Genomic DNA, 144179 nt, shown 5'->3' with positions numbered 1-144179 from the left:
CACATTTCTATTTGGTAGCTTAGCTGCAATTATGGTGGCTCGACCACTCATATCTGTTTTGGCAACTTTGCTGCAATATAGTGGCTTGACCACATATATTTGATCTGGAAGTTTAACTGTAACTCTAGTGGCAATGTCCACAATTATCTGTTGGTATGATTTAGTTGGACGAGTTCTGGAGGACTTTATTTTGGTGTGTAGCTGAGTTGGGTAGGAAATTTTCTAAAAATCTATGTTATGTTTTTCTAAAAAATACTGCATTGGCATAATCATGCATTCTAATTTCTACTCAATTATTCGTGATGAAATTCTCTATGATACTCTGATTTGTATATTATGATATATGTGTTCTCTGTTTGAGTTTGGTTATACATTGAGCTCTATAGCTCACCCTTTTGTTTTATTTTTGACTTTTCAAGTAATCAGTAAGTTTAGAATTGGACAGCATCGGGAGCTCGGATTGATTATCTCATAAAATGGTTTGCTCTGGTTAATAAATGAATTTTCTAGACTTTTGGCTTTTGGTTTAATTTCTTGGATTTAATTTTGCCTTGGGGTTTCTTTTACAACTAAGTTTTTTTTTTTTCTGCATGATTTGTGCTAATCAACTATCAATGCTGGGTTTTTAAAATTATACAAACCAAGATTTTTTCACCACAAAAATACGAATTGGGATTTTACGAAAGTTAATAACTTAAGTTTAAAAATATGGTAAATCAACTAAATAAAATGTTTTCACTTGACGAAATCACGATTTACAAATATTAGCTCTGGAATTTTCGTTGCAAAGTTTTAGTCATAATTACAAGTTTTACGAAGCAAGTGATTTAAGCATTATGATTGTATAAGGTTGGGTTTTTTAAGTTAATAATTAATATGTTCACATTAACGTTTTAGAGAATTTACAAATTTTCCTATTGAGGAATCATAACGAACTTATATCAACTTTGGTTTTCAATTTCGTAACAAAACACACTTTGGAAAAAGCAAAATTTCTACTTGCTAATGTAACCTTCCAGAATTGGTTATAACTTCTAAATCGAGTTTGGGGTGTTACAAATGTCTTCACATATACATTTCATTTCACATTGTTAATTAGTCCTTTTATAAGTGTGATAATAGAATGTCGATAATGGTAATGTATTGCAAAGAAAAGAATGAAAAATAGAACACATAGATTTTATGTAGAAACCTTTTCGGAAAAAAACCATGGGTAGTGGAAAAGAAAATTTACTATGTCAAATTCGAATGATACAAGAGGAGAGACGACTATGTCTATTTATAGGTTTGTAAAATCATATTTTAATCAAAGTCGAATAGAAGTAATGTAGTAAGGTTAAAATGCCTTATTCAAATCAACATCAAATAAAGGATGTATACTTCTATACAGATTTCACTTGTACAGCTTGTAGGGGGCCGGTTGCAGCCCCAGCCCAATATATTGTCACTTGTATTTTATTTTAACAAGAATGTGGGTCACATATCTTTAACAACAAGTTTTCAATGTTCAATTTTCCTTTGTAAGTGTTAAATATGACTCCTATTTTCAGTCAAATTTGAGAAATAATCTTTCAGTTAAACTATGTTTACTTGTTTCAATCAAACACTAATTAGTTTAGATTATTTTATTGTTATTTGACCTATGAATTTAGCCTATAAATAGGCTCTTTTACAACCTTAGAAAAATACACCCATTAGAGATTAGAACTCATAACACATTTAGAGAATTTTGTGTTTACATTTTGAGGGTTCTTTGTTTTCGGGTTTTCGGGGTTTAGTTTTTTTCTCCATCTTTTGTATTCTTCGTTCTTTTGCAATTATAGTAAAATTATCTTTGCCCGTGGTTTTTTATCCTCTTTGGAGGGGTTTTCCACGTTAAATTTGTGTATTCAATCTCTCAATTTATTCCACTATTTTTTTACTTGTTGGTTAATCAGGTATATCCTAACAAGTGGTATCAAAGCTAGTTCAATTTTCATAGATCAACTCATTTAGAGATGGCAAAAATAAGGTCTGAAATTGAAAAGTTCGATGGTGAGACAAATTTTAATCTGTGGCAAGTTTGGATGATGACAATTCTAGTTCAATCCGACTTGAAAAAGGTTGTTACTGGGAAAAAACCTGAGAATCTAAATAAAATAAAATGGGAAGAGCTTGATGAAAAAGTTTTTTCTGCAATTCAGTTGTGCCTCGTGAATACGGTATTGCAGGAGGTATTGATGGAAAAAACCTCATCCGCCTTGTGGAAAAGGTTAGAAACTCTTTATGCGACTAAGTCTTTGGCTAACCGTTTAGTGTTGAAACAACGTCTATTTACGTTTCACATGAACGAATGTGAGCTTCTTAGAGATCACATTAGTTAATTCACTACTCTTTTAAATTATTTAAAGAATGTTGAGGTTCATATTGACGATAAAGATCAGACTATGATATTATTGTACTCTTTACCCCCTTCATACAAGTCTTTTAGGGAGACCCTGATTTATGGCAGAGACAAACTCTTGTTTGAAGATGTGAAGGATCATTTGTTGAGTAGAGACAAACTCGACAATGAGTTTCATTTGGATAGCAAGACAGATAGGCAAGCTTCTGTTTTGGTAGCATCAAAGAAATGAGACAAAAAGTGTCGCTATTGTAAAAAGTTAGGTCACGTCAAAGCAGATTGTTATAAACTGCGAAATAAAAGAGCTACTGAGAGTAACGAGGAAGATGTAGCTGGTGCTAATTTGGCTAATGAAAACGGTGATGGTTGTAAGGGCCCAAATTTACCTGGGGCTCATAAACCAGAAACCAAAATAAAGATAATAAACAATCCATTTTTACAAAACCAAAATTAAATAACCCTAAATCCGTTTACACCCAAACAGTAGCCCAATTACAATGACCCAAAGTTGGCCCAAAAATTAAACATTTTCAGCCAAAGTTAGAAACCCTAGCAGCTTCCTCTCCAGAGACGCCGTTTGCCCCCCCACGTGAGATGTCAGCGCATCCTCCGCCGTTGACCGAGCCTAGCACCTGCAATCACGCAAACAAAGACAGCAAACAGAGACAGAACAACAACAACACGCAAAGCAGAACCAAACAGTAGCAGATATGGACAAAAAAATAACTCTTTGTATTCGACTATAAAGCCACTAAAACAAACGATTATAAGGGGGGATTTTACAATATTGAAAAAGAGACAAACACAAAAATCCCTCCGAATTTTGAATACAAAAGAAAAATCAATAAAAAAGGTTGCATCTTTTATCCTTTTCGACTTCTTTTCTATCTTTTCTTTTATTTTGCTTTGAAGTTTTAAAAATAAAAAGGGAAATGGGGGTGATTACCTTTTAATTGTGCTTTTGGAACCCTTCTTCTTTGCTGAAATTGAAGCAAAGAGGGGATTTTGTGACTGAATACTGATACCTTCGGGTTTGGTTTTAAGTGGGTTTAAACGGAGCCTTCTTTCATCACCAGAAACCGATTATGATGGTGGAATGGTGTGAGGCAGACGGTCAATCAAATGGAGAGGAATTAGGAGAGTTTTTTTTTTTCATTTTTTTTTTGTTTTATGTTCAAGAATGAATGAACGATTAGTTTTTAGGGTTTTTGTTTTTTAGTTTTGTAATGTTCTAAACGGCATCGTTAGCGCCATGGATTTGGATGCATATGGGGATATTTGCACATATGGGGTTTCCATTTCTGCGGAGTGCTTCAATATAGTCCTTTTCTTTTTCTCTTCTTGAATTTGCCCCGCTATTTCCATTTTATTTTCAATTTGATCCATGACTTAGTGAATTGAAACGCAACACATTGAGACCAGGGATATTATCCCATTTGGTCCTTGCACATTTAAGCGTGTTTCACTCTTGTCCCTGGCCCCTTTTTACGATTTTTACCTTAAACTTCAGTTCGCTTTCAATCGCGTCCTAAAGCTATTTAATTTATTTCTTTATTTTAGAACTGTTATTGTATGTTATTTTAATATACTGTTTGCTTTAAATTATTTTTGTATATTTTATATTTTAACTTGTTTTACATGTTGATTATTTCATATTGTTTTATATATATTATGCTTTTAAAACTGCTTTTGGTATTTTATTAAATTTCTCTTTTACACATATTATTTTTAAACTTTTTATATACTATCTTGAATTGACTTATATATATTACCTATTTTAAATTATTTCATATACTTTTGTAAACTCTCTTTATTTATTTTAAAATGTCTTATTTATTATCCATTTTAAGATTTTCCTTACTTTTTATATATATATATATATATATATTTCTTATTTTATGCCTTTATACATATATACATTATTTGTTTTAAATTTTATATATTTACTGTCATTTTTAAATCTTTCATATACATTATTTATTTTTAAGTCTATACATACTGTTATTTTAAAATTCTTTTATGTACATTATTTATCTCTAGATTTTATACCACTTATTTCAAATCTTTTACGTTATTCTTTTTAAGTTTTAATTTGTTCATTTTATGTATTATTACATTAAATTGTTTTTCGCTTTACCTATTATTATTTTAAATTTCTTGTTCACACATTATTCATTTTAGACATTCTACATGTTGTTTTAAATTGTTATATATATTATTTATTTTTATTTATTTTATTTTAAATTATGTTATATATTAATTATTTTAAATTGTTTTATATTATCTACTTTAAATTGCTTCGTACTTTTTTGTTTCAAATTTGCTTTCATGAATTATTTAGTTAAAATTGTTTTATTGCTCATTTTAAAATTGTTTCACATACTTTGCTTTAAACATTATATCTCTTTTATATTATGCACATTATTTTTAACTCTATATTGTATATTACAATTTCAATATTATGTATGTACTTCTCATATTATTAGTTATATATATTTTACATTATCTTATGTACATATATTTTTCATACTATATTATATATCTATCCTTTTAATACCATATTGTATATATTTTCAATACTATATTACATAGATTTTTACCATATTATGTATGTCATGTATATATAGATTTTAATATTTTTGTACTATCTTATATATATTTTTAATAACTATATGATGTATGTATTTTTAACACCGTATTATGTACGTATCTTTCAACATCATTATATACATACTTTTTAATACTATGTTATTTATACATTTTCATATGTATCGTGTACATGTTCTAAATACCATTATGTATATAGTTTTTTATTGTTACTATTATGTATACGTATATGTAGCATCATTAATATTTTTAATATCATGTTTTCATAATCATATTAACCATTATTATATGTGTATACATATACATTCATTGTTTCCATTTCATGTTTAATTCTAGTATTACGCTTAATATCGCATACATCTTTATCATTTTAATATTATTGTCACATTTATTATTTGCTTCAATATATTTCCAGCTCTTTCTTTTATTTATTTTTATTTCATATCAATTTGCTTTGCATTACTTCAAAAATCTTATTCTTGTTTTCTAATTAATTTCAATACATGAGGCAACGTATCGGTTTAACACTAAGTCGTTGATTTCATCGCTATGTTGGGTGAATCATATCGGCTCGTGTTGAAAACAGAACGCCCTTCTAATAAATCAAAATTTAAAAATTCTCGTCTTTCCAATCGGATCACGATTAAATGTTACATTGAACTCGTATTTTTGAAAATCAAGACAACATGTGTTTAATGAGATACCAATTTTGGGCGTTGTGGGGGTGCTAATACCTTCCCCGCATGTAACTGACTCCCGAACCCTATTTTTCTCTGATTTTAACATAGACGTAAGCCCGACCTTCTTTTGTATTAAAAAATATTTCAAAAACGAGGATTTATTAGGTGCCCGATCACACCTAAGAAAAAGGATCGGTGGCGACTCCCTTTTTAAAATCAAACCTCGGTCTTTAAACTTTTAATCAAACACCCCAATTAGCGACCAAGCTAAAATGTTTACGTCGCTACAATGATTTTTTGTTAGTATCAACAAGTGAAAACTCCAAGCTCACGTCCGAGTGGTTCCTAGATTTGGGATGTTTTTTTCACATGTGTCCCAATAGAGAATGGTTCCCCACATACAGTTTGGTTGAAGGTGGAGTTGTGCGCATGGGAAACGGTTCATTTAGTAAGGTAATTGGTATTGGTACTGTTAAAATTAAGATACACGATGGGACGATTATGACGCTTTCAAATGTCAGGTATATACCTGATTTACGAAAGAATCACATCTCATTGAGTATTTTAGACTTGAAAGGATGCAAAATCAACATCAAGTTGAGCGGCATTAAAGTATCTCGTGGAGCTCTCGTTTCGTTAAAAGGTAAAAGAATCGACAGTCTTTATATTCTGGAAGGTTCTACAATGACCGGTGAAATCGGACATCCTTCGTCCGTTATGGAGTCGAAGTCAACTCGTTTGGAGCAGAGGCAACTTGGTCATAGGAGGGAAAAAAGCATGACCATTTCATTGAAGAGAGGTTCTCTTTTGGATGCATGTTTTGAAAAAGTTAGGGCATTGTGTTTGTGAAAATCAAACTTGGGCTAGTTTTGATTTGGCAGTGTACAAGTCGAAAGCTAGAAGACTTCCAGTTTCTAAGCACAAATTTGATTCAGTTAATTCCCTGCATAGTTCAAGATAGGCTCGTGGCGGGCTTTGGCGAAGATGGCGTTGTGGAAATATGAGTCAAGGTGGAGATTTGTTAAATATGACTTCTATTTTCAGTCAAATTTGAGAAATAATCTTTCAGTTAAACTCTGTTTACTTATTTCAGTCAAACACTGATTAGTTTAGATTATTTTATTATTATTTGACCTATGAATTTAGCCTATAAATAGGCTCTTTTACAACCTTAGAAAAATACACCCATTAAAGATTAGAACTCATAACACATTTAGAGAATTTTGTGTTTATATTTTGAGGGTTTTTTGTTTTTGAGTTTTCGGGGTTTAGTTTTTATCTCCATCTTTTGTACTCTTCGTTTTTTTGCCATTATAGTAAAATTATCTTTGCCCGTGATTTTTTATCCTCTTTAGAGGGGTTTTCCACGTTAAATTTGTGTTTTCAATTTCTCAATTTATTCTGCTATTTTTTTTACTTGTTGCTTAATCAGGTCGATCCTAACAGTAAGAATATAGTCATTTCCACATTTTAGCTTGTATCGACTCTTGTCTATTTAAGCAAGACTTTACATTTTAACATAATTTGGCCATAATAGCAATATTCATCCTTTTCATATTAGTGGCATGGTTCATATATGTTCACTAATAGTGTAACATACCTATAATTTTTCCATGACACTCAAGAATTCAATTTCTCATAGTTGACTAACAAAACATCACATGGCCACTTATAACTTTTCTTCCACATTTTAGAGTTTTATATACACATAATACCATATAATTTCACATTGTTATAAACAAAATTAAGCACTTAATTACAAAATTAATTCATAACCCTAAGCTTATAACTTAGGTAAAAGATAAGTATCAATGATACTTGCCTTAATGGATGCTTTACAACATTAAATCAAGTCTCCACAAGCTTTATTTCATTGTAAATTAAGCGTGAACATCCACTAATCACCATTTTCTCATTTTCCATAAACCAAAAATATAACCAATAATTAATTTAATTTTTTAAAAATTTTTTCATATAATTTCTCTACAAATATCAATGGAGGTGTAGTAAACCATTTCTTATCATTGTTGAAGTTTTCTCACTCTAGTTTTATCTTCTCTCACAAAATATTCAAAAACCCTAAGTTGAAATTAGTAAAATTAATGATGGTAATGAGTTTAGGAGGTAGTTTCCATAGAGATTCTATCAAAATCTTACTGTGGATAGTGAAAATTATGTGAGAAATTAATGAAATAAGCAAGAAATGGAAGAAGGAAGTGAAGCTTTCATGTTTTTCTGCTGCTATCTTGAAGAAGAAAAGAATGATTTTATGTGTTTCTTTCCTGTCTTTAAAATACTAATAAATGGGCTTTAAGCCCATATTTACATGTTTCAAGTCCATTTTATGCAAATTTGAAGTCTATATCTATTAATACGAGGTTCAAATGATCCAAAATAATTTTGGATACCAAATATCACATCTCAATATTATTTTCATCATTGAAAGTCTTGAGAATTGACTAAATTACCCTTTTTTGACAAAATTATCATTTCCTCCTTTTTAGCGATTTCTTCTAAAAATTTAATATTTAAATCAATTTAAGTTCATATTCATCATAAATATTTATTATAATTTCATGAATAATGAAAATCTCACTTTTGACTCTTTTCCCAACAAAAATGGAAAAATTACAATCTAATCTTTGTACTATTCAAAAATTTCAATTTAGTCCCAAAAGTGATTTTCATTCCACCAAATCACATTCTAATCCATTTCATGTCAAATAATTCACAATAATTAATATTTTCCATATTTGAATAATTTTACATGTTAGTCCTCATACTTTTAAATTTTGCAATTTAATCCTTTTTGTTATATTTTCACTTTAACGATTCTTTTCACATGCTTCCATCTCCAATATCAAATTTATTTAATAAAAGTATAATCTGAGTCATTCCATAAAATTTTTATATTTATTTTGATATTCAAACTCAGAATTGATCACGCATCATATCAAAATTTTTGAGCCATTACAAAATCTATGAAAAAATTTTGAATAGCTGGAATAAAGATGATGGAATTTGAACATGGTACATTCAATTGTGTTAAACAAAATCTATAAATTTTAGTAGAACATAATAATGAGTTCCCTCCATTCGAATATAAATGCTACAAGTTTCATGGTGAAAAGTTGTATTTTATAAATGGGAGGAGAGATTAAATAAAGTGGTTTTATATATTTCTGTATTTTTTATGATTAATATTTTAAAATTTTAATCATCATATTTTATGGTTCATTTATATAGATTATATATATATATATATATATATATATTAAATTTAGCATAAATAAAAAATTTCTAACTTTCATTTTACATAAAAGCTTTCAATCTTTAAATATATATTAATATAAACAATATTTTAAATCAATATGATAAAATATCGGACCAATTAAAAATTTACATGCATGAAAAGTATAAATATCTTGATAAATTCAATGATTACATGGTTAAAATATTAAGTAAAAGACTTATAGAATGACGTAAAACTACTTTAATTTTACATTGGTATTTTTATAATGATATAAGTGGATCCCTATAAATATTTATATTTTTTAGTTATTTATGTTTATATATAAAAGGTTCTTGTTATTTCTTTTGAAATGTTTTTTATTGCCATCATTATTAGTGTAGGAGGATATGTGTTTAAGCACGTTGAATCGTATTTGTCTTCCTATTTAAGAGTTGAAAGATGTTATGAATAATTTTAGACATTATATAAAAAGATACAATTTTAATTAGAACAACATATATTCTTATAGTTATGTTAGAATCAATCATTATGACACATAAATAAATAAGTTGGTAATTGAAAATCTAAATTTAAATCAAAATAAATTTATTCAAAATTTGCAGGCATATTGAAATTTAACCTTAAATCACAAAATTCTACCTCAACTTCACCATTAAGTTGAAATTAAATTTTCTTATTAATATCTCCGAGGAAGTATTAAATAACCAAGGGAGGCTAACTCTTAATTCAAAAGTAATATTAAATATAGACAAGATTATATATAAGAATAATTGAGTTTATGCTTCTTTTGTCAACATGGGATTTAATATGTGGAGAAATCTATATTATATAAATATTATATTAAGTATTTGATTAAAATAATATTACAAGTTAATTATATATTAATTTAATTGAATAATGACGAAAATATATTTATTTTGTAAAATAAATTATCTTATTTTAATAGTATTTTTATCGTTTTATATTTTTACATAAAAATAAAAATATATGCATACAAAATATTATTTGAGCCCAACTTTATAATTTTATTTTATAAATATATTTCCTACATGTTTTTTTTGTTTTCTTTGCCCACGTTGTGAATATACTATAATTTAATTTAGTTGGTTGTTCAATTATAATATATATAATTTTTTAATTTTATTTTGGGTCTCGTATTATCAAAAAAAAAATATTTTGTCAAAATTTATTTAAAGTTGTTTAAAATTTTTATTTGACACGTAAATGATATGGATTCAAACTTTATCGCTCTCCTTCACTTCCTCTAATATTGTATCAGTAAAAAAATATTTTTATAAAATATATTTTGAAAATTAAAATTAATAGAAACCAATTCTTTTAGGTGGCCAACTAATTTTTTAATGGAAAATACTAACTAGTCTTTAACTTTAAAAAAAATATTTTTGTGGTAGGAATTGTTTTAGAAAAGGAAATTATTAATTTTATATTTTAAATGCAAACAATTATCAACATACTGGATTGAATTTTAGAAATTAGAATATTTTACAACTTAATAGATGTAGTGACCAAGAGTGCAAATAGGATCATATTCCACACAGTGCATCAATTAAAGTGATTATAACAATTTAAATTGAAGGGTCAAATAGAAATATATAGAGGTGTTTATATTGGATTTAGGTTGGAATTATTTGTGATAATGACATTTATTCAAATTTACCTAAATTCGTAATTATTTGTAAATGAATAATTCAAATTTATTTTAAGTTTATTTATATTATTTTAAAATTTAAATTTTATTTATACTATTTTAATTTAATATTTTATTTATTAAAATTTTAGATACAAATAATTTGACATATATTTTATAATGTTTACGTTATAATAATATTGTATATCATTATAAATTTATCTTTTATGTTATAATATAATATAAACTTAAAAACAGTTTATTTTTTAAGCTCAATTCCAATTCTCATTATAGATAGTTAATTTTTTTTTGCTCAAATCTATTTTTTAAGGTTAATAATTTTTGCCTAAATTCTACAAAATTTTAGGCTTAGATAGATAACCTGACCTTGAACATGACAAATAATATACATATGTATATTTATAGTTATAATAAAACGTTATAAAGCAAGATAAAATCAATAACTAAAATATATAAGGATTTAAATTAGAATAAATCTAAACAAGGATCCACATATCGTGACATTTAAATTATAATATAATTCAAATTTAAAACTAAAAATATAGTTTATATAATATGAGAATTGAACCAAGGATCTCAAAGTTTTAAGTCTTCAACATTTCTATTAAATTCAGACTTATCAACTAAATGAAATATTTATTTTATTCAAGTCTTAAATTATTCTAACTTTTAAACTTTTAAATAGAATGATAATACATACATAAATGTATTGAAACTTATTTATATTTTTTATTATAATAACAACGATATTAACTAAACTAAGTTGATATAAAATGTATGTAATGGGTAGGACGTAAACTTATAATTCATAATATATATAAATATACATATATACATATATATATATATAGCTTTGTATTTTTATCAGAAATGGAAATGGTGATATGGATTTGGGTCACACGTTACTTAAATCAAGCTATTTTCATCGTTGAAAATGTTAGAATTAAAGTGGTCCATTAGAATTAGATCATAGAACCAGTTCAACCACAACTGGTGGCATGTAGGTTCGGCATTTTCTCAAAATTGGGTATAGATCGACTTTATCAAAAAAAAAAAATTGGTTTTGTATTTTATTATATACTTTTCATCTCATTAAATTTGTTAATTTGTTACCTTTTAAATTTTAGTGGAAATATTTTTATAATTTATAATAAAGAAAAATTGAAAAAGATATTATAAATAATTTCTATGAAATAATTTTTAAATATATTTAAGATAATTGATGTTAAAGTTTAAAAAGTTCACCCTAAAAATGTCATCTGAGTTTTAATCAATTAATTTTTATAATATATGTTATTAAACTAAAGACATATATTAATAAATAATTACTGTATTTAATATTTATTTAACATAAAATTATATTCATCGACTTCTAATTAAGTTTTTATTCATCAATTTAATTATTTGACATCGTTGTTGTAATAATTTATTTATCGCTTTATGTTAAACTTAAATTTAGATTTTTAATTTCAAATTTGCCGATTCCACAGTTTAGTAATTATAAAAAAAGAAATAAACATAATTTTATAATATATTTTATAATTAAATTTAAATAAAATATTTTTAAAGAGTAAAATGAATTATTTAAATGGATTTCGATGAACTAATCTGTTTTAGAATCGGGATTGAGTCTAATGTAGCTCAACATCTATGTTGATTATGAAAGTAAGAGATAATGTTGTTAAATTTTTATGGGAAAGTTATAACTTTTTATGTTTTCTTTGTTTATTTATTCAATATAATTTTATTTTTTTTAACTAAAGTATTGAAATGCTTGTAGTTATACAATTTTAAAACTCTTACTTAAAAGTGGGTAAAGTCATTTACGTAATCAATTAGAAAGAATTCGTAAAAATTTAGATCATTTTGATAAAACATTAAAAATTTTGATATGCATTTTTCCCAAACTACAGCAAAACCCTAAAAGAAGCTGCATAATTTTAAAGATAAAAATATGTGATTTCGAAATTTAATTTAATTCATATCATTGTAGTTTATTTATTTACAAAATAATAACATGTGAAAATAAAAGAAATTCATAAGCAGGCCAAGAACCAATTTTCGATAATGTTCTATTTAAAACCATTTGTGTTTTATTTTATTCACTTAAAAATAAGTAAATTAATCCTTCTACATTAGATCAAAAAGTAAATTGGTCTTTTTTGTTAAAAATTTTATCTATTTTTACTGTTAAAAATTAGAATGGTTAATAGAATAATCAGACAGATATACGTGACCTACTATTGGTATCTCATTCTAACATATGGAGACCAATTTGTAACAGTAATAATGAAAATTTTTAAAAGAATTAATTTATGTAGCACGGATCCGGCATGCCACATCAAAAACGTAAAAAAAAATTTCCATTCTAAGTCCAGAAAATCGTACTTGATGTTCAAAAGATTAATTCATTAAGGGTTAAGGTGAATGGAAGTTGTGCACCGTAGGAAGTCAAAAAGAAGAGGTGAGTCCATCGGACTACTTAAGTACCATGCTCCTTCGGATCCAATCCTAGACATGCACACCGCCATTGCCACACCTTAACGTCATGTATATTTTCAGGCAACCAATTTGATTAAGTCCATTTTAGGAAAAGTGATTAATTTTGGAAAACATCTTCATTACGGAAGCTTTGTTGATTTTCGTGTTGTTTTGAATCAGTTACTGTTTTTGAAAACGCGCCTTAAAGCTATCCAATTTCAACAGTTAAATCTAAATGTTACCTATCTTAATAAAACATATATAAAACCATCAAAAATAATTAAGCGGCCTTATTACATTTAAAAGCCCAAAAACTTCAAACGTAAATAAAAGGGTGTCCAGTTCACCAGAAGAAAATCAAACTTTCAGAATGGGTGGCCACTCCAATTTCCTCACACTCCAAGCCCACTATGGTTGGGGATTTTTCGTGGATGAAAATAAAGGGTGAGTTTGGGAAACTCGGTGTGTAAGGAAAACCCATTCAAAGCCCAAGTCAGCCCAAGCCCATTGGGCCTAAGCCCATTCAGTATCAGTGGTCTGGGCGAGCCCTTTTCATTATAATAACCGGGCCTTAGCCCTTATTCAGATAATAAAGATGGCCCATAGGCCCATTTCAAAATACATGCAACATCAATAACATATGCAAGCCCATTTGGGAGACTACTCAACCCACCAACCACTACACTCCACCCGCATTCAGCCATACACTCCATGTGGGATAGCTCAACCCACCCAAATTTAACACTCCACAATTAAAAGATTGTTGCTTAGTTAACAAAGAAATTGAGGCAAAGCCTCCAAGACGTGGACAAGCCACTTTTAGTACTTCCTCCGTCAATATCCCAATCCCATGCATCAGATAATAACAACATGGTATGCAGTAAATAACAACAGTCAAACATGCATTTAAGTCAATTTCACCCTAGGGGTATTTCGGTAATTTATCTCTTAGGGGTAAAACTGTAAATTTTCCACTTTTAAAGGTATTTCAGTAATTTATCTATTTTAGGGTTTTTCATGCATATTCCTACCTTTCACGTACTACAGAATCACGTATCGAGGGTTCTTACGAATTGGGCCGTTGGCCCATCATTCCAATTTTAGCCCATTAAGCCCAAAAATATCGAGGCACGTAAATCATGCACTTTGCGGTCCAAACATTGCAGCTTACCAAAAACATTAATCGATTTACCTCACGAGCATTCAACTTTTCATAAATCTACAAAATACGGTTTTCGGCATTTCGATTTTCGACTTTCACGATCTAGACTAAGAAAGAGAGTGTTAGTTACACACTGCTTATGACGATATCTTGACAAAATCCACACACGAACGCCTACAATTGGATTACTAACACGTTAATCTAACTATTCAAATACAAACCACGATTAACCCCTTACAATATTCGCCAACCACACCTACAGATCATAGTAAGCTTATAAGAAAACAATAAGTAACTCATTAACAAATTTTTGTCAATGTTTACCACATAATCATAATTTCACTGCAAGCTGTCTTCCTGAGCAACAGTCACTAAATCATTTATAACTGGAGCTATGAAACTCCAAATCAAGTTCCGTAAATTTTCCTTGAAAATAGACTCATATATATTCTATCCATAAAATTTTCAGAATTTTTGGTTTGGCCAATCAATACCATATTTTTCTCAAAGTTTCGCATGTTTCACTGTTTGACTAATCTAACCACTCTTCATTACGAATCAAATTTCTCATTGTACAGAATTCAAAATATGTTCTCGTTTATTTTATTTGAAACTAAACTCAACAAGCTTTAATTACATAATTTATTCAGCTTCTAATTCATCTCCCACAATTTATGGTGATTTTCCAAAGTCACGTTACTGCTGCTGTCCCAAGCAGATTTATTACCAAATTCACTCTTTCACACATAACTTGCATGCATGTTATTTAAACATGTATATCACCAATCAATCATCACATATCTATGATTTTACTTAAGTATAATCTCCATTTCATCATTTTAAAGCACAACATGTTAGCCGATTTTTCCCTTTAGCATCTAAGGCACATGCATGTTCATTTGTTTGGCTCAACTTCACCTATCTTCCATTTTTCATCAAAAGAACATGAAACAACAACCATTTCCTTCATTTTAATTCATGACCAAATGCTCACAATACAACCAAAAACCAAAATATGCTTCAAGAGTTAAGGTAGAATCAAGAAGAACTCATGAACATCAGGATAGAAGCAAACTACCATGAACTTACCTTCAATTTTCTTCCCTAAGTGACCAAACATTTAAGAGCTTTCTCCTATCCTTTCTCTTCTCTAACTTTAGGCTATGATGAACAAAGATGGACAAAACTTTGTTCTTTTCACCCCTTTTTCTTTTAATAAAATTTCATATTTCATCCATTTAATTCTTTAATACAAAAGACATGAAATTCCCATCATGGAACATTTACCTAACCCATTATCATGGAACATTTACCTAACCCATTATCATGGAATATTTACCTAATCCATTGTCATGGAACATTTACCTAACCCATTATCAATTTGTATCAATTTGTACCATAAATTATGGATATCAAGTGCTCATATTGTCTACAACAACATGGTGGCTAGCCACTTCATGTAAAATGGGAGGTTTGTCATGCAAATCCTCTTATTTTGCACTCCTATTTATTTGGCCACTTCAATTTAGCCTATAGCATTTTCAAACATTTTCAAATAGGTCCTATTTCATAATTTCACTCCCTTTTTCTTATGGAACAAAAATTAACTAAAATTGTCGGGTTCTATCTTAAGTTTGGGCTTTCTAGAGGCCCACTAACATAATTAAACCTATGCCAACATTCACAGGATTCCCGAAAATTGGGGCGTTACAATTTACTTTTTTGATATCGCATATAATATCTAATTTACCCACTTTTCAGTAAAACTAACATATTTTTCTCTAATAAAAAGTGGGTAAATTAGATATTATATGCGATATCAAAAAAGTAAAGTAATTCTTTTAAAAATTTTCATCTATTACTATTACAAATTGGTCTCCATATGTTAGAATGAGATACCAATAGTAGGTCACGTATATCTGTCTAATTATTCTATCAACCATTCTAATTTTTAATAGTAAAAATAGATAAAATTTTTAACAAAAAAGACCAATTTGCTCTTTGATCTAATGTAGAAGGATTAATTTACTCATTTTTTAAGTGAAGAAAATCAAATAAAATTTGACTCCAAGTGTAACACCCCTGACTTGACCTATAAGCTTTCACTAAGTCGAAGACATTATATTCAATCACTGAAGTGATCCTGTAAGCTTCTCTTTAAACATGTGAAAAAAGCTTAACAAAATCTTTAAATATTTAGAAAAAGAGAGTAGAAAATCATTTGTTAAAAAATTGGTAGTTTTCTAAACCGAATTAGAATACAATATATCCAAATATTAACTTTCAATATCAAGCTAAGCTGAACTACTTTTAATCCTAGAATAAAAATGTGGAACAATAATAATTACAACTCAAAAATAAATTTTTTTAAGGAAAACTTTAAAATAGAAATAATGAAAACAACTTGCTAATCCGAAGATCCTTCGATGTCATCTTACGTCCTAGTTTTCTATGTTACCTGAGAAGTAAGAAAGGGGAAGTGAACTTACATTAGCTCAGTGTGAGTCTAAATTATAAATCATTATATATAATTGTAAAAATGGTAAAGCATATAATTCATAGCATAGTAATGAACTAAGCCTTCTTCATGGTACATATAGCAAATTAATGTATAATCAGTTTATATATGATACAATGCAATTTATGGATTAAGTTCTCACCCGTCCATCCTATCGACCCTCAAGCATTGCCCGACACTCCAAAACACATAACAAATACTAACTATCTTGGATTTGATTACAGGTGATGATGGTCGTTCACTTTGTCATTTGTGGCGATGACTTTTACTACAATAACTTACCATCCCGATTGCCTGATTTTTTATGGTTTTTTAAAATGTTATCCTGACTTATCTAGTTTTGATGACATTGTCGCCTACTTCATGCAGTACTAACTTTCGGTGTGGACTTAAATTGCCACTGTCTCCTACGAAACTCCTCCGTGCTTAATACCCATTTTTCATATAATTATACACACATACTTAGCATGTAATGCTTTTTATCATTAATTGATTGCAGCATTCAATATTTCATACTAGCATTTAATAACATGTGATCATTCATGCATTCATATCAATTTCACATATACATATATAATTTGTGTGTATTAAAACAGTATTACATATACAATTTTCTTCATGCGATTTAACATCTTGGTTTGGCTAACACATACATAAGTAGGGTTTGCACTTATAGGGTTATACATATAGAGTTGCACACATAGTCTTGCATAAGTAGTTCGCACCTAGGGTTCACACAGGTAAGGATTGTAACAGCCCGGTTCTAGCTAAATCAGAACAGTGGTTTTGAAACCATAAATCTGAGGTCAAAAAATTATTTTAATATCATTTTTGGTGTTTACAGCATGTGATTATATATGTGTGAAAGTTTCATGAAATAATTTTATCGTTTGGATGCTTAATTTGAGAAAAGGACTAAATCGCGAAAAATGTAAAATTTGCATTCTATTTGATAAAGGTGTCTAATTGCTATGTTTGATTAACAGTGAGGTCCTTATGATGTTATTATGCCACTAATTAGGTTAATGGACATTTATGGACGTGCATTATAAATTTCTAAGTTTATTTATTAAGGGTAAATAGGTAAATGACAAAATCATAATCAAACATGATTTTTGTCCATCTTTTATGCCTTAGCTGAATTTTCAAGGTGAAAAATACTATTTTATGCTCATATAGGGTTTGGTCCTTTGAATCTTTGATTAAGGTATGTCTTTTACTTGGTTTTTGATGATTTCTACGTTTTTGTGATCGTTGCTTTGAGTACTAGCTAGCCTGTGCCTTAATTTTTGAATTTTTTGATGATTTTATGAAGTGTCATTATTGAATCTATATGATTTGTGATGGTTGATTATGAAAAATGGAAGATAAATGATAGATTAATATGTTTTGTTAAGTGATTTTTAGAGAAAATATAAATTAGGAATTAATTTGTGAAAATATAAAAATGTGGGGTTAAAAGTGTGAATAAATGAAATATATAGGCTACAGGGATTGTCCTAAGAGGCCAGCTCAGGCTCAAGTGGTTGAACAAAGGGCTGTGCAACCCATGCAAACAGCGCGAGGTGGACCGTCGCAGTCGAGAGGTCATGGCCGAGGTCGCAGTGGCAATGACCATGGACGTGGGGCACCTGGCAAGGGTACTGTTAACACTGAGGCTCGTCAGCCAGCTTTGGTATATCTTTGCGTCGTCGTGCTGAGGGGTGACGACCGACGTCATAACTGGTACGTTTTTTATTTCTAGCATGTCGTATACTGCCTTGGTGGATGTTGGATCTACTCATTCCTATGTTGCATGTGCCATATCTGGGTCGTTGGGTGTACACTCTGAGGAGATTGTGAGTGGGGTATCTGTACTAAGTCCTTTGGGTCACTCGGTTAGGGTAGACAAACTGTATAGGGATGTACCCTTAGAAACTTAAGGTAGGGTTTTTCCTGGAGATCTGATGGAGTTACCGTTCAGAGAGTTTGATCTCATTTTGGGAATGGACTGGCTTGTTAAGCATAAAGCGACTCTGGATTGTGCTGCTAAACGAATGGTGTTAAGGACCACAAAGGATGAGGAGGTTATGGTGATAGGTGAGCGAAGGGATTATTTGTCCAATGTGGTGTCGGCATTAAGAGCCGAAAAGTGGATTCGGAAAGGTTGTGAGGCCTAATTGGTATTTGTAAGTCAGTCGGAAGAGGAGGGACTGACAGTGGATAAGGTTAGGACCGTAAAGGAGTTCCAAGATGTTTTTCCGGAGGAGCTTCGTGATTGCCTCCAAATCGAGAAGTTGAGTTTGGAATAGACTTGTTGCTGGAATGGCGCTCGTGTCCATCGCACCGTATAGGATGGCACCGAAGGAGTTAGTGGAGTTAAAGGCTCAAATTCAAGAGTTGTTGGACAGGGACTTCATTAGGCCAAGCGTGTCTCCATGGGGAGCACCAGTGCTATTCGTGAAAAAGAAGGATGGTACGATGCGGATGTGCATTGATTATCGCCATTGAACAAACCGACGATTAAGAATAAGTATCCACTACCAAGGATTGACGATCTATTCGACCAGCTTAGAGGAGCTTTCAGATTTTCCAAGATCGACCTTCGATCTGGATATCATCGATTAAGGGTCAAGGAGGCAGATATCCAAAAGACGACATTCAGGACTCGGTATGGTCATTACGAGTTTCTGGTTATGCCATTTGGACTAACGAACGCTCCTGCAGTGTTTATGGATCTGATGAATCATGTGTTCCAACCATTTTTAGATCAATTCGTAGTCGTCTTTATTGATGATATCCTGGTATATTCTGAAACTAAAACGAAACATGATGAGCATCTCCGTATAGTGCTGTAAGTATTAAGGGAGAAGGAACTCTTGTGAAGTTTAGCAAGTGTCAATTTTGGTTGAGGGAGGTAACTTTCTTAGGACATGTGGTCTCTACCGAAGGGATTAAGGTGGACCCTCGGAAAATTGAAGCGATTTTGGAATGGAAGCCGCCTAGGTCAGTGTCGGAAATACGGAGTTTCTTAGGACTGGCAGGATACTACAAAAGGTTTGTAGAAGGTTTTTCTGTGATGGCAGCACTTCTGACAAAACTCATAAGGAAAGGAGTACCGTTTGTATGGACTAAGAAGCAGCAAGAAGCTTTTGAGAAGTTGAAGAAAGTTCTGACTGAAGCACTTGTGTTAATTTAGCCGGAGTTTGGGAATGATTTTACTGTGTACAGTGACGCATCACACGTGGGTTTGGGATGCGTGTTAATGCAAGAGGGTAAGGTGGTTGCATATGCATCACGATACCTTAAGCCTCATGAGGGAAACTATTTGACTCATGATTTAGAGTTGGCAGCAGTGATATTTGCACTTAAGATTTGGAGACATTACTTGTACGGAGAAAGGTGTATTATATACACTGACCATAAGAGTCTTAAGTATTTGTTGACTCAGAAGGAGCTGAACCTTAGGCAAAGGAGATGGATTGAGTTGCTTAAGGATTATGACTGTTCGATCGAGTATCACCCAAGCAAGGCTAATGTGGTAGCCGATGCTCTAAGTCGTAGAGTCAGATGTCGATCCGAGAGCAATGTTTGCTCGTCTGAGTCAGTATGATGATGGAAGTCATTGGTGAGTTGCAAGTGAGGCCAACCTGGTGGATCGATTAAGGAAAAACAGTTGAAAGATGAGTCTTTGGTCACTCGTTTTCAACAAGTTAAGGAAGGGAAACTTGAGTTTGGGAGCCGAAGAGACGATGCAACAGCAATACCTCATCTTTGGATTAGGTAAATTTCGAGGACGAAATTTCTTTAAGGAGGGTAGAGTTATGCGCCCCAATTTAAATTGCTGTGAATGTTGACAAAATTTCATGCTTTGATTTTGTCATTTGTGAGTGAAATTATGAAATAGGACCTATGTGAAAATGTTTGAAAATGCTATAGGCTAATCGAATTATTTAATATTCCATTCACCATCGAATTTTCTTAAAATATTTTTTGAATGAATTGTTTTTACGCTTTTGATGTGGCATGCCGATCATACCATTAAATGTAGCACCCTAACCCGCCCTGGTTATGGCTTGATCCGCATGCCACATCAAAACGAAAAAAAAATTCATTCTAAGTCCAAAAATCGCATTTGATGTTCAAAAGATTAATTCATTAAAGGTTAAAGTGAATGGAAGTCGGCACCGTAGGAAACTGAAAAGAGGAGGTGAGTCCATCTGACCGCTATACCAAACTCCTTCTGATCCAATCCTAGACATGTATACCGCCATTGCCACACCTTAACGCCATGGATATTTCTAGGAAACCGATTTGATTAAGTCATTTTAGAAAAAGTGATTAATTTTGGAAAATATTTTCATTATGGAAGCTTTGCTTGTTGTCGTGTTATTTTGAAATCAATTGTTGTTTTTGAAAACGCTACCTAAAGCTATCCAATTTCAATAGCTAAAATAAGTATTACCTATCTTAGTAATACATATTAAAACCATCAAAATAATTGCTGCCTTATTACATTTAAAAGCCCAAAACTTCAAACGTAAATAAAAGGATGTCCAGCTCACCGTAAGAAAATCAAACTTTTAGAACGGGTGGCTAATCCAATTCCTCACGTACCCAAGCCCACTATGGTTGGGGATTTCATGGATGAAAATAAAAGGTGAGTTTGGGAAACCGAGTGTAAGGAAAACTCATTCAAAGCCTAAGTCACCAAGCCCATTGGGCCTAAGCCCATTCTGTAATAGTGGTAACCGAACAGCCCTTTTCAGATTATAATAAACCGGCCTTAGCCCCTTATTCAGATAATAGTATGGCCCATAGGCCCATTTCAAAATACATGCAACATCAATAAACATATGCAAGCCCATTTGGGGAGACTACTCAACCCACAAACCACTACAAGAAAGCTCTTGAGTATTAGGTCATTAGGAGGAGGAAAATTGAAGGTAAGTTCTTGGTACCTTGCTTCTATTTTGAGGTTCATGAGTTCTTCTTGATTCTACCTTAACTCTTGAAGCATATTTTGGTTTTAGTTGTGTTGTGAGCATTTAGTCATGAATTAAAATAAAGGAAATGGTTGTTGTTTCATGTTCTTTTGATGAAAAATGGAAGATAGGTGAAGTTGAGCCAAACAAATGAGCATGCATGTGCCTTAGATGTTAAAGGGAAAAATCAGCTAACGTGTTGTGCTTTAAAATGATGAAATGGAGATTATACTTAAGTAAAATCATAGATATGTGATGATTGATTGGTGATATACATGTTTAAATAACATGCATGCAAGGTATGTGTGAAAGAGTGATTTGGTAATAAATCTGCTTGGGACAATAGCAGTAACGTGACTTTGGAAAATCACCATAAATTGTGGGAGAAGAATTAGAAGCTGAATAAATTATGTAATTAAAGCTTAATGAGTCTAGTTTCAAATGAAATAAACGAGAATATATTTTGAATTCTGTACAATGAGAAATTTGATTTGAAATGAAGAGTGGTCAGATTAGTCAAACAGTGAAACATGGGAAACTTTAAGAAAAATCTGGTATTGATTGGCCATACCAAAAATTCTGAAACTTTTATGGATATAAGATATATGAGTCTATTTTCATGGAAAATTAATGGCACTTGATTTGGAGTTTCGTAGCTCCAGTTATAAATAATTTAGTGACTGTTGCTCAGGAAGACAGCTTGCAGTGAAATTATGATTATGTGGTAAACATTGACAAAATTTGTTAATGAGTTGCTTATTGATTTCTTATAAGCTTACTATGATCTGTAGGTGTGGTTGGCGAATATTGTAAGGGGTTATCGTGGTTGTATTTGAATAGTTAGATTAACGTGTTAGTAATCAATTGTGGCGATTAGTGTGTGGATCTAAATCGACATATAAATGCATAAGCAATTGTGTAACTAACACCCTCTTTCTTAGTCTAGATCGGCCAAAGTCGAAAAGCTAAAATCTTTGAAAATCGGTATTTTGTAGATTTGCGAGTGTCTTGAATGCTTTCGTGAGAATAAATCGATTAATGTTTTGGCAAGCTGCAATGTTTGGATACGCAAAGTGCATGATTTACATGCCCTCGATATTTTTGGGCTTAATGGGCCTAGCAGGCCCCAATTCAGTGAGAACCCTGGTAGTGATTACATTAGTCGTGAAAGGTAGGAATATGCATGAAAAACCTAAAATAGATAAATTCTGAAATACCTTTAAAAGTAGAAAATTCTGATTTTATCCTAAGAGATAAATTAAGAAATACCCTAAGGTTAAATTGACCCTAAATGCATGTTTGTTTGTTGAATTTAATGCATGCCATGTTGTTAATATCGATGCATGGAATTTGGGATATTGTGAATCTGAAAGTGGCTTGTCCATGTCTTTGGAGCTTTGTCTCAATTCTTTGATACCAAGCGATATCTTTTGGCTTGTGGAGTGTTGAAATTTGGGTGGGTTGAGCTATCCCGCATGGATATGTATTATGGTGAAATGCAGGTGGAGTGTAGTGGTTGGTGGGTTGAGTAGTCTTCCCAAATGGGCTTGCATATGTTTATTGATGTTGCATGTATTTTGAAATGGGCCTATGGGCCATCTTGTTATCTGAATAAAGGCTAAGGCCCAATTTATTATAATCTGAAAGGGCTCACGGTCGATTACCCTTTGTTACTACAGATGGGCTTAATGTCCCGATGGGCTTGGTAGCTCATGACTTGAGCTTTGAATGGGTTTCCTTACCACTGAGTTTCCCCAAACTCACCTTTTATTTTCATCCATGAAATCCCCAACCATAGTGGGCTTAAAGGCTGTGAGGGAATTGGAATAGCCACCGTTCTGAAAGTTTGATTTTTTACGGTGGCTGGACATCCTTTTATTTCGTTTGAAGTTTTTGGGCTCATTTTGTAATAGTGGTAATCGAACAGAGCCCTTTTCAGATTATAATAAACTGGGCCTTAGCCCCTTATTCAGATAATAGTATGGCCCATAGGCCCATTTCAAAATACATGCAACATCAATAAACATATGCAAGCCCATTTGGGGAGACTACTCAACCCACAAACCACTACACTCCAATTGCACTCAACCATACACTCCATGTGGGATAGCTTAACCCACCCAAATTTCAACACTCCACAAAGCTAAAAGATTGCTATTCGCTATCAAAGAATTGAGGCAAGTTTCCAAGACGTGGACAAGCCACTTTCAGACTTTCCGTCAATATCCCAGCCCCATGCATCGATAATAACAACATGGCATGCATTAAATAACAACAAATAAACATGCATTTAGGTCAATTTAACCTGTGGCTATTTTTTAATTTATCTCCTAAGGATAAACTGTAAATTTTCCACTTTTAAAGGTATTTAAGTAATTTATCTATTTTAGGTTTTTCATGCATATTCCTACCTTTCACGCATAATGTAATCACTACCGAGGGTTCTTATGAATTGGGCCCGTTGGCCCATTAAGCCCAAAAATATCGAGGGCACGTAAATCATGCACTTTGCGTCCAAACATTGTAGCTACCAAAAACATTAATCGATTTATTCACGAGCATTCGTGACACTCGCAAATCTACAAAATTCGGTTTTCGCATTTTAGCTTTTTGACTTTTGCCGATCTAGACTAAGAAAGAGGGTGTTAGTTACACACCTTTGCATTTATATGCCGAATGAGATCCACACACTAACCGCCTACAATTGGATTACTAACACGTTAATCTAACTATTCAAATACAAACCACGATAACCCCTTACAATATTCGCCAACCACACCTACAGATCATAGTAAGTTTATAAGAAATCAATAAGCAACTCATTAACAAATTTTTGTCAATGTTTACCACATAATCATAATTTCACTGCAAGCTGTCTTCCTGAGCAACAGTCACTAAATTATTTATAACTGGAGCTACGAAACTCCAAATCAAGTGCCGTTAATTTTCCATGAAAATAGACTCATATATCTTCTATCCATAAAATTTTCAGAATTTTTGGTATGGCCAATCAATACCAGATTTTTCTTAAAGTTTCCCATGTTTCACTGTTTGACTAATCTGACCACTCTTCATTTCAAATCAAATTTCTCATTGTACAGAATTCAAAATATGTTCTTGTTTATTTCATTTGAAACTAGACTCATTAAGCTTTAATTACATAATTTATTCAGCTTCTAATTCTTCTCCCACAATTTATGGTGATTTTCCAAAGTCACGTTACTGCTATTGTCCCAAGCAGATTTATTACCAAATCACTCTTTCACACATACCTTGCATGCATGTTATTTTAACATGTATATCACCAATCAATCATCACATATCTATGATTTTACTTAAGTATAATCTCCATTTCATCATTTTAAAGCACAACACGTTAGCTGATTTTTCCCTTTAACATCTAAGGCACATGCATGCTCATTTGTTTGGCTCAACTTCACCTATCTTCCATTTTTCATCAAAAGAACATGAAACAACAACCATTTCCTTTATTTTAATTCATGACTAAATGCTCACAACACAACTAAAAACCAAAATATGCTTCAAGAGTTAAGGTAGAATCAAGAAGAACTCATGAACCTCAAAATAGAAGCAAGGTACCAAGAACTTACCTTCAATTTTCCTCCTCCTAATGACCGAATACTCAAGAGCTTTCTCCTCTCCTTTCTCTTCTCTAACTTTCAGCTATTTTGAACAAAGATGGACAAAGCTTTGTTCTTTTCACCCCTTTTTCTTTTAATAAAACTTCATATTTCATCCATTTAATTCTTTAATACAAAAGACATGAAATTCTTATCATGAAACATTTACCTAACCCATTATCATGAAACATTTACCTAACCCATTATCATGGAACATTTACCTAACCTATTATCATGGAACATTTACCTAACCTATTATCAATTTGTATCAATTTGTACCATAAATTATGGATATCAAGTGTACATTTTGTCTACAACAATATGATGGCTGGCCACTTCATGTAAAATGGGAGGTTTGCCATGCAAATCCTCCTATTTTGCATTCCTATTTATTTGGCCACTTCAATTTAGCCTATAGCATTTTCAAACATTTTCACATAGGTCCTATTTCATAATTTCACTCACAAATGACAAAATCAAAGCATGAAATTTTGTCAACATTCACAGAATTCCCGAAAATTGGGGCGTTACAAAAGGCATAAAGGTAATTCAACCAAGCATGGGTCTTATTGAATTTTGTGAATTTTGTGTATTTATGAAATAGGGACTAAATTGAATAAATGTGGAACTTTAGGGGCTAAAGTGTAAAAATTCTCAAATATGTGTTTGTGGATTAAATTAAATGAATTAATGAATAAATGAGTTAATTTTGAATCTCTATAGATCAAGAACGAAAGAAATCAGATTTAGATTAGGGGAATTCGAAAGTTGTTGAGTAGTCGATCCGCCGTTCAATGTATATAAGAGGTAAGTTCATACGCAAATAAATGTCTTTAAATTGAATTATACATGTTTAATTGTCATTGAATTGATATGAATGTTGAATGAGCAAATACGAGCAAGAATCGACAGAGTTATGACATTTGAAAGTCTCGTACGAACCTTAGGAATATTATAAGATACGAATGTCAATACATTAGGATTACCGAGATGTGGTTACATGTAAGACCATGTTTGGGACATTGGCATCGTTACATGATTTCGTGTAAGACCCTGTCTGGACAATGGCATCGATATGTGATAACATGTAAGACCATATTTGGGATATAGCATTGTACGAGCTATTGTGATTTCGAGTATCCTTAACGATTCTGAATGGTTCAATGGGTAAAGTCAAGTCAAGAAAGAATGTGTGAATGAGTTAAGTGATTCAGGTACATATGAGATTCATAGGAGTATTGAAAAGGGAAGTAATTGATGAATTCAACTATGATATTGAATATGTGTACAATGAGAAAGGGTTATGAACTTATATGTGTTTATTCATAGTTTGCCTATTTGATGGAAATGGTGTTGAATCATGTGATAATTTTATTTGTATATGACTTACTAAGCTTTTAAAGCTTACTGTGTTTATTTTTCACTATTTTATAGATTATCGAAGCTAGCTCGGACTCGAGGATCATCAGGAATCGTCATCACACTATCAATCATCTTGTTGGTACTTTTGAAGCTTTGTATATATGGTATATAGCATGTATAGGCTAGTACTATCTGGGTATGTTTTGAGTTATGATATTAGCCATGAGATTTGGCTTGTAAATAGTGATGTGTATGGTCATTTAAGTTGGCTTGAATTATGTGTTTGATAAGTGATATATGTGATGTATATATATATATGGCCTTATGTTTTGGCATATTTTGTGATGGTTATACGTTGGCTTGTGTAGCTAGTTGACAATTGGTGTATTAAATAGTTAGTAAGATGGTAAGAAAATGCTTATAGAAGTTAAGGTTATGACTTGTTGGTTTGGTATATGAAATCAATATGATTGGAGTAGTAAATGTGTATTGAATTGGCTAGTGTTATTATAGTATGAAATGTGCATGAGTTGATGATGTTTTGGATGCCTATAAATGTATTGAAATGGTATAAAATGTCTTGTTGTAGGAAGGCATGAGGAGGGTGAGAAATGTGGTTTTAATCAAGCCTATTTTCACTCCACACGGCCAAGCACACAGGTGTGTGGCTTGACTGTGTGTGACACATGGCCTTGGTACACGGCCGTGTGTCCCCCGGGGTAGCGCTTCGAATTAAGTCAGTATATCCTATAGGTTTGGCACAGCCTAGACACACGGGCGTATCTACTGGCTGTGTGTGGTACACGGGCTGGCACACGGGCTAGCACATGGATATGTGGCTGGCCATGTGACCCAAGTCAGTAACTCCCTCCAGATTTCCCACGACTATGGCACATGGGCTTGTCTTCGGCCTTGTGGTGCAAGTCAGTATGTATGTCCTGTTTTCACACGGCTTGTGACACGAGTGTATCTGGTGGCTGTGTAAGGCACACGGCCTATTCACACGGGTGTGTGTCTCTTGAATGTTTGAAAATTTTATGTGTTTCCTAAAGTTTGCAAGTGTTATCGGTTTAGTCCTGAACCTCTTCCAAGCATGTTTTAAGGTCTCGTAGAGCCTTATAAGGGACTTGTGATTATATTGATCGATGTTTATGTAAAAAATAGTCTCGCACATACTTGGTTTGACATATACAATTTTATTCATGCGATTTAACATACTTGGTTTGTCTAACACATACATAAGTAGGGTTTGCACTTATAGGGTTATACATATAGGGTCGCACACATAGTCTTGTACAGGTAGTTCGAACCTAGGGTTCACACAAGTAGGGATCGCATCTAGGGTTCACAGTTTGGGGTTCGCATGTTACACCTATTATGGAGTTCGCATAATTATGGCTCGCATATTATCATACAGTGGTTCGAATGTAATAAAAAATAGTTGATTCGCATAATTTGACTCACATGTAATATTAACAGGCTCGCATAAATTTACTTGCATTTAATAATATTAGACTCGCATAAATTGACTTGCATGGCATATTCTAGGGTTCGTATGCAAATCATAGGGTTCGCACGTCATAAATAATTAGGGTTCGCATGGATTTAGTAAGGGTTCGCATAAGTAATCCTATATGTTTATGCATGTGGGGTCGCAATAGGGTGTTCGCATACAAAAAGGGTTTACATACACGGGGTTTACCTACTAGGAGGTTCACACATGCTAGGGGCTCACACGTACATGTTCGCACCTAAGGGGGTTCACACTTGGTTTCGCACATACAAGGGGGTTCTACTTGGGTTCACCTCATGCTACTTCTACTTCCTAATATTTTTAATTATACACAAAGATTTAGGATAAATCCCACACCTGGTTTGAGAAAACACAAAAACCTTGGTTGGAAGAGGAGGCTGACAATCCACTTGAGGAAGAGGGATGGTTTTGAAAACTGACTCTTTCTTCTTGAAAGTTGATTTGGAAAGAAAAGTATTTGAAGGTGTTTTTCTTGTAAATTTGCTAAGTAATGATTCTAGGGTTTGATTAAACTTGCCTATTTATAATAAACCATTTTCCTTATTGAATAGACCTAATCATGGGTCGGGTCGGGCCCGCCCGAAATGTGGGAGGGTTTGGGAAAAAATATAAGCTCGAAAAATGGGTTTAGACAAAAAAATAAGGCCTGTTTAAAAAATAGGCTGGGCCTCGAGTAAGGAATTTTTGGCCTGAGCCCGGCCCGACTCGAATTTACTAAATGACAAAAAAAATACTTTTTTTAATATTATTTTCTTATTGTTTTCTCCTATTTTGCTATCATTTTACTATTATGTTGCTACTATTTTGTTGTTATTGTTTGGATATTGTATAAAACTTATTTTACTGTTAATTTTGTTATTATTTTAAAGATATTTGTTAATTTTGTTATTATTTTAATGACATTTGCTTGTTAAGTTGCATCTATCTTAGTGTTATTTAAGTATGTATATTTTTTAAAATTTATTTTCAATTTGTTGGGAAATATTTATTTTGATGTTTTAGTATTTTTAATGTATTGTATATTTTTAAAATTATATAATAAATAATATAAAAATTAATATGGGTGGACTAGGTCGGACCTGTATTTTAGCATTTTTATTCGGGTCGGGCTTTGGTAAAATTTTAGGCCTCTTTTTCGGGCTAGGCCGGGCCCAGTAAACAGGCCTAAATTTTTAGTTGAGCCCGACTCGACCTATTCTCACCTGTATAATTTAAATAGGTTTTAACAATTAATGTAAAATTGAGACTACTTTAAAATAAGAAATAAATTGAAAAAAGAAAAAGGTTTTTGACTGGATTATTTTAAAAATTTGATACTTTCATGGGGTAAAAATAGAAAAATAAAATATTTTGGCTGCATGCATACTAAGGGTTTCAAACTTAGAACCTATAGATAAACCAAAGCGTTGCCACTAAACCAATAAAGTCATTATTACTAATTATTTAACAAAAATATTTTTAATGCATTTTAAGTTATCTTACTTTATGTGTTAGAAAAAAGAACAAGAGAAAATGCGATTATTAACTCACCATCCTAATTACATACCAATACTTAATTGAAAAATCTTAATTAGAAGACTCCCAAATTTTTAGAAAAATAATAATAAATTTTCAATTAAATTGATAATTAATTGAATTATAATAAAAAATATAGATAATAAATAAGTAAAATTCAGAAATCAGCATAAATAAAAATTGAATGTAAACATGAAGGCATAATTCTTGTAACCATTAAATTCCAAAAGTGATAAGATTGGAAAAACTTTATCATCTTTTATCTTTTCGGGGTAATACATGAGTAAACGCCCCTTCAAATACGTCACCTAGGAACCCTAAACAACATAAAAAAAAAATGATGATGTGCCTCTTAGAAACACTAAATCGAACATTAAAGTTCAAAATAAAAAGATGAAAAACCCCATAAAATTTTCCAAAAAGAAAAGTTATATCAACATGGAAAACCTTGAAATTTTACCAGCTGACGAAGTTATTATCCATGGATTGATACTCTATTGGGTGAACTATGCACTCGGATATTTCAGTAAGGAAGCGAATCACCCTTCATTATCACCCTCCATCTTCCTTATTCTTGATGCCATTTTAGCCTACTTCACTCCACTTTGTCATTCAACTTTCCCATGATATTCTCAAAGAGTTTTGGTATTTGTTAGGGAAAAACGGAAACCCTCAAATTCTTCTCCGAAAGTAGAGATTTTCAAGTTGGAGCAATAGTTACAAAGCCATGTTATATAATCATTTTTTTATTTTTATTTTTATTTTTATATAATTGTATGTATCTTTATCTATTTTATGATTTATTTTATATTTCTATGCGAGCATTTAAAAAAAGGGTAGAGGAAACATTTCGATAGGCTAACATTGTGTCAAGTGTATGTGTGTAGGTGTGTTAAAACGTTCATTGAATTGAATTACCATTAATTGAATTAACCGAATTATATAATTCTTTAATAGTAACATAATCGAATTTAAAAAAAATTAACCGAATCAAAATATTTCGGTTAGTTAACTGAAATTTATAATTTTTGTCTTTTGTTTAAAACAAGTATAAAACATATAAAAAATACATTGATAATGTTCATTTGTTTTGAAAGTTAACCAAAATTTTAGGTCTTGAAACACTACATAATTATTAAGTTTGGCTAATTACCTAATTTTGAATTGAATTAATTGATAACTGCAATTCCAAAAAACTATTAATCAACTTCCAATCAAACTAAGTTCAGCCACCGACTGATTAACTAAATTAGATTGGTTCGACTGATTAATTCGATTTTAACCGAAGTTTGAACACCCCTATATGTACGCATGCTATATATAGGCTATATATGTATCATTAAATGGTAGGTTTGATGAGTTATGGTGGACCCTAAACATAGGGGTGGCACCAAGGGGTTGGTAGTAGCTCTCGTCTCCTCTAAAATGTAAAATTTTACTTTTTTTTTTAAGTTTTATAAATTTTAAATTTAGTAAAAAGTAAAATTGCACTTTGATCCTCCAAATAATAAAATTTTGATTTAGTCCTTTAAAATTTATAAAGATAAAAGGTATTAAAATTATGAAATTGCATTTTAACTCTCATAGAAATATACAACTTAATCCCCCCTCCCCATTGGCTTCGCCCTTGCCTTGACACATGCCATTGGGAAGTATGGAAGTAAGGGCGAAGCCAAAATTTTTTTTAGGGGAGGCCAAAATTAAATTGTAATTTTTATGACAGTAAAAATGTAAATTTCACCATTTAAATAGCCTATATCTTTATAAATTTTAAAGGACTAAATCAAATTTTTATTATTTTTAGAGGGGGCCAAAGTGTAATTTTATCTTTACTAATTATTCAAGTATTTTTTAACCTAATTAATATTTAGATACTTAGATATTATAATTATTAAACTTTATTTTACCAAATTAACATTTAAAATGCTACTTTTTATTAATTTACCAAATTAAACTAAAACGTTATTAGATATATCATTAAAAATTATATATCCTATAAAACAAATCAATTTTAAAAAAATTTTGGGGGCCAAACAATTTTTTTTTCCTTTTTTTAAACATTAATTATAATATTAAAATAAAATTTGAAAACTCAAAGGGCCTAAAATTTTTTTTACAAAATTTAGGGGAGGCGAGGACTTACCAACCCTTGAATTTGCCCTTAAATACAAGAGACAAATGATAATGACCATACAAGGTGTAATCTCTAAGCTAAGTGTATACTTCACAGTGTACTTCTTTGGTTAAAGTAGTTAAATTGACGAGATCCTCTAAGCTAATTATGGTGATTGACTTTATGAGCTCCTTTGTGTATGACATTTTTTTCTTATAATTATATATTAAAATATGAAAAGAAAAAAGTATTATAGAGAAATAGATTAAAATTAGAAAGAGAAGACAAAACTAATAAAAATATGTTTAAATAATCAGAGTCCGTTCAATTTATTTGATTTGTAGATGATGAAAAATATAAAACTATAGTCTAAATCTCGAATATTGGCAACATTTGTGGTCTTATGGTGGAATTTTAGGTGGTACCTGTACAAGCCCAATTTTGGGCCCAAAACTCCTAAATTCACTAAGCCAATAACCCCAAAACCTACTAAACCCAGACCTAAACCCAAGCCCACTAAATACCCACTACACCCAAAATAAATAACCTACCCAAATCACCCCAAAGACCCAAACCTACTCATGCCCACACACACAACAAAAGGAAAAGCTAAGGAAACCCTAGCCGTTCAGCACATGCTCCCCATCCCATCCACCGTCTTTGCTGCACCCCCGCCCCATCAAGTCCACCGCCACAAGCACTTGCAATGCATTAAACAAGAAAAGACAGAAAGCAAAGGATGGTGGTAGTGTAAACGGCTATATAAGCCCGAACATGCAATGTAAAAAGGGTCTTTTTTTTTTCTTTTTCGATTCAAAAACAAAGAACATCAATAAAAATACAAGGGAATAGCATCGTAAAAAAAGAGGCTTCAATATACTAAATCATCAGCAAGAAACATCAAAGGCCGAATCGAATGGCTTGTGCCTTTTTATCCTTTTTTTTATCTTTTTCTTTTTTCGACTTTACTATATAATCTATATTCTATTAAAAACAATACATATATTACATATATATACATTAAATAAAAAACTAAATTTTTACCCTTTTTGGAATTAGGCCACCAGTCAAAGTGGTGGCTGCAGTGAGCCACGGTGGGGGTGGCGGATCCTTGGCGATTCAGGTCTTCCCTAGAGAGAAAAATCCCCCTTTTCCCCTTTTTTTTTCTCAAACGCAGGAAGAATGAAATTTTCAAAATTTTTTTGGCTTTTACAGGCCTTTGAAACGGTAGCGTTTTGGGGAACCCTCCCCAGACGCAAAACGACGTCGTTTTGGGGAGGGAACCAGACAAACCGACCCGAGATGGCCTGGGATCCGCGTGTTTTTTGACCAAGGGTCTATTTGCACCCTTGGTCCTTTCGCTCTTTGAGGCTATTCCAATGCGGTCCTTTTTGCTTCTTTAATTTAGCCATGATTTGTTTATTCTATTGCAATTTAACCCTCGAACCCCATAACTGACGAACCAACAAACGGCGCCGCTTAGAAAGGATGGATTATTTGCTCCTTCAGGCTCTCCTGTTTGCTCGCTTGTTCAAATCAGTCCCCTTCTCCTTTTATTTATTTTAAAATTCGCCTCTAAGATTCTGCTTTCAATCCAATTTCGTCCTACCTTTATTTAATACTTATGTATATATGGTATCTGATATTATTAATAGCTTAATATTATTGTTTTTTATTAATGTATTTTTATGTTATATATATATATATTCATTTGATGTATATACATTGCACTACATAAATATGTATTAGCATTATTATGTACATTTGTTCCTTTTAAGTATTATAAATATGTATATATGTATACTTTATGTATATTATGTATATATTTTATATTTTATAAATATTATATGTATATATATATTTTTAATATATTATGTATATTGTGTACATACTATCATGTACTCATTTTAACATAAATGTATATATCTAGGTAATATCATTAATATTTATTTTTAAACATTATTATCATTTTTAGCATGTATATACTATGTAAATATTTTAAATATTGCATTTTATTATGTATACATATACGGATATATTTTTTATATATTGCGTGTATATATATTTTTAATATTGTATTTTTATTGTTATACATATACCTTAATACTATATCATTTATATATTTTCATTTCTCATGTTATCTTACGTTTATGTTTTAAACTATATCTTGTATACTAATATCATGCACATCATTTTTCATTATGTTTTTTATATATATATTGTAAATATCATATTATTCATATTTTATAACTATTATGTGCTTATTTCACATATGTATTCTGTACATATATTTTAATGTTATATATACTTTTATTTCTATTATTACGTATATATTTTAATACCATATATATTATTATCATTCTATGCTATTATTATTTATATTATTATTTTTGTTATCGTTTTCGTTTTCGTTTCGTTATCATTGTCATTTTATTTTTATTTTGCCATGTTTTATTTATTTTTATTCGATCATTTGCCGTATGCTCGTGTTTTATGTTTTTATATTGCTACCCTTGTTTTCATCTTTTTATAATCGCTTATATCATTGTTATTGATACTGTCGCACTTATTATTGTGTATTAGCACCATGATTTGGTTTTATGTTTTACAATAAATCACATCATATTTTTCACTCAATACCTTAAAATAATTCCTTCATAAAAGTGATATTCCGTATTTGGTAATTCGAGACAATCGTGCCCTAACTTACTGGGTTTCGATTTTTCTCATTTAACCTAAATAATGAAATACTCTTTTAAATCGCTCTACGAGTTTTGAAAAATGCTTATTCTTGAAGATGCGAAGTGTTGTGCCCTAACTTACCGGGTATGACATTTTGTCACCTCGAAATAAGAATTTGTTTTAAAATAAAGGCGATATTCGGCATTTGAGAATTCGAGAAAACGTACCCTAACTTACTGGGTTTTGATTTCTCTCGTTTACTCTAAATAATCAAATACCCTTTTAATAAAGTAAAATACGCAAATTTTATATAAAAGACAAGCTCGCTTTCGAAAATTCAAGATGTCGTGTCCTAACTTACTGGATGTGACATTTCATATTTTGAGACGAGAAGGTCTTTAACACTTGAGCTTTTTTTATAAAGAAGGATCGTATTTCAAAATTCTTTCAAGTTTTTAAATTTTCGACATTAAGACACTAATTAATCAACTAGGTACCAATTTTGGGCGTATCGAGGGTGCTAATCCTTCCTCGTGCGTAACCGACTCCTGAACTCGTTTTCTGAATTTCGTAGACCAAAAGTTATCGTTTTAGTAAATCTTAACTTTTATTAAAATGATTAATTTAAGGTGATCCAATCACAACTCATCAAAAAGGGATTGGTGGCGACTCCCGTTTTTTCATTTTCAAAATCCAAGTCGATTCCCATTTTTCAAAAAATGTTACGACAGTACCATTGTGCCTTGATTATGGATTACATACAGTGCTGTTATGGAGTTAATTTTAATGGCTTGTTGAACGGCAGGTGGTTGTGCTGCCGCCTTGTGGTCCATATGGATTGCAAGGAACGAGGCGGTGTTTAATGGCCGATCAGTCACTATTGATGAGCCCATGTTCACTGTCGGGTTTCTCAACAATTTTTTGATTTAATAGCAAGAATATTTGTTTGTGCTATGAAAATTTAAGTATCCTACCCTTATCTCTAATTATCAATGTTTGAATCTAACATCATTTTTTTAAATAAGCATTAAAATAAGCAGATCCAACCCAATCATTCAAACGACCAAATTTATGCTTTTGGATATTAAATTAAAATAAATTGAAAGTGAAAAAAAAAATGTCCAATTTGTCTTACGCAAATTAATGACAAATCCGAAAGCTTACCTATTTTTTCATGCACATGTGATAGTTGTGCCCTCACTTTACCACCACCTTATATATATATATATACACCTTTTTTTTTCTCCATAGAAGTATGGTATAGTACTATAGATTTGTCTAAAAACATCAAACGAAAAAAAACTAAAATGCTATTAAAAAAAGTTAAAAAGACATTATCAAAGAAAAGAAATGTCAAAACATCGTTTTTCATATATTGATGATGAAAATTTTAATTTTAAAGATATTAAATTTACTTACAAATATTTAAATTGACAATGAATAATAGATATTTTTTCTTTTTCATTTATAATATTGTTTGTTGTACATGTGACAAGTCAGAGAAATAAATATAAAAGATTTCAATATTCTATTTAGATATATAGTACAAAAGCAAAAAAAAAAAAAAACATTTATGTAACTTATTTTTCTTAGAAAATGAAATAATCCAAATAAATTATAGAAAAGAGACGTCTGTCGAAATTATTATTTTTTTAAAAAAAGGGTCGACTTGATTTTGAAAACGAAAAAATAAGAGTTACCACCAATCCTTTTTATGAGGTGTGATTGGATCACCTCGTGATCGTTTTTATGTTTGATTTACTAAAACAACGTTTTTGTCTATGAAATTCAAAAAACGGGTTTGGGAGTCGGTTACATACGAGGAAGGGTTAGCACCCTCGTAATACCCAAAATTGATACCTAGTTGATTAATTGGTGTCTTAGTGTCGAAAGTAGAAAACTTAAATAGAGTTTTAAAATACAGTTCCTCTTTGTATTAATGTTAATTTTAGAAAAATGCTTAGATAAATTGAAATAGATGTTAAAGACCTTTTTATCTCGAAGTAACGACACATCCAGTAAGTTAGGACGTGGCATTTTAAACCCTCGAGAATAAGCTTGTTTATTTAAAACTCATGTATTTGATTCTAAAAGGATATTCAACTATTTAGGTTAAATGAGGAAAAATCAAAACTCAGTAAATTAGGGCACGACTTCTCGAATTTCCAAATACAGAACATTTGTAACACCCCTTACCCGGCCCAGACGTTATGGCCGGATCCGACATGCCACATCGAAGCATTCAAAACATTTCTGATCCAGAAAGAAAACTTCTTGAGTGTTTTAAAAGATGATTTCATTATAGGTTAAAGTGAATGGAAGTCATGCACCGGTAGGAAATCGGAAAAGAAGAGGTGAGTCCATCTGATTTGCTTAAGTACCAAACTCCTTCGGATCCAATCCTAGACATGCAAACCGCCATTGCCATACCTTAACGTCATGTATATTTCTAGGAAGCTGATTTGATTAAGTCCTTTTTAGGAAAAGTGATTAATTTTGGAAAATATCTTCATTCGGAAGCTTTACATTTTCGTGTTATTTTGAAATCAATTCTTGTTTTTGAAAACACGCCCTAAAGCTATCCAATTTCAACAGTTAAATATAAATATTACCTATCTTAATAAAACATATAAAAACCATCAAAAATAAATAAGCGGTCTTATTACATTTAAAAGCCCAAAACCTCAAACGTAATTAAAAGGATGTCCAGTTCACCAGAAGAAAATCAAACTTTCAGAACGGGTGGCCACTCCGAATTCCCTCACAGCTCCAAGCCCACTATGGTTGGGGATTACCTGCATGGATGAAAATAAAAGATGTGAGTTTGGGGAAACTCAGTGTGTAAAATAACCCAACCATAGTCTAAATCAGCTCAACCCACAGAAACAGAATAAGTTGGCCTTAGCCCAGAACAGAAATTAAGAATAAAGCCCATAGACCCATAACAGAACAGAACAGATATTACATGTTTATGCAGAAACCCAACCTAGATTCATCCATAACACCCCCGTACCAGCCTTACACTATGTGGGGAGACTACTCAACCCACCCAACCGTAACACACCACAGAAATCGCAGTGAGGTTGCCAGATATTGTGACGAAGTCACCAGATACAGATATTGTGACAGAGCCACCAGAACAGATATATGTGGCAGAGCCACCGGATCAGACAATCGTGGCATAGCCACCAGAACAGATATATGTGGCAGAGCCACCAGATTAGATAATTGTGGCATAGCCACCAGGACGCTTCCTCCATAATATAACCCATGTCCCCATGCAACAGATATATAATCATGGCATACATCATACAGAATCAGATCGTCATGCTTTTCAGTCAAAATTAACCCTAGGGGTATAACGGTAATTTTGCACCTAGGGGTATAACAGTAATTTTCCATACATAGGGGTATTATAGTAATTTAGCTGCTTTTAGGGTTTTCATGCATATCCTAACTATTTACGTACTATCAGAACACTTACCGCGCATACTTACCGAATTGGGCCCGTTGGCCCATGAACCCGATCTTTGGCCCATTAAGCTCAAATTATCAAAATGTACGAAATCGCGCGTACTACAGTTTATTACTTTAGATTACTAAATATACAAACCCAACTATCTTACGAGCATTCGACATAAATTCCCAAAATACCGACTTTTCGGCATTTCGACTTTTAAACTTTTGCCAATCTAGTCTATGAGAGGGTGTCGATTTACACACTTTTGCGACGATATCTTGTGAGATCCACACTCGAACTGCCTACAATTGGATTACTAACACGTTAATCTAACTATTCAAATACAAACTACGTATTAACCCCCTACAATATTCGGCCAACCACACCTACAGATCATAGTAAGCTTATAAGAAATCAATAAGCAACTCATTAACAAATTTTTGTCAATGTTTACCACATAATCATAATTTCACTGCAAGCTGTCTTCCTGAGCAACAGTCACTAAATAATTTATAACTGGAGCTACGAAACTCCAAATCAAGTGCCATTAATTTTCCCTGAAAATAGACTCATATATCTTCTATCCATAAAATTTTAAGAATTTTTGGTTTGGCCAATCAATACTAGATTTTTCTTAAAGTTTCCCATGTTTCACTATTTGACTAATCTGACCACTCTTCATTACGAATCAAATTTCTCATTGTACAGAATTCAAAATATGTTCTTGTTTATTTCATTTGAAACTAGACTCATTAAGCTTTAATTACATAATTTATTCAGCTTCTAACTCATCTCCCATAATTTATAGTGATTTTCCAAAGTCACGTTACTACTGCTGTCCCAAGCAGATTTATTACCAAATCACTCTTTCACACATAACTTGCATGCATGTTATTTAAACATGTATATCACCAATCAATCATCACATATCTATGATTTTACTTAAGTATAATCTCCATTTCATCATTTTAAAGCACAACATGTTAGCCAATTTTTCCCTTTAGCATCTAAGGCACATGCATGCTCATTTGTTTGGCTCAACTTCACCTATCTTCCATTTTTCATCAAAAGAACATGAAACAACAACCATTTCCTTCATTTTAATTCATGACTAAATGCTTACAACACAACTAAAAACCAAAGTATGCTTCAAGAGTTAAGGTAGAATCAAGAAGAACTCATGAACATCAAGATAAAAGCAAACTACCATGAACTTACCTTCAATTTTCTTCCCCAAGTGACCGAACATTCAAGAGCTTTCTCCTCTCCTTTCTCTTCTCTAACTTTCAGCTATGATGAACAAAGATGGACAAAACTTTGTTCTTTTCACCCCTTTTTCTTTTAATAAAATTTCATATTTCATCCATTTAATTCTTTAATACAAAAGACATGAAATGCCCATCATGGAACATTTACCTAAACCATTATCATGGAACATTTACCTAACCCATTATCATGGAACATTTACCTAACCCATTATCATGGAATATTTACCTAACCCATTATCAATTTGTACTATGAATTATGGATATCAAGTGCTCATATTGTCTACAACAACATGATGGCTGGCCACTTCATGTAAAATGGGAGGTTTGTCATGCAAATCCTCCTATTTTACACTCCTATTTATTTGGCCACTTCAATTTAGCCTATAGCATTTTCAAACATTTTCACATAGGTCCTATTTCATAATTTCACCCCCTTTTTCTTATGGAACAAAAATTAACTAAAATTACCGGATTCTATCTTAAGCTTGGGCCTTCTAGAGGACCACTAACATAATTAAACCTATGCCAACATTCACAGAATTCCCGAAAACTGGGGCGTTACAACATTGCCCTACTTTGAAAATTTCTCTTTATAAAAAATTTATCAAATGTAAGTTTAAAACGACATGGGCTTATTTGAAATATAATACAAAGACAACTGATTATATTTAAACATAGAACATGGGGTAATGATAATGCAATAATATAAAACAACTATACGAGTAGAGTATATATGATAAATAAATGAATGTTATAATAATACTAATGTATTATAATAGTCATAGTAATATCAACAAGCAAATTTCAACAATAATAAAACAAACATATAAATATGAATAAACAAAGATGAATAAATAATAGTGATGACAATAATAACAAAGTAATAAATAAATGTAAATATAAATATAAGGAAAGAGTTCATAAAATATTGGAAGTAAAGAACCAAATTAAAATATAAATGAAGCTAAGGGTAAAATTTATAATAAAATAAATAATAATAATAATAATAATAATAATAATAATAATAATAATAATAAGAAGAAGAAGAAGAAGAAGAAGAAGAAGAAGAAGAATATATATATATATATATATATAAATGAAAAAACCTAAATAATCTGATTTTAAAAGTATGTAAAAAATGGGTAATAAATAAATAGTAAAAATGGGTAATAAATAAATAGATCATAACAATAATAGATGATAAAATAATAATAATAATAATAACGAAGGTATAAATAAAATAATAATTGATGAAAGAAAATAAAATTAAGAAAAATGAAAGAATAATAAATAAATGAATACAAGGATTTAAAAAATAAATAAAATAAATAAATGAATGAGCAATATATAAATAGATAAGTAAATGAATAAACAAATGAAATAAAAAAAGAAATAATGAATAAATAAGCAAGTAGATAAATAAATGAATACATAAAAGAATTAAAATAAAAAGGCTTAATTGTAACTTAAACGAAATTAAAGGGACAAATTGAATAAAATAAACATCAAAGGGGCTAAAATATAATGCGCGAAAATAAGCGCGGGCCAAAGGAGGAAATGACCCAATCCTTTGGACACGTAGCAAGCCAAGGACTAAATTGGAACAAGCAAAAAAAATTTGATGACCAAATCTATAAAAAAAACTAAATTGAAAAGCGATTCAAAAGTAAAATGACTATTCGCGCAAATAGCCCAAAAGTTAAAAACACGGGGATCCTCTGGAGCGGGTCGAGTCGCGCGCGGGTTAGGCTCAAAACAACACCGTTTTGGCATCTGTGCATTGGCTCAAAACGATGCCGTTTTATATAAGCTATAAAGTTCTTTTTTTTTTGACAAAAATTTCATTTTTATTTTTCCATTTCAAAAAAAAAACAAAAAACAAAAAATTTCTCTCAAATTCTCTCCCCTTCCCAAACTCCGACCTAGACTCCGGCGATAGGCCACCATGGCAACTGCCGGTCACCGGCGACAGTGCCGCCGTCCACGGTGGCCGGAGATAAAAAAAAAACTCTTTTTTTTTTTAACCTAGATCTAAAGCTAAAATGCCTAGAAAATACTCCGAAATTTAAATGAGATGAAAGAACCTTTCGGTTCTGCTCTCCTTCATTGCGACCCTTCGACGAACTTCCCTAGATAAAAAAAATAAAAGATCACATTTCGATTTTTGTTTCAAAATCTCTGTTTCTTTTTTTTGTATTCAATCTCAGTCTAAAATTTTACATGGATTGATATGGCTTTTTATAGCCATTTACATATGTGATTTGCTACTGTTTGTTTTCAATTCTGCCACTGTTTCTGCTACTATTCTTCATTTTGCTTGTTTGCAGGCATTGACGGAAGGGAGCTTCGAGCGGCGTGCGCGCTGGAGCAAGAGTACGGCACACATGAGAGCAGCGGCGCCAAAGGGTTTTTGGCTTTCTAAAATTTTTTTAGTTTTGGACCTTTCTGGCTTTGTTATTTTTTGGGTTAAGGTTTGGAGTTTTGGACTAGAGACTTTGGGCTTTGTAAAATTGGACTGTTTAATTTTGGTATTTTTATTTGTATTTGGTTTGTTTGTTGTTTAGTGGGCCCGTACAAATTTGGGCATTTACAATATCAGTTTAGGTAATTTATTGTTAAAATGGCATTTATTATAAAGTAGATTGATGAAAGAAAAATATTTATAGTCGGTTCAAATTATCATTCTATCAAAAAAATATTTATGGACATTATATGATTTGATTCATATGTTTTGTCTATATCATTTCTAAGATCCTTGTAAAAAATCGTTGGTTTGCTTTAGTTCAACCCTTATAGTCAATGCCGTGAGAAATAGGTTGGTAATGAAATTTTTCAATTATTTTTAAAATTATTCACATTCAGTAAGAGAAAATGGCTGGAATTCTATTTTAATTACTAAACTTTTCTTAGTATATATAAAATTATTATTGTATATGAAAACTCACGTGTAGTAGTTAAAATGTTCTTGGTTGATGTTAAAACAAATGTTACAATAGTATGCAGAATAGAAATCATTTGTGGAATCTACTAAGATATCTTGCTTAGGAATCATCTCTTCTAGGCTATGCTTGGGGGATGTGCAGTTTTGGAAAATCAGGGCAAATGGTGAGCTTTCACGAAGCTTTGGATGAGAGCAGCCTCAGTGATGTAGGGTTTATTGGGAAATGGGGAACTCGGTTGATAATAATATTAGGGAGAGGATTAGTACGGTTGTGGCAAATCAAGAATGGTGGGACATGTTTCCTAGGTTTTAGGTTGACCACTTAATTACTCCTGTCTCCAACCATAACTTGTTGATGGTCAAGGAGGAAAACATTTCCATTTTGAGTAAGATTGGGGATATAGGCTGAATGTTTATATACTATAGGGGATATTTAGAGTCCACAAGGTATAGGTAATGTGTTGGGTAAGATCTCTAGAACCCAAGCTCATCTACAAGGTATGGATTCTACATTTTTTGAGATGAATGAAATACGGTAGATTATAAATGAAGAGGATCTTTATTGGAAGCAAAGACCTAGGTTGGATTAGTACCGAATGGGAGATAGAAATACTACTTTCTTTCATGGTATAACTCGTCAATGAAAGAAGAACATCATGATTAAAGGGTTGGAAGATAGGGTATTTGGATCACTAACCCATGTGATTCATAATATGGTGGTTAATTACTTTATAAGGTGGTTGAGATTGTCAAAGCTCTTTGTGTGGAATGGATGTGTGTATAACTAATGAGGTTAATATGTTTCTTACAGTAGAGTTCAGAGCGAAGGAGATTGAGACAAAAAGACAACAAATGCATCTTACTAAATTTTTGGGACCTAACAGTATGTCTTCCTATTTTTACGAACATTATTAAAATGTTTTTGGACATGAAATTATTGATTATTGCCTTAAATTACTTAATGATAATTTGGAAACATTATTTACAAGTTCATGTCAAAGGTAATTGTTAACAGGTTTAAAGAGGTGCTAATATCAAGGGTTGCGCATAGGAGCCCACAACTATGACACATTTGTACGATCCATCATGTTCAAGGGAGGTTATTTGGCCTAACCAAAATAGCCCGTTGCTTGGAGAGATTGAAGGCCCATCTACAAAACATGGTAATTATGGAATGTAATTTTTGAATATATGCAATCTTAGAGATGACTTGTAATCTTAGAAGGTATGATTCTGTAATCTTAGAGATTTGATTTTGTAGATAACTTTTAATCTTAGCTGTTGATGTACTTTAATCTGTACCATTGAATTTGGAGAGGATCAACTACAAATAGAGGCCTCTCCCATAATCTTCGAAGATATGCAATCTTAGAGATGACTTGTATTATTAGAAGTTATGATTCTGTAGTCTTAGAGATTTGATTTTGTAGATAGCTTTTAATCTTAGTTGTTGATGTACTTTAATCTGTACCATTGACTTTGAGGAGGATCAACTATAAATAGGGGCCTCTCCTCCTCATTGTAAATCACTTCAGTTTTGTGTAATAAATTTCTTGAGAGCTTTCACTTAAACATTCTCTCTCTTGTGCTTTTTTTTCTATGGCTTTCTTCTTATATTTCAAGTTTGTTCATCTTTGAGTTGCTTCCGCTTTATGTTGGTGCCTTGGAGGAATTTTATTTGAATCATCAATTGTTGGGAACTAAGGTGACTTAGGTGTTTTTGAAGTGAAGAATTCACCCAAGGCCACACAGATTGTGAGATTAAAGTTCTAGCCTTATTACAGTTGGTATCTGAGTTAGGGCTATGAAGGTACTGTTAAAAGATGTTGAAAAAAGTTACTGAACAAGTTGAGACTTGTGGGAGGGGCAGGAAAGCTAGCCGTTTAAGGGATATACTATCGACACTAGAAGGCTGAGTGGTCAATCTCGAGGAGTCCATGGGGGACACAAAGGAAACTCTCAAGATGATAGGGGGAGACATCGAGGAGTAGCTTAAGATACATATAGACGAGGCCCTTAGTTCTAACTTGGATGCATTGCAAACTCTCTTCAACAATATTATGGCTATGCTATTGAAAAAGAATGAGACTATTAAAGCTATTATAATAGAAACGAAGGTAGACAATGAAGCCACAGTGGTGAAGTTGCACACAAAGATTGAGGAGCTCGAAGAAGAACTTGCTTCATGTCGTGTTGCTATAGGAAAAAGAGGTGTTGGGTGGAACACCGACCCATAAGGTTGACACTCCCAAACTAGAGAAGTTTAAGGGGGCAAGGTCCGCAAAAGAGGTGGACAACTTCTAATGAGAGATCGAGCAATATTTCTATGTTATAGGCATCAAGGATGATGTTGCTAAGGTAAACACTGCTTTTTTGTATCTCAATGAAGTTGCTTTGTTATGGTGGTGACATAGGTCCACATATATGAGACATGATGAAATCAAAATTGGTACTTGGGAAGAGTTCCAAAAGGAGTTTAAAGTACAGTTTTACCTAAAATATACCGAGTATGAGGCTCAAGAAAAGTTGCATCGATTTTTGCAATAATGAACAATAAGGGAGTATGTGAAAAAGTTTAGTGAGTTAATGATGCAAACCACTAATCTAAGTGAAGATGAGGCATTCTTCTTTTTCATGGATAGATTAAAGTTGTGGGTTATGCAAGAACTGAAATGTCGGGAGGTCGAAGAACTCTCCAAATCCATGATCGTTGTTAAATCGCTTCTTGAGCTAAATGTCAAGAAGTTAGAAAATTTTGAGTCTTCCAAGCCCAAATTCAAACCAAATGGAAATGGTGTGGGAGATAAAAACAAAGGGAAAAAGAATTGTGAGACCCAAAAAACTAAGCAAGACAAGTCATAGGAGAAAAAAGGGCTTGATATGTTGCTAACTTTGTTAATGCCCACATATGGTAAGAGACTACCCAAAGTGAGTTGAGTTCGTTGTCGTTAATAGGAGTGGTGAGTAGAAACAAGCATCAAAGAGATACATAGGGGTGTTGAAGATAAGACGAGCCATGGGCTGATGTTTGTGGACATCATAGTGGTTGGTAGAGGATTGAATGTGCTTATTGGCATAAGTGTGTTAGATTTATTAATGTCCTAAGATACTTCTTGTAAACTTGGTCCCAAGATCCAAAATGAATTTGGTTGTATCAAGACGGTGAACTCAAAAAGTGTTCTTAGAAAGGGTGTGGCAAAAGGAGTAAATCTCCAACTTGACGATTAGACTGGTAAGGCGACTATTAAAGTAATATCATTTGATGACTATGACTTTGTGATTGGATTAAGTTTTCGTGATTGAATTAATGCATCTATTTTTCCTTTTGGCAATTATATGGTGATTTCAGATTCGAACCATTAATGTATGGTGAGAATGAAAAGGAAATGAGGAATGGAGAAAAAACCATTGTTGACGATCCAATTTGCTAAAGGAGTACATAGATATGAAGTCTCTTATTTAGCCAACTTGAAGGTCGATGAAATCGTTAAATCTATTGGTGAAATTCTAAAGGAAGTGGGCCAGTTACTCAATCTTTTCGAGACATGATGCCAGTCAAGTTGCCCAAAAAGTTACCGTCTAAGAGGGAGGTGGATCATAGGATCTAGTTGATGTCCAATTTTGAGTCGTTAGCTCGATAGAGTTTGCAACAATTAGCCAACCTGATAGCTCTCTTTTGGAGTGCATTCGAGAGAGATTGTCACATGATTCTATAGTCAAAAACTTGATCGAGCTTGTTAATGAGGGGAAAATGAGGAGATTTTGGCTTGAGGGAGAGTTATTCTACATTTAGGGGCATCGATTTTATGTGCCTCAATACAGGAAATTACACAAGAAAGTCATGAAGGAGTGCCATAACTCGAGATGGGTTGACCATCCAGGTATGCATCACACGTTGGCCCTTTTAGAGGATCGTTACTATTGGCCTTACATGGGGGATAACATGGAAGCCTATGCATGAACTTGTCTAGTGTGCTAACAAAACAATGTAGATTTAAAGACTTCGGTTGGATTACTACAACCATTGTCCATTTCAAAACAATCATGGGAGATTGTATCTATGGATTTTATTGTTGGTTTGCCTAAGTTTGATGGGTTTGCAAGCATTTTTGTTGTGGTGGACAAGTTTTCAAAGTATGAAACCTTTATTCAAGCGACCAATGAGTGCCTAGTTGATGAGGCAGCTTGTTTGTTCCTTAGGCATGTGGTAAAATATTGGAGTGTGCCACAGTCTATCATTAGTAATCGAGACGGATGGTTCACAGCCTAATTCTGGACAAAGTTATTCAAGCTAATGGGCTTAGACTTGAATTTTTCGACTAGCATGCATCCACAAACCGATGGGCAAGCCGAATGAGTGAATGCATTATTAAAGACATACCTTTGGCAATATGTAAGTGCCACTCAGAAAGATTGGCCGAAGTTGTTGGATGTGACCCAAGTTTCTTACAATTTGCAGTAAAGTGGAGCCACAAATCAAAGTTCATTCGAGATACTAAGAAACCAACAGTCACTCACACCCAATGTTGTTGTGACCCGTTATGGAGTACCAAATCTAGCATCTTATATATTTGCAAAGGAGTGGCATGGGCAGAATGAATTCGCAAGAGGTTGTCTACACAAGGCAAGTAAGTGCAACAAGAAGTGGGCAAATCAAAATCGAAGGGAAGTGCAATTTCAGGTTAGTGATTCAATCCTTGCTAAACTGCAATAGATTTTGTGACATAATGGCTTACACAAAGGGCTAGTGCGATGGTATAAGAGACTCTTTTGAGTTTTGAATAGAGTACGTAAGGTGGCCTACAAACTTGAGCTACTGGCAAAGCTCAAGGTCCACCCAAAAATTTATTTTAGCATGTTTAAGCCATTACATGAGGATCAAAAGGATCCAAATCGAGGCAAGTCCAAACGAGCGCCAATGAGGGTAAAGGTCTCCTATGATCGAGAAGTAGATTGTATCATGGTAGACTGTGTGATCAGATAAAAGTACTATCAGTCAGACATGAGAACTTAGTGAAATTGGAGGGACTTCCCAATAGTAATGTAAGCTGGGAACCTGTCAAGACCCTATGGCAGTTACAGGACAAGATAGACTAGTTCAATTTCGAGGACGCGACGAGGTCATCGCTAGAACAGGTGGGGGAGAATGTCATGGGTTGGGTATGGGAACCAATAACCATGGTACATTTGTACGATCCATCATGTTCAATGGAGGTCATTTGGCCCAACCAAACTGACCCGTTGCTTAGAAAGATTGAAGGCCCATCTACAAAGCATGACAATTATGGAACGTAATCTTTGAAGATATGCAATCTTAGATATAACTTGTAAACTTAGAAGATATTATTCTATACTCTTAAAGATTTGATTTCATAGATAGCTTTTAATATTAGCTGTTGATGTACTTTAATATGTGCCATTAAATTTGGGAAGGCTTAACTATAAATAGAGGCCTCTCCCTTCATTGTAAATCATTTCAGTTTTGAGTAATAAAATTTTTTAGAGCATTCACTCAAACATTTTCTTTTGTGCTTTTGCTTTTTTGTGCTTTGTTTTTATATTTCAAGTTCGTTCATCTTTGAGTTGCTTCCGCTTTGTGTTGGTGCATTGGAGGAATTCTACTTGAATCCTCAATTTTTGGGAGTTAGGTTGACTTAGGTGTTTCTGAAGCGAAAATTATCCTAAGGCCGCACGGATTGTGAGACTAAAGTTCTAGCCCAATGACAGTAGCCAATGTAAAAATGCATCTCAAGGTGCATTTGTGCCTGTAAGTCTTATATCTAACAATATGATTGTTACTTATGAAATTACTATAATATGTATTACACAATATTAATATTAACTCTAAAAAAGTAAGTATAAACTAATATATCTAAAAAAAGGTTAAAAAAATAAATTCTGTCAACTTCCAAAAAGATTCAAACTCAAGCCCGAGATAAGAAGACGGTCCAACCACCACACTAGCCCCAAGTAGCTGATTAAAATTGATGGGTGTCGAAACTACAAAAAACAATTCCTACAATAAAATAACTCAAAATAGTAGTAAAGAGTAGTAAGGTCGAGTTCACAGGGATTGGATATTATGATCAACTTCCGTGTTTTTCTTGTGAACAGAATTTTGGTCGAGCCGATAATAATGGCAATAGTCGTGCCTACGACTCCAAGCGAACCTGCTAGAAAATAAATGAAATAAATTAAGGGAGTTGGAAATGTCTGGAAATTAAATAATTGAAATAGCAGAAATAAGCAATTAAAGAAATTGAAAGTAAAATTAAATTAGAAAATGAATTTGAATTTTTACAAACAGAATTGTAAAGCCTTAGCCCTAGACTCAGTGAAGTCGGGTCTCTAAATTGATCCTCGAAAATGAATTTTTTTCCTCTAAACAATAAGCTGGTTATAGCGGCTAAGAACATCCTAAGCACCAATTCTTCGTCTCATAGTTGATTCTGGTATGCCCTGCAAACCAACCCTTACCAATTATCTAACTGCGATACACACGTTTGCGAATTCAAGACTTCGATAGGCTTGCATTATGAAGAACCCAACTTGGATTAATGACCTCAACTGTGCGGGACATTTAAATTCAATTACTATCTCCCTTGACGAAAATCCCAGTAGTATAACCTCGCCAGGATACACCAATTTGTTCGTGGGAATCCAAATACAGTACGAGCAACGCGTCTTCCCAACTGTGCACTAAAATGACTCCAACCCAACGTGCACTTAGTGTTAAAATCGAGTTAACTTTAAGGGATGAATTTGTCAATCTCGATATTCTGGAGAAATGATGAATATTATTATGAAAGATTTTTAGTGTGGATGCATTTCTTACAATTCTCGACTGGAAAGAATACCGACCTAATAAAGTTAAGTAGAGATTTAGTGAAGCATGAGATTAATCATTCTTTTGTTGTTTTATGGGAATGGTTTAAATAGAAATGGTGGTAGATGAAATGGGAAGAGACTTGGAAAGCAATTAAACAATTTTGAAAAGAAATAAGGAAATGGAAATGGAATAGCAGTATGCTTACTGATCACGTATGAAATTGAAAGGGAAAAAATAATTTTATTCAATTTTAAGTGAATTTAAGTGTGTCCTTTCTAGTCTACCATACCATGTAACGCCCTGAATAATTTATTTATGTTTCTGTAAATGTTTGACGTAAATGTGTATTTGTCTCAGTGGTTAAGTGTTTTGGGTGTGTGTATGAGGTCTTAGGTTCAAGTCCCATATTTTCAATTTTTTTTATTTTTCTAATGCTAGCCTTACCTTTGTTTAGTGGGCTTTTATGAAGTTGGTTGCCAATCCATGTCAAAATGAGCCTCCTAGTTCGAGTGGTAAGGGGTTAGTGTATTGGAGCTCTTATATTTGAATCCCTACGTGAGTAAGGGTGATAATTTTTGCTTCGGGTGTCTGATAGTGGTTTGGTGGATCTGAAATTTTGGGGTGGTTAAAAGTTAGTGGGTTAGTCAGAAGTGGGAGAGAGATTAGGGAGTTGTTAGCAGATTTTTCTCTTTCCCAAATTTTTTTCCTTTTTGACGTTTTTTTTCTCTCTATTTCCCACATTTAAAATTTCTGTTTCTTTTTCTAATTTCTGTCAAAATTTTCCTTTCAAATCGCAATAGGTTGACGTTTGTTTCCTCTGTTTTGTTGCGTAGGTAAGGGGTTTATTGTGTTCTGAGGTAGTTTGGTTTTATTCATTAGTTTCTGTTAGTGTGTGAGTGTAATTCGGTATATCGTTTGCTAGGTATTCTTCAGGAAGACCGAGACCATTCAATTGAGTAGTTAAGTTTAGTGGCCGTCATCTTCGAAGATGAGTTTTCAAACACTTTACTGTAGATTTTCTTTTAAAGGTGTGTGTGTGTGGTTTCGTGAATTTGAGTGAGGATTCGTTTAGAATTGAGGTTGATTGTGGACGTTTGATTGTCGTTTTTAGGTCTTGTTCACTTTGGGGGTTGCGGTTGCTTCGAAAACAACCAAGTGTGTACTCCTAACGCGTAAAATCAAGTTTCGGCGAAAGCCGAAAAAGCTCTCTATCGATGCCACACGGGCGTGTGCTTGGCTGTGTGCGAGATAAGACCGTGTGTCTGAGGAAGGTGCGTCGTGCGCAAGACATGACCGTGTGGTGGTGTGAGTGTAGTTGTGTGTAGAGGTGATCATGGGCCGGGCCGGGTCGAGTTTGGGCCGAGCCCAGATAAAATTTTAGGCCCATCTACTAGGCACGGGCCCGACCCGACCCGACCCAAAATATGGGCCTAAAAATTTGTCCAAGCTCGGCCCGAAATAAAATTGCTAAGCTTGAGCCGGCCGGCCCGACCCATATTAAAATTTTTTATTTCATTAAATAAAAAATTTAAAAATATAATAAATCAAATATATTTAAAACATAAAACAAATATTAAAACAAATAAAAATGATACTAAAACAATTATTAAAACAATACACAAATTGACAATATAATAAAAATGGTTATATTAAAATTTTAAAATGATTAAAAATAAAATAAAAATTTATTAATATATAATTAAATTGGGCAGGCAGGCCCAGCCAAAAACTCTTACTAAAGGCTCGACCCGTTTTCTAAACGGGCCTCGTTTTTTTGCCCAAGCCCATTTTTAGGGCCTATATTTTTATCCAAACCCTCCCATTTTTCGGGCGGGCCTTCGGGCCGGGCCGGGTCGCTCGGCCCATGATCAGCTCTAGTTGTGTGGTATTGATTTAACAAATTTAGCTCACAACATTTATACATACTATCATTTTTATATTTGACTTAACAAATTTAGCCCACATCATTTACACATTCTGTCAATATTTATATAAAATATATAAACATCGATGACTAAATTTATTATTTTTATGTAAGCACATAAAAATTGCTAAATTAAAATATTGAGCAATACAACCTGATTAAACCTTGATTATTGAAATTAAAACCCAAACCTTTACTAATATTCTAATTACAACATAAGTCAAACCTTTTGTTTTCAATTTGATTAATTTCCAAATATATATATTATAAGTAAGTATCATCAATTTAAAAATTATTTTATTCTCAAAATATTTTTCAATATTAACGTGGGGTTTTTCTAAAAGCAATATTCAATCAATTCATATGTATACACATGTACTTAGATGTAGTCAAGGCATAATGAATTGACTTGTACCGAATGCTCTATACATATGTATATATCTAAAGCACAATCCCATTGGGTTCACCTACCCCTTTTAGAGGAGAAAAGAAGTGGTGGTTGGTGATGATCATGACTTGCAAGCTTAACAACCCCCTTTACAACTTTATTCATTTAATTACCTCATCCTTATTTATGTTTATTTTATTAATCTTGTATGGATAATGCAATTTTTTTGGCCCCTCGAAACCTTGCTTTTCTAAGCTGAAATAAACTCTTGAACAACATTTAATTTGGATAAAAATTAGAAAGGTTTACTCTCTAAAGGCTTCAAATAAATTAAAAACATTCATTAGAGAAACCCCATATGTAAAGAATAAAAGATGGCCTAAAATATCATTGATTTTTAGAATTATGATTAAAGTTAAGAGAATTAAAAATATGACTATCATTGAGCAGTTGATAATCATCACCAATTTGTGATGAAACGATGACTAGGACAATATGAATGTATGATTAGAAAATTTGATCATAAATTAACATCTTGAGAATTAAAAAGATGAAAGAGTTTTTAAAGGAGGTGGGTGGAGGCAATAGATATTGTTGACAACATCCTACCAACTATTAGGCAATTGACTAATTGAAATGGGGTTGGTAGATTTTCCACCATTAAGTGATGGGAATTTTGTAAGGTATTTTTGTTATAGGAAATTGTTTTTCTTTAATTTTATAAAATAATTTGATTAATTTAAAGTATATTTGATTTAGAACTTATCAAGAAAACTCAAACTTATTTTTGGAATAAAAAAAAAGTAGTAATAGGCATTTTGAATTTGATAGCTAATTGTGAATATTCAAATCCTATCCTATTTTTTAAATTGTTTTGTCTATTTATTTCCTAATGTGAGATATCTTCTCATTTCCAAGCAAAAGCTAATTATAGAAAAACAAGAAACATACCAACACAACTCAAACCAACTTCTAAAAGGACATTAACAAATAAGAAATTTAACTAAAATTTTAGGTTTTTTTTCAAATTTCAAGTTGTTTCATTAGTTAAATGGATGAAGAAAACCTATTAAGTAATAAGATAGTTTAGTCTTATACTTATTTTAGAAGTTAGTAATTTTGGTTGAAAAAATTAATATAATTTAAACGTCCCCTACCAAATGTCAATCAGAAATGATTTTTTTCTAATTTTTTTAAATTTAACTTTTATTATTTATATATTTTAATTAAATTTTATATAAAATATATTTTAAAATTATTGTTGCTATCTATTGTTGTTCATTGAAAATCAAAATAGATATTGGAAGTGCTTAACCGCAATGGTCACTACAGTTTGGCACTACACAACTATGTAAACTAAAAAACAAAAGACATCAAAGTTTGTTTACACAGTTCAGTTTCCTTATATTTGTAGAGCCTAACTCAGTGGGTAATTCCACTATATTTAATCCACAATACAACAAGCGAATTACACTCTATCACTCCCCAAGTATAGAGATTCCATCTTTGTACCTAAATACTAGAACACTCACCTCCAAATTCTCTCATTGAGAACTTGGGCAATAAACACTCAATGTTTACAAATCAGTTTGCACTTACTCACAAAACAGTTTTTCAATGAATAGATTTGAGTGCTCTTGCTATGCTCTCATACATAGCCTAGACAAGCCTCAAAACATTTACCAATTACGGTTTGCTAATATAGAATTTAAGTGGATACAAAGTAACTACTTGAAAATAATTATTACAACATAAACATTAAAAGCATAATTAATCAAAGATATGATCTCTTAAAATATCAACAACACAATCTCGATCAAATCTCTACATTCTAAGGGTTGAATTGATTTACTCAAATCCAATCCAATCTTAAATAGCCAAGAATTGATTTTCATAAATGAATTATAGTATCTTCAAATTAATAACACATTAAATTAGACTAAAAATTTCCTTCATAAATTGTCAATTCAAATAAAATAAGTAATTTTGTCGCCTCAATGACAACCTATAATAGGCATTACCGAGCGTCACTCAGCTCAATCAACCCACCTTATCTTAGCAACTACTATATCCTTATATTTTAAATGATAAAAAGTAAAAGTTAAAGATTCTTTACCATTAAAATCAAAACGTGACAAGCTAATTGGAACGGAAGTAATTATCTATTCTAAAAATCTATCGTTTTCTTTTCTTTCTTTTTTCTTTTTAAGTTGGGGGTCAAAAGCTGGACTTTAAGCATCAAGGTGAACTGAATAAATTAATGTAAAATAGTAAACCCCTAAGATTACGTATATTTTTATATCGATATAAAATTAAAAATGATATTAATTAAAAGATATCTATGATTAAAATTAAAATATAATTTGTCAATTGAGTCTTAATTCGATTGGTATAGATATTATTACTAATGTAGAATGACGTTAGTTCAAGTACGCTGAAGTGCATTATCCTCCTATTTATGATTTGAGAGAGGCTATGGATAGTTCTAGGTATTGTATTAAAAAAGAACATATATGATCAGAACCTATAATGAGATTGTTTAAAAAAATAGAATATCATTTAATTAAATATCATAACATATTTCTTTTTATTTTAATCTCATTATAGTTTCTGATAATATCTGTTCTTTTTAACACAATGTCTAGGATTATCTATAGCCTTTCTTCAACCCATTAAATAGGAAGATAATGTGTTTCAACGTACTTAAACTCGTGTCCTCCTGCACTAGCAACAATACTTATGCCAATCGAATTAAAACTCAATGGACAATTTTAATAAATATTTTTAAGTAATAATAAATTGGTAATTAGAAAAAAATCAAACATAGTAGTTTATTAATTTTTTTTGAAGGAGTAGTTTCTTAAATGTTTGTTTGCATGTCAACACATATTTATATGTTAAATCATAATTTTATTGATTATAAATATTTTAATGTTCTTTAATTAAATATGTGTACGCATATGAATAAAAAGAGTTATAATTACCAACCACTAAATTTGAGGTTGAAACATTTAATTAAGTGCAAATATACTCAAATTGAAGGAGAAAAAAAATCGACTGTTCTTTATTAGAATGACAAAAGCTTTTAAGATAATTAATATGTTTAGACATCATTAATATCATACGTTTTAAAAATATAATTTCATGCATTAGTCTGATAATTAAAGTGTTTATCATTTCAAGTGTAGCCCAAATTCAAATTGCGCTAATCACGTTGCTGTTACGGCTTTACCCTCATCTTATAATTCATCGTAAAATTTTTTACTACACACAAAATCATTATTAATAATGAAAAATATCAATGTCTGTTTGATGTTTAAATAACCTAATGAAGGGAGGCCTCGGGTGGCTTTACAACTTTCGTTTCCAACATTTTATATTTATTACTTTAATGGGATTTTTGGTTAATTTAATTTCAGTAAGATTAAAAATAACAATTGAATGTATATTCTGAATTTAAATCAACCGTAAAAAGTAAGATTTGAATAAAATTGATAGTTAATAACATTTGTTTAAAATGTATATATAATATAATTTATTTTATTTTATTTTATATTAAATAATAAAATTTAAGTTGAAAAGCTTTTGTTAAGTACTGACTAATAATCATTAAATCATATTTATGTGAAAAGTAAATTATTTAAAATTATTATTAATAATAATTTTAATAATATTTATGTAAAAAGTAAATCATATTCAAAATTATATTTCCATATTAATTATTATATGAAATATTGTTAATAATTAATTTAAATTTAAATGCCATTAATAAATACTGTACACATAAACAATAATAAATTTTTGTTTATGTAAAAACTTAGTATAGATGTATCCCATGAATTTGTAATTTGTAAATTTATATTATTAATGATTTAAAAATCAATTGATTATTTAAAATTATATATACTCTTATAACGACAAGTGCCGGAACCATGTTTTTCTATTTATTTTTTAAAAATAAAGTTTTTCTTTAGACATAAATTAATAAAATATTCACCTATTATTATTTTAATATTAAATTATAAGATAATTTTTATTTTTAATTATTTAAAATTTGAATTTATTTTAAGATTAATTAACTTTCTTTTAAATTAAAATTAAAATTAAATCAACACCACCATAATATTACAATTATTTTTTTAATTTATCTTAATATAACTATATATTTATTTATGAGCGTATATACAAATTGTTTATGAACGTAAATTAATTATTACAATAATTATGAACAATTGATACAAATTGTTATTTATATACAATTTGTAAATTACGTTTATAATAATTATTATAAATAAAATTATCAATTACTTGTAAAAAATAAGTATTATAAACAGTGCGGATCTAGAAGTACGATTTACGGGGACAAACTTATATTAGCATTGTCGGCTACAAATTTTTATGTATAATTATTCAGTAATTAAAGTATACATATATATATATATATATATATATATTTATGATTTGAAATAGGAATAAAATTAAAGTTTAACTTTGAGAATTGCATTGTGCTTTTAAAATTTTTTTTTGGGGTTTAGGGGGCAAAATTTAAATTTTTAGGAGGTTTAATGTAATAAAATTCATCTTAAAGGTGGTGCTATGTAAATTTCTAAAAAATTAGGAGACAGTGACACCGTTGACATATTTACTTACATTGATGCTCTAATCACCCTTTTAAATGGACCTTTCATTCTACATAAATCATAACATTAATTTTATTATAAATTCTTATCATATCAACTACACATAGTCCCTCTCCAACCCTTAAATAGGAGGTTAATGCGTTTCAGTACACTTGAACTCACATTCTCTTACAACAATAATATCAATGCCAATCAAATTAAGACTCAATTGGTCATTTTAGTTCATTTTCTTTTTTATCTATTTTACTTACATTCACCACCTTTTTCTTCATTTTATTGCAACAAATAAAACTTCAATTACTGTGAAAAATAAAATAAAATAAAATAAATAAAATAAAGAACACACAAATTTTACGTGGAAACCCTTTTGGGGAAAAACCACGGGTAGAGGAGAAGAAAATTCACTATGTCGAAAAATTTGAATCAACTACAAGAGGAATAGACTATGTCTATTTATAGGCTTGCAAAGCCATATCCTAGTAGGATTGAAACACCTTATCCTAATCAATATAAAATAGATGGAGTTTAATAAGGTTTAAAAACCTTATTCTAAAATAAAATAAAAAAAGTCTAGTTCTATATGGATTTTACTTTTATTTTATTTTTCATCGTATTTTATTTAAATAAGAATTTGGGTCACTTAATTCTAACAATCTCCACCTTGACACAAATTCTCAATGAACAAGTTCTTCATCGCGAACTTTCAGTAAACAAGTTCTCCACCTCTTCCATAAAATCCCTTAAGGGTTTAACTTCAACAATGAACACCAACCAAGTCTAACCAATGCTCAAACTTGGTTATAGGAAGTGACTTAGTCATCATATCTGTAGGATTTTCATGAGTACTAATTTTGCTCACAACAATATCACCACGAGCAATAATATCACGAACAAAATGATACCGAATATCAATGTGTTTTGTTCTCTCATGAAACATTTGATCTTTTGTAGGAAAGATGGCACTCTGACTGTCACAAAATACTGTGCTGATTTGAAGGTCTTCATTGAGTTTACTAAATAGTCCCTTCAACCAAATAGCTTCTTTACAAGCCTCAGTAATCGCCATGTACTCAGCTTCAGTAGTAGACAAAGCGACTGTAGTTTGCAAAGTGGCTTTCCAACTAATTGCACACCCTCCGATTGTAAAGACGTAACCTGTGAGAGATCTTCTTCTATCAAGGTCTCCAACAAAATCAACATCAACATACCCTATAACTCCATCTTTAGTTCTTCCAAACTGTAACCAAACATCAGTAGTGCCTCGTAAGTATCTTAAAATCCACTGAACTGCTTTCCAATGTTCTTTACCGGGATTTGCCATATATCTGCTAACTGCACTGACTGCATATGATAAATCTGAACGTGAACAAACCATAGCATACATGAGAGATCCCACTGCACTAGAGTATGAAACATGTGACATGTACTCAATCTCATCATCTGATTGAGGAGACAAGGCCGATGAAAGTCTGAAATGGGCTGCTAAAGGAGTACTAACAGGCTTAGCACTCTGCATTTGAACCTGCAAAAAACTTTCTCAATGTACCCCTTCTGACTTAGGTACAATTTACTTGCTTTTCTATCTCTAAGAATCTTCATACGAAGTATCTTCTTTGCTGGTCTTAAATCTTTCATCTCAAATTCTTTACTTAGTTGGGCTTTAACCTTTCTTATCTCTCCTTTATCTTTTGCTGCTATAACATGTCATCAACATAAAAAAGTAGATACACAAAAGAACCATTACTGTTTTTCTTAAAGTAAACACAACTGTCTAAACTACTTCTTTTGAAATCATTAGAAGTCATAAAGGAATCAAACCTCTTGTACCACTGTCTTGGTGACTGTTTCAAACCGTAAAGGGACTTTCTCAGCAAGCAAACATAGTCCTCTTTTTCTGAGACTATAAAACCCTCTGGTTGTTGCATGTAAATATCTTCCTCAAGTTCTCCATGCAGAAATACAGTTTTTACATCTAACTGCTCAAGCTCCAAATCATGCATGGCCACAATACCAAGCAAAGCTCGAATCGAACTATGCTTAACAAATGGAGAGAACACATCTGTGAAGTCCACTCTTGGAATTTGACTGTAATCCTTTGCAACAAGCCTTACTCTATATCTGGGTTCTTCAACTCCTAGAGTCCTTTCTTTCTTTTTAAACACCCATTTACAACGAACAACCTTTTTACCTTTAGGAAGTTTCACAAGGTCCCATGTTCTGTTTTTGTGGAGTGATTCCATCTCTTCTTGCATAGCAAACATCCACTTTTCTGAGTCTTCACAGCTAACCGCCTCAGAATAATTAGATGGCTCTTGATTCGCATCTATATCTTCAGCCACATTTAAAGCATAAACAACTAGATCAACCTCGGCATACTTCTTTGGAGGTTTAATTTCTCTTCTAGTTCTGTTTTTGGCGATAGAGTATTGTGGTGAAGAAGCAACTCTATTGTCAATTTTTGTTCTGGCTTGAGGAGTTGACTCTTTATTAATCTGATGCTCCACCTGCTTTTGATTTTCTTTATTGGAAGAGTATTTAAGAGATAAGTTAGGTAGCATAGCAGTTTCATCAAAAACAACATCTCTGCTAGTCATAACTTTTCTATTTTCAGGACACCATAACTTATACCCTTTTACACCAGTTTTATAACCAAGAAAAATGCATTTAATAGATCTCAATTCCAATTTTCCATTATCAACATGAGCATACGCAAGACACCCAAAAATCTTTAAATCAGAATAATTAGCAGGATTACTAGACCATATCTCTTGTGGAGTCTTTTTCTCAATGGCAACGGATGGAGATCGGTTGATCAAAAAACATGCAGTAGAGGCCGCTTCTGCCCAAAATGCCTTCGGTAAGTTGGCATTTGACAACATACATCGAACCTTCTCCATGATCATTCTGTTCATTCGCTTCGCAACGCCGCTTTTTCTTTGTGGAGTATGACGAACTGTCAACTGTCTCATGATCCCTTCTGACTTGCACAATCTATTAAACTCATCAGAACAAAACTCTAAGCCATTGTCTGTGCGGAGGTATTTTTCTGTTTTTCCTTCTTTTTTTCAATTATAATTTTCCAAGACTTAAATGCGGAAAACACATCGCTTTTCTGCTTCAGGAAAAACGCCCAAACTTTTCTGGGAAAATAATCAATAAAGGTTAGCATATAATTAGCTCCACCTCTCGAAGGCACTTTGGATGGCCCCCACAGATCAGAATGAATATACTCCAACGTTCCCTTCGTGTTATGGATTCCTCTAGTGAATCGAACTCTCTTTTGCTTCCCAAAAACACAGTGCTCACAGAAATTCAGTTTGCAAATTCCTTGCCCATTAAGAAGTCCTCTTTTGCTTAATTCTACCATGCCATTCTCACTCATATGCCCTAGGCGCATATGCCAAAGTTTAGTAATATCATCATCTGACAAGGAAGAGGAAGCGACAGCTGCATCACCGAGAATGAGAGAACCTCAGAAACATATAACTTGACAATCTTTCTCTGCCCTTTCATCACAACAAGGGACCCTTTGGAAATCTTTAAAACCCCACTTTCAGCTGTGTATCTTTACCCTTTTGAATCAAGAGTACTCAACGAAATTAAATTTCTTTTCAATTCTGGAACATGCAGCACATCACTAAGTGTTCTGACAACTCCATCAAAAATCTTAACTTTAATTGTTCCAACACCTGCGATTTTACACGAAGCATTATTTCCCATCAAAACAACACCTTCAGATACTGTTTCATAAGTTGTAAACCAATCTCGATTGGGACTCATATGGAAGGTGCAGCCTGAATCAAGTATCCACTCCTCGCTTACTTTAGAATCATTGACAGAAGCGACTAGAAGTTCACCATCGTTGTAGTCTTCTACAACATCAGCTTCACCAGAATTTTCTGGTTGTTTTCCCTTTTGATTCGCAGCCTCCCTTTTAATCTTATTTTGTAGCTTATAGCACTCAGATTTAATGTGCCCTTTCTTCTTGCAGAAGTTACAAGTTTTACCTCTGTTTGAAGACTTCGATCTACCCTTAGATTTACCACGAGAATTCCGTTCCTGTGTCTTACCACGATCATCATCAGCATTCCGATCTTGTCTCCCACGAACAATGAGACCCTCTCCCTGAAAGTCGGGTTTAACCACGAGATGCTTCATCTTATCATACAAGATTAAAGAATCATAAACCTCATCAACTGTGAGAGACTCGCGGCTATATAAAATCATGTTTCTAAAGGTTGAATAAGACAGGGACAACGAACAAAGTAGAATCAACCCTAGATCTTCCTTATCATACTGAACCTCCATGGCCTCCAAGTTTGAGAGAGTTTCTTTAAACACTGTTAAGTGTTCGTGTATAGACGCACCTTCCTCCAAACGATAAGCATAAAGACGCTGCTTCATATGCAACTTGCTTGTTAGAGTTTTCGACATACATATTTGTTCTAGCCTCTTCCATAATGCAGCGGCAGTTTTCTCTTTCATCACATCCTGCAAAATTTCGTTGGACAAATGCAGATGTAATTGTGTTAATGTCTTTTGATCCTTACGCTTCTTCTCTTCATCTGTTAATGTCGAAGGCATCTTATCTATCCTAGCAGGCATCCTCCAGATCCATCTGCAAGAACCGCTTGCATCTTAATTTGCCACAACGCAAACTGTGTTGCGATCCAACAATAAATTTCATACTTCAAAGATGCCATTACCGTGATCGAGATGAATAACCCTAAGCTCGGATACCAATTTGTGAAAAATAAAATAAAATAAAATAAATAAAATAAAGAACACACAAATTTTACGTGGAAACCTTTTGGGAAAAACCACGGCAAGAGAAGAAGAAAATTCACTATGTCGAAAAATTTGAATCAAATACAAGAGGAATAGACTATGTCTATTTATAGGCTTGCAAAGCCATATTCTAGTAGGATTGAAACACCTTATCCTAATCAATATAAAATAGATGGAGTTTAATAAGGTTTAAAACCTTATTCTAAAATAAAATAAAAGAAGTCTAGTTCTATATAGATTTTACTTTTATTTTATTTTCTATCGTATTTTATTTAAATAAGAATTTGAGTCACTTAATTCTAACAATTACTAGCCTTTTTTTCATTTAAAATGGTATTTTAACACAAAATTACATATCTAATATTTTTACCGTAAAGCTTTAATGTACATCTCAAATTATATATATATAATAACTAAATGCTTTTTTAGGAACAAAATGTTCTTGACGAAATTAAAAAGATAAATATAGTTAATATGATTTCAAAAATTAAAATGTATAATGGTGACTATATTATTAATAATATTGAAATTTGTCACTAAATTTTATTTTAATTAATATTTATCATTATATTTTAAATATATAATTAAAATTGTCATTCAATTTTAAAGTTATTGAATTTTACATATAAACTTTGAATTTTACTAAATTTTGTCACTAATATTCTTGATTTTAAAATAAATTTTACTGAATAATATTGATTTTGGTTATTTGAAAATAAAATTGAATATTATTATTTCAAATATTAATATTAATTTATAAAATATTAAAATATATAAATTAACATAAAATTTTTATTTAATAAAAGGAAAAGTTGAAAAATAAAAAAATTAAGTTTACTTTATTTTATAGATAACTTAATTATTTATTTATAAGTATTTAATTTTAATTATAATGTTAATTTTATTGAAAATATTTTTAAATTAAAATTGAATAGTAAAGTTCGATAAATAATTAAATTTTAGTGACAAAATTCAATCAAACAAAAGTAAAGTATCAAACCTCAATATAAAATTAAAATATAATGGTAAATTATGACAAATATGAATCAAAATAAAATATAATGACAAATTTGAACTGGAAATTTTACATATTAACACTATTTTAAATATTTTATTACATTTAATTATTTACATGCATAAATGGAATTGATTATAATATTTATATTGAATTTATGTTGTATTTCTACCGGTCGTAAATCCTTTAAACATCAATCTATTCAAGTCTGCATCTTTACATTAATTTTTTAAGTTTTTATATATATTTTAGAAATTTTAAAATAAATTTTAGTTTTTTATTTATTAAAATGAATCTGGACAAATGATTGTCTAGATTCATTTTATATGCACATTTAATTTTTAAAATATTTTTACCCATATTAGTATACTGCCACGTGGTAGTTTTTGATTAGTTTTTGATCGCTTCCGTCTGCAATATCAACTGAGTTAATTGTCAAACTGGTTAATTAATAATATTCATTAATGGAAAGAACCAATTGATTTTTTTTATCACTGAAGACTTAATTGAATACAGGCTAAATTAATTTTTATTTTATTTTCACTAAGGTTTTAGCATTATAAATAATAATGCATTATAAATAATAATAATAATATAAATTGTAACAAATTACAGGCCAGAAATGCAACCTATACAACAATGATATCATCACCTTTGTTGATTATATTATTAACTCTTTATTTATTTCATGTTCCAATACTAAATCTGAATTCTTTTATCATTTTTATGAATTTATGAATTAATGTTTAATTTTTATAATCATTTTAATATCATATATTTGACTAAAAATTATATATCCAAATTAACAAATGAAACATTTTTATTATTAAAAATTTTATTTTTAATAAAATTCTAAGAAAAATGCTTCGTTTTTATAGGGTAACATAATTCGAAAAAGAATAAGTTAATTATCTTATCATTGCTAATTTTTTTTATAAACATTTACCCAAAGTCTGAAGGTTAGACAAAAGATAATGAAATAATTTTATTCATTTATATAAATATTTTAATGTAACATTTTTCAATTTTATAATTTGTTTATCTTATCGTTATATAATATATTAATAATTAATTTCTTGATTAAAATTTTGCATAACGTTAATGTATGTATTTGTTAATATATGTAATATATTTTTATTTATATAATAAAAATTTTTAGTAAACAAAATATTTCTGGACCCAAATGTTAAACAACACTTAAGGTTATTTACTTTATATTTGTTGTCTATAATACCAACATAATTAAAATTTAATAATATAATTATACTTAAAAATATGCTTATATTAATTCCACTATTTCAATTATTAATTTGCCGATTTTTCAGTGTTGTTTAATAAACTAAAAAAATAAGTGCTGAAAAATTAAGTATTGAAAATTTAAATACTGAATTTAAGTTGTAAAATTATTTGATATATTACTTAAAATTAATTACGGGATATAATTAGATTGTTTGATAAATATATATTTTAAATTATAAAAATATACATTATCGTTTTATCCTTAATTTTTAAAAATTTCATCTTATTCTAAACAAAAATAAAAATTTTAACGTAAAGTTTTTTATAGGATAACATAACATTAAAAAATTAAATTAAATTAAAGTTTTTATCTTGATAAGTAATTCTTATCTACTTATTATTTTCTACACTTTTTATAGAAAAATTCTATGAAATTATTATTTTAATTATCAAATATTTTAAATCATTGAAAATATTAATTTTCAATTTATTTAATTTTTCAATGGTCAATAATTTTTTTTAATTTCACGTAATTTTTCTTGAAAGGATTATTACAGAATTAAAAATAATAATTAAGTTTGAAAATGTTGTTAAAAATTATTTTGAAGACCACTTAAATTCAAGTGAATTATTGCAACATTATTATTATTTTATTATATTTATATTTTGTAAGAAATTAGGAAATTACTGTATCATTTTGTAAGAAATTAATAAAAAAAATTCTTTTTAATATATTATAGATTTTTTTTCATGTACTTAATGTTGAAATATATATATATATATAAATATTTATTTGTTCCCCAAAAACATGTTTATCTAATATTTGTTTTAACAAATCTTTAATTTTCAATATTTTAAAAACATTTATATATTATTATTTTTATTATATTTATAGTTGGTTGGAAATTTTGTATGTGTTTTGTCTAATATATTCGATGATTTTTAATAACAAGTAATTGAAATCACAGATTTCTTTAGTATATGTAATTTTGCATAAATTAATATTTCAATTTCAATATTTTTAATAAATTTAGATATGAAATTAGTAAAAGTAATATTTCTTTTAAAAAATAAAATGTTTCGATTAATTAGAAATATCATATAAATAAAATAATAATTTATTTTAAATAATAATAATAATTTCACTTACTCGTTTTCATAGAAGTTACCTTTAAGAAGTTCAAAGTTATATTTTAAAATATAATAAATTATTATTGAGATTTTTATAAAATAAGTTGACTACGTCTTGAAATATTTTTAATAAATATCTTTTAAAGATTTATTTTATTTTATAATCAATGTTTTGAATTTTTAAGGATATATAAACTATATCGTTTCAATGTATTATAAACCATAACTTTAACATAATGGTGAGTAAAATTATTATATACTTATAAAAATTAATATCTACAACTGAAAATAATAAAATTAATGTTATTCTTTTGGAAGTAAATTAAAGTAAAATCGCATAGATTGGTTTATAATTAAGGAGTTGGAATTAATTTATACATTTCATAGATTGGTTTTGCTTACCTAATTGTATAAAGTAAAATCGTATTTTCCAATAATGATACAATTTGAATAATAAATTTTAAATTCTAAAAAAATCTAAAAAATATCATTATTTTTTCACCAAATAAAAATTGAACTAAATTTTAAATAAAAACAATTATTCATTATGATTAAATTATTAAAAAATTAATGAATAATTATAAAATCAATTATCATCATTAATGAGTAATATACATTCTAATAAATTTTATTTATTTATTTTTGTTGAAAAATATGAAATTGGTTATTTTGGTGTTGGAAGGAGTGCCCACTCCACTTCCCACCAAATCTGTATGGAGACCGTTTTTATATTTAAGGTGTTGGTAATTTATTAAATTGATTATTTAGGTTATGTTGGTTGTATGAACGATATCTAATCTATTATGACAGATCACATTACTTGGGGAATTATATATTGGTGATTGTATTGAATAAGATTACTCATATTTAATCCTTTGAATTAAAGAAGTTAGATTGAATTGAATCACTAAAGAGTTAGCTGTCAAGAATCCTTGTTTATCTTGTTTATTATTATTATTATTATTATTATTATTATTATTATTATTATTATTATCATATTGTATTCAGCTTATATAGTAGTTATTTTGTTGGGATCATGATAGATCTTTTTATGTAAGCAAGTCTCAATAAACTCTATATAATTGAGCACTTAATCTATTCTAAGTGAGGAACCTTATTGTATGAGTGTATATTGATAGAAAACCTTTGTATTGTGGTTTTACCTATTGAATTCATAATGGATGAATTTAATGGTGAGAGTATTAAGTCTTCAAAGTATAAGGACGAGGGAAATTATCACGGGGTGTGATGAGTAAGTTCACTTTGTGCAATTGTTAAAGAGAGTGGATATTTTTCATTGAATTAGACTCCACAAATATAGGGAAACCGAACTACGTAAACAACCTTCTCGTGTTCTATTTCTTTACCGTTTTCATTTAGTGCCTACCAACTCAGGCACCAATTTAATTTGTGCAACTTATGTTCTTAGCAACGACCTTTTTACTAACAATTAGTATTAAAGCCTCCCACTTAAAGTAACTTGTAAAAATTGGTGATGTTGCTAGATTCAATGAAACTACATAGAGAACTTTGAGATATGTTGCAAGAACAACCGAGCATGAGATTTCGTATTCTAAAGTTTTAGATTTCAGATTATTTTTGGCTTTACGAATAGTGATTGGGCTGGTAGCATTTAAGACAAGAAGAGCACATTAGATTTCATTTTCAACCTTGGGTTTGGAGCAATTTCGTGGAGTTAAAAGAAAATTTACATTTTTATTGTAATGTTTTATATATACAATATAATAATAATTTTATCTCTCTGACTTTTATATTTTTATTTAATATGATCTTACATTTTTATTTAAAGAAAATCTACCCTCCTCGATAATAAATTGAATTAGTACAGAAGTTGGGACACCACAAGTCAAATGATCATGTGATTTTTTTTTCTATGATAAATAATTTATCTTTTTCAAAATAACAATAGTGAGCTAAAATTTTCTGCAATTAAATTCAATAGCAACTAATTATCAAAATAAAGATGACGCCCCAATTTCTACCTAAAGACCATCACATTTTCTAGCTATAGAGAGAGGGGGGGGGGGATGGCATCTATGTTTCCATGTATATGTAGGCCATTTATAGTCATTTGTCAACAATTGTATCATTAAATATTTATTTTAGTGTTTTATATATACAACACAATTCTCGACATTTACATTTTTATTTAATTTAATCTTACATTTTTATTTAGAGCAATCTACCCTCTTCAATAATAAATTGAATTAATCCAGAAGTTGGGACACTAATAGTCAAATTCATGTGTGTTTTTTCCTATGATAAATAAATTATCTTTTTACGGCATCTATGTTTCCATGTAGATGTAGGCCATTTATCCAAGCATTCGAGTAGAATTTTAACTCATTTGATATTAGAATTTATAGAGGTAGCAAGTTAGAAGAAACATTGATGCATGATACTCAAAAAATTTAGCATGCTTGATGTTAATTATAGGATGATTTAACTTTTAGAAAAAAAGTTATTTTAGTTTTTTATTTAATTTTTTGTCTCTTTTATTCGTTAAATTTGTATTGTTTGTTTCATCACCCAAAATGGATGGAAAAGTTTATGTTTGTTAACTTTACTGACATAACATCCACGTGACAATCTATATATATTTTATGTTATCAATTAATTAATTTTAAAAATATTTTTAATAAAATTTTTAAAATTTTAAAAATTAATTGATTGTTAACATAACATCTACGTGATAATTCTCATGTATGTCACGTCAAGAATGTTAACAGGCATTATTTTTTATATTTATTTTTAAGTGATTTAAGAGTTATTAAAAGTAAATAAAAATGAGGACTAAGTAAAAAAATTGCCTACTTTTAATACTACTTCTAGGGTAATGAAAGCAAATTGAATGATAGGGGCAGAAGGAGTTACCAACTATGTCCATATTAAAGATTCTGTTATTTATTTCACATCATAAGTTGATGTCATGCAATTGTTTACGCTTAAATTTATGTACATTGAGCGGTTTCTACATCTTTACTCATAAGGTCCACCCCATGATATTAAATATTGGAGTATTATTAATTCCATCATAAATGAATATATCCCTTTAATATATTAGTACAAAAGGAAAAAAGAATATTAAAAATATTAAAAATTATATTTTTAATTGATATTTTATATACTTTTATAATTAAATTTTAAAAATATTTTTTATTCAAATTGAATTTAGGTTAGGTTGACTCAAAATGTGAAAATCTTTGTCCAAGTTCAACCCTAGTCAAGTTGAGTCGGGCGGGTTATCCCGTCCTTGGACAAGTCTACTTGGTATCCATGTAAAAAAAATAATATTGTAATAGACCTGAATTTAATAGAGAATTTTACTTGTGTTAACAATTATTAAAATTCACATCAATATTTTAATCATAATAAAGTATTTAGGTTAACTAATGACATTATAAGATTTGAGGTGCCAAATTATGTTTAAATTAAATTATATAAATTAAATCTTAAATTTAAACAAAAATAAAGATAAAAACTAAAATTTAATCCTTTTATATAATCTCAAAAATGGAGGGATTAGAACTATATTTTAACCATTATATTCTCATGCCAAAAGGAGAAAAGAAAAGAATATATGAATTGCATTAACACCTAGTAGTGCCGATGGTAAAAGTATCAAAACCTGTAATTAAGAATGGATTGCATTTCGATATTTTTATTAAAATAAATAAATAAGTCTTTAAACATTTTAAAACGTGTAAATTAATACCTCTCTGTTAAATTTTATTTGTTAAATTTTTATTTGTTAAATGATGACATGAAATATTAATTTATATGGTTAATTATTAATTTAGTCTTTGAACTATGATTAAAATATAAATTTGATTTTTTAAAAAATTTTCTTAACAAAAATGGTTTAAGGTTTTAATGGCGGTTCAATAATGGTGATAGTCGAGGGGCTTGAATGATGGTGATGACTTTGGTGAATGGAGTTTGGTTGAGGTGTCTGTCTGGTTATAGTTCTGTTTGTGGTTGGTTTGGGAGGTAGCCGAATAGCAATAGAAGCAAGGTCAAATGCAGATGATTCGTGGTTGAAGCTGGAATTCTATAGCAAAGGAGGCTTTATGGGTGATGATAGTAGCTGAAGGTGAAGGAAAAATGACGGTGGGGATGGGAATTGCTAACCTCCCTTGCCATGGCTTTCCCTTTTGTTAGTGTAGAAAGAAGAGCAGAAAAATATTAAAATTTAGTCATCCTTTTGCCGATTATAACGTTCAAGAAATAAGGATAATGGTGGATTCATAAGTGATATTTGTTCAACAATGATTTAAATGTGTACATTTATTCATACATAAATAATTATATTAATTTAATATGAAAATAATTATATTAAATCTAATATAAAATATTATATTAATTTAATATAAAAATAATTATATTAATCTAATATGAATATAAGTGCATGTATTCATTTCTTTAAATATATACAATTAAGTTAAAATTAAAATTTTATATATACATAAGAGTCACAATTCAAATTTTATATATAATTACACCAAATTAAAATTTATATATCAAATTATTCATTAAATCAAAATTTTATACAAATTTGATATAAATTAATAAACATCAAAATAAATAAATTTGTCTTTGATTGTATTAATTTAATCAAGTCTATACTTTCCATTCACTTTTTTTTTTTGCCATCCTTTACTTTTTATAATATTTTTCCTTATTAATGTTGACTATTAATATAGGTTGAAATTATCAATGCAAATTATATGAATACCAAATAACATGTTTCATATGTTTAAAATCAAAACATTATACAGAAAAATGAGTATTGATAATGCCCCGACGTGCATGTAACAAGGTTGAGAATCAACATAAAACTAATTATAATATGATGGTATACTGTAAGTGTGATAGATCGAGTTGTAATATTTTTAGTGTTACAATGGAGCGCTCAAGTATTCCAAGGATCGAATTCAAGAGAGATTGGGGACAAAGTGATTCCTAATTGACAGGCATGCAACAAATAAGTCTAACTAACTACTCATTAAGTTCTATATTACGACAATTCATTATTAGGGTTAATCAAGCTAAGTAATTACTTAACACTAATGAGGATCAAATTGTAAAGCAAACAAAATTACACAATTAACAATTAAATAAACACAAGTGGTTGGTTGACTTATGTTATTGATTAGTCTTTGGATTAGGGATTTAAAAGGGCTTAAACTTCTAACTGGATCAAATTTATCCCTCGACCACCATTTTATCAAATTAGATGATTTAGTCTAGTTTATCTCTCGACCTCACCAAACTAACTTGGGATAAATGAATTGATGCTCAATAGGATCTCCTCTCGGTCTAACCTATCTATATGTTCCCTTAGAGGCGCTAATTCTAAGTTTTGAAGTTTATTCAATTTAGTCTTTTACCAAAAACTAACCAAGCAACATTTCCATCGACCAACCACCATAAACTTAGTTACCTAACATCATTTCCATACAAACAACAGCCCAATAAACAATCAAATCATACATTAAAATAAGCACAAAAAGAGGGTTACAGAAATATTAGAGTTTTCTTGATAATTGCTTGAAGAATATGAATATGACAACAATGGTGGTTAAAAACAACACTAAAGTTCATATTTTTATCTAAGAAAATAAAATGGAGTTAAGCTATATTAATGACTAAGGATTAAACTGAAAATACAAAGAGAATTGAAGTATTAAAATGCAAATTAAACCAAGCTATAGTGAAAAATAACTAACATTAAAACCAAAAAAAAAAGCTTAAAACTAAATCCTAGAAAAGAAGAAGATAAATAGAAAGGTAAAAGATGAAAATAAAATAAAGTGAACAACCTCCTTAGTTCTCAGCTAAAAGTGGCTTTTAACATCTGATTATAAGCCAAAATTTTGGACAAAATTTCCTTTGGACGTTGTATTTTGATTAGTGTTGGTGTTGGAGAAAAACTACCTCTGCAGTCAATTTTCTCTTAGTCCACTAGTGATATCGCAACACCAAGGCTTCGGTTCGCGATACCTGGTGTGTCGCTGAAAGCACCAAAAATAACCTATCCTATGAAATAATGAAAAGAATAGTACAAGGGAAGTATAGTCAAATCCTCAGGGACTGGATAGCTATGACTTCTTGTTCCTCGAAATTTTGTGCACAATCGTGCCCAAGAAAAGCAGTGTACCTTGGAAAAATAAAAAAAACAGAATTAAAAATATGGACGAGTTGGAATTGTATAAATTGATATCGAAATTGAAATTGTAAAAAGAAATAGAATTAAAGAAAGGGATTATTCGATTTGTGAAATTCCAGCCTCCGGTTATCTCGATCCTCCTTGGGTTCAATCCTAGACTTTTAGGTGATCCTTCTCATGACAAGATAAGCCAGTTATAGTGGAAAAGGACGCCTACAACCACCAGCTCCACTTAGAATTTTGGATTTACAATTTAGAGGAACCTAACTCTAGCCAACCGTCACTTTTGTGGGATAGTCTTACATTAGATAATCATTTCTCAATGGCAAATGCCATGCCATTTTGTCTTTTGGGCTCGACAATATCTAACGCAGTAAGTTAACGAACCGACTGTGCAACATTCCCAAAACATACAAAGCAGCCGCCTTTTGCACAAGATGAAAAGACCACTTTTTGAAGGACATGGACAGAAGCGTCAGTCCCATAATGCAGAGAAACGATGAATACTCATTGAGAAGGCTAAGTGTAGGTTCTAAGCCTCATGAACCTTTTTTTGGGGAATCCCGATAACTTTTGGCTAGATGAGTTTAATGGCTCATGCTTTTCAGGAAAAAACAAATAAGTTTAATAAAGTGGAATTTTACTTAAAAATAAAAGGAACAAAAAGCTAGAGCTTTTTGGGAGAGGGAGTTTTTACAGAAAAGATGAGTCCATATTTCTGTCACTCAATCCCCTATTTATGATACATAAAAAACCTAGTTTGTTATTATTTAAACTCTAAAAGATAAATAAAAATAAAAGCTGAAATAAAATTTAAATAATAATCCTAATAATAATCCTAATAAAATTCAAATTTAAATAAAGTCTTATGTTTATAAATCTTTTCTTTGAATTTTTACCCCCTTCACATTTTGTATTTTTGGCACTACTTCTTTCCTATTTCGCATGCTAGCCCATTTTATCTTTAAATTCATGCTTTTTGCCCCTAAATTTCTTTTTACCTTCAATTTGGTCCCTACAAGATAAAGAACCATAAAAAGCCCAAATTATTAGGATCGTACTCAAACATATATGCAATTAACCCATAAATTAAAGTATTATAATATTTCCCCTACTTAGCCCATGTTTGCCCTCAAGTATGGTTCCTAGTCCACTGTGTAATTTAGATTTTACCATGAAAGAAGTATCACTCCAAAGTTTTATAAAAATTAGGCATAATGCATATGAAAGTAAAAAGAACATTTAGCTTACTTTAAGTAAAACCGAAAAAGTACTCCAATTTAGACACACAAAAGTTAAACTGACTTGGATTATTTCATGAAAATTAAGTAATTTGCTAAACTTACCAAGACACCTTATTTGTTTCCACCCTTACTCTCCAAATGTAATTCTTTATTTTTTTTTTTACTTTTTTTCCCTTTATTTTTCTTTTTTTTTTTCGTTTTTCTTTTCTTAATAATATATTGAACCTTTTGACATGAAGAGAGATGACAACCAAGCACCCCTCTCCAATTACTCAGCATAACATACTCCTAATTTATTATTTTTATATATGTTTTTTTTCTTAAGAATATATTGAACCTTTTGACACGAAGAGAGATGACAACCAAGAACCTTACCCCGGTTACTCAACCCAACACATTCTTAAAAATTTTCGTTTAATTTCAGTTAGTGGAGTTTTACCTAACACGTCACACAACCTTTTGACACGAAGTAGGATGACAACCCAAGCACCCTACCCCAGATACTCAATTAGACACGTTTTAAGTTATGCTCATAACCACAAGGCATCAAAATTTATTATTATCATGAAACAAAATTTTAATTTTGTAGGACTAGGGAAAAAAAAACAATCAAGTGCCAAAAATAAGTTTTGGCAGCTACCTAGCAGTCATGAAAATAAATTTAGCATATAATTGTATTAAGTGTCCTCTTTGCATTAAACTTAATTGATTTTACTATAAGCAAAATAAATTTAACTTCATTAATCATAATTGTCGTAACCATTTTGAAGTTTGAAAAAACGGGAAACGACTTAGATTTTGAAAATGAAAACGAATAGAGGAGTCGCCACCAATCCTTTTTGATGAGGTGTGATCGGGCCACCTCAAATTAATCATTTTAATAAAATTTAAGATTTACTAAAACAATAATTTTTGGTCTACGAAAATCAGAAAATGAGTTCGGGAGTCGGTTACGCACGAGGAAGGATTAGCATCCTCGATATGCCCAAAAATTGGTACCTAGTTGATTAATTAGTGTCTTAGTGTCGAAAATTGAAAATTTGAAAGACCTTGAAATACAATCCCTTTTTGAATTAATGCTAAAAAATGACCGAATGCATCCAAATGGATGTTAAGGACTCCCTCATCTCGAAGTGATAAAATGTCACGCCCAGTAAGTTAGGACACGACATTTCGAACTTTTGAGAATGAGCTTGCCTTTATTTGAAATTCATATACTTTGACCTTCTTTTTTTTTTAAAAGGGTATTCGACTATTTAGAGTAAACGAGAGAAATCGAAACCCAGTAAGTTAGGGCATGTTTTCTCGAATTTCCAAATGCCGAATATTGCCTTTGTTAGCAAAAATCTTATCCCGAGGTAATAAAATGTCATACTCGGTAAGTTAGGGCACCACATCTCGTATCTCCGAAAATAAGCATTTTTTAAAACTCGTATTGTGATTTAAAAGAATATTCCGTTATTTAGGTTAAATGAGAAAAATTGGAACCCAGTAAGTTAGGGCACGATTGTCTCGAATTACCAAATACGAAATATTACTCTTATGAAAGAATTTTAATGCATTGAGTAAAAAATATGACGTGATTTATAGTAAAACATAAAAAGCGGATTATGGTATTAATACGTATAGTAACATAATAGGTGCGACGGTGTCAAAAATAATAACATGAGTGATTATAAAAAGGTGAAATAATAGCAAGGCTAGTAACACGCAAATATAAACAAATATATAAGGAAAATAAAATGAACGAATACAGAAGTAAATTAACGAATAAACAAAAATGAATAAAACATGGAATAACAAAAATCGCAGCAATAACGAAAATGATAATAACCATAATAATATAAATAATAATAATATAAAACGATAATAACATATGGTATTAAACGTGATAGTAATAATGTAAATATGAAATAGTAGGGAACATATACATGTAAAACATATAATACTAGATTAAAAGTATATACAATATTTATTGCAAACAATAATAATAAAATAAAATAAAATAACGAATAATAACGATATATAAATGTATACATATATGTATTAAAACATATACGTAATAAAAAATGTATACGTAGTATATAAAAAGTATATACATAATAAAAATACAATATTGAAAGATATATATACATAATATATAAAAAATGTACACATAATATAATATTAAACTATTTACATAATATATACATGTTAAAAATAATAATAGTGTTAAAAAGACTATTAATGATATTACATAGGTATATACATATATATTAAAATGAATACATGACAATCTTAAAAGTATGTACATAATATATATACATAATATATTAAAAGTATATATACATAATATATAAATATATATATAATATTAAAAATATACAATATAATGTTAATATATATACGTAATAAGGAGTACAATGTATATATATATTAAAAGAATACATATGTGACATACAAATACATTAACAAAATATTAAAACTATTAATACTATATAACATATGTATTTATAAGTATTAAGTCAAAATACTAATAATGAAATGCTAATAAATAAAGAAAACATAAAATAATAATAGTAATAAAATATAATAGTATGAATAATATTAAATTTAAAATAAAGTAATGAGAAAAAGTAAAAGAGGGACGAAAATCGAAACAAAAACGAATTTTGGGGCGAATTTCAAAAGAAATAAAAAGAAAACGACCGAATTGCAACATGCGCGCAACTTAGAGGCACTGAAAGTGCAATATTACCCCCTTCCTGAAACGCAGCGCGTGGCCGAGGACCAATTGAAGAGCAGGACAAATTCCAGGGCCGAATTAGAAGTAAAAATAACTTGATTGTAGTCACATGAAAAAGCGGAAGGGCTAAATGCGCAAATAGCCCTTCCGCTTAAAAAACATGCGAATCCTCTCCCCAGGCATGTCGGGTCACTGGTTCCCTCCCCAAAACGACGTCGTTTTGCGTCTGGGGAAGGTACCCCAAAACGCTGCCGTTTCGGTGGCTTATAAAGGCAAAAAAAAAATCTGAAAATTTTATTTTATTAGAGTTTAAGAAAAGAGAGAGAGAGAGAGAGTTATTCTCTGTGGAGAAGGCCCGAAACTAGCCAGGGGGTCTGGCCATCGCCCTGCCTTGGCTCAGCCATACAGGCCACCTTGCACGGTGGCCGGAAATCGTCCTTAGGTAATTTTTTTCTTTTTTTTATATTTTTTATTTTATTTAATATATATATGTGTATTGCTTTAATAGAAGGGGTATTATACGTGCAAACAAATTCGAAAAGAAAAATAAAAATGAAAAGAAAAGTGGATAAACCTTCGATTCGGTCTTCGATCTATTTTGCTACGGTTTTTGAGTTAGTGTTTTGAAGCCTTTTTTCGATTGCTATCAATCCCCTTTTTTATATATTGTTCCTTTTTTAAAAAAAAATCCCTTTGCTTTACATTCTGTTTGGCTAAATATAGCCGAATACATGCCATTTTTTTTGCTTCTGTCTTTTCTCGTTAATGCTTGCAGGTACTAGTGGGCAGTGGAGTGGGTGGCTGACCGGCACGGGGTGATGGGACAGGGGTCAGAGGCGGCAGCAGCTAGTTTAGGGTTTTGTTTTTTTTATTTTTTAGTTTTGGGTATTGGGCTGATTGGGCTAGGGTTAGGTATTGGGCTAGGGTTTCATTTGTAATTAGGTTTGGGTATTTAGCTTAATTTGGGCCCGCAAATTGTGCTTGTACAGCTGCCCCTCTTTGTTCGTTGTCATGTAACGAGAATAAAGCAAAGACTTTCAAGAAAGACCAATTTGCCCGGTTACCTAGTCTTGACTTCTTTGGTGCTCTTATTCTTCAGGTAGCTTCATTCCAGTCTACTGCGGCTCGTCACTTTACTCCGCTCCACTGCAACTTCAGAGAAATAAGATTTGCTATCTTCAGTCTTTTCCACTGCAGTTTTAGGGAAATAAGATTTGCTATCTTCAGTCTGTTCCACTGCAGCTTCAGGGAAACAAAATTTGCTATCTTCAGTCTACTCCACTGCAACTTTAGGGAGATGAGACATGTGACTTCAATCTACTCTGCTGAAACCTCAAAGAGATCTGCTGTGGCTTCTAACCTCTCTAGTGCTATTTCAAGGAGAAGAGATTTGAAATTTCCAGCCTGTGACCCTATTGCTTAGGGGTTTAAGGCCCATCACTTCTGATCTATTTCCCTACTGCTTAGGGGGTTAAGATCTGTAGATTCAGCCTGTTACCCTACTGCTTAGGGGTTTAAGGCCTTCGTCTTCGATCTGCTCCACTACTGCTTAGGGAGATAAGATCTGTAAATTTAGCCTGTTACCCCACTGCTTAGGGGTTTTAGACCCTTCATCTTCGATCTGTTTCCCTACTGATTAGGGGGTTAAGATCTGTACATCTTCAGCCTGTTACCCTACTACTTAGGGGGTTAGGGCCCATCAACTTTGATCTTTTTCCCTACTGCTTAGGGGGTTAAGATCTGTACATCTTCAGCCTGTTACCCTACTGTTTAGGGGGTTAGGGCCCATCATCTTCATCTGTTTCCCTACTGCTTAGAGGGTTAAGATCTGTAAATCCAGCCTGTTACCCTACTACTTAGGGGTTTAAGGCCCATCTTCTTTGATCTGTTTCCCTATTGCTTAGGGGGTTAAGATCTGTAAATTCACCAATCTAGGGACATGATCCTTAGAATCAGTTCCATGTATTTATGCTTGTGCCAAAGAATTAGGATGCTATGATCGAAATGAGTCGAATGTTCCTAACTAGGTATGCTATGAACGATCTATTAAATGCATGAGTGCAGCATGTTGTGAGTATGAATCCCTTTTTTAATGTCATTGCTCTTTGTTCATCAAGGTTCTTTCACTGAAACGGTACCTTGTCTTCTTGTTCAGCTTAGATTTTTTATTTGAAAATCCGAAGAGGTAGTCCCAATTTAAACTCTTTCTTTTCAATTGTTTCCTATCTTTAAGTTTGGTTAGTTCTAAATAATAAACCTGTTTCAGGTTCCTGTACTATTTAGAAACTTTCAGAGTAATATTCAGAACTTCTTTTGTGAGAGTATCATTAGTACATTAATCATCATTCCAATGCAGAATGTTTGAAAAGGATCATAACAATGACAGAACTGAAATTTATTAGAAACAAAATTTGAAGGGAATAGATTAATTACAGACAACAAACATTGCTGGAATAGAAAGTAAATAGGTGCTCCAGATATCGTAGCGTGAGCTTCTCCGTACGAACTTCTTGAGGATCCTCTTAAAGCTCAATATGTGTTTAGGGGGTCTAGAGTACTCTTGTAGATGGCCCAAGATGTAACATCTCTCTTCCTTGTTAATTTAGGTATCGTAAGACCACCGCATACCCCACCTTTGATCAAAATTTGAATCGCCCTCCATGGGTTTTCAATTCAAAATCCCTTTGGTCTCAAGGTGCCCTTTGCGAGTTTTCACCTTGGCCTCTTTTTTTTTTAGGCGAAGTATTTCTTAACCGAATCTGAATTCACGGGATTGGGTAAAGTCTTACCATCCATTTCGGCCAATATCAATGCTCCTCCAGAAAAGGCCTTCTTTACCACATAAGGTCCTTCCCAATTAGGCATCCATTTTCCTCTGAAATCCTTTTGTATGGGCAGGATCTTTTTCAATACTAGGTATCCCTCGTGGAATTCTCTAGGACGAACCTTTTTGTTGTAAGCTCGCATCATTTCCTTTTGGTACATCTGACCATGACGGATAGCCCTTAGCCTCTTTTCTTCAATCAAATTCAACTGATCGTATCGTGACTGGATCCGTTTTACTTCATCCAACTTTACTTCTGACAAAACTCTGAGGGAAGGAATTTCGACCTCGATAGGAAAAACCGCCTCTATTCCATAGACCAATGAGAAAGGCGTTGCCCCGGTGGAAGTTCTGATAGACATTCGATAAGCATAAAGGGTGAATGGTAGCTTTTCATGCCAGTCTTTATAAGTCTCAGTCATTTTCCCCACAATCCTCTTAATGTTTTTATTAGCTGCCTCAACTGCACCGTTCATCTTCGAGCGGAATGGTGACGAGTTTTGGCGTCTGATCTTGAACTGACTGCAGACATCTGCTATCGTGCTATTGTTTAAATTCAATGCGTTGTCAGATATGATCCTTTTCGGTATTCCATATCGACAAATGATTTCCTTTTTTAGGAACTTGCTAACTGCCGATTTTGTAACATTGGCATATGAAGCGGCTTCCACCCACTTGGTGAAATAATCAATGACCACAAAGATGAATCGATGCTCATTTGAAGCTTTTGGTGAAATTGGCCCAATCACATCCATGCCCCACATCAAGAAAGGGCATGGTGAAGTCATGACATGCAAAGGTGAAGGAGGTACATTAATATTGTCTCCATGGATTTAGCACTTATGACATCTTTTTGCGTAGTTAATACAGTTTCCTTCCATGGTGGACCAATAGTAACCAAACCTCATAATTTGCCTGGCCATTGTAAAGCCATTAGCGTATGTTCCACAGATACCCTCATGGACTTCTGTTAAGATTTTCTTAGCCTCCATAGCGTCTACACATCTTAACAGTACTTAATACTTTCTTCTTTTGTATAGGATCTCCTCGTCCAAGACGTATTCATTGGCCAATCTTCTCAACGTTCTTTTGTCATTCTCAGTAGCTTGGTCGGGGTACTCACGATTCTTCACATATCGTAGGATATCGTGGTACCAAGGGTGGTCATCATTTTCTTCTTCTTCTTCGAGGTTGTAACAATGAGCCAGAGCTTCATAAATGCTCATTTGGATTGGTTTCACATCTTCTTAATTATTTACCTTGATCATAGAAGCTAAAGTTGTTAGGGCGTCAGCCATCTAATTTTCTTCTCGCGGGAGGTAGCAGAAGAAAATATCATCAAACTCTTTAATTAACTCAAGGATCAGCCTTCGATAATTGATCAATTTGGGGTCTCTCGTCTCCCATTCACCTTTGAGTTGATAAATCACTAGGGCAGAATCTCCATATACCTCTAACACCTTGATTTTACGCTCTATGGCTGCGTGAATTCCAATGATGCATGCTTCATATTCTGCCATATTGTTCGTGCAGTCAAAATCCAATTTACTAGTGAAGGGATAATGATCTCCATTCGGGGATACCAGGACAGCCCCAATTCTGTTGCTCACAGCATTTAATGCTTCGTCAAAGTTTAGCTTCCAAGGATGACCTTCTTGAGGGTCTTCTTCAGTGGTTGCTATGTACATTAGATCTTTATTTGGGAAGTCAAAGTTCAGAGGCTCGTAGTCCTCTAGGGCTCTGCTGGCTAAGAAATCTGCTATTGCACTCCCTTTTACGGCCTTCTAGTTCACATAGACTATATCGAATTTAGAGAGTAGAATTTGCCATCGGGCCATTCTCCCGTTCAAAGCAGTCGACTCCATCAAGTACTTCAGAGGGTCCATTTTAGAGATTAGCCAAGTTGTGTGATACAACATGTATTGTCTCAGTCTTCGGGTTGTCCAGATTAGGGCACAACACAACTTTTCAGTTGGCGAGTATCTGGTTTCACACTCAGTGAACTTCTTACTGAGGTAATATATCGCTCTTTCTTTCCTTCCGGACTCATTGTGCTGGCCAAGCATACATCCCATAGAATTTTCAAACACCACTAAATGCAGTATCAATGGCTTGTCTAGACTAGGAGGTGTCAACACTGGGGCGTTGGACAAATATTGCTTAACCTTGTCGAAAGTCTTCTGGCATTCCTCGTCCCAAACACCAGGGTTGTGTTTCTTAAGGAGACGGAATATGGGGTCACATTTCTCGGTTAGTTGTGAAATAAATCGAGCGATTTAATTTAATCTTTCTAGGAATCCCCGAACTTCCTTTTGAGTACGTGGTGGAGGTAACTCTTGTATGGCTTTGACTTTATCTGGGTCAATATCAATCCCTTTTTCACTGACCACGAATCCTAGCAGTTTTTCTGACCTGGCCCCGAAGGTACATTTTGCTGGATTGAGTTTCAGCTAGAATTTCCTCAACCTCAAAAATAATTCCCTCAAGACTTACACATGCTCTTCTTCAGTCTGAGATTTGGCGATCACATCGTCGATATAGACTTCAATTTCTTTATACATCATATCATGGAATAGGGTTACCATGGCTCTCTGATATGTTGTTCCCGTATTTTTCAATCCGAACGGCATCACCTTATAGCAAAAGGTTCCCCACATGGTCACAAATGTGATTTTATTCATGTCTTCAGGATGCATCTTGATCTGATTGTACCCTGAGAAACCATCCATGAAGGAGAAGAGTGAGTAACCTGCCGTGTTATCCACTAAGGTGTCAATATGAGGCAACGGGAAATTATCCTTCGGGTTGGCTTTGTTTAAGTCTCTGTAGTCTACACACATCCGTACTTTTCCATCTTTTTTAGGGATGGGGATGATGTTGGCTACCCGTTCCGAGTACTTAACTACTTGTAAGAAACCAGCATCAAATTACTTCTTGATCTCCTCTTTTATTTTCAACAAAACATCCGACCTCATCCTTCGGAGCTTCTGTTGAACTGGCTTGCATTCTTCTTTAATGGGGAGCCTGTGTACCACAATGTCAATACTTAGCCCAGGCATGTCTTGATACGACCATGCAAAGACATCCTTGAACTGTTGGAGTAACTCAATAAGGTCCCGCTTTGTCTCTGTAGTAATGCAAACTCCGATCTTTACTTCTTTCTTTTCTAGTTAATCTCCCAAGTTCACGACTTCTACCGTCTCTTTGTGGGGTAGAATTTGTTTCTCCTCGTGTTCTACCATCCTTAACAAATCAAGGGATAAGTTACAGTCTCCGTCATCCCCAAAGTCCTGAGATCCCTCTAGACACTTATCTCGCTCAAAAAGAGACTCTGAGTTAGTAGCAACGTCACTCACATCGTTGATATCTAGAGACCTGTTGTAGGTGCGAAGGAAGATACAAAGAAAAAGAGAATCTAAGAACAATGATATGTATGGTATGATCATGAATGAAAGAATAAAAGAATATTTGCACGGAATAAGTCAAAAGGATACATTTCATTGAAATAACAATTTTGAACATAAGCCTATTTCACAAAAGGACACTTATTACTCCTAGGCCTAGAGCAATAAGTGTGTTTTGGACATTACTCTGAGTTAGTTCTAAAGTCTACAGGAATCTCTTCCGCAGTCCAATTATTCAGAACACTTCCCGGCTCATAAGGGTGAATGCCCGACAAATTCTCTACTTCAGTTCCTTCTTCGTATGTGGCGTTGATGTCCAAACTTTCCATCATTCCTTCCACGATTTCTTTTCCCGACATCTTCCGCTCGGAGTGAATGACCCCTCCGAACACAAAAGTCTTTGATATATGGGGGAAGATCATTGGTTCCCATTCGATTTCTCCCCCGCTCAATCGCGCTCTCCTTCTTTCTTTCTTCTTCTCAAGTTCCTTCTTTCTTTGTTTCATGTCTGGCTTAAATCCTAACCCAAAACGGTCTTGTTTGTCCTTCATCATTGGTACATTAATCCTTCCTTGGAGGTATCTCCCGAGTCTTCTTTCGGGTAGGGCCTCTTTCCCAACAGTTAGCCATAGTCCTATTCTTGTAATCTCAGATAACCTGGGCATTGGAATCCTATTTTCCTCGGTAATGAACGTTGCGTTCACAAACTCTAAAGATCGAAAAAAAGAGCACTCGATTGCTTCATCATTTGCCTCTAGATAAGGGGTGTCACTGGTTATTACAGCGACAATGTCCTCTTCAGCATTGATCGTTACTAACAGACCTTCGGTTACCAATTTCAACTTTTGGTACAGCGATGAAGTGACTGCCCCTACCGAGTGTATCCATGGCCTCCCCAATAGGTAATTATATGAAGGCTTAATGTCCATGACCAGGAAATTTACCTCGTACGTGTTTGGCCTGTTTAAGAGTGGTATTTCAATTCTCCCCATTACCTTCCTTTCCATGCCATCAAATGCTCTCACTACATTCTGGCATGTCTTCATATGGGAACTATCCACTGGCAGCCTACTCAGCGTAGATAGGGGTAGGACATTTAGTGCCGACCCATTGTCAATCAATACCCTCGGTAATGTGTACCCTTTACAGCAATTCATGATGTGCAAAGCTTTAGTCGACCCTCGGCCTCCTGGCGGTACTTCATCGTCATTGAAGAATATGAATTTGTCAGCACTTATATTGTTGACTAAGCGGTCCAATTTGTTTACAGAGATATCGTTAGCAACATAAGTTTCATTCAGCACCTTCATTAATGCACTGCGATGGGTTTCTAAGCTTAAGAGTAAGGCTAGTACCGATATACGAGTTGGCTGTTTGTGCAACTGTTCTACGACACTATATTCGCTGTGCTTTAGAAATTTTAAAAATTTATTTGCTTCTTTTTCAATTACTGATTCATTAACAGTTGGTTCAGGTCCCGCCAGCTTCTCTTTCTTTTGCTCAATTGCCAATGATTTTCCTTTAACCTGCTCAACTTTTGTATTTAAGGTATAACGCCTTCCGCTACGCGTATAAAAACCCTCGTCTTGACCTTCCTCTGATGCATTAATTGGGATCTCCTTTCCCGGGATTGTCACATTGCAGCTATAGTTCCATGGTACCCTTTTGCTATCTTTATAAGGGAAAGTAACGGGCTTCTGGATTACGACCTTTGGCGCAACTTGTGCCCCTGCTTCATTCATTCTCGGACGTGATATGATAACCACTGGGTGGTTGACTTTGTAAACATCCTTCATCGACCCCTCTTCGGAGGCACACACATCTATTTCTTTCGGGCTCCCGACATATTCGAAGAATTCCAGCTCCTTATTATCCATCAATCCTTGTACTAAAGCCCTGAATTAGTTGCATTTCTGAATCTCGTGATCCTCTTGATCATGGAACTCGCAATAATTCTTTGCTTCTCGAGGTCTGACCCTTGAATTTTGTGCTATCAACCCTCTTTCCACCCTTTTCTTCCATACTTCTTTCAACGGGGTATTCACTTCTACAATATTCATCTTAATTTCTTTCCTTGAACTCTCGGTTATTGCATTTATCCCCTTATCCCCATGGTTAGGTAATGAATTCTCTGCACTAGATGTATCATCGAATTTCACGATACCCATGTTGATGAGTCTTTCAACCAATTTCTTGAAAGTGGTACAGTTTTCTATCGAGTGTCCTGTGGCTCCTGCATGGTATTCGCATTGGGCATTTGCGTCATACCATTTGGGGTATAGAGATTGCATTGGTTTTAGATAGAAGGGGGACACGACATGTACATCAAAGAAACTTTGGTATAACTCCTTGTACGTCATTAGAATGGGCGTAAATTAAAGTTTCTCCCTATTTTGTTTTGTGTTGGGCTCTTGTCTGGGTGGGCCCTGCTGTCCAGTAGTTGTCGACCTTGGTTGGCTTACGGTGATCGATTTCGAATATGAACTCACATTATTCACTTCGTGCTCTTTCTTTCTCGGCGCTGACCTCTTGGCATTTTCTCCAGCCTCTATTTTCCCACATCTTATCACATTATCTATCATTTCTCCAGACATTACTATGTCTGAAAAACTCTTGGTTGCGCTACCCAACATGTGGTTAATAAAAGGTGCCTTCAGGGTGTTGATGAAGAGCATAATGGTTTCCTTTTCCAACAGAGGGGGTTGGACCTGTGTGGCCACATTTCTCCATCGCTGGGCGTACTGCCTAAAGCTTTCATTATGCTTTTTCTTCACATTCTGTAAAGTGATTCTATCAGGGGCTATGTCTGCCACATGACCGTACTGCTTCATGAAAGCTTGTGCTAGATCTTTCCATGAACTGATTTGGGCGCGACTCAGTTGGTTGTACCATCTAGAAGCGGCCCCAACCAGACTTTCTTGGAAGCAGTGAATTAATAGTTGGTCATTATTAACATGGCCTGCCATTCGTCTGCAGAACATAGTGATGTGAGCTTCAGGACAACTAGTCTTGTTGTACTTCTCAAATTCCAGAGTCTTGAACTTAGGAGGGAGTACCAGGTTCGGAACCAAACTTAATTCCTTAGCATCGATTCCACCACGATAGTAGGTGCTTTCCATTTCTTTAAAATTTTCTTCTAACCATCTACATCTTTCTTCAAGCTCTCTTGAGAGTTCTACCCTTGTCTTTTCTGTTTCTGTTACTTCATCGAGATTGAGGACCACAGGGTTGGTCAGGTTATCCCCTGGATTGGATCTCGAGCCAGCCTAATAATTCATCGGTGCTGAAACACCGGCTTGAAATGGTTGGGGCCTAATTGTGACCGATAGCCTTCTTGGGTACATATTAGGTTGTGTCTGAACGTCCGTTGGGGAAAAACTCGGAAGGTAGGTAGGATCTTCATTATCATCTTCCGCATTGATCAAGGGGCTTTTCCCTTTTTCTAATCCGCCAGCCAATAGACGCGTTAGTTGGTCCATCATGCTTTTCTGGGACTCCAGCATCTGGTCCTTCATATCTTGCTGGATTTTGGCAAGCTGTTCTTGCATACGTGTTTGTAATTGATCTTGCATCTCTTTTGGCATTTGTTCCAATCTCTCTAACCTTTGGTCCATTGCTCTTGTTTTTCCTGTTGTACCGTAACGATATTCCAGGGTAACTGTCATGATTTTTAGGGTTTTTTGTGAGTTTTAGTGCGTATGATGCAATGCTGATGCATGAATGCAATGAATGCGATGAATGCAAAAAAACGTTGATTCCAATTCGATTTCATTAGAGTAACTTTTCTAGAAAACAAGTTTCTTTACATAAAATAGATTACATATAAGGGTTGGCCCTGATACTTAAGGCCTTGACCCGTCTAAGAAGCTAAGCTAGCTCTCGGCCTCGGTCCAATTTCGACTCGTATTTTAAACTCAGCACATCAGCTTGTACTGCTAATGTTTGCAAGTGATCAGCCACTTCTCGCACTTGAGTCAAAGCTTCGCCCATGACGTAGTCCCTGCTCCTGACTTGGTCTTGAGATTGATGAAGTTGTTCCTTCCACCGCTCGTTATTTACCTCGAGGCGTTCAATCTGAAGTTCACGATTTTGCAGTGCCGTTTTAAGTTCTTCTGTATTCTCTTTTAATTCTTCGATTCTGCTCTGACTAGCTTTCAACTCGATTACAAAGTTACGCGAACGATACTAATACAAGGACCTCTCTAACTCTGACATCCGAATCTTTAATCTCTCATTCTCGTTTTGGCTTTCTACCAAACTTCTTTTCAGAGCACCTTCTCGAGCTTGAGCATCGCGAAATTTTTCTTCCCATTGGTTGGCTTTGCTTCTCTCTTCTTTTACTTTTTATCGCCACTGTTCAAATGTTTTTCCTAACCCTGCGGTTCTCATTGACCTACGCAACTTCTTATAGTCCGTTTTCAAACTGTCCAAGTCCTCTTCAGCCTTGTTTTTTCCTTTTCTAAGTCTTTCAGCTTCTAGTTTTTGGACATCGACATTTAGCCCCAGCTGCATTTTTTCTTTCTCCAATTGCTCGATCCTTTTCTCTAGCTCCAGACTCTTTCTCTCGAAATCTTACTTGATGATTTCTAGCTCAGATGGGATTACTTTCAAGTGTTCTTCTATCGACCGAGGATTCCCTTGATCTGACGTGGGGATATTGTCGTTAATCCTCTGACTCCACCATCGATCGTACTCAGGGGTAATCATGGGATTGGCAGCAAACTTTTTCAGTCTACGAGTCTGGTTCCAGGCATTTGATATCTCGCGAACATTCTTTTTGTAATTAGTCCCTGTGAACACGAACTCGCACTGGGCTAACCCGTATATTGGTGGTGTAAACTGTCTGGATTTGTACTGTTTTAATGCAAGTAGAGGAGCATACCCGACGGCTCCCCATACTCCTAACAAGGGAACCTAGTCAAAATCTCTGCATCGGTATAATATTTCATCAGGAACTATCCACGGGGCTCTCCATTCAACATCTTCCTCTTACAAATTTTAGAGAACCGTCATCCAATTCTCTTCTGTAATATCATCTCGCCTCGGTGTAGCTACTAACTCTTTCAGTGGAGAGTAATTTTCAGAGAAGATACGATACGAGACCTTTTCCACTTTCCAAAAATGGCTGTGGAACCAAGATAGCAAGAGCTGTGCACATCCAATAAATCTCTCTTCACCCGTTCTTCTACAAGCATTCAATTATCTGAAAGTTTCAACCAAGATTGCAGGTACAGGTGTGGTCCCTTTACCAAGCCTGTCAAAAAGATCAGAGACCGCCTCGTCTACATGCCCCAAGGCTTTGGGGAAGATGACCAGTCCATAAATGCTCAGGGCAAAGACATCTACCCTTTTTTTCATGTCGGGGTGCGCTAAGGTTAGATCCCTCAAGTTCTTCCAAGGAATGCATTTACAATCTCCTTTTTGTTTGATCTGGGTTGTAACCCACTGTTCGCTCATCCATGTGATGTTCATCAGCTTTTTTGAAAATGCTGGGACGTTAGCAGGTCTGGAATAAATTCTGTCAACCTGAATCTTCGGGCAATGGAGCAAGGTTGTGTATTCTTCTATAGTAGGTACCAAATCTACTTTCTCGAAAGTGAAGCAACTGCAAGCAGAATTCCAATATGGGGCAAGGGCTCGAAACAGGTGTTCATCTACCTTGACATCGAGCAGATAAGATAAATCACCGTAATAACAATAGAATAGCTGTTTGACCTCGTCATCCCACTAACCCCAAATTTCTTTCATCTCTTGGATATTATTCTGAGTTACGCTGATCCGAGTAAAATCCCACAACTCTGACACGTACCCCTCGGTAAGACTGTCACCTTTCTCTTGTTGTGTTGTCTCAGCCCATATCCGGACAGCCGCGTTGTCCTCTACTTTATCAAAAAACCCCTTTTCCATGATAAGCTATCTACTTAGGAACCAAATGTGAATCAACACCTTTTGTGATGAAAATGCCATGCAAATACAATTAAAGTAAAACAAAGCAATTCAGTATTTCATACACAGTTTAAAGCAAACAAAGAATAATAAATATAGCACTTGCTCAGCTAACCACTAGGGTTTCGAAGTGGCTCTACCTAGGGTGGGCTCTTAAGGCTCGTTACATGGGGTTCGGTTCTGGAGTAAAGGTACCTAAACCAGCAGATTCCTCGATCCTCATCCATTATAAGCTCATACAGACCGAGTTCAGTTCAGGGGAATACATTTCCCTATGGCTGTACGGAGATGAAAATCTCACGAAGACATAGGTACGGATGTATCCCGAAAGCGATCCACTATCCTGCACGGTGGTGAAAACCTCACGAAAGTGTAGTTTCTCACTCCCACTTAAAAGGGTGTGACCACAGCGGCCATGCAATGCAATATGCAAAAAGATTCAAACCAACGCAGCAGGTATTATATCATAAACCACAAAAATAGCTGATGAAATACAATGAAAGGATCGTATTTCAAAACCAAATTTTTAATTTTCAATAAAAAGAAAAAAGTTAATCAACTTGTGGCTTGACTCTCTTATTTGGTCCCCAGCGGAGTCGCCAAGTTGTCATAACCATTTTAAAGTTTGAAAAACGGGAAACGACTTAGATTTTGAAAATGAAAATGAATAGAGGAGTCGCCACCAATCCTTTTTGATGAGGTGTGATCGGGCCACCTCAAATTAATCATTTTAATAAAAGTTAAGATTTACTAAAACAATAATTTTTGGTCTACGAAAATCAGAAAATGAGTTCGGGAGTCGGTTACGCACGAGGAAGGATTAGCATCCTCGATACGCCCAAAAATTGGTACCTAGTTGATTAATTAGTGTCTTAGTGTCGAAAATTGAAAATTTGAAAGACCTTGAAATACAATCCCTTTTTGAATTAATACTAAAAAATGACCGAATGCGTCCAAATAGATGTTAAGGACTCCCTCATCTCGAAGTGATAAAATGTCACACCCAGTAAGTTAGGACACGACATTTCGAATTTTTTAGAATGAGCTTGCCTTTATTTGAAATTCATATACTTTGACCTTCTTTTTTTTAAAAGGGTATTCGACTATTTAGAGTAAACGAGAGAAATCAAAACCCAGTAAGTTAGGGCACGTTTTCTCGAATTTCCAAATGCCGAATATTGCCTTTGTTAGCAAAAAATCTTATCCCGAGGTAACAAAATGTCATACCCGGTAAGTTGGGGCACCACATCTCGTATCTCTGAGAATAAGCATTTTTTAAAACTCGTATTGTGATTTAAAGGAATATTCCGTTATTTAGGTTAAATGAGAAAAATCGAAACCCAGTAAGTTAGGGCACGATTGTCTCGAATTACCAAATACGGAATATTACTTTTATGAAAGAATTTTAATGCATTGAGTAAAAAATATGACGTGATTTATAGTAAAACATAAAAGCGGATTATGGTATTAATACGTATAGTAACATAATAGGTGTGACGGTGTCAAAAATAATAACATGAGCGATTATAAAAAGGTGAAATAATAGCAAGGCTAGTAACACGTAAATATAAACGAATATATAAGGAAAATAAAATGAACGAATACAGAAGTAAATTAACGAATAAACAAAAATGAATAAAACGTGGAACAACAAAAATGGCAGCAATAACGAAAATGATAATAACCATAATAATATAAATAATAATAATATAAAACGATAATAACGTATGGTATTAAACGTGATAGTAATAATATAAATATGAAATAGTAGGGAACATATACAAGTAAAACATATAATACTAGATTAAAAGTATATACAATATTTATTGCAAACAATAATAATAAAATAAAAAAAATAACGAATAATAACGATATATAAATGTATGCATATATGTATTAAAACATATACGTAATAAAAATGTATCGTAGTATATAAAAAGTATATACATAATAAAAATACAATATTGAAAGATATATATACGTAATTTATAAAAAATGTATACATAATATAATATTAAACTATTTACATAATATATACATGTTAAAAATAATAATAGTGTTAAAAAGACTATTAATAATATTACATAGGTATATACATATATATTAAAAATGAATACATGACAATATTAAAAGTATGTACATAATATATATACATAATATATTAAAAGTATATACACATAATATATAAATATATATATAATATTAAAAAATATACAATATAATGTTAATATATATACGTAATACTGAGTACAATGTATATATATATTAAAAGAATACATATGTGACATACAAATACATTAACAAAATATTAAAACTATTAATACTATATAACATATGTATTTATAAGTATTAAGTAAAAATACTAATAATGAAATGCTAATAAATAAAGAAAACATAAAATAATAACAGTAATAAAATATAATAGTATGAATAATATTAAATTTAAAATAAAGTAATGAGAAAAGTAAAAGAGGGATGAAAATCGAAACAAAAACGAATTTTGGGGCGAATTTCAAAAGAAATAAAAAGAAAACGACCGAATTGCAATATGCGCGCAACTTAGAGGCACTGAAAGTGCAATATTACCCCCTCCTGAAACGCAGCGCGTGGTCGAGGACCAAATTGAAGAGCGGGACAAATTCCAGGGCCGAATTAGAAGTAAAAATAACTTGATTGTAGTCACATGAAAAAGCGGAAGGGCTAAATGCGCAAATAGCCCTTCCGCTTAAAAAACACGCGGATCCTCTCCCCAAGCAGGTCGGGTCACGGGTTCCCTCCCCAAAACGACGTCGTTTTGCATCTGGGGAGGGTACCCCAAAACGCTGTCGTTTCGGTGGCTTATAAAGGCAAAAAAAAATCTGAAAATTTCATTTTATTAGAGTTTAAGAAAAAAGAGAGAGAGAGAGAGTTATTCTCTCTTGAGAAGGCCCGAAACTAGCCAGGGGGTCCGGCCATCGCCCCACCGTGCCAGCCACCATGCACGGTGGCCGAAAATCGTCCTTAGGTAATTTTTTTCTTTTTTTATATATTTTTTATTATACTTAATATATATATGTGTATTGTTTTAATAGAAGGGGTATTATACGTGCAAACAAATTCGAAAAGAAAAATAAAAATGAAAAGAAAAGTGGATAAACCTTTGATTCGGTCTTCGATCTATTTTGCTGCGGTTTTTGAGTTAGTGTTTTGAAGCCTTTTTTTCGATTGCTATCAATCCCTTTTTTTTTTATATATTGTTCCTTTTTTTAAAAAAAAATCCCTTTGCTTTACATTCTGTTTGGCTATATATAGCCGAATACATGCCATTTTTCTTGCTTCTCTCTTTTCTCGCTAATGCTTGCAGGTACCAGTAGGCGGTGGAGTGGGCGATGGAGTGGGTAGCTGACCGGCATGGGGTGATGGGACAAGGGTCAGAGGCGGCAGCAGCTAGTTTAGGGTTTTGTTTTTTCTTATTTTTTGGTTTTGGGTATTGGGCTGATTGGGCTAGGGTTAGGTATTGGGCTAGGGTTTCATTTGTAATTGGGTTTGGGTATTTGGCTTAATTTGGGCCCGCAAATTGGGCTTGTACAATAATTATTTTAGTAGAGATGAAATCAATATAGCAAAATTATAACTAACTCAGTAGACAAGAATCACGCTCGCCGGTCAAATAGTGGTCAATTCCTGGTTAAAATCTTGGGCGTGAAAAGAGGCAGAATATTCTAAAAAAAATAAATGTGGACAAAAACGAGCATAAGGTAGTAGCTATAAGAACACAATAGAAAAAACTAAAACAACAGAAATAATGATGAACACCTCCCCCTACTTAAAACACATTGTCTTTGATGTGAAAGAAAAATGAAGAAGAAAAAAAAATAGGTGAAAGTAAAAGGGTTTAGAAAATCTCCCCATGTAGTCACTGGCGTTCACACTAGCTGCAAGGAAGGGAAGGTTTGGCGTTACATGGAAGAGAAGAAGGAGGGGAAGGTTGCGGCACGGCTCCTATTCCTAGCCATGATGGTTCGAAAATCATCGGTGGGGGTGAGGGAGAGGACTAACAACGGCTTGAGGGAGTTTTAGGTAAATATGGGTGAAAAAATAGGGTTTGAAAGTGTAAGAGGAAGGGTGTTTGGCTGTAGGGTGGGTGTTTGGGGGTAGATTTGACTGAGTTTAAAGCATGGATGTGCTATTCCTACCCGGATTAGGTAGAATATGGGGTTTTCCTAAAACATACCCATTCATTCAAGATGTCGTTCCAATTTTAATTTTCTTCTCATAGATTTTCCTATATATAAGAAGAGAGCATAAAATTTATTAACATGCAAGAAAGTAAAAAAATATAAAATAAAAAATAGTATATATATAAATAAAAAAATAAAAAAATAAAATTGGGTTGCCTCCTAACAAGCGCTTGTTTAACGTCGTTAGCGCCCCAACTAGTATTGGGGCTGTTCCAATTGAATTCTTTTAATCGTATGTGCTTGGACGTTCTCCTTTTTTACTACATCCAACATATTTGGGTTCAATCGTCTTTGCACCTCTTGCTTTGGTTTCGTATTTTCCTCCAAGAAAATTTTATGTGTGTATGTGAAGGAGTTAATCCCTTTTAAGTCAGAAATGGTCTCATCATTCTCCAAAAATATGCACTATATATTAACCATTATATTCTCATGCCAAAAGGAGAAAAGAAAAGAATCAATGAATTGCATTAACACCTTCCATATATATAGTAGTGCCGATGGTAAAAGTATCAAAACCTGTAATTAAGAATGGATTGCATTTCGATATTTTTATTAAAAATAAATAAATAAGTCCTTAAACATTTTAAAACGTGCAAATTAATACCTCTGTTAGATTTTATTTGTTAAATGATGACGTGAAATATTAATTTATATAGTTAATTATTAATTTAATCTCGAACTATAATTAAAATATAATTTTAATTTTTAAAAATTTCTTAACAAAAATGGTTTAAGGTTTTAATGGCGGTTCAATAATGGTGATAGTCGAGGGCTTGAATGATGGTGATGACTTTGGTGAATGGAGTTTGGTTGAGGTGTCTGTCGGTTATAGTTCATTTGTGGTTGGTTTGAAGGTAGTCAGAGCACCCGAACCCAAATTTTAAGTTATGGTCGGATCCGCATGCCACATAAAAAACGTTAAAAAATTTTCCATTCTAAGTCCGAAAATCGTACTTGATGTTCAAAAGATTAATTCATTAAGGGTTAAAGTGAATGGAAGTCGTGCACCGGTAGGAAATCGGAAAAGAGGTGGTGAGTCCATCTGACCGCTTAAGTACCAAGCTCCTTCGGATCCAATCCTAGACATGCATACCGCCATTGCCACACCTTAACGTCATGGATATTTCTAGAAAACCGTTTGATTAAGTCATTTTAGGAAAAGTGATTAATTTTGGAAAATACTTTCATTGCGGAAGCTTTGCTTGTTGTCGTGTTATTTTGAAATCGGTTCCTATTTTTGAAAACGCTACCTAAAGCTATCCAATTTCAACGATTAAATTTAAATGTTACCTATCTTAATAAAACATATAAAACCATCAAAAATAATTAAGCGGCCTTATTACATTTAAAAGCCCAAAACCTCAAACGTAAATATAATGATGTCCAGTTCACGTAAAAAATCAAACTTTCGAGCGGGTGGCCACTCAATTCCCTCACACCCAAGCCCACTATGGTTGGGGATTTTGCGTGGGTGAAAATAAAAGGGTGAGTTTGGGAAACTCAGTGTAAGGAAAACCCATTCAAAGCCCAAGTCACTCAAGCCCATTGGGCCTAAGCCCATTCAGTAATAATGGTACTGGCTAGAGCCCTTTTCAGATTATAATAAACGGGCCTTAGCCCATTATTCAGATAACAAGATGGCCCATAGGCCCATTTCAAAATACATGCAACATCGGTAAACATATGCAAGCCCATTTGGGAGACTACTCAACCCACCAACCACTACACTCCACCGTACCAGCCATACACTCCATGTGGGATAGCTCAACCCACCCAAATTTAACACTCCACCATTAAAAGATTGCTTTCATTATCAAAGAATTGAGGCAAAGCCTCCAAGATGTGGACAAGCCACTTTCAACTTCCTCCGTCAATATCCCGGTCCATGCATCGATAATAACAACATGGCATGCAGTAAATAACAACAGTCAAACATGCATTTAGGTCAATTTAACCCTAGGGGTATTTCGATAATTTATCTCCTAGGGGTAAAACTGTAAATTTTTCACTTTTAAAGGTATTTCAGTAATTTATCTATTTTAGGTTTTTTTCATGCATATTCCTACTTTTCACGTACTAACAGAATCACGTACCAAGGGTTCTTACCGAATTGGGCCCGTTGGCCCATCATTCCAATTTTGGCCCATTAAGCCCAAAAATATCGAGGGCACAGAAATCATGCACTTTGCAGTCCAAATATTGCAGCTTACGAAAAACATTAATCGATTTACCTCACGAGCATTCGCACAATCGCAAATCTACAAAATACCAGTTTTCGACATTTTGGCTTTTCGACTTTTGCCGATCTAGACTAAGAAAGAGGGTGTTAGTTACACACCTGTTTGCGACGATGTGCTGACGAGATCCACACACGAACCGCCTACAATTGGATTACTAACACGTTAATCTAACTATTCAAATACAAACTACGTATTAATCCCTTACAATATTCAGCCAACCACACCTACAGATCATAGTAAGCTTATAAGAAATCAATAAGCAACTCATTAACAAATTTTTGTCAATGTTTACCACATAATCATAATTTCACTGCAAGCTATCTTCCTGAGCAATAGTCACTAAATCATTTATAATTGGAGCTATGAAACTCCAAATCAAGTGCCATTAATTTTCCCTGAAAATAGACTCATATATCTTCTATCCATAAAATTTTTAGAATTTTTGGTATGGCCAATCAATACCATATTTTTCTCAAAGTTTCCCATGTTTCACTATTTGACTAATCTGACCACTCTTCATTACGAATCAAATTTCTCATTGTACAGAATTCAAAATATATTCTTGTTTATTTCATTAGAAACTAGACTCAATAAGCTTTAATTACATAATTTATTCAGCTTCTAATTCTTCTCCCACAATTTATGGTGATTTTCCAAAGTCACGTTACTGCTGCTGTCCCAAGCAGATTTATTACCAAATCACTCTTTCACACATACCTTGCATGCATGTTATTTAAACATGTATATCACCAATCAATCATCACATATCTATGATTTTACTTAAGTATAATCTCCATTTCATCATTTTAAAGCACAACATGTTAGCTGATTTTTCCCTTTAACATCTAAGGCACATGCATGCTCATTTGTTTGGCTCAACTTCACCTATCTTCCATTTTTCATCAAAAGAACATGAAACAACAACCATTTCCTTCATTTTAATTCTTGACTAAATGCTCACAACACAATTAAAATCAAAATATACTTCAAGAGTTAAGTTAGAATCAAGAAGAACTCATGAACCTCAAAATAGAAGCAAGGTACCAAGAACTTACCTTAAATTTTCCTCCTCCTAATGACCGAATACTCAAGAGCTTTCTCCTCTCCTTTCTCTTCTCTAACTTTCAGCTATGATGAACAAAGATGGACAAAACTTTGTTCTTTTCACCCCTTTTTCTTTTAATAAAACTTCATATTTCATCCATTTAATTCTTTAATACAAAAGACATGAAATTCTTATCATGAAACATTTACCTAACCCATTATCATGAAACATTTACCTAACCCATTATCATGGAACATTTACCTAACCCATTATCATGGAACATTTACCTAACCTATTATCAAATTGTATCAATTTGTACCATAAATTATGGATATCAAGTGTACATTTTGTCTACAACAACATGATGGCTGGCCACTTCATGTAAAATGGGGGTTTGTCATGCAAATCCTCCTATTTTGCACTCCTATTTATTTGGTCACTTCAATTTAGCCTATAGCATTTTCAAACATTTTCACATAGGTTCTATTTCATAATTTCACCCCCTTTTTGTTATGGAACAAAAATTAACTAAAATTGTCGGGTTCTATCTTAAGTTTGGGCTTTCTAGAGGCCCACTGACATAATTAAACTTATGCCAACATTCACAAGATTCCCGAAAATTGGGGCGTTACAGTAGCCGAATAGCAATGGAAGCAAGGTCAAATGCAGATAATTCGTGGTTGAAGCTGGAACTCTATAGCAAAGGAGGCTTTATGGGTAATGATAGTAGCTGAAGGTGAAGGAAAAATGACGGTGGGGATGGGAATTGCTAACCTCCCTTGCCATGGCTTTCCCTTTTGTTTTTGTAGAAAGAAGAGTAGAAAAATATTAAAATTTAGTCATCCTTTTGCCGATTATAACTTCGTTCAAGAAATAAGGATAATGGTGGATTCATAAGTAATATTTGTTCAACAAATTTTAAATGTGTACATTTATTCATACATAAATAATTATATTAATCTAATATAAAATAATTATATTAAATCTAATATAAAATATTATATTAATCTAATATAAAATATTATATTAATCTAATATAAAAATAATTATATTAATTTAATATGAAAATAAGTGCATATATTCATTTCTTTAAATGTGTACAATTAAATCAAAATTAAAATTTTATGTATACATATGAGTCACAATTTAAATTTTATATATAATTACATCAAATTAAAATTTATATATTAAATTATTCATTAAATCAAAATTTATATACAAATTTGATATAAATTAATAAAACATGAAAATAAATAATTTTGTCTTTGATTGTATTAATTTAATCAAGTCTATACTTCCCATTCACTTTTTTTTTGCCATCCTTTAGTTTTTATAATATTTTTCCTTATTAATGTTGACTATTAATATAGGTTGAAATTATCAATGCAAATTATATGAATACCAAATAACATGTTTCATATATTTAAAATCAAAACATTATATAAAAAATGAGTACTGATAATGCCCTGACGTGCATGTACCAAGGTTGAGAATCAACATAAAAATAATTATAATTTGGTGGTATATTGTAAGTGTGACAGATCGAGTTGTAATATTTTTAGTGTTACAATGGAGCGTTCAAGTATTCCAAGGATCGAATTCAAGAGAGTTTGGGGACAAAGTGATTCCTAATTAACAGGCATGCAACAAATAAGTCTAACTAACTACTCATTAAGTTCTATTTACGACAATTCATTATTAGGGTTAATCAAGCTAAGTAATTACTTAACACTAATGAGGATCAAATCGTAAAACAAACAAAATTACACAATTAACAATTAAATAAACAATTAAATAAACACAAGTGGTTGGTTGACTTAAGTTGTTGATTAGTCTTTGGATTAGGGATTTAAAAGGGCTTAAACTTCTAATTGGCTCAATTTTATCTCTGGACCACCATTTTATCAAATTAGATGATTTAGTCTGGTTTATCTCTCGACCTCAGCAAACTAACTTGGGATAAATAAATTGATGCTCAATAGGATCTTCTCTCGGTCTAACCTATCTATATGTTCCCTTAGAGGCGCTAATTCTAAGTTTTGAAGTTTATTCAATTTAGTCTTTGTACCAAAAACTAACCAAGCAACATTTCCATCGACCAACCACCATAAACTTAGTTACCTAACATCATTTCCATACAAACAACAGCCCAATAAACAATCAAATCATACATTAAATAAGCACAAAAAGAGGGTTACAAAAATATTAGAGTTTTCTTGATAATTGCTCGAAGAATATGAATATGACAACAGTGGTGGTTAAAAACAACACTAAAGTTCATATTTTTATCTAAGAAAATAAAATGGAGTTAAGCTATATTAATGACTAAGGATTAAACTGAAAATACAAAGAGAATTGAAATACTAAAATGCAAATTAAACCAAGCTATAGTGAAAAATAACTAACATTAAAACCAAAAAAAAAAAGCTTAAAACTAAATCCAAGAAAAGAAGAAGATAAATAGAAAGCTAAAAGATGAAAATAAAATAAAGTGAACAACCTCCTTAGTTCTAAGCTAAAAGTGGCTTTTAACATCTGATTATAACCCAAAATTTTGGATAAAATTTCCTTTGGACGTTGTATTTTGATTGGTGTTGGTGTTGGACAAAAACTACCTCTACAATCAATTTTCTCTTAGTCCACTAGTGATATCGCAACACCAAGGCTTCGGTTCGCGATACCTGGTGTGTCGCTGAAAGCACCAAAAATAACCTATCCTATGAAATAATGAAAAGAATAGTACAAGGGAAGTATAGTCAAATCCTCAGGGACTAGATAGCTACGACTTCTTGTTCCTCGAAATTTTGTGCACAATCGTGCCCAAGAAAAGCAGTGAACCTGGGAAAAATAAAAAAAAAACAGAATTAAAAATATGGACGTGCTAGAACTGTATAAATTGATATCGAATTTGAAATTGTAAAAAGAAATAGAATTAAAGAAAGGGATTATTCAATTTGTGAAATTCCAGCCTCCGGTTATCTCGATCCTCCTTGAGTTCAATCCTAGGCTTTTAGGTGATCCTTCTCATGACAAAATAAGCCAGTTATAGTGGAAAAGGACGCCTACGACCACCAGCTCCACTTAAAATTTTGGATTTACAATTTAGAGGAACCTAACTCTAGCCAACCGTCATTTTTGTGGGATTGTCTTACACTAGATAATCATTTCTCAATGGAAAATGTCACGCCATTTTGTCTCTTGGGCTCAACAATATCTGACGGAGTAAGTTAACGAACCGACTGTGCAACATTCCCAAAACATACAAAGTAGTCACCTTTTGCACAAGATGAAAAGACCACTTTTGGAAGGACGTGGACAGAAGCGTCAGTCCCGTAATGCGGAGAAACGATGAATACTCGTTGAGAGGGCTAAGTGTAGGTTCTAAGCCTCATGTACCTTTTTTTGGGGAATCCCCATAATCTTTGGCTAGATGAGTTTAATGACTCATACTTTTCGGGAAAAAAACAAATAAGTTTAATAAAGTGGAATTTTATTGAAAAATAAAAGGAACAAAAAGCTAGAGCTTTTTGGGAGAGGGAGTTTTTACAGAAAAGATGAGTCCATATTTCTGTCACTCAATCCCCTATTTATAGTACATTAAAAACTTAGTTTGTTCCTATTTAAACTCTAAAAGATAAATAAAAACAAAAGCTGAAATAAAATTTAAATAATATTCCTAACAATAATCCTAATATAATTCAAATTTAAATAGAGTCTTATGTTTATAAATCTTTTCTTTGAATTTTTACCCCCAAGTCTTTCACATTTTGTATTTTTGGCACCATTTCTTTCCTATTTCACATGCTAGCCCATTTTATCTTTAAATTCACGCTTTTTGCCCCCAAATTTCTTTTTACCTTCAATTTGGTCCCTACAAGATAAAGAACCATAAAAAGCCCAAATTATTAGGATCGTACTCAAACATATATGCAATTAACCTATAAATTAAAGTATTATAATATTTCCCCTACTTAGCCCATGTTTGCCCTCAAGTATGGTTCCTAGCCCACTGTGTAATTTAGATTTTACCATGAAAGAAGTATCACTCCAAAGTTTTATAAAAATTAGGCATAATGCATATGAAAGTAAAAAGAACATTTAGCTTACTTTAAGTAAAACCGAAAAAGTACTCCAATTTAGACACACAAAAGTTAAACTGACTTGGATTATTTCATGAATATTAGGTAATTTACTAAACTTACCAAGACACCCTATTTGTTTCCACCCTTACTCTCCAAATGCAATTCTTTATTATTATTTTTTACTTATTTTCTCGTCTTTTTTTCTTTTTTTTTGTTTTTCTTTTCCTAATAATATATTGAACCTTTTGACGCGAAGAGAGATGACAACTAACCACCCCTCTCCAATTACTCAGCCTAACATACTCTTAATTTATTATTTTTATATATGTTTTTTTTCTTAAGAATATATTGAACCTTTTGACGCGAAGAGAGATGACAACCAAGAACCTTACCCCGATTACTCAACCCAACACATTCTTAAAAGTTTTTGTTTAATTTCAATTAGCGGAGTTTTACCTAACACGTCACATAACCTTTTGACACGAAGTAGGATGACAACCCAAGCACCCTACCCTAGTTACTCAATTAGTTACGTTTTAAGCTGTGCTCATAACCACAAAGGCATCAAAATTTATTATTATCATGAAACAAAATTTTAATTTTGGAGGACTAGGAAAAAAATAATCAAGTGCCAAAAATAAGTTTTGGCAGCTACCTAGCAGTCATGGAAATAAATTTAGCATATAATTGTATAAAGTGTCCTCTTTGCATTAAACTTAATTGATTTTACTATAAGCAAGATAAAATTAACTTCATTAATCATAATTATTTTAGTAGAGATGAAATCAATATAGCAAAATCATAACTAACTCAGTAGACAAGAATCACGCTTGCCGGTCAAACAGTAGGCAATTCCTGGTTAAAATCTTGGGCATGAAAAGAGGCAGAGTATTCTAAAAAAAAATAAATATAGACAAAAACGAGCATAAGGTAGTAGCAATAGGAGCACAATAGAAAAAAAATAAAACAACAGAAATAATGATGAACACCTCCCCATACTTAAAACACATTGTCTTTGATGTGAAAGAAAAATGAAGAAGAAAAAAAATAGGTGAAAGTAAAAGGGTTTAGAAAATCTCCCCATGTAGTCACTAGCGTTCACGTATAGCTGTAAGGAGGGGAAGGTTTGGCGTCTTATGGAGGAGAGGAAGGAGGGGAAGGTTGCGGCGTGGCTCCTATTCCTAGCCATGGTTGTTTGAAAATCGTCGGTAAGGGTGAAGGAGAGGACTAACAGCGGCTTGAGGGAGTTTTTGGTGAATATGGTGAAAAACTAGGGTTTGAAAGTGTAAGAGGAAGGGTGTTTGGCTGTAGGGTGGGTGTTTGGGGTAGGTTTGACTGAGTTTAAAGCATGGATGTGCTATTCCTACTCGGATTAGGGTAAAATATAAGGTTTTCCTAAAACATACCTATTCATTTAAGATGTTGTTCCAATTTTAATTTTTCTTCTCGTCATTTTCCTAGATATAAGAAGAGAGTAAAAAATTTATTAACATGCAAGAAAATAAAAAATAAAATAGAAAATAGTATATATATAAATAAAAAATAAAAATAAAATTGGGTTGCCTCCTAACAAGTGCTTTTTAACGACGTTAACGCTCCAACTAGTATTGGGGCTATTCCAATTGAATTCTTTTAATCGTATGGGCTTGGAAATTCTCCTTTTTTACTACATCTAACATATTTGGGTTCAATCGTCTTTGCACCTCTTGCTTTGGTTTCGTATTTTCCTCTATGAAAATTTTATGTGTACATGTCAGAAGTTAATCCCTTTTAAGTCGAAAATAGTCTTAATCCCTTTTAAGTCAGAAATAGTCTTATCATTCTTCAAAAATATGCACTTGAAATGCTCGAGAAGTGGTTTTAATTCCAGATCTAGTGCATATACAACAGAAGGTAGAACTTTACTATTTATAGGAGCCGATAATTTATTATCAGATTCGCTAATAGATCCTGAATCAAAATTATCATCAAACAATGTTTCAAGTTTATTTCCATAAGATGACTCAAAAGTTTCTTTTACTAATGAGTCAATTATGTCGACACGGTTTACGTTTAAAATTTTACTAGGATGACTAACAGCGCCATAACATTAAATTTTATGATCTCCCCGTCAAACTCCATCGTGAAGGTTCCACTACACACCTCAATCTTAGTATTTGTAGTACTAAGGAAAGGTCGCCCCAACAAGATGTCTGAAGACCCAAGAGCGTTATCCTCTTCCATTTTTATCACATAAAAGTCTGCAGGAAAGATAAGTCTGTTGACTTTCACTAATAAGTCCTCAAGGACTCTTTTGGGATACACAATAGACTTGTCTGCTAATTGAATAAGAACATATGTTTTTATAAATAAATAAAAACCAAACATTAAGTGATTCATAAATAGAAAAAGGCATTGCATTTATGGAGGCCCTTAAATCACACATAACTTTTTTAATTCCTAAATGGCCTATTTTGCATGGTATTACAAACATGCCCCTGTGTTTACATTTTGCTGGCATCTTCCGCTGCAACACCGCAGATACATTTTCACCAGTACTTACTCTTTCATTTCCAATTAATTTTCGCTTGTTGGTGCAAAACTTCTTAAGGAACTTGGCATGTCGCAAAATTTTTTTGATGGCATCCAACAATGGTATGTTGATCTCGACATTTCTGAATGTTTCAAGGAACTCTTTTTCCTCCTTACCTCTCTGATATTGGTTCAATCATCCTTGAAACAGAGGTTGAATTATAGGCAGTAAGGGTTTCGTTCAGACCTATTCATCATTTTGTTTTTTACTTTTTCTGGGCAGAATCTTGATCAAGATTCTTTCCAGGATTTGGTCCAGTACTTTTCTACTTCGCAACGTCATTACATTTGCTTGTTGTCTTGGGTTAGGTTTCGTTTGTGATGGTAGCTTTCCTTATGAGTTCATTTTCTCATTTGATGTGGTCAATTCTCTTATAGATGCATCGATTTTCTGTTGAAAATCAAGCATATTAGTTGCTAATTTATTAACCATGGTTTCTAGAGAGGTACCTGAATCTCGCGGCTGTTGTGAAAATCAGTTTTGGTATGGCTGATTATACTACAGGTTTGCCCCAAAACTCAAGTTAGGATGGACTTTTCATCCTGGGTTATATGTATTTGCATATAGGTCATATCGCTTTTGGGGCGGTCCAAGAAAGTTCCCCACAGCATCTAAATGGGTCATAGTATCGTCACACAAACTAAGGCATGCATCAGTTGTATGTTTGGGTGTTGCAAATTTCACACAGTCGGGTTGGTCCTATTTTTATTGCAAAAAGAGAATTCATGATATTAGTAAGTCGATCAACTTTATCTTCTAAAACTGAAATACTTAACCGGTGAACCCCTTTGGTGGGTTCATGATTGGCTCGAAATTGCTGAGTATTTGCAACCATCATGGATATCAAGTCCCTTTCCCGTTGGGGAATCATGTTAACCAATGCTCCTCCACTAGCGGCATCTACCATATTCATCTCTATGAGCTTTAAGCTCTCATAGAAGTATTAGAGTAGAGATTGTTCTGTAATCCCATGTTGTGGGTAACTTACACACAATTTCTTGAATCACTTCCAATAGTGGTAAAGAGACTTCACATATTTTTTCCTTATCCCAACAATCTCCCATCTTAATTTAGCCGCACGCGATGATGGAAAAAACCTGTTGAGAAAAAAATAGGAAAGGTTAATCCAAGTTGTAATAGATCCAGGAGGTAGGTAAAACAACCATTCCCTAGTAGAATTTGCTAGGGAGGAAGGAAAGCATGCAATTTAATTTGATCCTCAATTACACCTTGATGTTTCATACTAAGAAAAACCATATGAAACTCTTTTAGATGTTTGTATGGATTTTTATTTTGTAATCCGCGGAAAGTCAACAGTAACTGGATTAATCCTGAATTAATTTCAAAATTAGTATCCATAGTAGGATACTCAATGCATAACGGCGGTTGTTCTGCAAGAGCTTTGGCCAATTGCCGAATCATTTAAGCCATAGGTTGATGTGCTAGATTCGGGTTTTCATTAACCCTAGCGTTAAAAACTTCTTATGGTGGATCGACTCCTATTCTTTAGTTTTTTAGTGTTTGAGTAAGGTTTGAGCTAACCCTAGACTCAACTTTATGGCCTGTTTCTATTTTTAGCGGTGGATTACTCTGAGTCCCTACCACCTCTGACTGGTTTTTACGTAGCGATGTTTCCTTGCGATTAGATCTTGCAGTCTTCTCTATTTCTGAATCAAACGCAAGAATTCGTGGAGCAGATCTGGTCATAAGAAAGAAAGAAACAATATTAATACATTACCAGTCCCCGGCAACTGCACCAAATTTTGGTGTGTCTTTGAAAGCACCAAAAATAACATATCCTTATGAAATAACAAAAAAAATAGTATAAGGGAAGTAGGGTTAAATCCTTAGGGACTGGATAGCTACGACTTCTTGTTCCTCGAAATCCCGGGCACAATCGTGCCCAAGAAAAGCAGCGTACTTGGGAAAAATTAAAAAAAATTGAATTAAAAATATGGATGAGTTGAAACTGTATAAATTGAAATTGAAATTAAAATTTTAAAAAGAAATAGAATTAAGGAAAGGGATTATTTGATTTGTGGAATTCCAACCTCCGGTTATCTCGATCCTCCTTGGGTTCAATCCTAGGCTTTTAGGTGATCCTTCTCATGACAGAATAAGCCAGTTATAGTGGAAAAGGATGCCTATGACCACCAGCTCCACTTAGAATTTTGGACTTATAATTTTGAGGAACCTAACTCTAGCCAACCGTCACTTTTGTAGGACCGTCTTACAGTAGATCATCATTTCTTAATGGCAAATATCACACCATTTTGTCTCTTGCTCTCTACAATCTCTGACGCAGTAATTTAATAAACGGACTGTGCAACATTCCCAAAACATTTAAAGCAGTCGCCTTTGCACAAGATGAAAATATCACTTTTGGAAGGACATGGACGGAAGCGTCAGTTCCATAATACGGAGAAATGTTGAATACTCGTTGAGAAGGCTAAGTGCGGGTTCAAAGCCTCATGAACCTTTTTTAGGGGAATCTCGATAACCTTTAGCTAGATGAGTTTAGTGGCTCGTGCTTTTCGAGAAAAAACAAATAATTTTAATAAAGTGGAATATTATTGAAAAATAAAAGGAACAAAAAGCTAGAGCTTTTTGGGAGAGGGAGTTTTTATAGAAAAGATGAGTCCATATTTCTGTCACTTAATCCCCTATTTATAGTACATAAAAAACCTAGTTTGTTCCTATTTAAACTCTAAAAGGTAAATAAAGATAAAAGTTGAAATTAAATCTAAATAATAATTCTAACAATAATCCTAATAAAATTTAAATTTAAATAGTCTTATGTTTATAAATCTCTTCTTTGAATTTTTGCCCCCAAGTCTTTCATATTTTGTATTTTTGACACCACTTCTTTCTTATTTCGTATGCTGACCCATTTTATCTTTAAATTCACGCTTTTTACCCCCAAATTTTCTTTTTCCTTCAATTTGGCCTCTACAAGATAAAGAACCATAAAAAGCTCAAATTAGTAGGATCATACTCAAAATGTATATGCAATTATAAAAGTATGTCATTTTAAAGTATTATCAATACCCAAAACAGTAGTCAAATTGGGAGTCTTGGGGGTTTTGATTGCGATACTTATGCTCCGTGTCACGATATCACTAGAATTGGACTCAGTTTTCTCCACTTTAGCACCTTCAAGGGTATCACGACTTCCATGGTCTCAATGTCACGATACCCACTTTGAAAGATAATTTTCTCGAGCTCGGGCCATTTTCAACTTCCTACACCAACTTGATCATATTTTTAGGTCCCCTAATGGTGCCATTTGGCTAATTTGGGTCTCAAAAGGGCATAAAACTAATAAAAATCATTTATTAATGACAAAAGCTAAAAATCAACAAAAGTGAAAAGACACCTAAATTGCTTGAGAATAAGCTCCTTTAGTACAATAGAGAGCCTAATTTGATGTATCAAATTACAACAAATTAAACTCCCCACACTTAAGTTTTTACTTGTACTCAAGTAAACATTTAAAACACATGCAATGTAGACAACCCTTGAACAATCAGTAGAATTGACAACCAATTAACGAGTATGTACAATGTAACTAATTCTTCTAATATACAAACTAAGAATGATGAATTGCAAATTCTCAAATTTGGAATCAAATTGAGCTAGTTTACAAAGTTATTGAATATCTAGAAATAGAGGTAATCTCATAAAAGCACACTTCTTCAAATTATTCCATCAAAATGAGATATGCATATAGGATGTATCTATACATGAAGGAATTCAACTTATTCATTTTGCACCAAGTTTTTTCTCATTTTGGATTTGTACATAATGATGCTAAGGTCACATAGGGCTTTTTGTGTAATGCTTCAAAACCCAACCCAAAAGTTTTGACTAGATTCTAGAGGTCACATTGGTCACCAAGGTGACCCAAACCAAAATACTGATTAAATCCCGAAAATCCATTTTTGAAAACCATTTCCTTCTTATGTCTAACGAAAATCTGATAAATCCTATGTTTTGTAAATAGTGTTCTTAATATTGCTAAAATTTAAGTTTAACCAAATTGATATTTTCTGATTTGATTTGCAGACATTAATTGCAGCAGAAAAAAAATATTTGCTTGGCTCTAGCTCAAAAACAGTTATATAGTTAATGCTTCTGCACAAAAACATTGGAGTAGCTTAGAATTGAAACCATGATTAGTTATTTCAAATCCATAGGTGGAATTCAAATTTAGTTTTGGAAAAACTTAAACCAAAAACTTAGCGAAAGTCCAAAAGAAAAACCCATACCACAGTTTATATAATCTTCCTTACAAACCAATTGAAAATAATAAACTGAATTTTAGGAAGCATCAATTTAACAAAAACAAATTCCTTAAACTCCGAGACCACCGGTTTGCCGAGTCCAACCTCTATGCTCAAAGGTTACTTGAAAAGGAGAAACTAGGAGAGTGAGCTACGAAAGCTCAGTGTGAGTCTAAACCAAACATAATTAAACAAAATCGAATAGTTAACTAAAATTTACAATTACAAAAAATCAATTCAAACACAGAGATCATAATACATTAGTGTATCACATTATTATAACAGTTAACAAATGTGCACAACTTCTTCACTTATAATTTCTCAAAAATACAAAAACCGAATCAATGCATAACCAAACAGTCATATGTGGTGTATTTACTCTAAAATAGAACAAACAAAAATCATAATCAAATGCATCATTCTCAATATCAACCTATCCAGTCTCTAAATACCATCTTCAGCCATATATCACACACCAATTATAGAGTTTTTCCAAAACCCTTCCATCCTCTACACACTACTATCGGGTTATAGTGGACCTATCCAACTAATTCACACCACGAAAAGGTCATTTGTGTCGTTATTGTTATGTAGTCAAACTGCTAACAAATGTTGCGATTTTACCACTAAATAAAATAACGCAGGTAAACTGCCGAATCAAATTCCTTTGTCTCCAAAATCAAATCCCAACCCAGAATGCAAATACAAACAAATTCCAGCATACGAATATACATAACTACAGATACAAACATTCTCATTCTCAATTTCTATAATCTATTACGTATGATCAACCAATTCAAACAGCAGAGTCAATCTCAAATATTCATATAATCAATTGTAAAATAACAAAGTTGGTACACATAATTTCCTGATCATCATGACCAGCACATTTACAGATACCGAATTTCCCAAAGCATTATCATACTTACAACCAACACGATTAACAGTATGAAATTTACAAACATTAGTAAATAAATTGTTCTATCAGTAACACATTTACTGTAGGCAAAATTTGTGTTCCAAACACCCTTATGAAAGCTTAAACAAGCCAGAAATCAACTACGGACCAAAACAAATCAATTAGCAAAAATAGTGAAAATTTGCAAAAATAGGACCAATTGCCATGTGGAAGGGTCTAGACCATGTAATAGGAATACACAGCTGTGTGACTAAGGCATAAGCTCATGTGACTAAGGTACAAGCTCGTGTGAAAAAGGGACACGATAGGCAAGCCCGTGTGACTGGGGTATATAGCCATGTGGACAAACCATGTAACTCTTTGAATCATGTGTAAAAATAACACAACTTAAGGTGCAGGGAAGACATGACCGTGTGGCTGGAGGACACGCCCATGTGATTGTGTGACTAAGGCATAAGCTCATGTGACTAAGGTACAAGCTCGTGTGAAAAAGGGACACGATAGGCAAGCCCGTGTGACTGGGGTATACAGCCATGTGGACAAACCATGTAACTCTTTGAATCATGTGTAAAAATAACACAACTTAAGGTGCAGGGAAGACATGACCGTGTGGCTGGAGGACACGCCCATGTGATTGAGATATACGGCAGTGTGGCTAAAACACACCCTTGTGTACGATTGATAAAAATCCCCAAACAGAGGTCATATGGCTGTGTAGCTAGCCCTTGTGACCCACTCTAGGACATGTAACACGAATGATACCCTAATTTTAAAATGTCACATAGCCATGTGGACCACCCCTGTGGTCCAAAAACCACTTTCAAATTTGCTACAAATCATGAAATTCGACACCAAACCGACCCTTAAACTACATTTGATTAAGAAACACACCTGACAGACATTTCCAATACACTAACAATCGACCAACGCGCCTCAATTAAAACAATATGAAAACTCAATTTTACAACCACGCTTAATCCGTAAGAATTTCGATCAAAATCGAAAAAAAAAGAATAAAGAAATTAATGTAAATTAACAAGAACAATACTTAATCTTACCTGAATTGATACTTGATTAAACAAGAAATCATAATACAAACGGAGCCTTAAGGAATGACACAAAATTACCAAAGTCGAAGTAAACTAAACACAGGAAAAAAGAACCTAAAAAGAAAGATAAATTTAACCAGTGCAACAGCAAAAGAAAGCAAAATCTCAAATTGGAAAAAAAAATCTAGAAAAACCCACATGAGAGGAAGAAAAGGACATAACAATAATCAGGGAATTTCAGTTTTTTTCTTTCTTCTATAAAAGAGTTTTGTTTTCCAAATATCAAAAAAAATAAAAATTACTAAATATAATTTAATAAAATGCTAACTTACCATATTTTCAAAATGGAAGCAAAATAAAATAATTCCACTTTGCACGTATGAAGATTTGAACACATTACCAAAGGGTAAACTAAAAAACACCTTACCACTGAACCAACAGGCTCATTCTTGTCCCTCAAACGTAAAAGAATACATAACAAACTATCAGAAACCAATGAATCACTTTCAAATCTTAATTCTTCTAACCCCAATTTCGGGGTGTTACATTTTGGCTTGTAGCGTTCTGAGGCTTGGGTTGGTATGATTTCAAAAAAAAGATTAGCTCAAAACAATTTAAGCACTACGAATAGTACATCACATGGCGTTGTTCCCAATTCCCCCATATGTAATTGTTAAAGTCACGTCTTATTTCTCATTCTCTTACCTTTGTTTTCTCTCCCATCATGTGGAATATATGGCTCGATATTAACTAGTATAAATGTAACACTCCAAACCCGATCCTTAAAGAGGACCCAAGATTGGCGTGTCACTACCTTAAAATCTTTTTTTTTAAACTGGTAACGGACGTGATCTTCATAAAATATAATTCAAATAAATATAATTTATAAACTTTTTGCAAAGTTAAAGATAAATAGGGTTATACATCTCCAAGGGAGATGAAAAACATAGAAGCACTTAAGACCGTATTTGGCGTAGACCTAAATTTAATTATAGTGTCATATACATACACATATAATTAAACAAACATTAAATATTCGAGGTAAATAATTCGATACTTTGCAAAAATATAATCACTTCACTAAGGTTTCATTGAAATAACGAGTTCAAAAGAGTAGCTTTAAAATACAAAATTCAGTCTTTGAATGACACCATATTGACACCACCCCCATGCCATGCATAATACAAAATACTTAGAAATCTCACAGAATATATGTCCTCTAGCATAGTCTACAAGAAGTCCTTTACTTCGTCAATGATCCTGAGAAGGAAATGCAACTAAATAAATTCAAAGAATTTAGTGAGTTCTAGAGCAAACATATCAGTAGCTATATATATAATACTAATAAACCTTTCCAACTCAGCAAGCCATACAGTTCACTCGCTAGCAAATACCATTCACAATAGACTTTACTACAAACATTATTCCTTCTGCGCATGCACTATGCCCATACAACCATGCAAACATCCTTCTTCGTGTTAGCCATGCCCAAGCCCATTATCAAGTCTTAGCATTCATTTCATTCGTTTCATCATGATTTGCCGATCTGGTTTGCACTAACACATGCCCTACCAGAGGCTACATGATCCACTTCCATGTATCGCGATTTGCTAGTTCAATACTCATTTCATTGAAGGCATCGCCATGATTTCATTTTCATAACTCAATTCATATTGTTCATTTTAGAGACAATGAGTGATGACTTAAACACAAAGAAAGACCCTTACTCCATTTACACAGACAACTTACTCAAACTTATAACCACAAACCTTTATTACTCATTCATAAACACATCATCTCATAGGATAAGAGTACTTACCTCAATCAACATAAACAAAAACATAATACACACACATAGAAGCAACAAAGAACTCAGCAGAATATGCAGCAAGATCAGACAATAGGACTCTTACCTTTATTACATGAGTTTTCAGGAGTTTATTGAGCTAGACTATGAAGAGTTAACTTAGCAGATCATTTTACTAGAAAAACTAAACAAGTTAAATATGAACATTAACAGGAAACGCAGAATCTGTAAGTTTCCTCCTTACACCTCAAACTGACCTTAAAGCATAAAACCCTAGGGTCTCGTAAATAACCATGAAAATGACTTGAGTTTCATCAATATTTACCAAGTACCAAACGATGGTTGAGTTGGTTGAGTACAACGAACCCAAGTCTTCGAGCAATCTTAAGTCCAGAGTTTGCTGAGAGAAAAATCACAGAAAATGCTTGAAAAGAAAATGTGGTTTCCAAAAAAATCATAAAACTTGCTCAAGAAGCCAAAATTTGCTTTATACAGATATGCACGGAAGGAAAAACTTAATGGATAAGTCTAATTTCCCTCCAAACCCCTCGTTCCTTGTGACTAGCACTTCTCTCTTTTCATAAATATAGGTCTGACAAGTTACAAAGACTTAGTCCTATACTAACCAAATTCTCGTTTGTCTAACCAGATTGTTCAGCCAGGATAATAAAATAATAATAGAAGACACAGTTCTTTCAAAATAAAGTCTTAAAACTAAGGGCTTAACATTTCGTTTAACAGTCTAGGGTGGCACATACTCTTCAGAAGAGTCCGCCAAACCGCCAAGCTCACCAAAGCAGACTTTGCCCGAAGGCGCACTAAAATAATTCTTATACTTAGTCAAATTTAACACATTCTTACTCCAAACTTACTCTATATACCTTACTTCTATAAACAATATTTGAACATTAAGGCTTCGTCAGACGGGATGTTACAACAAATAACTTAGCGAGTATTTGTTTACTATGACAATGAAAAGTTTGATTTCTCCTTTTGAGCATAATTTATAATTTTTTTTTCTCTTTTCACTCACAATTCTTTTATCTCTAATCATGTTTTTTATTCACTCACTTTATTTTTTACTCTCAAATATTTTTCCTTGTTTGCTCACATTTTTTGTTCTTCGCATATTTTGTAAGAGCCTATACACGCTACATTGAACCATCTCTTCACTATTCTCTCAATTACATTTTTGAAACCTCCAAATTGGTCCTACCTAGCCTAACCCTCAATGTCTGTGGCCTGACATGCATTCTATAGTGCAATTGTAACGCCCCAATTTTCGGGAATCCTGTGAATGTTGGCATAGGTTTAATTATGTTAGTGGGCCTCTAGAAGGCCCAAGCTTAAGATAGAACCCGGTAATTTTAGTTAATTTTTGTTCCATAAGAAAAAGGGAGTGAAATTATGAAATAGGACCTATGTGAAAATGTTTGAAAATGCTATAGGCTAAATTGAAGTGACCAAATAAATAGGAGTGCAAAATAGGAGGATTTGCATGACAAACCTCCCATTTTACATGAAGTGGCCAACCATCATGTTGTTGTAGACAAAATGTGCACTTGATATCCATAATTTATGGTACAAATTGATACAAATTGATAATAGGTTAGGTAAATGTTCCATGATAATGGGTTAGGTAAATGTTTCATGATAATGGGTTAGGTAAATGTTTCATGATAAGAATTTCATGTCTTTTGTATTAAAGAATTAAATGGATGAAATATGAAGTTTTATTAAAAGAAAAAGGGGTGAAAAGAACAAAGTTTTGTCCATCTTTGTTCATCATAGTTGAAAGTTAGAGAAGAGAAAGGAGAGGAGAAAGCTCTTGAGTATTCGGTCATTAGGAGGAGGAAAATTGAAGGTAAGTTCTTGGTACCTTGCTTCTATCTTGATGTTCATGAGTTCTTCTTGATTCTACCTTAACTCTTGAAGTATATTTTGATTTTTAGTTGTGTTGTGAGTATTTGGTCATGAATTAAAATGAAGGAAATGGTTGTTGTTTCATGTTCTTTTGATGAAAAATGGAAGATATGTGAAGTTGAGCCAAACAAATGAGCATGCATGTGCCTTAGATGCTAAAGGGAAAAATCGACTAACATGTTGTGCTTTGAAATGATGAAATGGAGATTATGCTTAAGTAAAAATCATAGATATGTGATGATTGATTGGTGATATACATGTTTAAATAACATGCATGCAAGATAGGTGTATGAAAGAGTGATTTGGTAATAAATCTGCTTGGGACAGCAGCAGTAACGTGACTTTGGAAAATCACCATAAATTGTGGGAGATGAATTAGAAGCTGAATAAATTATGTAATTAAAGCTTATTGAGTCTAGTTTCTAATGAAATAAACAAGAACATATTTTGAATTTTTTACAATGAGAAATTTGATTCGTAATGAAGAGTGGTCAGATTAGTCAAACAGTGAAACATGGGAAACTTTGAGAAAAATCTGGTATTGATTGGCTAAACCAAAAATTCTGAAAATTTTATGGATAGAAGATATATGAGTCTATTCTCAGGGAAAATTAACGACACTTGATTTGGAGTTTCGTAGCTCTATTTATAAATGATTTAGTGACTGTTGCTCAGGAAGACAGCTTGCAGTGAAATTATGATTATGTGGTAAACATTGACAAAAATTTGTTAATGAGTTGCTTATTGTTTTCTTATAAGCTTACAATGATCTGTAGGTGTGGTTGGCCGAATATTGTAAGGGGTTAATATGTAGTTTGTATTTGAATAGTTAGATTAACGTGTTAGTAATCCAATTGTAGGCAGTTCGTGTGTTGATCTCGTCAGCATATCGTCGCAAACAGGTGTGTAACTAACAACCTCTTTCTTAGTCTAGATCGGTAAAAGTTGAAAAACCGAAATGTCGAAAACCGGTATTTTGTAGATTTGCGAGTGTGCGAATGCTCGTGAGGTAAATCGATTAATGTTTTTGGTAAGCCGCAGTGTTTGGACTGCAAAGTGCATGATTTCTGTGCCCTCGATATTTTTGGGCTTAATGGGCCAAAATTGGAATGATGGGCCAACGGGCCCAATTCGATAAGAACCCTCGGTACGTGATTCTGTTAGTACGTGAAAAGTAGGAATATGAATGAAAAACCCTAAAAGCAGCTAAATTACTATAATACCCCTATGTATGGAAAATTACTGTTATACCCCTAGGTGCAAAATTACCGAAATACCCCTAGGGTTAAATTGACCTAAATGCATGTTTGATGTTGTTATTTATCGCATGCCATGTTGTTATTATCGATGCATGGGATTGGGATATTGACGGAGGATCTCGAAAGTGGCTTGTCCACGATTGGAGGCTTTGCCTCAATTTATGATAACCGAGTGCAAGGTCGCAATCGTGGAGTGTTAATGGGTGGGTTGAGCTATTCCCCACATGGAGTGTATGGCTGGTACGGTGGAGTGTAGTGGTTGGTGGGTTGAGTAGTCTCCCAAATGGGCTTGCATATGTTTCTTGATGTTGCATGTATTTTGAAATGGGCCTATGGGCCATCATTATCTGAATAAGGGCTAAGGCCCGTTTATTGTAATCTGAAAAGGGCTCGCCCAAGACCACTGTTACCCAAATGGGCTTGCATATGTTTACTTGATGTTGCATGTATTTTGAAATGGGCCTATGGGCCATCTCATTATCTGAATAAGGGCTAAGGCCCGCTTTATTGTAATCTGAAAAGGGCTCGCCCGGTACCATATTACTGAATGGGCTTAGGCCCAATAGGCTTGAGTGACTTGGGCTTTGAATGGGTTTTCCTTGCACACCGAGTTTCCCCAAACTCACCCTTTTATTTTCATCCACGCAGAAATCCCCAACCATAGTGGGCTTGAGTCGTGAGGGAATTTGAGTGGCCACCGCTCGAAAGTTTGATTTTCTTCCGTGAACTGGACATCCTTTTATTTACGTTTGAAGTTTTGGGTTTTTAAATGTAATAAGGCCGCTTAATTATTTTTAATGGTTTTAATATGTATTACTAAGATAGGTATTACTTATTTTAACTGTTGAAATTGGATAGCTTTAGGGCGCGTTTTCAAAAACAACAGTTGATTTCAAAATAACACGACAACAAGCAAAGCTTCCGCAATGAAAGTATTTTCTAAAATTAATCACTTTTCCTAAAAATGACTTAATCAAATCGGTTTTCTAGAAATATCCATGACGTTAAGGTGTGGCAATGGCGGTATGTATGTCCAGGATTGGATCCGAAAGGAGCTTGGTACTTAAGCAGTCCGATGGACTCACCACCTCTTTTCCGGTTTCCTACCTGGTGCACAGCTTCCATTCACTTTAACCTATAATGAAATTAATCTTTTGAACATCAAGTACGATTCTCTGGACTTAGAATGGAAAATTTTTTTTTACGTTTTTGATGTGGCATGCCGGATCCGGCCATAACTTCTGGGCCGGGTTTGGGGCGCTACATTTAGTGGTATCAGAGCCTAGGTTACAACAGCTCGGCTGTGGAATGAGTTTACAAAATTTAGATCTTTGAAAACAAAAATTTTATAAAGATTGCGAAAAACACAGTTTTCAAAATTTAGATCTTTAGAAGGTGGCATTCCGAATCTCTGGCTCAAGTCTGTAAGTATTACTCTGAACTCTTCTGAATATTTTTCTGAATTATCTGTCTGTACTGAAACCCTACTAGGATACTCTAGATAGGATGATTCTAAACCATAGGAAAATCTGATAAGAGACTGAAATTGTAGCTAGACTTCGATTCTGCGAAAACAAACTCTGAACTACTGTCTGATTCATAAAACATCTGTAATAAACACTGGAATATTGAATTGATGCATAAAAATTCATAATCAAGATAAATTGATATGAGTACGAGAGCTACTCGGGGAAGAGGCCGTGGTCGAGGCCGAGGTAGTACTCAAGCTAGATCTTCGTCTTCTGAACACATACCCACTGGAGTAGCACGACCACCACCGACGGATGAGAATGGGCCGTATGATAGAGCCGCCAAGGATGATGCCCTGTAACAGGCAATGCTTCGTATTCTGGAAAGGGTTGTCGGAGCAAGTTCGGGCAACAAAATTCAGGGATCTATTTCTGAATGACTTCGGGACTAACGGAACGGAGATCTTTAAGGACGTGTCTGGTATAGCCCCGAATGTGGCGGAATATTAGTTGGAGGCCACAGAACGAATTATGGGCAACTTGGACTACTCTGAAGAGATTGTGAGTGGGGTATATGTACTAAATCCTTTGGGTCACTCGGTTAGGGTAGACAAACTGTATAGGAATGTACCCTTTGAAACTCAAGGCAAGGTTTTTCCTGGAGATCTGATGGAGTTACCGTTCGGAGAGTTTGACCTCATTCTGGGAATGGATTGGCTTGTTAAGCATAAGGTGACTCTGGATTGTGCTGCTAAACGAATGGTGTTAAGAACTACAAAGGATGAGGAGGTTATGGTGATAGGTGAGAGAAAGAATTATTTGTCCAATGTGGTGTCGACATTAAGAGCCGAAAAGTGGATTCGGAAAAGTTGTGAGGCCTAATTGGTATTTGTAAGTTAGTCGAAAGAGGAGGGACTGACAGTGGATAAGGTTAGGACCGTAAAGGAGTTCCAAGATGTTTTTCCGGAGGAGCTTCCAAGATTGCCTTCGAATTGAGAAGTTGAGTTTGGAATAGACTTGTTGCCTGGAATGGTGCCCGTGTCCATCGCACCGTATAGGATGGCACCGAAGGAGTTAGTGGAGTTAAAGGCTCAAATTCAAGAGTTGTTGGATAGGGACTTCATTAGGCCAAGCGTGTCTTCATGGGGAGCACCGGTGCTATTCGTGAAAAAGAAGGATGGTACGATGCGGATGTGCATTGATTATCGCCAGTTGAACAAACTGACGATTAAGAATAAGTATCCACTGCCAAGGATTGACGATCTATTCGACCAGCTTAGAGGAGCTTCTGTATTTTTCAAGATCGACCTTCGATCTGGATATCATCAGTTAAGGGTCAAGGAGGTAGATATCCAAAAGACAACATTCAGGACTCAGTATGGTCATTACGAGTTTCTGGTTATGCCATTTGGACTAACGAACGGTCCTACAACGTTTATGGATCTGATGAATCATGTGTTCCAACCATTTTTAGATCAATTCGTAGTCGTCTTTATTGACGATATCCTGGTATATTCTGAAACTAAAACGAAACATGATGAGCATCTCCGTATAGTGCTGTAAGTATTAAGGGAGAAGAAACTCTTTGTGAAGTTCAGCAAGTGTGAATTTTGGTTGAGGGAGGTAACTTTCTTAGGACATGTGGTCTCTGCTGAGGGGATTAAAGTGAACCCTCGGAAAATTGAAGCGATTTTGGAATGGAAGCCGCCTAGGTCAGTGTCAGAAATACGGAGTTTCCTAGGACTGGCAGGATACTACGAAGGTTTTAGAAGGTTTTTCGTGATGGCGGCACCTCGACAAAACTCATAAGGAAAGGAGTACCGCTTGTATGGACTAAGAAAGAAGAAGCTTTTGAGAAGTTGAAGAAAGTTCGATCAAGCACTTGTGTTAATTCAAATGAGTCCGGGAATGATTTTACTGTGTACAGTGACGCATCACACGTGGGTTTGGGCTGCGTGTTAATGCAAGAGGGTAAGGTGGTTGCATATGCATCACGATAGCTTAAGCCTCATGAGGGAAACTATTTGACTCATGATTTAGAGTTGGCAGCAGTGATATTTGTACTTAAGATTTGGAGACATTACTTGTACGGAGAAAGGTGTATTATATACACTGACTATAAGAGTCTTAAGTATTTGTTGACTCAGAAGGAGCTGAACCTTAAGCAAAGGAGATGGATTGAGTTGCTTAAGGATTATGACTACTGTTCGATCGAGTATCACCCAAGCAAGGCTAATGTGGTAGCCGATGCTCTAAGTCGTAGAGTCATGTCGATCCGAGAGCAATGTTTGCTCGTCTCGAGTCAGATGATGATGGAAGCCTGTTGGCTGAGTTGCAAGTGAGGCCAACCTAGTTGGATCAGATTAAGGAAAAACAGTTGAACGATGAGTCTTTGGTCGCTCATTTTCAACAAGTTAAGGAAGGGGAAACTTCTGAGTTTGGAAGCCAGAAGAGACGATGCAACAAAGCAATACCTCATCTGTTTGATTAGGTAAATTTCGAGGACGAAATTTCTTTAAGGAGGGTAGAGTTGTAACGCCCAATTTTCGGGAATCTGTGAATGTTGGCATAGGTTTAATTATGTTAGTGGGCCTCTAGAAGGCCCAAGCTTAAGATAGAACCCGGTAATTTTAGTTAATTTTTGTTCCATAAGAAAAAGGAGTGAAATTATGAAATAGGACCTATGTGAAAATGTTTGAAAATGCTATAGGCTAAATTGAAGTGACCAAATAAATAGGAGTGCAAAATAGGAGGATTTGCATGACAAACCTCCCATTTTACATGAAGTGGCCAACCATCATGTTGTTGTAGACAAAATGTGCACTTGATATCCATAATTTATGGTACAAATTGATACAAATTGATAATAGGTTAGGTAAATGTTCCACGATAATGGGTTAGGTAAATGTTTCATGATAATGGGTTAGGTAAATGTTTCATGATAAGAATTTCATGTCTTTTGTATTAAAGAATTAAATTGATGAAATATGAAGTTTTATTAAAAGAAAAAGGGGTGAAAAGAACAAAGTTTTGTCCATCTTTGTTCATCATAGCTGAAAGTTAGAGAAGAGAAAGGAGAGGAGAAAGCTCTTGAGTATTCGGTCATTAGGAGGAGGAAAATTGAAGGTAAGTTCTTGGTACCTTGCTTCTATCTTGATGTTCATGAGTTCTTCTTGATTCTACCTTAACTCTTGAAGTATATTTTGATTTTTAGTTGTGTTGTGAGCATTTGGTCATGAATTAAAATGAAGGAAATGGTTGTTGTTTCATGTTCTTTTGATGAAAAATGGAAGATATGTGAAGTTGAGCCAAACAAATGAGCATGCATGTGCCTTAGATGCTAGAGGGAAAAATCGACTAACATGTTGTGCTTTGAAATGATGAAATGGAGATTATGCTTAAGTAAAAATCATATATATGTGATGATTGATTGGTGATATACATGTTTAAATAACATGCATGCAAGATAGGTGTATGAAAGAGTGATTTGGTAATAAATCTGCTTGGGACAGCAGCAGTAACGTGACTTTGGAAAATCACCATAAATTTTGGGAGATGAATTAGAAGCTGAATAAATATGTAATTAAAGCTTATTGAGTCTAGTTTCTAATGAAATAAACAAGAACATATTTTGAATTCTGTACAATGAGAAATTTGATTCGTAATGAAGAGTGGTCAGATTAGTCAAACAGTGAAACATGGGAAACTTTGAGAAAAATCTGGTATTGATTGGCTAAACCAAAAATTCTGAAAATTTTATGGATAGAAGATATATGAGTCTATTTTCAGGGAAAATTAACGACACTTGATTTGGAGTTTCGTAGCTCCATTTATAAATGATTTAGTGACTGTTGCTCAGGAAGACAGCTTGCAGTGAAATTATGATTATGTGGTAAACATTGACAAAAATTTGTTAATGAGTTGCTTATTGTTTTCTTATAAGCTTACAATGATCTGTAGGTGTGGTTGGCCGAATATTGTAAGGGGTTAATATGTAGTTTGTATTTGAATAGTTAGATTAACGTGTTAGTAATCCAATTGTAGGCGATTCGTGTGTGGATCTCGTCAAGATATCGTCGCAAGCATGTGTGTAACTAACACCTCTTTCTTAGTCTAGATCGGCAAAAGTCGAAAACCGAAATGCCGAAAACCGGTATTTTGTAGATTTTGAGTGTGCGAATGCTCGTGAGGTAAATCGATTAATGTTTTTGGTAAGCCGCAGTGTTTGGACCAAAGTGCATGATTTCGTGCCTCGATATTTTTGGGCTTAATGGGCCAAAATTGGAATGATGGGCCAACGGCCCAATTCAAGAAGAACCCTCGACGTGATTACGTTAGTACGTGAAAAGTAGGAATATGCATGAAAACCCTAAAAGCAGCTAAATTACTATAATACCCCTATGTATGGAAAATTACTTGTTTTACCCCTAGGTGCAAAATTACCGAAATACCCCTGGGTTAAATTGACCTAAATGCATGTTTGATGTTGTTATTTACTGCATGCCATGTTGTTATTATCGATACATGGGATTGGGATATTGACGGAGGAAGTCTTGAAAGTGGCTTGTCCACGTCTTGGAGGCTTTGCCTCAATTTATCGTTAATCGAGCAAAGCAAGGTCGCAATCGTGGAGTGTTAAATTTGGGTGGGTTGAGCTATTCCCACATGGAGTGTATGGCTGGTACGGTGGAGTGTAGTGGTTGGTGGGTTGAGTAGTCTCCCAAATGGGCTTGCATATGTTTCTTGATGTTGCATGTATTTTGAAATGGGCCTATGGGCCCATCATTATCTGAATAAGGGCTAAGGCCCGCTTTATTATAATCTGAAAAGGGCTCGCCCAAGACCACTGTTACCCAAATGGGCTTGCATATGTTTACGGATGTTGCATGTATTTTGAAATGGGCCTATGGGCCATCATCATTATCTGAATAAGGGCTAAGGCCCGGTTTATTGTAATCTGAAAGGGCTCGCCCAAGACCACTATTACTGAATGGGCTTAGGCCCAATAGGCTTGAGTGACTTGGGCTTTGAATGGGTTTTCCTTGCACAATCGAGTTTCCCCAAACTCACCCTTTTATTTTCATCCACGCAGAAATCCCCAACCATAGTGGGCTTGGAGTCGTGAGGGAATTTGAGTGGCCACCCGCTCGAAAGTTTGATTTTCTTCCGTGAACTGGACATCCTTTTATTTACGTTTGAAGTTTTGGGTTTTAAATGTAATAAGGCCGCTTAATTATTTTTAATGGTTTTAATATGTATTACTAAGATAGGTATTACTTATTTTAACTGTTGAAATTGGATAGCTTTAGTATGCGTTTTCAAAAACAACAGTTGATTTCAAAATAACACGACAACAAGCAAAGCTTCTGCAATGAAAGTATTTTCCAAAATTAATCACTTTTCCTAAAAATGACTTAATCAAATCGGTTTTCTAGAAATATCCATGACGTTAAGGTGTGGCAATGGCGGTATGTATGTCCAGGATTGGATCCGAAAGGAGCTTGGTACTTAGCGATCCGATGGACTCACCACCTCTTTTAGGTTTCCTACCGGTGCATGACTTCCATTCACTTTAACCTATAATGAAATTAATCTTTTGAACATCAAGTACGATTTTCGGACTTAGAATGGAAATTTTTTTTTTTACGTTTTTGATATGGCATGCCGGATCCGGCCATAACTTCTGGGCCGGGTTTGGGGCGCTACAGCAATTCAAGATCAAAGACCGAGAAGGCATGAGTCTTTAACACCCTTTAGGCTCAAGATTTCAAACACATTGGTTCATTAAGAAATGATCACAAGGCTCAAAATTAGGCTACTAGGAATGTATATAGACTATAGGTTAGTCATTTAGGCTCTTGGCTAGCAAAAAATGCCTTAGGTCATCCCTCAACATCTCAATATATACAAAACCTAAACACTTCTACTTGTTTTCATTATTCAATATATACAAAACCTAAACACTTCTACTTGTTTTCATGAATAATGTTAAATTCCAATGCATGCATTCACTCATAATTTGATTAAAAAAAAAAAAAGGTATTTTATGTGAATATATCAATATTGTGATGTGTAAACTTTAAAAGATAATTTGTTATGCATTTAAATATTTTCACTTAATTTCTTTTAAACATTTCACATGATAAATTATTATTTTTTCACTTTTAATTAACTTACCTTATAAGGTATTTAAAAGAAATTATCATGTGAAATGTTTAAAAGAAATTGAGTTAAACATAATAAAGTATCTTTTTAAAGTTGTACACATCATGATATTGACATCCACATAAGATACTTTCCTTTTTATCAAAGGTTTTGCATTTAGGTTTAAGACCTCCTAAATTTTGATAATATTAGAATTCAATTAAATTTAAAGTCAAATTAAGTCAAACTTTTAAATGAGGGAAATCTCTTCAAGAATTATTTATCTTTTATCCACAAAATTGAACTTAAAACTTTATTTAAGGAATTATGATTACTTTACTGTAAGGTATATAGTATTATTTGTTTTTTTATCCGCGTAAGATAATTATAAAAATTTTAATAATGAATTTTGATTTCATATGTTGATTTCTTTTCTTTTTGTTAGAGTTTGTGTATCATATACATATCATGACAAATTAATTTAATTTAATTTGCATATTCTATAAAAAATCATAAAGGTAACGCACACATAGGAAATATACCTAATTCAATAATATATATGAAGAACAAAATTAATTTAGGTTTTGAACAAAATTAATTTAGGTTTTGCATTTAAGTCTAAAACCTCCTAATTTTCGATAATATATGTCTCTAAAACCTCTTAATTTTGAATTAATTTAATTGAATCTTAATATGGTTATCGAAAATATCATATTGTTTTTATTACTTTAAATATTTCAGATAATAAATTAATTTTGTTAAACATATGATATGTATATATACATAAACTCTAATAAAAATTAGGAAATATATCTAATTCTATAATATAAATGAAGAAAAAATCATAAAGGTTTCGCATGTAGGTCTGAAACCTCCTCATTTTCGATAGCGACATTAAACTTCAATTAAATTAAACTTCATTAAATTAAAGTTCTAAATGAAGGAAAGCTGTTTAAGTTTTATTTGTTTTCTATCCACAAAATTCGATCTTAAAACTTTATTTAAAGAATTATGAGTACTTTACTTTTGCGCCAACTCAAAGAATGGAATACTATAGGTAAAAGTATCATGGAACTTTTATATTAAGAGTCAATTTTTATTTTGTCTCTTCTACCAAAAAAATGAATAAATCAGCCCTTGTATGTTAAAATTAACGAGCAAACATATCATTTCTGTTAAACTAGTTATCCATCTGTAGTGTTAAAAAAATAGTATAACTAACTGAATAACCAGACAACGATACTTGGTGTGCCACATACACCTCACGCTGATGTATAAAAATTAATTTTTAATCGTAAAAATTTATGAAACTTTTAATAAAATGATCATATTACTTTTTGATTTAACATTTAGGAACTAATTTATTCATTTTTCGAATAAATAAAATAAAATATAATTCAACTCTTAATACAAAAATCTCTATATTATTTTTACCTATCATGTTAAACTAAAAATAAAATAAAAACTCTAAGGCTCTCTATCTCCTGTTTTCCACCTGAGCTTGCCACCAAACACTGTTATTAAATTTGATCCAATCATTTTATAATCCAGTCACAGGAGACACATGATGCGTCATACTACATTTAATCATTTATAGAGTAAATAGTATTCATGATCTTAGAATTTTGAGTTTACATTGGATCCCTAGATTTTCAAAAGTTACTTATCAGTCCTCATTCTTTCAATGTTTAAACCAAATAATCCTTCTGCTAACTCTACCTTTAAATAATTTTCCTCGAAATGTGTCTATCTAGAATTTGTGTGTTAAAAGTTTTAGTCAAATATTTTAATATTAATGTAAGTAAATACGATTATAGTTTCTTACAAAACAAACATCAATTTATTATTATGTACCCCAAATACATTGCAAGTTCCTTTTATTATTACAAAATTCAACAAACTTTGTTAAGTTTCTCACACTATTTCTATCAACACACCAAGTTAAAAAAAAAACTATTCGGATAATGTTGCCGAGCATATATTACAAAATTAATAAATATATAAATAAACTTACAAATGTAATTACTAAGAAAATAATAAAACAAATTATTACCCTACACTTTATTTTTTTAAATGTATGATATTATATTACTTTATATCCGGTTCAGCTAATTAGACAATCAACTCTTAATTCTACTGGTTAAATAGTTGATTCAATAATAATTAAATAAATAATTAAAAAATAAATTAGTTTAATAAGTTGAATTATCAATTTTTTATCTTGATTTTCGATTTCTTATCGATTCACAAATAGTTTGGTTTATACTCGGTTTTATTTCATCAATCGAACTATTGATTCTCGATTCAATCGGTTGGTTTGATTTTGGTCCTATATCACCGTAACCATGTTTAAGATATTATATATCTATACTATATATAAAGTGTCTAATTGAATTGGTTTCATAAGTCAACTCGATACTAATTTAGTTGTAAAATTATTAAAATATATTTACTTTAAAAAGTAATTAATATTATGGTAAGGATATTTTCATACTTTTATATAATATTCAAATAAAAAATTTAAAAATATTATTTGGAAATCAAATACAATACAAATAAATTCATATAAAAACTATTGCCACTCCAATAATAATCATTTATTAATATATTTTTACAAATATAAAATATTTTATTCACCTACATAAAATCTAGTTTATATAATTTTTAAAAAATTATAAGTACTATCACAAACAAAATATATCTGGAAATAATCTACGTATGATAAAACTTAAATACGAGTAATAATGGCCAAAGTGGTAATTTAGCAAGCTAAGAATTGTGGGATGACGTTGCTAATTTCGTGCCTCCCCGAGTGCTCACCAACCCCCATTTCCCTTTCAATTAAAAAAGAAAAATGTTGGAACCATTGGAGGTTTATTAGACCATCCACCAATCAAGTACAAACAATTGTCAAAATCACAACCATCAAGATCCAACGGCCATATAATGTTCTCAACTAACCCGTCGGCCAACCCACCCAACACTCAATGTTCATCTCAGACATTTTTATTTATTTTTTTATTTCTTTTTTCTCTCTATTTAAACCTTGGAAATATTGTTCAACAAACTCAGGAATATTTTCACTTTCCCTGAAAATTTCCTTTCCATTTCAGAAAAAGAAAAGAAAAATCTTTAGTTCCAAAATTTCCCAGACGCCAATCATTAGCCATTTGAATCAATGGAACCAATGGAGTTACAGTTTTGTAATGGCGGAAACGGTTCGTCACTGGCCGACCCCTTGAACTGGGCTGCGTCAGCTCAGTCAATGAAAGGTAGCCATCTGGATGAAGTGAAGCGCATGGTTGAGGAGTACAAGAAGCCGGTGGTTCGTCTCGGTGGTGAGACGTTAACGATAGCTCAAGTCACGGCCATTGCGAACCGCGACGTCGCCGTTCAGGTTGAGCTCTCGGAGGCGGCTCGGCCGGCCGTTAAGGCCAGCAGTGATTGGGTTATGGAAGGAATGAATCGAGGTACGGACAGCTATGGAGTCACCACTGGCTTTGGTGCAACATCTCATCGGAGAACCAAACAAGGCGGTGCCCTCCAAAAGGAGCTTATAAGGTAACTTCAATTTTTTCATTTTATTTTATTTTTTACCGTCATAATTCGCTGATTATATAAATTTTCATACGTTAATATTTATTTATATCATATCATATAAATAAATCTGAAAATATTTATGCATTAATATCATATCCATACTTTATTTTTCTTTGTTCTATAATCGTTATTTATTTTTTCTATGTTGATTTCATGTTGGATTAATTATCTGAAAAATTCGAAAATCGAACCTTAAACATCATATTAAGGAGTTGTTCTCTGGTATTATTATTTTCACGTATCAAAACAGTACTATTCCATTATTGGTAAAATTGCTATATGACCTTTTAAAATATTGGTAAAATTGCCATATGACCTTTTAAAATATTGGTAAAACTGCTATTTGATCCTTCTAAAATTTATAATTCAATATCAATTTTTTGACTCAATATTCGTCTTTGATAATAGGTTAATATCTGACTTTGATTAATTTATAGACTTATATTATATTTTTATTTTATGATAATATATTTTAATTATATTTTCCGCCAACTTAGGTAACTAAAAACTAAGATCCTTTAAATAGGCCATAATTAGCACAACACTCTTTCCGCCATGTTTGGTAGTTGTAATTTCAGCTATATATCTCATTCATTAATTAATTATGTGAAAAACCCATGCACTTAGCTTTCAATTTTTCCCCACCTCCCTATACTTTTTCTAAAATTGTTTGTAGCTTCTTTTAAAAAAAAATCAAAATTTCCATGGAATAGAAACTTTAAAATATAAATAGTTTTTTTTATATTAATCTTTTTCGATAGGAGTCGCTTTTAGGAAGGGCACAAAATTTAATTTTGTGGGTCACTAGAAAAATATGGTAATTCAAATGGTTTTAGAGTTTATTTTAATACCTAAAGAAAATTTTCAGAAAAGGAAACCAGAGTTAATGATCCTCAACTAAATATTAATTATGGAACAAATCTGGCAATCCGTTTATGTTAATCACGTTTCCTATTTTTTCCCTAATTATTTGAACATAAATATAATTGATTCAACTACTATCACAGAATAACAAGGTTGAAAAATATTTAAAAATTATTATTTTTAACATATTATTATAATAATTTAAACTTAAAATATCATAATATTTAATCATAAATTAATTGTATTTAAATATGTGTTTCTTACACTGTTTTCGTGTTTTTAGTAGAAACTTACATGCACTCCAAACATGAAATGAATATGTAATAAAGATTGGATTAGATAGTTGATATGAAATGATTGGCTTGAGTTAATTTATTCTATTGTATTCTTCATTGGTTTTAATAAATTAAGCCTCAAACATTTAGGTCTTAATGTGGGGTCAAATTCAAAGACAATGACTTATTTTATATAATCTTAAAATAAAAATAAAAATATATATATCTCATTTGGTTGGTGGTGGAGTAAAATTCAAGAAATATTAGAAAAGTAAATTTGGTAATCTCCAGCACTTCAACTTAATTTTTGCCAAGTCAAAAAGGGTAAAATTCTTGTTGAAAAATGATCTATCAAGGTAATAAACAGTACTAATTTGTCATTTTTCCAACTCAATAATCAATAATAAAAACTTGGAAATTTAGATACTGTTAAAACATTATATTTGTTAATTTAATTTTTTTCTCTTATTTTCTTACTGGATATAGTAATTCGTATATTTGTTATGCTTGAGTTATTTTTTATTGTTACAATCCTTTTGAGATATTATATGTTGATATCAAATTTGATACTTCAATAATTTATTTTATATAAATTTGGACATGTTTGTTATTTCATTATTGTTTTGTCTTGTAAGTGCTATTTTCAAATCGGATCAATTCAGTCAATTGAATTATGAACTAGCTAGTTAAGGCACTGGTCCAAATAGAGAGCCTAAATCAATTGTTTTGCAAATGACCTTTTTCTGTTTTTATATATATTTTAATCATTTTTATAAATTTTTAAATCACTTGAACCGGTCCAACTAACAATAAATGACCTGGTTTATCTAGTCCCATACCTACTTGGCCATGGCTAACCCAGGGATGACAAAATTTTCCATAAATGTTGGATCCCAGCCCATATTCATTAAGTTCTGACTTGATCTGTGTGGATAATTTTTTTGGAAAATTGAGCTGGGACCATATCGAATTTTAATTACATCAGGGACTGTTTTAGATAAAAACTGCTTATTCTGAGATATTTATTAAAATATTTTTTAATTTTAATATTTTTTTTATTATCACATGTATTTGGTTGAATTTCAGCTTGTAATCTTACATGTTGTTCCTGAAGTTAGTATATTGTTAAACAGTGGCTAAAATATCATATTGCTGCAATAGGTTCTTGAATGCTGGAGTTTTCGGGCAAGGAACCGAGTCATGCCATTCTTTGCCACACACTGCAACGAGGGCAGCCATGCTTGTGCGGATCAACACTCTGTTGCAAGGCTATTCCGGCATTAGATTTGAGATCCTAGAAGCCATTACTAAGCTCCTCAACGTCAACATCACTCCATGTGTGCCACTCAGGGGTTCAATCACTGCATCCGGTGACCTGGTTCCACTTTCCTACATTGCTGGCCTTTTGACTGGCAGGCCAAACTCTAAAGCTTTAGGACCTAATGGTGAGACATTGAACCCAACTGAAGCCTTTAGCAAAGCTGGGATCAATGGTGGGTTCTTTGAGTTGCAACCAAAAGAGGGTTTGGCTATGGTTAATGGAACCGCTGTTGGGTCTGGGTTAGCTTCCTTGGTCCTTTTTGAGGCTAATGTATTGGCTGTTCTCTCAGAAGTTCTGTCAGCCATTTTTGCTGAAGTTATGCAAGGGAAACCTGAATTTACAGACCATTTGACTCACAAGTTGAAGCATCATCCAGGTCAGATTGAAGCTGCTGCAATTATGGAACATATTTTGGATGGTAGCTCTTACATTAAAGCGGCACAAAAATTGCATGAACTGGATCCTTTGCAGAAGCCAAAGCAAGACCGATATGCTCTTCGAACTTCACCTCAATGGCTCGGTCCTCAGATCGAAACGATCAGGTTTGCAACCAAAATGATCGAAAGAGAGATCAATTCAGTAAACGACAATCCCTTGATTGATGTCTCAAGAGATAAGGCCTTACATGGAGGGAACTTCCAAGGTACTCCAATTGGCGTATCAATGGACAACACTCGTTTAGCTATTGCTGCAATTGGCAAACTACTGTTTGCTCAATTCTCTGAGCTTGTTAATGATTACTACAACAATGGGTTACCTTCGAACTTGTCAGCAAGCCGGAACCCGAGCCTCGATTATGGTTTCAAGGGGGCGGAAATCGCGATGGCTTCGTACTGCTCTGAGCTTCAATACCTTGGCAACCCTGTCACCAACCATGTGCAAAGTGCTGAGCAACATAACCAAGATGTGAACTCTTTGGGCTTAATCTCAGCAAGAAAAACAGCTGAAGCTATTGACATATTGAAGCTCATGTCTTCAACTTTCATGGTTGCCTTATGCCAGGCCATTGATTTGAGGCATTTGGAAGAGAATTTGAAGAACACTGTGAAGAACACAGTTAGCCAAGTGGCTAAAAGAGTCCTAACAATGGGATCCAATGGTGAACTCCACCCGTCGAGATTCTGCGAAAAGGACCTTCTACGAGTCGTCGATCGCGAATATCTCTATGCCTACGCCGACGACCCTTGCAGTGCAAATTACCCCTTAATACAGAAACTGAGACAAGTACTAGTAGACCATGCATTGATGAATGGTGACAGAGAAAAAGATTCCACCACTTCAATCTTCCAAAAGATTGGAGTCTTTGAAGAAGAGCTGAAAACCCATTTGCCTAAAGAAGTCGAAAGCGCCCGAACCGAATTCGAGAACGGGAATCCGGCTATCCCGAACAAGATTGAAGAATGCAGGTCCTACCCATTATACAAGTTTGTGAGGGAAGTTCTTGGGACTAATTTGTTAACAGGTGAGAAAGTGATTTCACCAGGAGAAGAATGTGACAAGGTTTTCACAGCAATGTGTGCAGGGAAGTTGATTGATCCATTGCTGGATTGCTTGAAAGACTGGAATGGTGCTCCTTTGCCCATATGCTAAAAAGGATGTTTCTTTTCTCAAAGTTTGAGAGCTACAACAAAGCCACACTGTTCTGTAAGTTCTTTAACCTGTGCTCATATATAAAGACATATATATATATAGCTTGTTTAATTTTTCATTCGAAAAATTTGTGATAAACAAGAACTGCTGCTGTTTTTAGTTACTTGTTCTTTTTTTTTTTTTTTTTTGGGGGTGGGGGCGGAATTTAATTACTTGCATTAAATGTTTCTTTGTATCAAGAAGATGACTACAGCAAAATGAAATGAATATATAAGATAGTGTTTTTACTCAATTCATTGAATTACTTCTCTTGGTCCTGGCTTTGGAAATTTATTCTTGTTATCATCTCAAAGGATGCTATCGGGATAATTAAAGGGTAGTAAGAAAAAAATTTTGATTAATTGAAAATTTCTATGTAAGATGTTCCCAACATTTTCCGATACGTATCGAAAACATTTTAATTCTTACATGGATACAAAAATCAAAGTCAATCAATTCAAATATAAATTAAATTTGATTTTATTTGACAATTCAATAACCCGAATATTAATAAAATAGAACTCGAAACAACAAAATTTTAAAACGACTCAAACCTAAAAGATTTGAATACTTAATAATTCAACTTGAAAAAACTCAAATTTCCTAAACCAATACAATCCAACTTGAATAAAAAATTAATCTAAACTAAAACACATCAAATATTTTAAAACTCGATTTAACTCAATCAAAGTAATCCAATCCAAAACTAATTTAATCTGCTAAATAAAATCAATTTGACAAAAACATCTAAACTTAGAAAGTTGAACCCAAATTGGACTGTTTTGCAGTTACAAATATTTCTGCTTTGATTTGATTTGTGTTATGCCTACTGATAAGGATGTGCTTATTTATAGTAGAGGATTTGGGTAGGTTGAGTTCGCCATTGTTGACACCCTTCATGCTGTTACAGTTGTTAGTATGGTCATCAATCTCCAACTAGTTAATTTTAACCTTTTAAATTCCACCATATTTTAGAGTTTAAAATTTTTATCAACTTGGTTAATATATATCAATTAGAGTCAACTAATTGATAAAAAAGTCAACCATTCGAATTCAACAATGCAATATCAAAACAATTTAAAATTTATTTAACTTGCAATCATTTTAAGGTGTATTTAGTATTGCTTCTAAAATCACCTTTGGGATAAAAATACTTTTAAAACAAAAATATTTCTAAACAAATTGTATTTTGAGAGAAAAAGTGATTCTCTTAAGTCAAAAAGTGGTCCACAAATACTTTTTTATAAGTTGTAAATTTTAACTTCTCTTCAAAAATATATTTTTTTAAAAGTATTTTTGAGAAGCAATATTAAACTAAGTCTTAATTAGCTCAATTGGTCTATTTACGGATTTTTAACATCTTATTTTTATAAATTTTATTAATATTTTCTCCAATAAAATTTTCAATGGATTCATATTACTATTATTAGATACCAACTCATCCAAATTTGCAGGTTTGGTTTAAAATGGTTTAAAATTTAAAAGGGTTTAAATAAAATTTTAAATTTTAAAATTTAAAAATAATTTTAGGTAATAAAAATAAACTTATTTAAAATACGAGTTAGTCTCAGCTTTAACATTCAAAAGCAGTCCCTTGATTCGGTTAAACCTATTTTCAAGTTTATTTTATGTTATTTTTATATATTTTATAACAATAAATAATAAAATACTACACTATAATGTAAATATTAAAAGTATGTTAATTTTTTATATTTAAAAATTAAATATATAAAAATAATGGTAACAATATTATACATATAATCACCAAAAATAAAAAAATTATTTTTAAAAATAATATGAGCATGCTTAAATAAGCTTGAATTAGTTTTTACAAAAACGAGTGAACTTAGATCAAATTTAATATTCATATTTGAACGAGATTGGACATGAGTATTTATATATAGTATTGATATCATGCATGTGATTATCCCAAACCCAATCCAATCCAACTTGATTTATGAACATTTTATATATATTACATATATATACAAACATTATTATTAAATACTTGACTGAGTTTGATTCTTTTTACAAAAGAGATATCTTAATAAAAGAAACTACAATGGATATTGATTGAATATTAGCTTAATTGGTATTGACATTGTTGTTAATGTAGGAGGTTGTGGGTTCGAATGTACTGAAGTGCATTATCCTCCTATTTAAGGGTTGAGGAGGGTAGAAATAAATTATCATTCTTTTAAAATGAGATATTGAAATTAACATATTTATCTTTCAACCAAAATTATTCAAAATAATATAAAATATTATATTAATAAGATTAAAATTAAAAAACCTTTAAAATTATTATTTATTTTTATCAAACAATATAATTATATTAGTACATATATTTACTAATTTATCAAATAATTATTTAATATAAATTCAACACTTATAAATTTTAACAATAAAATTCATTACTTAATTTTTCAACGCTTCAAATTTTATTTTATCAAATATTATTACTGGGGTTAGCCGCCTCCACTTTTTCCTTCTGCATCTAGAAAAAGTAATACTAAGAATACTAAATTAATTACTTAATTTTAAATTTTGAACAATAAATAAAAGTTAATAATAAAATAAATCTAATTAAATAAGCCCTAATAGAAACCTAAAAGGCGGATTAGCAACTTTTCTTGCACAAAAAAAAAATGATAAAAATAACTTTATTACATAGAACAGCAACTAGAACCAAAATCACAGTTACAGCATCGATTTCCAACATCTCGTCCATCTTGACAATAAATCCCAAGCTTTAAAATCAATGTATTCATTAATGAAAACAGTTATATATATCAAAAATCAAGGAAAAGCATCCATATATTACACCTTCACCTTTAAGCAGCTCAAACCCCCTCTAATTTAACACATGAGAATACTGAAACATTAACAGCCAATTTAGTTTCAATGCGACACAGTGATTGGTGTCGGTTCTAAACCGTGGACTGAACCACGACAAAAAGGGCAATGCCTGTCCTTAACCAGCCATTCATCTATGCAATGTTGATGGTATTGATGTTTGCAGTTAGAAAGAACCCTACAACAATCTCCGCCTCTAAACTCTTCCAAGCATATAACACACTCGCTGCACTGCGATTCAAATTTTTCCTCCTCCTCGTACCGAACAATGGTCCCGACCATGATTGGCCTCAAAGTTTTATAAAGCTGCGTCTGTGATGGCTGTCATTGCATGGCATGATGAACTACTGGAGAGCTAGGTAGCCCGTTTTCGATATCTTGGTGAATGTCCCGGCGGGAACGACGAAGAACTAAATCTATGCAAAAACATGTAGTCACTTCCATATCAAACGTCATGAAATCAAACGCCATCTTGATTAAGTTGCCAAAAAGCACAGCAGCAATCCATAAGAGTATGAGCTTTGCGAATAACGTGATCAACTCTTCGAACACCATGTTGGAAGGAGAGAAAGATATTCAGAGAGATACTTGTAATATTAATCAGCAACTTCGATTAACTACGACTTTTTTAAGCATCCTTGTTACTTGCTTGAAAAGTAACGTATAGTTTGAACCCTATAAATCTAGTAATATTAATAGCAAACAAAATACCTAAACTCGACCCAAGCTTGGCAAATCAAAAAGTAAGCCAATACTGCTGCTCAAAAGAATTTTTTTTATGAAATTAATTAATTATCTATTTTTAAAAATAAATAAATACCAAGCCTTTGATAGAGAATGTTTTTGAGTACCAATTAGCCTCAAAATGTTTCTTTATTTCCATACAATGTCCCCCATAAATTTAAGTGCTGGAACACCCCTAATCTCCATGTCAACTAGGGGCGACTGGATTAACTTCAAGCTCGATAGCTCAGGATCGTTCCGAATCATATCAAGTGCGCGCATCTGATCCTGAAATTTTCGATGAATTAAAAGTAAACACGGAAGTGCTAGGAGAAAAGGAACACATAGATGTTAATGTTCTGTTCATCGGTTATACTCTAGCACCATTGGTCTCTTGACATAGTTAAGGGGGTTATAATCTTCCTACGAAAGTAAGCCGATTAATACCTTCCTTTTCACTGCACAAAATTTGCAGTCCAAGGCCGATGGGGGAAGAATCTGATTAACAATAAGTCTCCGGACCGGAACATTTTCCTTGTTTAAGGAGGCTCGAAGCCTAGATGATTCGCTGACCGCCATCACCTAGGCAAAAGTACTTAAAATGTAACCAATTGATTGGAGGCAACAAATGATCACCGTAATATTAATGTAAAGAATGCTAAAATGGTCCGCTATCGAAATTGAGCTCTGAATTAAAATTGTGAAGGGTGTCACCGTGGGGATTGTGACGATGACAAACTCGGTAGAATCTGTGTCACGGAAAAGGTCTCTCACTTTCACCATCCGCTCCCTCAGCTGCTCCAACTTGTCAGCCTAAGCAAATAACATAAGTGAAAATAGTATAAAAATAAATTGATTTTTAGAAAGAAAAAAAAAATGCCAGTTATCATGCTTACAGCATTTTGACGGGTTTCTTCTTGTCCGAAAACAGATTTAATGGCTGAGGTGGCTGATGCTATCTTCTCTCTAAGCTGTACAAGGCAATGGAGGTGAGAAATCATAGCAAGAAAATAATTCCTCCAGTACTAGATACGAAAAGATAATACAACCAAATCGATACAGCAATAGTTCCGGATTCATAACAGAGTTAGTTCAGGATGCTAGAACCGTATGATAATAAGAAAATGTCATACAAATCACTCATTTTGTCACTTCATGGTTCATCCTTAGCTATTGATAGCCGAAAAATAAAATCCGTAAGGGGGAACGAATAGACTACGGGATTTTATGGCATTCCAACCTTCAATATCTTGCCAATGGATGCATCCAAGAAGTCCGGCAAAGACAAAAGTCGCAAAGTATGTCCCTGAAAAGAAATCTCATCGATTAAAGTCCGTTAGGTTGACTTCAAATATTAAGTGCCACCAAAATAGAAATATAACTCAAACTCACTGTTGGTGCAGTGTCAAAAACTATTCGAGTAAACATGCTATATTGTGGCGAATCAAGAAATTGCATCACCTACCAAACAGCTTCAGTTGTCAGTATACAGCTCAAAGATATGAAAATGGGATTAAAACATGGAAATAAGCAGAGCACTTGTAACTTACCTTTGAAATTGCAATCGCTTCATCTAAACCGGGAGGTGGAGTGTCCAGTAGCTCTCCCAATTTCAGCTCTCCTAACTACATAAGTCAAATACAGCACCAGAGTCAGAAATTTCAAAAGAATTTCCGCATTTCTCCATGGCGTAGCATCTTAAACTTGCCATGTTACTAGGGTTTCGTGAGTCCATGTATGCATGAACATACGCTGTCTGCATATTTGCCTCATGCCCACATCACTAGCCCTAAATGAACAAGCAATTGAGAGAGACATGTAGCAAACAAAGAATGGAACTCCAACCAAATAAAAGTTTTGGGGTCATTTAGAAGAAACTTTGCTTAAAACAAAGATTGGCTGCCTAAATGCAACCATTGAGGTGACCATCAATGGAATTACATAGTGAAAATTGTATCAAAGGATTATTTAGTATCTTAAGTTACTATGCTCATAAGAATAACTACAGCTTCACCTGTTCGGCAAGCATCCCAAGGCCCATGCCATCCATAAAATCTTTGACCCCAGTTCCACCATTGTTCTTAGCTGCATCCCTAAATTCTTCCCTAGCCTTCTCCGGGTTTATCTGTGTTAAAGCTATAAATTTAACTTTCTGAGTATACACAGCAAATATAACGATCAAATCATAACTAGCAGATAGTTATCCCTTACAGAATACATGACCTCAAGGGTTACATGTAACAAACAGAAAAGAATCTGCAAATAAAAACTAGGAAACTTTGATTTGGAGTTTATTCCACATACTTCAAGAGCAAACAAGGGAAAGTCGGGTCCTTCAACTGGTACTAGCATTCCTCCAGTCAAATCCTACAAACACATAGATTAAGCCCAAGCAAAGATGAACGCGGTAAGAAAAGCATAGGAAAAAGAATACGAGGGAGTGGATTTAAACCTGCGCGAAAGAATCAGACAACGAATGAGCTGGATCGGTTGAGACAACAAGAGTGTGATGTCCATTATTTGCGAATTTTACGGCTAATGAAGCAGCGCAACTTGTCTTTCCTACACCTCCCTTGCCGCCTAGCATGTAGTACTTACGTTGCGTCCCGGAAACCATGTCATCAAACCCTGCAACATCTTCTGTTGGAGCAGCCACTGATCTCACTGCCACCCAAATATACAAATTATATATCCAGCTCCAATATACTAAGTACCATTTTTATATGGAAAATATAGCAATGGCACGAGACTACTAACCATCTACCATAAACATTTTTCCAAAACAATAAGCATCATGGCATAACAAAAATTTCAATCATTGGAATCACACTAAAAACTATTAACCTCTTCATCTCATGCATGAAAATATCATTTCAATTACTCTTTTAAGAAGCACCACTACAAATCAGTTTCTAAAAGAGTGGAATTTTATAACAGTCATACTACTCCTAAACCAAAAGCACCCAATGTAGAATCCATTATAAGAAGCAGAAAGGAAAAAAAAAACATTGAAAAGATTAATATTTTCCTAAAAACAAAGTGAGACCCAAGAAAGACACAATGATGAAAAAAAGTAATTAAAAAAAAAGTGTAAAGGAATCACCTTGAAAAGTGTTTGTGGGTCGCTTTGGTTTGATGGCAGGTGAAGGAAAAGGTGAAGATAAGGAGTGAATTCTTGGTGAAAAAGAAGCCAAAAAACTAACTGCTGCCATGGAATTTTTAGGAGTTAAAATCTTGTTAAAAGACAAAGAATATGAAGTAAAAGAAGCATTCAAAGCTGCTGTTTTTCCATTTCTTGTTTCCTCTGCTTTCCTTTTTCCTTTTTCTAGTTGTTCTTTAGAGGGTTATGAACAGAGTTGTTTTTTCCGTTTGTGTAGAAACGAGGAAAACTTGGATAAAATAATATAATAATCAAGACGTGGCCCCGACCCGCCAATCCTTTGCCTTTGCAGGGCAGGTAGAATACTAATTTTGTTATTTCTTTTATCATTTAGTTATTTTAAAATTTAAATTTTTTAGTGAATTTACTTTAAATATTTTAATCGGATTGTTTTAAGTTCAAGTAGTTCAAATGTGTTGCTGAAGTTTTTTTTTTTGGGTAAATTCATAATGGATTTAAATTATTTTGAGTTGAATTAATTATTTAGATTGTTTCAAATACTATCAAATTTGAATTCGTTTCTTATTTTTTATTTTGCTTAACGGTGGGCTGAATATCACCGTATTTTTCTTCTTCCATCAATCATTTCTTTCTTTCTTCTTCTTCTTATTCACTACACGTTTTCTCCCTTTTATTGTCTTTGCAGGCTATGATAAACAAAGACGGTACATGTCGTTCGTTAAAACTCCACTGACCACCAATAATTTTTCATGTAAAGTGAGTGACTCTTCGTCAACTTAATCTATTTTTATTTTATTTTTTTAGAATATTTTAGAATTATTTACTCTCTTACAATTTCTTGAAAAATTCCACTTTAACTCTTAATATTTTTATAATATAATTATTTTTACTAAATAAATAATATTTTCAAGTTGAACCAAACTAAATAGTATTTAATTTACTAGTTTAAAACAAATGTTGGGTGCAAAAGTAGCACATTGCACTCTGATAAGAGAACACAAATTCGGATTTGAAAAACAATATTATTGAAAAGAATAGTCATAAATCTAGGCATAAAGAATAAAAAAATTTATTAGTCTAAATCACTCCATAAAATTTATCAATCATGTATGAATTAAATCGTCAAAGATACGACATTTTATCATCTATGATTCTTTTCGAATAAATCGGGAGAGAAAGAGAAGATGTGTACGGACTAAATAAAGGAACTGTATCTTTACAGTTATTATATGCCTGGAAATGGATTATCAAGTAAAAAATCCTAACCAAAGAAACATTCTCTCCCTAATGTACAGATGAAATGGGAGACAGGGTAGTATACCTAAGTAATCAAATTTAACAGATGGATTCCAGATGTACAAGAAAAGACATGGCACCATTTACCAATAGATTGTGATCATCGCTCCCATGATTTTTGTGTTGCTGAAGGTTCGATGAGGGCCGAAGACTCTACTTTTTGACAGGAAATAGAATACATGTTAGGTTGGATGCGTATTTTCACTTCTTTCGGAATGTAATCATACCAAAAAACGCAATTAAACGGCTGATTATGCCGGTGAGAATGAGGATGCCTATACAAAGAGTCCATTCGTGTAGATTATAATCGCTTTTCATAAGGGCTCCACATCGAGTAATTAACCACACTCCGTAGTACCTGAAACGTAGCAAGACTGTTTCCGTAAATTCATGCATCTATCATGGAAACTTATTTGTACGAGTAAGTTCTCCTTAAGCATCAACTTATTCGGGACTTATTCGTACGAATAAGTTGTTCCTAAAGCACAACTTATTCAAAACTAAGGAGCAATGCATAAATATATATTCATGATCTCTTGAAATAGATAAAAGGGTGAATACAACATACTTTTCGGCGTTTGCTATCACGAAAGCTTCCAAAGCCCACTTGGGATAACACAAATTAGATATCTTTTTCAAAACTTCATTATCTTGAGTCCGAGTGGCAATGAGAGTCAAAACAACTGGAACAAGAACCGACCACTGCAAGAAGCACATTGAGGATGAATGAAAGGATATATGAAAATTTAAATCAGTAAAGAGACATTTTTTCTCACTTGATATGGTCTAATTTTTACTTACCAGTTGTGCAGAACCAGGATGAAAGAAGATGGCAAATGCGTAACCTATACCGGTCACACAGTACACTAGGCACAGCAGGACAACGTAATTTTCCGCGAATGAAGATCTTGGATTCGTGAAAAAAAAGAACATAGAGAGATACACCAGGGGCTTGATCACAGTATTGAAATGGTCGATTGTGTCTTTGGCCAAAAAGTAAGCCAAGCTGCTCATGCCAGATGCTCTTTCTCTCAAATATTGTAGTTTATCGAGTGAAAATGATCTCAAAGCAGCTATTTTGCATAGAAGAGCTGAAAACATCAAGAACCTTTATGGCAAGTAATTTGATATGGCGATAAGACAATTTATGTTTCATTTGCAATTTTCATGGGAACAAATCGAAAGAGCAAATTAGTTCAAATAAATCCTTGTAGCATAAGTAACAGTTGGCCAACTTACAGACTGCGATTATGGTATACGTATAACCAATGGCCCCAAAGTTTTCTTCGCCTGTTTTACCTATTGTTCCTAAGCAGGCCCCAGCAAGCAGTAAGATCAGATAATCAGTTGCTTGTACTTTGGCTTCCCTCATTCGCTGCTTACCAAGCCTGAGATTTTACAGATTTAAGAAGCTGATTATTTGTCAAGTAAAAAGGATACCACGAACAAATTGTACTGTTTTCACCAAGGATAGTTAAATGATCATAGACATTTACCCCCTCAGGCAAATCCAAGTAATCATTATGTAAATAGTACTTACCTTCCGAGAAAGTATCTGTATTGCCAGAGTACACCCGGAGTTCTCCGGCTCGATAAGTCCTTAAACTTCAAGAAATTGTGGCGTATGGTATCCCGATGTATCTCGACAGTAGTCCTGACATCTTGCCATAACTCTCCAGCAAAAGATCTTTCATCTATTCCAGCATGAGGACTTATCCCATCTGAAAGATCTGGACTTGCTGAGGGCATAGAAATCCGAGCAGCAGTTTGCTGCAGTTCAGGGGGCACCGGGTAGCCATTGTGAAGCATCCACCTAACCGGAAGCTCTTTATAGTTCACGCCCGAGCTTTGACTTGGTTTTACTATACCCTCTAAAATGTCAATGAAGTGGTCTGGAGGATTAACACGATCTGGGACATAGATCCCGAGGCCTGCAAAGTATTGTTCCGCTTTCTTTGCTGAACCATGGTAGACTGTGAATCCTCCTTTCGCCAAAAGGACTAGATCATCAAACATTTGGAACAAGGAATAACTGCACCAGACTTCTCAGCAATTAATATGTTTCATGAATACCAGATTGGCAATGTGGACTTTGGATAAAATAATCATTACCTCGGTTGATGAAGCACCATGCAGATGTTTACACCTTCAAGAGCTTCATGTCGAAGTGCTCGAAGAAGTTGCAAAGAGGATGCGCTGTCCAAACCAGATGTAGGTTCATCCAAGATCAAAAGTGAAGGTTCCATGACCATTTCCAGTCCGACATTTACTCGCTTCCTCTGGCCTCCTGAGATACCTCGCTTCTCTACAGTTCCCACTAAGGAATCACGCACCATCTGAAGCCCCAAAGCCTCTATAACTCTTTCAACAACAAGAACTTTATCTGGTTTTGATAAATGAGCAGGCAGTCTTCGGTTTACAGAAGTTTATCGCATAGGAAAATAGCAGTAGTCAATATAAAAGAAATCATAGTAAAAAAATATAGAAAACCATAAGATCATGACAAATAATTGAAGCATGCACAAAAGAACATCAAACACAAGTATCGGGAAATAAAAGGGTTTGAATCTAGCATACCTGCACTTTGCATTGAACCATAGATTCTCTTCCACTGTCAAGTTCCCATGCACGATGTCATCTTGTGGCACATAACCAATTATTTTCCTATACGAGCGGATTGACTCATTTTTTCCATTTATAAGAATCAAACCAGTCATCTTGCAACCCATTGCCTTTCCAGCTAGAGCAGAAATAAATGTTGTTTTCCCAGCACCAGAAGGGCCCATCACAGCAGTGATGCGACCGGGCTTAATTTTTCCAGTAACACACCTCAAAAGATGCTTGTCTTTTCCTTTCAAAGTGAGTGTAAGGTCTTTGAAAGAGACCTCAATCAGAGGCCTTTTCCTGGTTTCAGGATTAGTTGCCATAGAAACCACTCCCGAGAATGTAAGATTCTTATTTTCTTCTTGCTTTGCTTTCTCTTTCTCGAGTTCAGTGTATGCATACTTAAAAATCTGGCTATTAGTATGAGGCTGCTTTCCCTTTGTAGTATGACCTTTAGATTTTCTATCATGGCTGCTGACATCAAATATGTCATGCTTCTCAATGTCATCTTCAATTTCATGCATCTGCCCCTTGGATGCTGCAGATGACGATAGAGACTCACTTGAAGCACTCGTATAAACAGGAGCATATAAGTCTTCATCTTCTTCAAACCTTGTTCGATCCAAAATTTTAAGTTCCTCAGGATCTTTTGGGGATTTTTTAAAAGAAAATTTCTGCGAAATATGACTTTGCAGTTCACTTGCATGCTTCTTAGCAGCATTCTTAGCAGCTATCCACCTCTTCCGTGCTTTAGCTGTCTCCCTTGCACTTCTTGCTGCTGCTTCTCGGGCTTTGGCTAGTCTTCTTTCCCTCGTGGTGAGAACTTGGTCTGAACAGTTGTAGATAATAAGGAGTAAAGTAACAGTAGCAACCTACAAGAGCAAAGGGGATTATTATTGTTGACAGTTGCCTACGGAGCTATAAGCTTACTTCGGTGAGTATGTCTGATTCAAATGAGAAAAAATAAAACGCAAAACAAATAGAAAATGGTAAGGTTACAAAAATAAAAACCAGTGATCAGTCATCCTTATGGCTACCGGAATAAAGCAAATAACTTACTATAAGCATAATTCCATAGGCATGCAGATCTTGAGTTGATGTGCTTGAATTGCAAGAAGTCAACTTGAAGCAGCCTGCATGATCAATGAGAGTAAAATAAACAATCCAGACAACTTGAGAAATATTTTGAACTAGGACGTATAATTAATATTCTAAGCAAAGGCTTACGTTTCTCAGACGTTGAACCCGTCCTGCAGTAATGTCTGAAAAGGCACACAAAAATTTGATAGCATCAAGAAAGATGAAAACTAAAGCAGGAGTTTAAGCTATACATAGAAATAATGTGAATAACATATGAAAAATGTTGGAAGAATGAAACTAAAAAATGTAGCAATACCCTTTACTGCAAGGCTCTTTCTGGACTGTTGTTGGACAATATGACCCTGCAGAACAGAACACCTCACCACTGCTACGAATATCACCCCATACATTGGCCCCTCCGCAAGTATGGTTTTGCTTTCCAGGAGGCAACTGGTAAGAATATCTGAAATACCATATTCATAAATCTTCTTAATACGAACCTTGTTATAGCCGTAGGGTATTCAACTTGTTACGAAATGTTTAGAAAATAATATGAACTTACGGCTCGCATATGCCAGTTTGATCATTCAGTTTTGCAACCGGACAATGGGAACCCAATGGACAAGCTTTAGGAAGACAGCATCCAATGAAGCATATGCAGAAAACATATTATGAGACACTAACTAAGCACAAACAATATAAGCTAACAAAAGATTCTAAGATACTTACGAATCATGCACGTAAGACCACGAGGGCAGAAAAATCCCTCACAACATGGTTGACAAGCATTAGTCCTAGAAGGAATAACCTGAGAATTTTCAAGGTCAGCCGGCTCATTTGAAGGTGTTCTACAAGCCCATCCAGGCTCACAACCGGAAACCCATGAGGTTAAATTACAGTTCCTGTTAGGCTTCAAAGTATTGCCATTTGAACCTTTGAAAAAGGTATCGAAGTAGAATATAGCCTCCGCTGCTGTGCACACACGCTGCATAATACTTCCTGTTCAACCGATAAACAGTACCATAATAAAATGTGAGAAAACATGATTCTTAAAGCAATTCAACTAATCTCAGTTCTAAGTACATTTTTGGTTTTACGCAAGAAATCTCCACTTAAAGCAATAACTTATGTCAAGGCGGCATATTTTAGCAAAATAGTACTTGAAGAACACTGTCGAACTATGCTACTCCGAGTATCATGTCCAACATATCAAACACCGAAACCCCGAGTCCTAATTTCCTATAGCCACTAAAGAAAGAAAGCACTTTAATTCTTTGTAATTATAGATATTGTACCTTGAGTTTTTTCAATACATGAAGCCAAAAAGTCCAAATTTGAAGAAAAATTAAATGCTTTATTCCATTCAGCTTCCCTGAAATATAAAGACAGCTTCAATCTCAAAACAAGAACCAATTACATTGCATACACAAGTATATACATATATAAGTCTTAAGCATTGGGAATCACCAATTAGTTCACATATTCATAATCAAGAACAGGTCAATGCAATTAAGAGTTCTACAATTCAATTCAAGAACCAGACGATCAACATTCATAACAATTGGGGAAAAAAAGAGGAGGAAAACTCACGGGTCCTTTATGCAGAAACTGGCTTGTTTACTGATATCCTTACTAAGAACAGTGGTAAGATTAGAAAGCCTGCTATTAACAAGGGTTGTAACAAGAGGAAGAACATCTGGGTTGTTCACTTCATAATCATTGAAATTTTGACATTGTACCATGTTTACCAATAAACTCAAAACTACAAAGCCCCAGATTGAAACTGACCATAAAGAGCAAATTTTTAACTTTTTCAACCCCATTTTCAGCATTTTGAAAAGAAACCCAACAAAGACACAAATTTATTCTTTTTGACACCCAGGATCAATATGAATGTTTTTAGCTAAAGAAAAATGTGAATGAAGAATAAAAAGGGATCTAGGGTTGGCTGAAAGGCCAAAGTCGTGGGATTTAAAGGTCAAACCTTTAAGATACTTTTAAGTAAGCTGCTTAGCCACCTTCTTCATTGAAAGGGGAAATAGAAAGGAAAAAACCTCCATTTTTAATCTTCCCATTCCTTCCTGGTTCATGTATAAAGACCAGGTGAGAACTAAGAAAGGCAAACGGAAGCTGGTGAAAGTGGGACCCTTGTAAGAGGAGACCTTGTCTTAAGAACTATTTGCTTTATTTGCCGGCTTTTAGAAACCATGACATGCTTGGTTGTGGTGTCCGGTTCTGAGAAGAAAACTGTTTGTAAAAAAAAAAAAAAAAGCCCATATGTTATATTTTATAGTATTAGTATTAGATACATATTTTATAGTATTAGTATTAGATTCTAAATTCCAAATCCCATACGAAAAACATCAAAAATTGATCTTTTTAGAAATTTGGAACTACTAGTGGTATACTAAATTATTGTATTTCTGGGTTTAAGAACTTGAGGACCAAACCAGGCTACTTGTTCTTGATAGTTTGAAATGTGGTATGACCCTTGGTTTTTGACCAAGTCAAGCCAACCATGGCTTACTCTTCGTCCATGATCGTACATCACATATTTCAGTTCATTTTTACCTTCTGCTTTGTCCTCAATGCAATTAATTGATGTTTTGATTTCACATTGAATTTTTTGTCAGTTCATCAATATTAAGTACAAATTCATTGACTTGTATAATTATGGATTTAATTCAATTGATTCCTATAGAATTTTTTTTTAAAAAAAGGTATTTAATAGACTTCACTATAAGAAAGGCATCATAAATATCTAGTGTCATTTAAGATGTTATGAACATCTTTCCAATTTTGAGGTTATGAAAATATGCTGTAATACTAATTTTTAGTTGTAGTTCTTTTTTTTTTTCCTTTTAAGGAATTTTTAGTTGTAGTTGTAACTTCATATAACTTCATTTATTATTTTCCAAATTGGTAAAAGTATCAAAGAAACCCTATATTAAAGGTGGATTACATTTTAGTTTCTCTATTAAAAAATTCGCTCTTTTGTTAAATTTTTGTTACATAATCTTTCATGGGTAAATTATAAAAATATCACCCAACTATTATTTTTTATTTAGTCACTAAACTTTTCAAAATTAAATATTTTAGTCACTTTAAGTGATATAGATTTTTATTGGTCTAGTTACAAAATTATCCTCTAATATTTACACATCTTATCAATTTGATCCTAAATATAAAAATTTAACAAATTTAGCTCTCAATGTTTACAAAATTTGTCATTTTAGTTCTAATTATAAAAAGTCAATAAATTTAGCTCTCAACATTTATAAAATCTTTCAATTTAGTCTTAACTTTGAAATTTTTAAAATTCATTTTTAAATTTAATTTTAACTAGTGATGACAATGGGGTGGGTGATTTTTTACCCGCCCTTACCCATCGGCGAACTAATGATGGCAATAGGGTGGGTGATTTTTTACCCACCCTAACCCCAGTCTGATGCTCTACCACCATGTCCTACCTTGACCGACCCCTACTCTAAAAAACTTTAACCTGCTCCAAACCCGAACTTGAAACTTAATAGTATACTCGACTTTGATCTAATTCAAACTGACCCAAGTTTTTTTTTTTTTTTGTAACATTGTGATTAACATTTTTTTTAAAATGAAAGGTTTTGGCACCATTTCTTATTAGATTTGTTTAGTGATTTATCTTTGAAGTTATGTGCTAATCTATATTTACACACATGTTGTGTTTCCAGCACAAAAAGAAAAGAAGGAATAAATGATTTTTAATAAGTTATTAAATTAAGAAGATAGAAAATGGGGGAAATAACCTTACAACGATGATAGGGGAGACTAGTATAGAGGCGATAGATTGAGACTAGTACTGAAAAATTTTAGGGATTTTTTTTAATTTAATTAATATTAAATATGTATAGAGGGCAATTTTATAAATATCTTAAGGCAGGGTGGGGATGTTTCATTCTAAACCCGATCCGATTATTTTTAAAAATTAACCATCCCAACCTACCCCTGACCCCTCGACTTCAAGAAAAAGAAACCCCGACTCTATTGAGTCGGATAAGCTTGGATCCCATCAAATTTAGGTTCCTTTTTTCATCCCTATGGCTAACCTATATGAGATATTAAAATAAGAAAAGAAGTACTCTCTTTCAAGTCACTTGCAACAATTTCTTTAACTATAAATTAGGCTTCACATTGGACTAAACTTGGGTTACAAAGGGGTAAAAATAATTTATTTTTTTAAGTTTTAGAATTAGGACTAAATTGACAAATTTTATAAATATTGAGGGTCAAATTTATTAATTTTTTTTAGAATTAGAACTCAAATGACAAATTTTGTAACCATTGAGTGATAAAATTGTTGAATTGTTATATTTAGGATCAAGTTAATAGAATGTGTAAACATTAGAGAGCTAATTTTGTTACTAGATCAATAAAAAGTTCACATCATCTCAAAGTGACTAAAATAGTTAATTTCAAAAAAAAATAGCAACTAAATCGAAAAAATTAATACTTAAGTGATAAAAATAAAATGAAAGACATAATTAAATGACCATTTTATAATTTACCTATAAAAATCATTTTCAACATTTTCTGTATTATTATTTAACAAAAAAATTTTAACAGAATTAATTTACATGTTTAAAAATATAGAAGCATTAATTTATTATTTTTGAACCGAAATGCGATACTTTCCTAATGCTTTTACTTATTACGTATGTGTATATATATATAAATAAAATGATTGCATAAGAAATTTTTTATTTGTTGGTTACATCATTTGTTCGAATAGGAATCATTAAAGGGATCATACTAAGTTAAATAGAATTTTATTGAGGTATTAAATAGAAAAGAAATTCATTGAGAAAGTGGCCGTCCTTTTGAAAGTGTGTTAATTCAAGTTCCGACCCAGCTGGGATCCGATCGGCTCCTTCATTATATAAAAGCTAAAATATGTTTGTATTTTTCGTAAATCTAGAATTTAATTAATATATTTTTTTAATAATTTAATTTTTTTATTTCATAAAATTTAATTCAACTATTAACATTATTAAATGTGTAAACGAATTAATTTTTTTTTTTTAGAGAATAGTGATTAATTTTTAAATTTTTTAATGATATATAAATTTATGAAATATTTTAACCTGTATAAAAGCTGGAAGAGCTTTGGGCAGGCATAAAATGAGCCCCATGTGGCAGGCCATGGAGAAAAAAAATACAATAAAACATTAATAGACGTGGCCTAAATGCATGGTGGTGAACATGCTATTTACCACGTGGTTACATGCATGGTGAAAAACTC

At 32.9% G+C, this 144179-nt stretch overlaps 3 protein-coding genes and 1 long non-coding RNA gene across 6 annotated transcripts; 1 reads left to right on the top strand and 3 right to left on the bottom strand.

Moving 5' to 3' along the window:
• Positions 1-37159: 37159 nt before the first annotated feature.
• LOC128282601 (uncharacterized) lies at positions 37160-94233 on the bottom strand. Its single transcript, XR_008272926.1, has 3 exons — positions 94036-94233; positions 93079-93120; positions 37160-37359 (listed from the first exon to the last, which is right to left on the bottom strand). It is a non-coding gene; the product is annotated as an uncharacterized LOC128282601 (long non-coding RNA).
• A 28269-nt stretch (positions 94234-122502) lies between these two features.
• On the top strand, positions 122503-127309 carry LOC108453000 (phenylalanine ammonia-lyase G4). The gene is made up of 2 exons (XM_017750867.2): positions 122503-123093; positions 125433-127309. Exons 1-2 carry the CDS (start codon positions 122711-122713, stop codon positions 127180-127182), a joined length of 2133 nt encoding a protein of 710 aa, XP_017606356.1. The 5' UTR covers positions 122503-122710; the 3' UTR covers positions 127183-127309.
• A 2663-nt stretch (positions 127310-129972) lies between these two features.
• LOC108472262 (ATPase GET3B) lies at positions 129973-134215 on the bottom strand. Of its 2 annotated transcripts, none has more exons than XM_017773769.2 (11): positions 133904-134215; positions 133253-133464; positions 133105-133167; positions 132815-132925; positions 132351-132425; positions 132193-132261; positions 132041-132106; positions 131697-131771; positions 131515-131613; positions 131248-131382; positions 129973-131088 (listed from the first exon to the last, which is right to left on the bottom strand). In XM_017773769.2, the coding sequence occupies exons 1-11, from the start codon at positions 134010-134012 to the stop codon at positions 130951-130953; spliced, it is 1152 nt and encodes a 383-aa protein (XP_017629258.1). In that variant the 5' UTR covers positions 134013-134215; the 3' UTR covers positions 129973-130950. The 2 variants fall into 2 exon arrangements, with proteins under 2 accessions (XP_017629258.1, XP_052876171.1); XM_053020211.1 differs by lacking the exon at positions 133904-134215 and adding an exon at positions 133558-133838.
• A 714-nt stretch (positions 134216-134929) lies between these two features.
• Positions 134930-141581, bottom strand: LOC108459000 (ABC transporter G family member 28-like). 2 transcript variants are annotated; one of them, XM_017758639.2, is made up of 14 exons: positions 140492-141581; positions 140197-140273; positions 139631-139900; positions 139464-139527; positions 139218-139364; positions 139049-139083; positions 138881-138954; positions 137795-138693; positions 137330-137626; positions 136758-137249; positions 136457-136605; positions 136019-136308; positions 135786-135919; positions 134930-135575 (listed from the first exon to the last, which is right to left on the bottom strand). In XM_017758639.2, the coding sequence occupies exons 1-14, from the start codon at positions 140731-140733 to the stop codon at positions 135419-135421; spliced, it is 3327 nt and encodes a 1108-aa protein (XP_017614128.1). In that variant the 5' UTR covers positions 140734-141581; the 3' UTR covers positions 134930-135418. The 2 variants fall into 2 exon arrangements, with proteins under 2 accessions (XP_017614128.1, XP_017614831.1); XM_017759342.2 differs by having other exon boundaries at positions 140886-141579.
• Positions 141582-144179: the final 2598 nt, after the last annotated feature.

The sequence above is a fragment of the Gossypium arboreum genome, chromosome 10 (assembly GCF_025698485.1).
Source record: "Gossypium arboreum isolate Shixiya-1 chromosome 10, ASM2569848v2, whole genome shotgun sequence".
Taxonomy (NCBI): Eukaryota; Viridiplantae; Streptophyta; class Magnoliopsida; order Malvales; family Malvaceae; genus Gossypium; species Gossypium arboreum.
The sequence above is the reverse complement of the archived record's forward strand: the minus strand, read 5'-3'. Positions and strand labels throughout refer to the sequence as shown.

What these genes read in the sequence shown, in the direction of transcription:
- LOC108472262 (XM_017773769.2), bottom strand. Translation starts at nt 134,012, where the DNA reads ATGGCAGCAGTTAGTTTTTTGGCTTCTTTTTCACCAAGAATTCACTCC. An exon ending in TGTCTGATTCTTTCGCGCAG is followed by an intron (nt 133,168 to 133,252) that starts GTTTAAATCCAC and finishes ATGTGTTTGTAG; the next exon opens with GATTTGACTGGAGGAATGCT. An exon ending in TTTGTGCAGTGAAAAGGAAG is followed by an intron (nt 131,089 to 131,247) that starts GTATTAATCGGC and finishes CGAAAATTTCAG; the next exon opens with GATCAGATGCGCGCACTTGA.
- LOC108453000 (XM_017750867.2), top strand. Translation starts at nt 122,711, where the DNA reads ATGGAACCAATGGAGTTACAGTTTTGTAATGGCGGAAACGGTTCGTCA. An exon ending in CTCCAAAAGGAGCTTATAAG is followed by an intron (nt 123,094 to 125,432) that starts GTAACTTCAATT and finishes TTGCTGCAATAG; the next exon opens with GTTCTTGAATGCTGGAGTTT.
- LOC108459000 (XM_017758639.2), bottom strand. Translation starts at nt 140,733, where the DNA reads ATGCTGAAAATGGGGTTGAAAAAGTTAAAAATTTGCTCTTTATGGTCA. An exon ending in AAAGAGCCTTGCAGTAAAGG is followed by an intron (nt 139,084 to 139,217) that starts GTATTGCTACAT and finishes GTGCCTTTTCAG; the next exon opens with ACATTACTGCAGGACGGGTT. An exon ending in TGGTTCAATGCAAAGTGCAG is followed by an intron (nt 137,627 to 137,794) that starts GTATGCTAGATT and finishes TGTAAACCGAAG; the next exon opens with ACTGCCTGCTCATTTATCAA.